The sequence below is a fragment of the Onychostruthus taczanowskii genome, unplaced genomic scaffold (genome assembly GCF_017590055.1).
Source record: "Onychostruthus taczanowskii isolate IOZ18803 unplaced genomic scaffold, ASM1759005v1 scaffold45, whole genome shotgun sequence".
Taxonomy (NCBI): domain Eukaryota; kingdom Metazoa; phylum Chordata; class Aves; order Passeriformes; family Passeridae; genus Onychostruthus; species Onychostruthus taczanowskii.
Genome location: NW_024502014.1, coordinates 4,834,713 through 4,962,636, shown reverse-complemented (window position 1 = coordinate 4,962,636; position 127,924 = coordinate 4,834,713). Strand labels below are relative to the sequence as shown.

The 127,924-nt window shown below is 41.7% G+C and overlaps 1 protein-coding gene across 1 annotated transcript; it reads right to left on the bottom strand.

The window, feature by feature from the left end:
- Nucleotides 1-11,615: 11,615 nt before the first annotated feature.
- Nucleotides 11,616-111,431, bottom strand: DOCK10 (dedicator of cytokinesis 10). Its single transcript, XM_041414449.1, has 56 exons — nt 111,330-111,431; nt 100,120-100,239; nt 92,659-92,748; nt 84,664-84,746; nt 81,721-81,793; nt 81,272-81,406; nt 80,856-80,990; nt 76,346-76,529; nt 74,652-74,737; nt 72,049-72,132; nt 71,010-71,165; nt 69,257-69,478; nt 68,416-68,538; nt 67,736-67,818; nt 62,243-62,365; nt 60,950-61,029; nt 59,659-59,846; nt 58,979-59,044; nt 58,004-58,096; nt 56,027-56,150; nt 55,762-55,883; nt 55,014-55,100; nt 54,376-54,468; nt 52,264-52,382; nt 49,500-49,569; nt 47,621-47,734; nt 46,464-46,535; nt 45,913-46,059; nt 44,769-44,852; nt 42,003-42,099; nt 41,361-41,405; nt 40,336-40,511; nt 40,093-40,209; nt 39,025-39,136; nt 38,186-38,307; nt 37,986-38,100; nt 37,752-37,818; nt 36,957-37,004; nt 36,199-36,300; nt 35,220-35,344; nt 34,718-34,830; nt 33,860-33,997; nt 32,196-32,378; nt 31,533-31,643; nt 29,940-30,155; nt 29,201-29,258; nt 28,775-28,873; nt 26,878-26,984; nt 26,294-26,416; nt 25,108-25,221; nt 20,034-20,180; nt 19,498-19,708; nt 16,533-16,723; nt 15,790-15,890; nt 15,315-15,453; nt 11,616-12,268 (listed from the first exon to the last, which is right to left on the bottom strand). Exons 1-56 carry the CDS (start codon nt 111,429-111,431, stop codon nt 12,149-12,151), a joined length of 6,555 nt encoding a protein of 2,184 aa, XP_041270383.1. The 3' UTR covers nt 11,616-12,148.
- Nucleotides 111,432-127,924: the final 16,493 nt, after the last annotated feature.

Below are 127,924 nucleotides of genomic sequence, written 5' to 3'. Positions count from 1 at the left end.
CTCAGGAAAATTAAATTTCTAAATGAAAGCTGATACAGTGCAAGAACCCTGCTATTAAAGCACACACCAGCAGCTGTGATGGACAAGCAGGTACACCAAAGCTCTCCTGGAAGGCTGCAGCAGAGCCTGGGCCCTCTCTGGACACCCAGGGGTGTAATGAGAGACAGACCAGGCATGATTCTTGCATTAGCAAGAGAAACACAATCCCCAGCATTTCTGTCATCACTTAGTCCCTAAAGCCACCTTTCTTCTGGCAGTAAGATGCAAAAACCTGTGGAGCAGTCTTCCCGCTCCCCAAATTTTGCTTCAAAATACAGAGCTGAGAATGTCAGAAAGTCAACAGGGAAATAACTTAGCACACCTTTTGCTTTGAGGTCCTTCACTTCCCTATAGCTCAACAGGGTCTCAGAAATAACTGAGAGAGGAAAAAAAAAAACATTTAATCTGTGTACATGTCCCCACTCTGCTGCTGGAGGCTGTGGGAAGAAAGGAAAACTGTTGTGAGATGCTTCAAACATGAGATGACTCAGTCTGTTTTTCCAGAGGTGTCAGAAGGGCTGTGTGTCTATGGGGAGTGTTGCTGGCCAGCATCAGCCCTGCTGTCACCTCCTGGGAACCCCTCCAGTGCTTCCTGCCTGGTTCAGGCTGCAGGCAGAGAGGTGAAACAAATGTGAGCTCTCAGATGAAGCCCACAGCACCCATTAATTTTTCTTGGGCTTGGAACCAGCCTGAAATAACAGTGTAGGTGCCCCTGTGCTGGGGATAACATGTGGGGAACATTATGGGTCTATTTCTCCAGCAAGCAGATCAGGCACTGGAGCAGTGACAGCACCCACAGTGTGTGACACTGTGTGTAATTATAATATTGCTGCTGACCCTGCAGCTGGCAGGTTTGGCTGGGCAGGGGACACTTACCAGCTCAGCAATTAGCTTACCCCAGCTGTAGCTGCAGACATCTGCTCCTCTCATCCCATGCCTGCTGCTCCTCTGGAAGCAGACTGGAGCAGGCACAGACCTTTTGATGCATCAGAAAGCTCTGAGGAAATAACTTTTGTCTTGTAACCCTGTACAGCTGGCTCTGCTGAAAGGGCCAGATGACTCGGGAGTTTTGGACAGTGAAAACCTGGCAAAGCTGCCTTTGCCACTGGGCTGACCAGTGTGTTCCCTGAATGGAGAAAGAGCTCCATGCACCCAACCTTGATTTTTGTAAATTCTGTGGGGTCCGAGACATGTGCTCACCATGCCAGCTCCTGGGTGCTGCAGGGAAACATGCTTGGTGCCTCTTGGCTATGGTACACTTGCAGGCTGCAGATTTTGGTGAGAGTATCTTCAGTGAATCTTCCTGAGCCTACTGCAGACACCTAGAACTGTGTGGGTTTTGATATGAAACACCTCAGCTTTAACAGAAGGGGAAATTTCTCACACCTGAGATGCTATGGCAAGTTGTCCCTGGTAGGATACGGACCCAGGTAAAGTAGTTTTCACCCCCAGTCATATCCAAAGCTCTCTGCTAGGAGGCCCATAGCAATATCTCTGTGCGGCTACTGGTGCATGTGCTCCACCTCAGTGGATTGCACAGTCTGCATACCAAATCACACTGCAGCAGAAAACCTGCAAACAGAACACAGAAACCTTGTGGAGCATCTTCATCCAAAGCAAGGGGAGCTCAGCTCTTTGTTCTGCCCCTGCACAGCAGGGTGACATGCAGCAGCTGTGTGTGCAGGGAGAAATGCAGCAGCTGTGTGTGCAGGGGGACATGCAGCAGCTGTGTGTGCATGGGGACATGCAGCAGCTGTGTGTGCAGGGGGACATGCAGCAGCTGTGTGTGCATGGGGACATGCAGCAGCTGTGTGTGCAGGGGGACATGCAGCAGCTGTGTGTGCAGGGAGAAATGCAGCAGCTGTGTGTGCATGGCTGCTCAGGGGCTCCCTGGGGAAGGGCTGCACTGAGAGCTGGGAAGGGACAGTGTGACAACTGCCTCCAGCAGGAAACAGCACCTGCACATCCAGCACCACTGCTGAACAGGTTTTGTAGCTGTCTCACTTGCCAAATCCCTCTTGTTCCCCTGAGGTTAGTGAGACAAAAAACCAAAAAGGACTCATTGCTACTCTAGTATGATGATTTTTTTTAGCATACCACAACATTTTGTCCTGGAAAATCCATCAGCAGCAGGCGTGTGGATGTTTTCTGTGACGTGCTGCAGCTGGAGGTGTGTCCTGCCTCCCAGTGGCACGGGAGTCCCGGTGCAAAAAGAGACAGCCTCCCTTTTCTGGGGCTAAACCCGACCAACAGAGCACAAGTGCTGGCATTGCACCTCCAGCCCCGCTGGAGAGGATGGGGGAGAAGCACAGCAGCCCACCTGCCCCAACAGGACATCTTGGGGAATAGAACAGCTCACAGGTCCATCATCCCAGCAGCAAACCTGAAGCCCACATCCCTGTCAGGGCTGGAGTCTCTGGGAAGGTTTGCTGCTAATGAGCCTTGAATGTCAGCAGCACTGGATAAAAAATTATCACAGTGTCCTATAAAACATTAGCAGGCAAAAGTGTAACAGCTCTGCTCGGGGTCAGTGCCAACCCTTCCAATTCTCAATGTGCAAGAACATCGCTGTGCCCTGAGTCCTTGCTTGTTTCTGACTTTGACATAATTTATGCTTCATTATGGTTCAAAAGAGCCTGATTCTCTTCTGAATCTGGCTGTACCACTTAAGAAGGTAAAAAAGAGTATGTCAGTAGTCAATAATAAAAAATTAACAAGAAGATTTTTTTGTGTGTGTGCTGATTCTGTTTTGCTGACACATAATTTTCCTTCCGTACATCCGAAAGGACTGAGTGGGTTTAATGCCCAAATTTGATCCCATATTGGCCTTCTCTCAGTGGCTTCTCCATTTCAATGGTAAAGTAAGAGGCAAACAGTAAATTTAAGAAGAAGACATATTTTTTTCCCAATTTTCATTCTTCCTCTTTCATTCTTCTTCTCAGAGTTGAGACATTTAGACCTTTATGCCTTTAAATTATCCCTATGCTTTACTTGGCCTAACCCATTGCCTGAGGCTCAGCAGTAGATTCAAGATTGATGCTCAACTTGAATGTATTTTCTTCTGAAAAAGAAGAAAATAGCTCAAATAGCAGCTTGAATGCAGTGGGACATGCAAGTCTGCAAGGCCCTTCCTCACCTGAGCCCAGCATGCTGGCAGCCACATCAGTGTCCCCACAGGTTCTGCTCTGCCGGGCCAGGTCACATTTTGCTTTGGATGTATTTCACCTCCAAATGCACATCCACGTATAGAAATGCATCCTTGTGAGAGAAGGATTTGATGAAGTAGATTTTACAGCAGAAATTAGAAGTGTTCTGATAACTGGACAAATGGCCCAGTCTCTCAGGTTTGCTGGTCATCTCTGTGTTCAATGCAGTTTCCTGGCCGTGCACTCCCTGGGGAGGGTGCTGCTCCCAGCCCAGCCTCCAGCCTGTGTTCATCCCCAAAAATCCATCCCTGCAGGGCCACTACTCCTGCCTCGGGCCATCCTGGGCTCCCTGCCAGAGCTGAGCTGCCACAGTGAAGGCAGGTACAGGAGCTTGTACCAATGTCTGCAGCAGTGCCTCAGGCAATCAGCTAATTATTCACTGACTAGATTAATTCCAGGGCTCTTTGGAGCACCCCCAGTTTTACCTATGGGGGTAAAATGCCCCTCCTCTGAGCTGGCATCACTCTGTAGCCAAACAGAGGAACCTGGATGCCCATTTTGGTACATTCCCACAGACACAAATGCCAAAAAATACCCATTCTTATTCCAAAAAGTGTGGCTTTTGGGTCTTACCTGTTGCATGGCTGAAACCTGCTATTCCTAAGTCCCTTCCGAATGACAAGGGGGAGAGCAAAAAAAAAATTCATTTGCTTACTTTTAACCAAAATTACAATATTTATATAATCTCTACCTTTTCAAGAGGCCCATAGAAAGTGGCTAGGAGATCTGCAGAACCTGTGTGACGCTGGAGTGTCAGCTGTCTCCCACTGTGTTTGGCTAAATAAAACATGTACTAGAATTGAAATGAAAACAATATACAGCTCACATTTTGTGTGCAGGTGTTGGGACCCCCGTGTGGGAGGGTGCCAGTGCTACCATGCCAGCAGGCAGGTGTCCCCCAGAAGAGCAGCCCGGCTAGGCTGGTTTATCAGGGTGTGCAGAAGGGGCCTGTGCAGGCAGAGATCAGAGCAGCACTGGCAGAGCTGCCCGAGGCAGGCACGGCGCTCCTGCCCCACAGCACATCCCAGCCCCACAGCTCATCCCAGCCCCATAGCCCATCCCTGCCCCACAGCACATCCCTACCCCACAGCACATCCCAGCCCCACAGCTCATCCCAGCCCCATAGCCCATCCCTGCCCCACAGCAGCTCATCCCTGCCCCACAGCAGCTCATCCCTGCCCCACAGCAGCCCATCCCTGCCCCACAGCCCATCCCTGCCCCACAGCAGCCCATCCCTGCCCCACAGCAGCCCATCCCTGCCCCATAGCCCATCCCTGCCCCACAGCAGCCCATCCCTGCCCGGGCCGAGCCAGCCCCGCACGGAGCCGCCGCCCGAGCGCCACCCGCGTGTCGCACACACCGTGAGCAGGTCCTGTGGATGCCGTGGGACACAGAGACAGAAATGGCAAGCGTTTCTCACAGCGGCTTGTGAGAACTTTTAGGGAGTTGTAAGGATGTGATGACTTAGTATAAACATTCTGCAGGTGGTGTTTTTCTACTTCGTCCTTCTGTTCTTCTCAAGGACGGTGTGTGAGGAAGGTGTTTTTGTTAACTAGCCAATCGAGTAGAATGGATCGTATCACTCTACGTAAACCGCGCGGTTCGTTCGAATAAAGCCTTTGCTCTTGAATAAAGCCTTTGCTCTTGAATAAAACCTTTGCTCTTTCTCCAGTACTGCCTCCCGCCCGTCCCGTGTCATTCTCGGTCAGAGCGATGCGGTCCGGCACAGGTCACCGCGCTCCGGGCGCTCCGGCAGTGACAGCGACCCAGTGGCTCGGCAGGGCCAGCCCCGGAGCCAGCTGCGACACTGCAGGGATGCTCTGACCTTGGCATGGAGCTGGGGAGGGGAAGCGCTCCAGCTGAGTGGGGTGGGGACACGGCACAGGGGACACGGCACAGGGGACAGGGGCTGCCTTCGGGCACGGACACCAGCAGCAGCACTGGCCGGGGAAGGAGCAGAGCCCGTGGAATCGCCCCCAGCCTCGCGTGTAGCCGGGCCAGGCAAACCTGGCCGCTCGCTCTGCTTGAACGAGACCTTGCCTTCCTCTCATGACTAATTAAACTAATTAAACGCTCCCTCTCAGCCACGGCTGAGCGGGGACTCGCTCGCAGCGGGGGCAGCGAGGCAGCTGCGGGGAGTGAGCTCCACAACCTCCTGGAAACAAGATGGCAAAAATCAATTATATGTGTAAAGCATTCTCAGGTTTCAACATCTCATCAGGTAATGATGGCACAAAGTTATCTGATTAGTCTGTTAAAAGGTAATTGTTTAACTTATTAATGTCTGTTAAGCATCCTTTTCCTTCCACAAGGACCATTTGCCCGACTGTGCCTTAACTCCCACATGTATGCAGAAAATCCCACATGACCCATATTAAAAGAAGCTTTGATTCTGAGCATTCAAGATTTCTGAAGGGGGTCTGAATTCCAGCAGGGGATGCTCAACACTTTCGAAAAACCAGGCTTAACCTGAAAATGCGAAACAGAAACACCAAGCTACAGGCACATCTGAAAACCTTGGCTCGTGGTTTTGGATTGGACTGGCATGAAGTTTGGCTACAGAAACATTTCAAACTTTTAAGAAGGCACTTCAGGTGCTGTGTTGAATTTCCAAGGCTCTGTCCCTTTAAATGGATCCTCAAGTTAGTGTGGAATAATCAGAATTAGTCTCTTTTATGCCAGCACCCTGCAAGGACAACATATGCTACAGAGTACAAACCTATGCATCATGCAAGAGAATCTTTATGCTCAGCTGGAGATTTTCATAATGAGGAACTCGCCCAAAGTTACATGCACAGAGCTTGCAATAGCTTTCAAATTGAAACAACTCCTCAATAATGGCAGAGAGCATCACAATTACAGAGCACAAAATATGCCCTAAAATTATTACGATTAATAATAATAATTTCTTACTCTGCTTTCTTTTCTCAAGCAAAACACCCCATATAAAATGTGAGCATATTTGAAACCCTGCAGCTATAAGGTATCTCACCACAGGCAATCTGTGCAATGACATCTAAATCAGAACTACAGGGAACACCACATGGCATTTGCAGGTCACAAAAACGTGTCACAGCGTAAGTAACACTCTCACAGCTGTCCCTAACAAAAAGTGAGTGATTACAGCTAACTGAAGCAGCACGTGGGGAGCACAGCTTAAAAAGCACACAAAAAATACAGTTTCTCTAAGATGAGGCATAGCTCATAGGAAAAAAGGAAGCTGCTGCTATTCAGATATATCAAGTGAGTTATGAAAAACCTCAGCCTGGACAGAGATGTCAGCAATTACGACTGCACTTTTGCATTATTGAGAATTTTCTAAAAATACCTGTACATTGTCAACTCAATGAAGCATTACAAACCATGCACATACCTCCTGTAGGCTGTGACTCCCAGCTTAAAGGGCACTCGTTGCGCTGACCCCACCTGACTGTGCCTCAGAGATGCTCTTGAAGGCACGGGACATGCCCAGGGCTGATCCCAAACCCCTGTTGGGTGCAGCTTCCCTGAGGGGCAGCAGCACCTCCTCCCACAGTGCCATCAGCCAGAACTGTTTGGTGCCAGTGTTTTTGCATCTTGAGGCTATGGTGTGAAATACACACACCACTTACTGACGAGGAGGCTCTCCCAGATGAGCTCTTTACCATCCTGCCCTAAAACCACTCAATATTCTGTGGCAGCTTTCCCCTAACACTGCTGGTTTCACTGTACTTTTACTTTTTCCCATCTCCAAGTGCTCCAACACATGCCTGGAAGGTAGGATAGTTACTTGATATTTTCCATAGCTAATATTTCACCAAGGAACTGTGCTGGATTTTTCTTGAAAAGAATAATAATGTTCTCATTTCCTTCCCCAGGTGCCCAGCGAGCTGATGGCTGCCCAGAGCTGCTCTCTGTGGACTGCAAACAAAAACAGGCTGGAAGGGCCCGTGCAGGGAGAGCTGTGGGCACCCAGGCTGGGTCTGCATGCTCTGCCACTGGCCATGAGCCCACCCTGGGCTCTCAGGGCTGGCTCAGCCCCAGCACAGCCAGAGGGACCAGCCTCGTTTGGAACAGACTCTGCACGTCCCTGATTTAAGTAATTTTGAAACAAAAGCATCACTTTGGCACATTTGGCCAAAAATTTCCCCTGCTTTTCCCAACTAAAATTGGTTATTCTCTTCAGTTTTAATTAGCAAATAATTTCAGTTGTGTTTCCCAGCAGGAAGGATTCAGTGTGTGAAGTACAGGAGAGGTCAGCCCAGAAGGAGGCAGTGGAGCAGAGCTGTGGGAATGGCCCCTGCACAGGGCTTGTAACAAGGCAGGGGATTAGTCCTGAGTCCCTGTGATCCAGTGTCCCAGCCTTGGCACCTTGGACTCTGCGCTGCTCCAGCACCTCTGAACCTGGAGAAGTCCCGACCCACTGTCCCCAGCTCTGTGCTCACACTTTGATCTTCCATGAGCCCTCTTCTGCTGTGGGGCAGAAGAGCTGTTCCCATCCCGGGCTCCCCTGAGCAGGCAGTGCCTGTTCCCATCCCAGGGATGGCTCCCCTGAGCAGGCAGTGCCTGTTCCCATCACGGGCTCACCTGGGAGCTGAAGCCAAGCAGGGGTTCTCCTTTGGGCAGCTGGCCCATGGCACCTTGGCAGCCCAAAAGACCCCCAGGAGGTTTTCTCTCCACTGTTCCAGCGTGTGCTCACCAGAATGGGAACCTGCCCTTCCTTGTTAGGATATGTGCACTTGGGACCACTGCAAAAGCAAAAGAACTTCAAACAAAATAACAAAAAACCCCTTCCCACTCCATGCTGTGGCTTGCAGACAGCAAAGTGAGGGCAGAAGGAGCAGGGACACAGTGTGGGGCTGGGTGCCCTGTGCCCAGTGGCTCCTGTCCAAACAGCTGGTGTGAAAGCAGAGGGGATGCAGTGATGGTGAAGCTGAAGGTCCTTCCTGGTCGTGGTCATAGCTCTACATGGATTCTACATTGGCTGTTCTTTGCCTTTCAGATTAGTTTTTATTTATCTCACAGCAATTCTCTTGTATGAGAATTGCATTCTACTTTGGTTGGTTTTTAAAACTTTCTTTCTTTTTTTACAGGTTTCCTCTAAATCAAACTTCTTTGTTCTCATTTGATATTTGATTTAAACATCCTTTGATTTTAACTGCCTAGGTTCAGAGCTCACTTCATGGTTTTAATATGTAGTGACTGTGAACACTGATTATTTTTGTGATAATCTAAATATTAAGAGAAAAATCTTTTGCATGCATACCAAACTTGTTAAAAATTGGTAAACACATTCAGGTCCATAGCAGATATCCTTGATAGACCATCTGTCGCAAAGGTTCATTGTCCCATGTTACTTACAGCTGAAATATTGAGTTGTCAGTTTAAAAAATGTTCAAACTGATGTAAAATGTACCTGCAGCCTGGAGCTTCTCAGCACATGTGGGACAGCAGTTTTCATGCTGAGATAAAAAAAAGCCACATTTAAATCTATGTATGGATGCAATTTCACTTCCCAGATCCAGGTCCATGGGTGGCCAGCACAGGGGCGGTGTGTCTGGAGTATGAATGGTATAGATCACCTCCTTCCACTTCTCAGTTGGATATTATCCAAAAATAAAATAAAAAAAAAAGAAAAGATTCCTCCTCAGATCAATATTAGGTTGCCAAGATAACATTCCTCCAGTGAATGTTAAGATATAATTACCCTGTAAGGAATGATTCCTATTAAACATTTAATACACCTCCCTCTAATTGAAATTTAAGCCTTTGGTTGTGGTTGGGTGTCACTAAAGATGTGATTAAACATAAAATATGTATAACACTTAACTCCTTTTGGGATGTTGAGATAGCTTCCACTAAGTAACAAACATGAATAATTTCTTTTGCACTCTGTAAAGTTTTTAAAGAAGCTCAGTTTGAGTCTGACTTGCACAGATCTCCTCCCTTGGATGAAAGGCAATCTGTCACCAGCTTCGCCTACAGCACCAGGGGGATGAGCCTCCTCCAGCTGGAGGAGAAGGTGTCAGAATAGATTGTGAAATAATTTACTGGAGGAACCCTCAGCTCAAAGAACAGCCAGTCATGATCTTATAGCTGCCCTAGACAAAAGGAGTCTCAAAGGGGAGCTTTTGGTAGGAAAAAAGAAATGCAAAGAACAGCCAGTCATGATCTTATAGCTGCCCTAGACAAAGGGGAGCTTTTGGTAGGAAAAAATAAATAGTGCAGACCTCATGTAATGCTATGAGTTTAAAAAGCAGCAATTGTGTGAAGGGCCTTTTCCTACAGCATCAAGGACAGGCTGGGTGTGGGATTCAGTGCTACACATCCCACTTCTGCAGTTTGGGATGCTGAATTTTAGCATGGAAAAGGGCCAAACCCCATCCTTGTAATCATCCTACAGCCTCAAACGCCTCCCGCCCTCCTGCGTTTCTTTCATTCTCTGCCCTCAAATAGTGGGACCATCCACGGTTTAATGCTTTGTTTTCTCTCCCTGCTGCAGCCTTGGTTCAAAGCTAATATTTGTGCTAATTGCTTTCACCCAACAACGTTTAAAGTGTGTGAACACAGCAGGAGGGGAAGAGCCATCTGGAGCAAGGACCCAGCTACACTCAAGCCTGAGCATCTCCAACACCAGCAACAAGGCAAGCCCAGAATATGGGCTGCTTCTCAAGTCCCAGAGGGGCTGCAGAGCTGGCTGCATGAAATAAACCAAATCCCACAGCCCTTGGACTTACTCATGAAACTCATTTCGTGTTCAAGCTATTGGGAAAACAATCCAGGGGTTTCCTTACCTCTGCTTTACAGACCTGAGCTTGGCTTCAGCCCAGCCTGCAATGCTCCCTCAGTGCAAACCATGCTTCTGCAACCCAGTTACTCCCAGAGATGGCCACCAACAGATGTAGTTGCTCATTTCTTGTGAACATTAACTAGAAACAGTCTGTCTCCAAATCACCTTGATGGCTTCTGGTGTACCAATCCACAAATCATCATAAACACAAAATGAGTCCAGCGAGACCAACAAACCAAGGGACGAGAGGACTCGGTGCTCACTCACCCCTCTGTACAGCACAGTCCTGCTGCCACCACTGATGGCACATATACATTATGTATGGGCTCCTCCCATAGATATATATATATAAACAGCAGGTTTATATATACATGCACAGCATAAAGCAAGTTAAAATTTGGGCCAGACATCATTCCTTTCAGCAGACCACTGTTTTTGCAGAGCGCAGTGTCCGAAGAGCAGAGCCAGGCCTGTCGGGGTGAGGATGAGGAGGGCTCAGCTCCTGCCCAGCTGTGTGCTTGATGCTGCTGTGCAGTGCCCTTGCCCTTTCCTTGGGCTCTTCCCAAGCCCCAGGTGAGGGTCACACTGTTGCTGCACTGATGCTGGAGGAGGGCCATCCCAAACCATGGTGTGCCCGTCCCAACCACTGCCCTCCTTCCCCCACCAGCCAAGGACACTGGGGGGGTTTCCAAACCTCAGCCAAGAATTCTGCAAAACTCCTGATCTGCTGAGTGAGACAGCAGGTGGAGGCTGGCTCATGGCAGCTCTGCCTTGCACACAGAGATGGGGTGAATTCTGAGCCCACCCTTGACTCTGGCCTGCAGGGCCAGGCACAGCTCCAGCTGAGATGCACCAGCTGTGAACTTGGGGTGTTATGAGAAGAGACAGGAGGGCAGAATGAGGCAAAATACTGGAAAATTCCTCTTGGTACCCCCAGGCAGAAACAGATAGCGCTGGCCTCTGCCCTGAACAAACCTGTGGAGGCCTCAGGGCAATCATCAGAGCTTCTCCAGGGAAAATCAACTAAACAGAAAAAAACCAGTTTAGCAGAATTGTGGTCACCTGTGTGCACAGGAAAGAAAAATTCTAACACACAGGTACTATGAACAGGGACTGCTGCAAGCAGGGATCTTCTGTGAAAGAACATGAACGAGTGTGGGAACTCCTAAGAACTGGCACAATCACTCCACCTTATCCCCACGTGATGCAGAAACTGAAACAAACATCTCACTGAAGGCACATCGCTTCTTAGTGTGCCCCAGGCAAATCCTGGGACTATGAACTTCAGAGGAAAAGCTGAGTTTTCTTGGCCTCAAGCAGGAGAACTACACCAAGCCTGCTTGTCAGGGTGACTTCAGTCTGGGGCCACAGAGAGAACCCAAAGCCATGTTCTGTAGATGTCCTAAGTGTCTATCAGCATCCACAACAGGACAGACAGCTGGGATAGTTGGGATGATCCTGATCTCCACCACTCCAGAGAGTGCTGTCATAGGAATGAACCAATGCACAGAGCTTCAAAGAGAAAACTTTATGGACGCTTTTATACACATACACAAATATTTTAATATAATGGTAACTGAAATGTTATCCATATTCTTAGTACTGTCATAATTAACTAAAAAGATATTTTTTAAAATTTTGTAAAAATGACATATTTTACACATCTTCTATTTACAATTGCAATATGCTTAAATGTTATAAAACATCCACTCTGACCTTTAAAATATATGTATACTAGGACTTAGTATTAGATATATTATAATTTATAGCAAACTTAGGGTTTGCCGTGTACCTATCTATTCAATGGGAATTTTGTAATCAGCCTGGCTTAATAAAGGCTGCTCAAAACCAAAAATTGACAACAAAAAAGAAAAAGAAAAAAGAGAGGGAATGTGCAAATATTGGGGCAGGCAAAAAAATAAAAAAATTCTCAAGCTTGCATTTTTTTAAAAATAACACCGTGAAGACTTCCAATAAATTAAAATCTTAATCCTCAAATCCCTTTCCTGGTATTGTCCATCAACTTACTTTTCAGTACTATTAATCTAAAAGGAAAAAACACCCTCAACAACAAAGGACAAACCCCACCCCAGACAGCAGATCTTCCTGAGGCCGTGTGGTGCCCACGCTGCAGTCAGGCATCAGGATTTGCTGGAGTGGCTGCTGCTGGCACAGAGGAGCTGGCTCTATGGATGACTCGGGAATACGTGCGCTCCATCCCGGGATGTTTTGCTGAGTCCTCCTTGTAGGCAATCTTTCCAGGAAAAAAAAAAAAAAGGCAACAGTGAGAGAGATCTGAATAATTTGGTGTCTGAAGTGTCTCTTGTCTAACCAAGGGTTTCCTGTTTTTTTAATTGTTACACAACGATGCTAAGGATCTGACAGAGGAAAAGGACCTTTCCCTGGTGAACAGAGGCTGCAGGGACAGGGATGACATCCTGAGCCAGGGCAAAATGGGGCTGGAGCTTCTGCCAAGCTCCATGGGGTTCCCTGAACTGCACTACTCCCACACAAGTCCCCTACACTTTGCAAATCCTGGACACCACACCAGCACCTGCTGACGGTGGCACAGACAGGCCCAGCTGTGCCCACGCTGTGCCCAGCCAACAGACAGGCCCAGCTGTGCCCACGCTGTCCTTTGGGGATGCTGCAGCCCCACGAGCTGCCCTGGCCGGGCAGCAGGGCTGGGACCAAGTGCCAGGCTGAGCCTGTGGGCAGAGCTGCAGTCCAGCAGCAGTGGCAAAAGCTCTGCCCTGTCCTTTGGGTAGGCTTTAGCAAGAAGGAAGATCTTTTTCCTGAAGAAACTCCTCTAGCCTTGGTGATAGCTCTTCTTTCCTGCTTCTGTAAAAGCAGATTGAAAACCTGTCTTTGCTGGAGCATCCAGAGCAGAGACAGGGCGATCCCCACTGAGCACACAACACCAGCACTGGGAGAGAAACCTTTCCCCCTGACAAAGCTCCAGGTGGAGCCCTACACCATCACCCCACTGTCCTTGGCCAGGGCTGCAGGTCAGCCACACCTCAGGTGTCACCCATGAGCAGGGACAGCTCCAGCAGCTCAGACAGCTCTGGGCAGGAGCTGCTCTCACATCCTGGGCTGCAGGAAGGGCACTGGGACTTGGGCACACCCTGGCAGCCACTTTTACTGCTATTGGCACTTGCTTTTGCATCAGGGAGCCTTGCTGAGCTGTCTCACTGGCCTCCCCAAGGTTCACAACTAGGATCCTAAAGAACAGGCCCCTCAAGACTGCTCATGGACAACACATCACACACACAGCTTAGATCTTTTTTTAAACTCCCTGAGAAGGGAGTCATTAGAGATGAAATGAAACAAACATACCCAGCAGAAAAACCAGCAAGTGAGGGAAGTATATGACATTAAAAGAAAAAAAAAATAGATGTAAGAAAAATGAACATACCACTTTTGGCTATAGTATTGAGGGAAATGTTAGACAGGGAAGAAGAGAAGCTGTATAAGCAAGGACCATGACAGAGCTGTCAGAAAAGAAAAACAAAAAAGAGAAAAACAAAAAAGAGAAAAACATGGTGATGAAAAAGTCACTGTCAGTAGGTGAGAAACAAAACCCTCTTGAATACAACAATGGGAAAGATGGCAAATCGTACTGGTGTAAAGCACACAGCACAGATGCAAGAGAGCCTCAAGCTTTCCAATGTGAGATAAGTATTTCAGCCACAGTTTATGGCATGTGATTTCTCTGAGGAAATACTCTGCTCAGAAGCAGGGAGTTCATGAGTTCACTGGAAGAGGAGTAGAGTTTTCTTAAAACCCCCCACTGCCCAGAAAATGGGGCTGTCACTTTTTAGGCTTCCCCAAAGCATTGCAAGTGGGAGACTGTTTTCAGGGTGGACTTTAAAATTCAGATGATTTTGGTAAAAGAGATAACAATTTTGACTTTTGTTGGATGAACTCGTTTACACATTAGCACTGGTTTGTACAAGTAATTTTGTATTATTTAGTATGAAGAAAACTCAGAGCTCACGGATAAAAATACAGGTATGAGCATGTAAGAGAACTCTCCAAATGTTTTCTGAATGCTGAAGCTCATGAGCTGCTCATGCCTCTTTTGAGCTGACCATCCATTTTCCATTCTTGTGGGAAGCAGTGGTTCACACAAGACATGGTGCTGCCTGTGCACACTGACTGATGGCCACAATAACTTCCATGTGAGATGCATGAATATTGATTAACAAATTAACACTTACATACTTAACAAAACAGTGATAATTAGGATAAAATCACTGGAAGGCTTGAGGTTCACAAATCTTTATACACCTGAAGAGGAGAGGAACACAACTCCCAGACCTGCAGCCACCCCTGAGCTCGACCCCATCCAGCAGGCACCAGGCCTCCAAGCAATTAGGAGCTTTCCACCCAAGGAAAAACTCACTCAATTCCACAGTAAGTACAACAATGGGCAAAAAATTCACGTCAATCCTTATTATCCTCATATGTGAAGATGAATAATACAGCACGGGGTAATGGGGAGCCATGTAGGCACTGCTGTGAGATGCCACCACTGATACCAGTGGTTAAACCAAGTTACTCTACACCAACAGTGCTTTTGGATGCTACAGGCACCTGGAAATGCAGCACAGCTGCTAGAGAGGAACTATTTATCAGATGCAATCTAAGGTAGCCTGCCCATAAACATGCAGAGATATAATTAAACATGGCTTAATTAGCACTTCAGTATGCAAATCGCTCAATATTTAATTGAAACTGAAAATATTAAAAAAAAAAATCTGCCTGGACACAGCAGTAGAATAGCTGCAAGTGTGCACTGGAAGCCAATTCAGAATTTTGGGACGCAGTTCATATTCTATGTTCATATTATACATATATCTCTGAAAGCTGAATATAAATAGATACAATAAAGATACCTCTTGTGGTTATAAGCTACATCTTAATAGCAATTTACTGTTTTAATTAAATACAACACAGCTATAGGACAAAGCAAGCAAAGCATAAGGCACTAGTTTAGACTATTTTTCTATGCCTCTAAACCTCAGTCAGCATTTAGCCTCACAAACATTCAGCTTTTCAATACGTAGCAAGGCAGGCAGAAAACAGACATTTGTTGATCAGATATTGAATATACTTCTATTAAAAAAAAAGAGGAAAGAAACAAAAGCCAAAACCACAAAAAACCCCTGTTTTCTGTCACTACTGCATTGCAAGGTTTTACTTGTAGTATTTTGCTCTACAGCTTCATTTGTCACTAGAAGACACAATTAGCCACCCTCATGGAGCCCAAGCAGCACCCAAATAGATGTTCTGACCTGTTCATTCATAACTACAGAGAGCTCGCTGAGCATGTCCTTGTAATGAGACTTCATCTCTCCCTGATACTCAAACTGGTCCTCCTTAATGAGGCGCTCGTTGACATCGAGGGCATGGCCACAGGCTTCAGCAAATTGCCTGCAAGCACCAAAACACAAAAACAATGACACAGCTTTTGTAGTAATGAAAAGACCTATCTATACACACACAACGCTGCAGCTCTTCTCCCCCTTGCAAACTGCACCTTGTTGGAAGTGAATTTCAGACCTCATTCTCAGATCAAAAGGAATGTGTTCTACTAGGGTAGCCCAGAACTCCAGTAAATGTTTCTCAGGAATGACTTGTCAGATAGGGTAAATGCAGATGGAAACTAGGCTGGTTCAAATCAGCCTGATTTTGTGTCTTGCCTGCCTGTGCCATGCAGAGTGTCCTATTTGCTATGTAGAGGGTGAAAAGCCTAAAATTAATGTTTACCTGAAGATTTCCTTCAGAAGGTTAACTTGATTATCAGGATATCTCTTAGCATTTGTCTCTTCAAGAAAAGCTCGAGCATAGGCCATTGGTCCAGCATTTACCTGGGTGAGAAATACACAGCTTAGGAACAGAGAACAAGCCATTCATCGTTGTTTCTCTTGGGCTTGGAGACTGGCCTCAGGCAAGCTAGGCTGTGAGAAGAACATCCCCTCACTCCTTTCGTCACCAGGATGGAAGCTGAGGAGTTTTATTGAGGAAACAGGAGCTGCTCAACCTGATACAAGCTGCAGATCTGTGCTGGCCTTCCCAAGTCCCCAGCCAGCCGAGCACCCAGACAGTTACATGTTTGTTTGTAGGTATTTCAATGAGAGCACCGGGAATGCACATGCCTGTCACAATCCAACTTTCCTAAACAGGGAATGGCAAAGCCAATCCTAGCAAATCTCCCCTTAAAGAATCCACCCGCTTGTGGTGGGCCATATTCTCAAATGATACTTGACAGTCTTGTTGGAAAGGCCTTATTTGTTATTTAGAGTAGAACTGAATTAAATAATTAGCATATAAAACCAGCTGTCATCAATGCCAGTGGAAAACTTTCCATTCCTTAGTGTGTTTAGAGTGGGATCTAACAGCTCTGTAATACAGGATATGCCAAAGACAAAAAGTGTCTGGAATGATGAAAATCAGAATAAAAATTTAGGTAGCACTGAAAAAAGAGAAAAAAGGCAGCAAATTGACATTACCTTGACACTGACACTTCCTTGGAGCTTGAGCTGCAGTCGGATCATGTCCACTTCTTCCATTGTGCAAAGCTGATTGAGCTCTGAGACCTTTTTGGACATCTCATCAATGGCCACTTCGATGGGGTTCAGCTCTGTGCTGGTTTGGCTTATGACCTGGATCCTCTTCTTCACATAGGGAAACAAGTGACTGGCTACTCAAGAGAGAGAAATGGGTCAGAGATCTCACCCAACAAGAGAGTTTTTAGGAAAGTAAAACAATTAAGCCAAAGTATTAACTTTTGACTTTGTCCATCTCTTTATTAATCCACAAAAATTAAGTTTTAATCACGGAATGAGTAGAAGTGACACAGCAGGTCCAAACTGAATTCTGCATTTCCTTTTGAACTCATCACTGTTTGGTACCAAGCTCTGCCCCATGCAGGGGGTAAAAAGCTCTCAAAGCTCAGATTTTAGAATTAACAAATTTCTTCTGTTAAGGCACCAAACTGTAAGTCCACACTGAACTTCAACAGCTCAAACCCTCAGACCAAACATATTTCACATATTTTAGAGCCAGGAGTCCCTAACTTAGCTGAATTGGGAATCATTCACTGTGCTGGTGTTGGCTGGGATAGAGTTAATTTTCCTCACAGTAGCTGGCACAGGGCTGTGCTCTGGATTTGTGCTGGAAACAGCACTGATAGCACAGGGATGTTCTGGTTATTGCTGGGCAGAATCAAGGCCTTTTCTGCTCCTCATGCCACGCAGCAGAGAGGAGGCTGGGGGTGCACAAGGATTTGGGAGGGGACACAGCCAGGACAGCTGACCCCAACTGACCCAAGGGATTTTCCACACCATATGGTGTCATGCTCAGCACATCCAGAGCTGGGGGAAGGAGGAGGAAAGGGGAGGGACATTGAGAGTGTGGTGTGTGTCTTCCCAAGACACTGATACATGTGCTGGAGCCCTGCTTTCTTGGAGTTACCTTTACCTGCCTTCCCAGGGAAGCAGTGACCCAACCCTTGCAATGAATCATCGCTTTGCTTGTTTGTGCAGCTTTTGCTTTACCTATTAAACTGTCTTTATCTCAGCCTGTAAGTTTTTTCACATTTACACGTCTGATTTTCCCTGTCCTACCAGAGGACACTCAGTGAGTGAGCTGCTGCACGGGGCTTAGCTGCCAGCTGAGGCTAAACCAGGACACTCACCTGCAGATGAACCTACTATTAAAGCATCATCCTTAAAGCAGTGAAGAGGTACTTTTAACATTCAGCCTAAATACTGCCATGGGAGCTGACAGAGAAATTATTCACCTTTAAAACTCTGCTTCCACTCAAGGCCTTTCATGGATCTCAGGGAGTTTGGCAAAGGTACTGTTAATGTGCATTAAGTCTGATCTGATCTAACATTTTTCTGATTGCCCTACATGCTTTGGAAGGTTTCCCAAACTCCATGCATGTCCTTCTCCACTAAGCATCTGCTTCCAGTCAGCTCAGACCTAAATAAACTCCAGTTTACAGCATGTCTGTCTCATAGGAGAGCAGGAAACCCAGGACTTGCAGAGCTGGAAGCAGGAGCCAGGCATGGCAGAGAGCCAGTGAGCCAAGGACTGCAGCCACACTGCATCGCCCTTGGCCCAGCAGGCTCTGGAGCAGGGATGCAGTGCAGGTGCCACTCCACCACCCAGGCACAATTGGCTTCAGCACTCTTCCAGCCATAGCAGAAGTTTTGCTTTCTTCTCAAATTGAAAGTGCTTAAGTTGACCCAGGAAACAAATGAAAACACACGACTTTATCAAACAGGAGTGGGGGAAAAAAAAAGAGAAAAAAAAAAGAGAAGAAAAGAATGTTTCCTTTAGTGAAAAGCACTGGGGTGAGGTAGGTGCCAAAGGGAAAATAGGGGAGAAGAGGAGAGCATCAAATTCCCACCTAATGCCAAAGATGGAGCAGGGCTGAGAGCAGTGGGAGCTGATGACAGCATGTAATAACCCAGGGGAAATATTCTGCCAGAAGAACAGCCCTCTCTGTTTTTGCCAGACAGACCATAACAGACTTGCACTTTCAAGTCAGTGAAACTATCGGCTTCAGTACAGATCTCACAACACCTACTGCTTCCCAAGCACTTAAAAACACCACACACAAGCTATTCCTCCTTTCTTCGTCTTACAAGCAAAGCTGTGTCATGTAACAAGACACCCCCAGACATCAGTGCCTCTTTCCTGGCTTGCCAGAACAAAACTTTTAGGTGACTATGCTTGCACTGTAAGAAGTTTTTTTCACTTCGTCCTTTGGGGGAAGCAGATGCACTGAAGTTGGTAAGGAACTGGATTTTCTGTCACTTGGGAGCCTTTGCTGTGAACATCAGCCTCGCTGCCCATGGCTGCCCATGAGAACAACGCTTCCATCCCAGACAGTTCCTCATACATCAAAGTTCAGACATGTCAAGTTTCAGCAGTAGTCTCACAAAGGAGGCTTTTTAAAAGAGAGATTTCAATCATGATAAGGAGCGAAAAATTTCAGTTTAATATGACTCATTAAGAGAAGATGTATCTAGTGCTCCTGACATTCCTACCTTAAAACACTGATTGAAATCTTATATCTAGCTTAAAAATAACCTCTAAAATGTATCTTACTCCCATTTTGAAGAAAAAATTTCTATCTGAAAGTTTTACTCTTAGCAGAATAGACATCCTACTTGGCTTTTTATTTGAATTGTTTATTATTAAAAGAAAATGGTTCTGAGTGCTAAGCTGCCTCCAGCAGAACCACTCCCAAGTTACATCACTGCAAGAACAGTTAAGATGTCAATTATAAGGAAAAACAAAGCAGCTGAATGAAAATAACTATCCCTAAGCTGGTCAGCAGGTCTGTAAGGAAGACACGGTGAAAAGATGAGTTATCATCCTGCACAACTGACTGCTGGACAGCTGGCACTTGCGCTGCCCTTCTGGGCTGGGAGGTGGGCTGGAGCAGCCGGGCAGACGTACTGGTGAGGATGGTGCGCCTCTTGCACTGCTCCTCCACGCCGCCGTGCTTCTTCCCCGAGAGCGTGAAGGGCGTCTCGAAGACGAAGCGGTTGATGTTGTGGTGCATCTCAAAGTCCGTCTTCCGCTCCTCGGCCTCCTTCTCCTCAAAGAAAGGGGTCACGTAGGTCACCTGGATGTAGGCGTACTTGGGATCCAGGTCTTTGGGGTTCACCTGCGGGACAGTGGCAATCAATAAAATTATGGTGTGATGAGCTCCCAAGGCATCCCTAACATTTCTGGTGTGTTTATTTATTTATAGCCATACCGATGAAACCTGAGACTTCCCAAAGTAATACTCAGATCATGGATGGATACAAGGGTATTTTACCAAGAGTTCCCTAAGAAGAGTGGGATCTTTCACTATAGCCATTGGCAAAAATGGATGAAAGCTAAATGAGACGGAAAACAACCTGCTTCTGCACTGCAGCAAACATCTGCCTGCTCATCTTGCACATGCACCCAGTTCTCTCCCTCGTGCAAAACCATGTTTTTCATACCTTGTTGGAATCCTGGATGATCTTCACATTATCTATTCCAAACTTGTCTGCATAAAGTTTCATCAGCCTTTGAGAGATCTCAGACAAGCCAGTTAATTTGGGCTCTTTATAGATATACTCTTTACCTTCCTCTTCTTCAAAAAAGCCCTGTTTGGAAAGAAACAGAAGGATACAGTGAACATAACAGCCATGGCAAAACCAAAACAAGGTTCTTACATCAGGAATCAAAGTTGCCTGTATACCTACCAGAGCATCCAGTAGGCCACTTGCAGCACCTAAGTGAAAAGCTTACCTCTGTCCACTCCTAGCAGACATGTGCCTAGAGGTCAGTGTTTATACTGGTCTGCAATCTCCAAAGTTACCCAGGAAAAGATCCCTACACATTTATTCACTCAAGACACCAAGCAGCTTAAAGAGTTAAAAGGGCTTTCTTGAAAATGATGATGTGTGTATGACGAAAAAACCCTCATGGATTAAAAACTAGAATTAAAAACTCTTTAAATCTTAACAATTTGGTTCAATTGACAGCTGGATAGTGTGCAGCATGTCACCTCCAGTGCATCCTCTGGGAGCCACGTGTGTAGGCACAGGCTGGGCACTGCTGCCCTTGGCCACGGTGCACCTGGGAACCAGTCTGCATCTCCTCAGGCCAGCTGAAGAGAAACTCTGGTGGGCACGTTGAAAGGCCATATAGAACTGCAGCACTTCCAGAGATAATTAGCAAATTATTCACAATTGAAAAGAAAAAGGAAAAAAAAAAAAGAGATAGACTGAGTTCCTTTGAATCAAAGGTACAGTCTTGTTAAGGTCATGATTTAATGCACTGGATGGACTTGGCAGAGCTTTAATAAAAGGGCCCACTGAAGAGCTGAACATGAATCTGTCAGGCTTCAGAAGAAATGCCAGCCTCTGAAAATTAACAGAGCATTGCATCACCTGCAGGTGAGACACTCAACTGCCACAAGATGAACATGTACCTCAATGCTCCAGGAGAAGCTCTCCCAGCTGGGCAGAGAGCAGCAGCTGCCCCATTAACAAGGACTGGATTTGTCCCAGTGCCATGAGCCCAGTGTCCCAATCCAGCCCCCTCCTAGGGTTTCATATGCAGCTTGGTGAGGGGCACCGCTGCAGCTACACTCACAGCCTCCTCCTTTCACCTTAATGCAAAGTGAGCCAGAGGGAAACACCTGAAGCTGCAGGGACAGGGGGAAAGACAGACAGCATTAATGATGTCAGACCCAGGGCCCTTTGAACTTCACAGGGTGTGGCTTGGATGGCTAATTCTACAATATGCCTAAGCAAACTGCCAGCTGTAGAAAAACAGAGAAGCAGAAATTAATGAAGGCAAGAGATATCTCCAAAATCTATTCAGAAGGTACTCATGCAAAATCCAGCTTTTTTTATCTGGAAGTATGTTTCAACTTTGCCCTCTAAAATTATTGATTAGGCAAATCTTCACAAAAAAACCCCAAACAGAATTAAAATAAAATCAGCTATGAATTTCATTCCTTCTTTAGGAACCCTCTTCCAAACTTTATTTCAATGGGGATTAACAAATATGTGCATCTCTGGCTTCTCCTTCAGTGAGGACAAGGGGCAATAAAATTGTCTTTTAATTTGGCAAGTGTCAGGAGTGCTGTGGGGCATTACTGGAAACCAGTAACTAACAGCTGCAGGAGCAGCTCATCTGACAGCATCTTCTTCAGTCTCACAGGGACCTTCAAACATTGCATGATTCTAAACATTATCAATTAAATTCCATAGGCATATGAAGACCTTCACAGGTGATTAGAGAAAAAATCTAGAGCTCCAAAGCTGACATCCTACAAACATCTGTTGAGCTGGGCAGGCAATTGACTTCCTATTGATTACACTGAGAAAATATCTACAGGATCATAATCTGTTTTTTGATCTTGTTTCCACTGCAGCAAAACTCCTTTATGTGGGAAAACCTCATTAGTTTGATGCAATCATACTTAAACATACTACTCTGGACTGTTTCTGTCAAAAGACATCTGCTTTCTGTTACTATTCAGTGTTTTCAACAAAACCCCTCATGTTTTCCAAAATGATCACATAGCAAGCTAGAATATAGTTTATGCTCTTAAACCCTGATTCTGTGTATGTTTGCATGCTGGAACACAGTGTTTATCTGTAAGTGCCAAATCTCTGCTGATGCTGCATGGCACACTGAGATGGTATCTCTGTTAATCGTTTTACTTAAAAAAAATACCTGAAAACAAAAAACTAACAGATTTAGTCTTATCTCTAATACAAGAGACATCATTCAAGTACATATTCCCTACAGTATTTCAGCTGACAAGTGACAAGCAGAAGTTAACTGTGAGCTATAAATAATCATGTCTGCCATATGCTATATGTCTGGCAAAGACTATTAAAAGTAAGATTAAATACTTTTCAGAAGCCAAATATCCTCCAATTCCAGGATTTTAAAATATTAAGCAGCCAAGGTTACATTATGAATGCATATCCCTGGATTATTTTCATCCTGGCTGGTTTGGTCCTGCACGGACAATGCAGCCTCACAGATAAAAATGATGACAGGGAGCAGCTGATGGTGATGGAAGGCAGATGACCTCCTGAACAGCAGGTTACTCGTTCCCACTGAGCTCTGATGCTCTGAGAGACAAGTGTTGACCCAGGCCTATCACTGGGAGTTCTGATAAGGCTGTTCCTCATCCTAACATCTCCAGACACAGCCTTGGAGCTCACAGTACATCAGACCCTTCTCTGCCCTTTGTGAAAGGTGCTGAGGTAAAGCCTTCTGCTTGACCTGCCAGGAACTGGCATCTAATGGTTCTTTCCCTGTCTCATCCCACAGTATGTGATTGTGATCACTGTGAAACTCTGTCTTCCAGCATCTCCAGCTTCTTGTACACACAGGAGAACAAACCCTCAGCTCTACCTTTGCCTGATACTGCTCTGAAAAACAGGTCTTGAATGTCTTTGCTTATCAGCACAATATGAGTTCTCAGCTATTCAGTATATTTAACAGGATGTTTTTTGGCTCTTAATTCAAGAAAGATACTGACTTCTCAAACACTCATCTGTGAGTAAACTCATATGCACTGGCTAGTGTGGTCACTTGGGGGTGCAATGAGATATTGTCACCAAAGGCCTTTAGCAGAATGTGCAGTCTAAACCAGCAGCTGCCATGCGATCCAGCTCCCTGGGCTGGCAAATAAATCTTGCTGGTGAAAACAAATGATTGTGTCCTCCCTGAGGATCACATTAATTCAAACCATCCTTGCACAGGGTCCCTGCAGCAATGAAGTAACCAAATTCTGCCTCTGCCTTTGCATGAAGAACAGTTTTCAGGTGCAGCAGCAGATCATCTTTCTCCACTAAGAACCCCCAAAATTCTCCCTCCCAGTATTAACATTATTTTTTTGTTCTTTAATCTGCTTTCCTTGGAGCTTTTGTTTCAGCTAAGGAGCAGCAGCCACACCACATCTCTCCTGCAAAGGCAAGGAGAAAGCAGTGCCTGTTGCCTTTAGAGCCCAGGGACTGGGGGGAACAGAGGAAGACACATCTGTGACAAAGTCATACCCTTTAGAGCACTAAAACTGTTTAAATGAAGTTGCCCTTGTGGCACTGGCACCTGGAAGGTCATTGCACTGTTCCAGAGAAGCTAACCCAGTTCAGCAGAAGTGCTGCAGCTAAATTACCCCGTGGGAGAGCCACTGGCCCCGGGAGAGTGCTGGCCAGAGGCTGCAAGCAGGAGAGCCCTGTTTCGTCCTCTGTTGCTCCCATTTTGAGGAAGGCCAGGCATAAGGAAAACTCTGCCCTTCCTCAGGTGCAGCTCACTTCCTCCTTGCATTTGACAAGTTCAGCTTTGCTAATCTGTCCAGAGAGCCAGGACCTGCCATCCCCCTCTGAATTCCCATTTCCTTGCTCTTACAAGGCACTGCCAGGACCTTGGCCATGGCCATGACCTGCCCAGAGTGCTCCAGTGGCCACTGCCATGGACCTCAGACTGACACAGCAGCCCTCCCCCAGGGAGCTGCTGTGCAGGCCAGGAAAGCAGGCTTGCATTCAAACAGCATTAATGCTACCCCAAGACTTGCAACAGAGGAAGAGGGACTCCAATCCCACTCCCAGTGAAGCTGGGAGGAACTTCCACTGAGATGAGATGAAGCAGCATTGGGCCCCACAGTGCACACACAACATGGTGACAGGTACAGCTTGGTATTCCAGGAACTGAACAAACAAAAGTTAGTTTGCAGGATGCAACAATGAATGCAGCAACGTTATTTTATCTGCCATGAACGAAATAATTGAGAGCACAGGAAAATTAATGTTAAGTAACAGTAGAGGGAAGGATGAAGGATGTGTGAGGAGAGTTAAACAAAACATGCAACAGAACTAGACTTACCACAGCCTTGAATAAGATCAAAAGGAGAAAAGAGCAAATTTCTGCATTAAAATCTAATTAGCAAACAGAATGATTCACATCAATCTGTTGTTTACACACTTTATATTTTAAAGCACAGGAAATTTTATGCTTGCCAAAACCAGGACTAAAAGGAACATGCTGGATTGCTACACTGGTTTGTGGTGGAAGAAAGCACAAAATAATGCTTCAAGGGTGCTGAAGCACAGCAGAGGGAATAATGCTATTCTACAGTACATTGCACAGAACCAGAGGTAGCCTGGAAGCAGAAGGCAGAGTCAGTGAAAAACACAACAAAGCATCTACTTCATACTGCTCTGCTTTGAGATCTATTGGAGGAGAGTGCCATATATCAAAGATGCCTTATCTAGTTCTATTTATGTTGTAGTTTGAAAAAACCTGCCTGGCCTCAGTCTCAGCTTTGCTTTATGAAGTCAAGAACTGAAGCTGACACAGAAGTCTGGTCTCTAATACACCACTAAATCCACAGCAGGATTTACACAGAGGCATCTGAGTGCTCCCTGCTGACTAAAACCCTGTGGGAGTCTGACCCACGAGGCAGCTTTTACCCTGTGATTCACTACCAAGTGCTTCCCTGAACTCTGTCAGGAACAGGTCTGAAATCTGACTGTGCAGACAAAAGGGCCCAAGCTCACTTACCTGCCCATAAAATGCCACCCTGTAATATCTCCCAAAGAGACGTTTCTCAGAGTTCACCACCTCTGCAACCTTCAGGTAGGAGCGGTGGATGTCGTAGTACAGGTCAGACAGTTTCTGCATGGACAGACAGACAGAGGAGGGCAGGTGAGGACATGCCAGCCCCTTGGAAATGCCACCACAGCTCTGCACAGCCATGGCTTGCCTTAACTGCCTTCCCAAACCCTTGCCAAGATGGCTGGACGTGCTGAGGGAACAGTTTAACCTCGTCAGCGGTCACTAAAGATTCACTGCAAGGTTTCTGTCATCTTCTGAGGGTTTTGTGGCAGTGGAGCTTTGTGTACAGGCTCACAGAGACTCATCCCACCCCCAGACAGTGCTGCTGGCCTACTAAGGGGTCAGAGAACCCAAGTGCTGTTTGTGCAGGTAGAACAAGGCACCAACACCCCCGAGCAGCTCCCAACCCCACAAAAAAATGTGCTTTCCACAGTCACCACTAAACAGCACTTTTTCAGGATGGTGAACCAAAATTTCAGCTAAGTTAAAATCTGAGGACCTGCTTCCTTAGCATACAGCTTATTGCTACCTACCACTTTGTGCCTCTTTCAATTTAAACCCAGAAAAATCAGTAAATGCAATCATCATCTGGCTATCCATTATGTACTGAAATTGCCAAGTAAATAAGAAACTAAGAAACTTGAAATTGTGAAGGAATCACACAATTTATCAGCATTTTCTGAACTTAAATACAATGCAAACATGCTCTTGGTTTAAAACCCATGTAAAAAAATCATATCCACTGGCTAAGACAAGAGGTTTATTAGAAATATTTGTACAGTTACTGTTGCACTGATGCTAAAAAGAGTCAGGAAAGACGCCAATGTTTTTTGTTTTCTCACAGTACAAAACATTAAAAGGAGAAATTACAGAAGGAAGAAAGAAAACATTCATTTTAAAGAAAGGACATTTTTTCCCTAAAAAATTTGATCTTTACTGTTGCCTTAGCATAATTTAGGAAAGACGCCAATGTTTTTTGTTTTCTCACAGTACAAAACATTAAAAGGAGAAATTACAGACAGGAAGAAAGAAAACATTCATTTTAAAGAAAGGACATTTTTTTCCCTAAAAATTTTGATCTTTACTGTTACCTTAGCATAATTTAAAAGACCCAAACCAAACACCCACTTACTTTAAAGTCCCTCTGCTTTTCAAAAACAGCAATGATAGGCTTGTTGACCTCAGCAATAAGCTCATATCTCTCAGACTTCCAGAGGTACTCAACACACAACTCCAGCTGTTCCACGAGAATATTCTGCAATTTCACAAATGCAAATAGTTCAGTGACTTGACAGCTGGTGGCATTTAATTAATAGCAATGCAGCAAAAGCACATACCCACTACTTCATTTTTATTCTGTAACTTCTATATTAGGGTTTATTGCAATTGCACAGTGTTTAATCAGGTATTGGTGAAATAGCTCTTGTTTAGGTAAAAAAACTTGAAATAATAGTAAAATAAAAATACTTGAATAGTTGACATCTCATGCAGAAGAATGGGTTTGCTTCATGGGCTTCTCCCTGCCCTGACTTTGAGCTCTGGTACTTTATGTTCTCCTTAGCTAAACACCACTGCAACAGCTGTGACATTTCACTCAAAAGCTGTGTGCCTTTTAACATTGCCTGGGTACACTCACTCTAATTTGCTGCAACATGCACAGGACTCCCCTGGAAATAACATTCTGTTAATCCAGAACAGGTATAGGACATTGCTGACCTCATTATAGGGAGTATCTTGCATCCCAGAGTCTTCCTTCATAGCACCTTCTTCTTTAATGTTGGGGGTAATGCTCAGAAAAGCAGGCCATCCCATGGAAAACAAGCCTTGAAGTGCAAGTCACAAGAAAGGCTGTTAATGACTGAGTGAACAGATACTTCAAGAAGTTACTAGGTGCCATTAAAACAGAGCTGATGAGTTCATTTTTTTTGCAGCCCAAGTAATGAGAAGCACAAATGGAGCTGATGGAATTTGCAAGACTATTCCCCATTTTCCTCAATGATATAAATTCACTTCTCCAGGCAAAGGGGAATGCTAGCATTCTCCTGATGCACTGTTATTCTCTCTTTGGCACTTTGGTTCCTGAGCTGTACGTGCTGGCAGCCCTTGCAAAGCTTCATCTGCAGCACTCCTTAGTGCGCAGGAATGACCCTGGCAGGCTGAGGTGACACAATCCACACTTGGGGGGGACACAGGTGTCAGATGTCCCGGGGGCACAGTCCCCAGGACTGCACAGCCCAGGGGAGGTGGCCCCAGGACACGCTGGGCTCGTGGCCGTGGTGGCAGTGGCTTTCCTGTCCTGCCCTGGCACAGCAGTGCTGCCAGGGCTCCAGCCAAGGGACTCCCCTGCAGAAACCTCTGGCTGGTGGCAGCAGCTGTGGATGGAAAGGCTCATAAGGAATAAACCCGAGCTTAAATCAAGTATTTGCTAAACTGAGGCCTTTAGTACCGTGGCTGCAGCGGAAACAACTTGCACAGGCACCACTCTTTACGGATCAGGATCGGTCTGCCCTACAAGGATTTTACTGCTGCTCTGGAGTGGAGAAGGTAGAGCTGCAAGGGGAGGTGACAAACTCCTGGCAAGGCCCATGTTTAATTTAACAGTAGGAAATGCTACTATGGTTCAATTAAAAAACCTAAGCCATAGACATGGAGATGGGAGCCTCCATTCTTTCTCTCAAGTCTTGAAAACTGTTTAGGTACAGGTTTAAAATCACCCAAGTTCTTCACTCCAGCTACTATAATCTTTATTCAGGCAAAGTCTTTTACCACCACTGAACTGTCTCACAACTATTGCTCTTCCTTCTAAAATAATGCATTTTTTCATCTTGTCTACAGACACAAATGTATTGAAGGACTACCAAAGTCTTTTACCACCACTGAACTGTCTCACAACTATTGCTCTTCACAGAAAGCTTCCTTCTAAAAGAATGCATTTTTTCATCTTGTCCACAGACACTTACAAATGTATTGAAGGACTATAGTCTTCCCAAAACCATTTTCTCTTTCCCAGATATTTGTCCTTGACCCTGGAAATTGCTCTTTGTGGAAATTGCTAACATATCAGTCTTCCCAAAACCATTTTCTCTTTCCCAGATATTTGTCCTTGACTCTGGAAATTGCTAACATATTTCATGCTGAGAATTACTGTGAAATACAGATTTCATAAACTAAATAACCATTGGCATAGAAGCATTAAAAAATATAAGCCTGCACTTTATTTTTAAATAAGTATCATAGATTAAAAAAAAACCCTTTATCTATACTAAGTTACATATGGATAACCAGATATTAATTCCATCCCCTTGCCCTCCCAGCTTTGGACAGCCAAGGAATTGGACATGGATTTGCATGCTAAACACCAATTGACCCAAGAGGGATTTTCCTGCTGCAAAAGCCCATAACCAGAGACATTCTGAGCAATCCATCAAACCAGCCAAAGAGCATCAGGAAAGGAACTAATGATGTTTCCAACATTGCTTTCTATAACAGGCTTCAACATGCACTAGAAACAGTTTTAATTTGGTTGATATTTTTCCAGATCAGTTGGAAAACAGCAGTTTGATCTCCTAATCATGTTATTTGACCCACAAACAGGCACGGTTAGAGCACTCACTTCCTCCATTGTGAGTTGTTAGTAACACATTACTATCAGAGACTTGAGCATCTTCCAGGAGCATACGTGAGGTACAAATCTTTTCCATTTTCCAGTAACCTATGATATTGTAAGATGGTATTAGTATACTGCTACTGGTATGTGTTAATACATGCATATTTAATAACAACAGACTGACAAGTGGAGCATTCTCTATTAGCACTAGCTTGCTAAACATTTAATTAAACCTCTTTACACAAAACATACTTTCACTGTTCCAGTCTAAGACTAGCATTTATGATACAGTTTAAAAATAAAACATTTGGGAAGAATTCAAGCTGCTTTAAAAATACTTCACATATAAGGAAGGAAAGCAGGATAGCCAAAAATATTTGTGAATACTAACATTTCTAGATATACAGTTGGTTTTGGATACGTTGATCTTACCTTTTCTCTTCAGGTACTCTGCAATGAGAGCAGCAATATGAATATAGCACATAGCAGCCTGAAACAAGAGACCAACATACATGGATATGTTAGAGTACCCTGAATTACAGCATACATGTGATAAAGAGCATGTACCTTCAGCACTGCTAAATCATGAGGCAGAAAAGGGAAGACAAAAGTAATCTAAGAAAATGAAGGATTAAATGATGAAATCCTCCTCAAGTATAAATTTCACAAGGTGTCTTATGTAAATGCATAGATTTTCTCAATAAAACCATTAAGATGACTTAGTAAATAAGGTATTCCTGGGTTATGCAGTGGAATTGCATCACCCATTTAGTCTTTGATAAACATGACAACACACTATAAGCAAAGCTCCTCTCCTAGGCTGTAGTAGGGGAGAAGAAAATCCTTTTTGTGAATTACTCACTGTTCATAGCCTCCTTTACACCACAGCTGCTGTGCCTGTTAGGGGTAGGCAGCAGAGGTGCCAAAGTGACACTGCCCTCAGCTTCCCTGTCAGACAGCTTCAAGTCTTGCTCCAGCATGTATCAGGCACTCAAGGTCAGTATATCACATCTCCAGGGGTTTGCAAACTTCTACTCCTCTGATTTCCAATATATTAGAGAGACTGTACGATTCTCTTAACTCACTACTGTTGTCAGTGTTCCAAAGCCCTTTTCATCAGAACAGCTCAGCCTGAAGACAGATGGATTTTGGGTTCATTTATTCACATTACCTCTGATAAATCTCCATTTCTTGCGTGAATCTTGGCCATGCTTTCGAGCCACGTCCTGCGTAGCTCAGGTGTGCTGGCATAGGAATTTGCCAGGCTGTACTGCAGGTCCACCAGCATCTCAGGGTCCTTCTCATGCTCCTTCATCTGAGCTGTGGCCATCAAAACCGTCCTGATGCGCTTGGTCAGATCCTTCACCTCTGCTGGGAAATTAACGTTCTTTGGGAAAGATAAGCAATGCATCACTGAAACCATCCAAAGAGCCCCATGCTGCATCCCCAAACAAGATAAAGTTCTGCTTACAGAGGGCCTCCATTCCCTTCCCTAGCTGGGTAGGCTTCGGAGCAGTCACAGCTCCAGAGCATGCACACATTGCACACAAACCCTGGGTTTTTTTTCCTGATGTGTCACAGCACTACAAGATGGCCCAAGTCAGTCACCTGCTACACTGCCATGTGCAACAGCTCTGCTGAAGTCCAGGAACAGGAGTTTCACAATTGCTTACTGGGTCCAGAACTGGACCCTTGCACACTTTCCTCTGAGCAACAGCACTGTGTGCTATAGATAGTCCTGCTTAACTACACTCCCAGCATGTTTCACCATGGGAATACAGCACAAGTCTGGCTCCTGACCTTCTCACAGTGCGCTAGATTAAAACAGAGTCCTTATATTACTCACACCAGCTGTTCCCAACATATTTAGCTCATCTCTTCAGTTTTTCTTTTTCAGATAAGCAGTGAAATGCATTTGTTTTCAGACTTATTTCTATCCTTTATTTGGTTTAAAAGCAAAATATTCAGAAAAAGTAAATGAAATTAAATACTCCCTCCTCTATGTCACACAGAGATAAGCAAGTCACAGAAGCAGTGTGACTGACTGCAGTGATGTGAAATCAAAGCTGGACTTCAAAATCAAGTAGAATTGTAATATCATCTTATTAGATAACACATCAAATTACTTCTGCTAAATATCTACCAATTTGCTTACGCTAACTTTGTTATTAATCTCAGTGGAGATAACCTAAAGTCACCTTCAGAGAAGAACAACACCTCCAAAGTATAAAACTGATAATGCACATTGACACGTGTTTGGACAAGAATTGTAAAAATTAAAAACCAGAATAGTTTTTCAACAATTTTTGTATAGATAGTAACTATAACAGAAGGGTAACTTGTCTAAGAGCCAAGTATACCTTCAGTGAGCTAGGAAGGTCTTACAAAACCCAACTGTTGTGCCTGTTTTTGCTACACATCTACTGAACAGAAGAAAGGGAGCAATTGTAGACTAAAAACTGTTTGCTAACTGCAATTGTGTTCCATTTGTCCCAATGCATGACCTCTGGCATGAGGCAAATGAACAAAATAAGCAAATAATAAAATTTTCAAATAAAAAGATTTTTGTTTAAATATTATTTTCACTTATTAAGCTTCTAAGTCACAAACACCTTCATGAACTTCAGACTGCCTGAGAAAGGCACACTATGAATGCATAAATCACTGGCTAATAGAGCCAACAGTTTTATTTAGTGAAACACTTGCTCCTATGGAATCGTTGACCTTTTGCAAGAGGTAGTGATTGACAAAAAATGTTTCTTACTTTCATCTGCTTGTCTCCATTAGCAAAATTATTTATAATTGCGAGCGAATGTTGAAATCGAGATCCGCCAATCCCCGCATCCGCTATCAGCTGGCTCACTGCCTTGATGAGCTACACAGGGAGCAAACACAGGATGCAATTAGCAAAGAAATCACAGTTTCAGAAGAGTTTTTAACCCCTCTTTTAGTATGACTTGATGTACTTGTAATTTCATACAGTGTAATTTCAAACCTGCCCTATAAAGGTAACATGTACAAAGACAAGGACTGTGAGTAATCTTTCAAAAGTTTGTAGCTGCTCACATTTTGCAGTGTAAATATGTTATTACTGGACTTTACATGTCTGTTGCTGTACTGTCAGATTCTGTTTAGTTCCTTCATCAGCTGTGCTCCAACTGCTGTAAGCAACACGTGAGTCAAGAATAGCCATGAATCTGGCAGTGCAGATTATATTCACAGCTGTTGTCTCTCCCTGGAACAGAGCTGAGCTGCCCAAGAACAGCAGAGAATCCAGTCCAACTTCAGACTTGGCAGGAAAATCAAGCTGCCACAGAGTACTGCCTGTCTGAGGACTGCAAAAGGATTGCCTTGTTTCAATGCATAAAAAAAATAATGATAAAAACTAACACACATCAGTTAAATACTGATCTCACATGTCACTTACCTGTAGATGGGATCTGACTATTGATTTCTGCTTGTTAAATTCAAAGTTCTTCCTCATGAAAAAATAAAGAAGAGCAGATGCTTCTGTCTGAGTTGAACGTGACCTATGGTTACAGCACTTGAGGATTTCATAGCAGAGGGAACCACAGAGATCTGCTTGTCCTTGGAAGAATGCTGATGGGAACTGTTGAAAAAAATGTGTGAACATGTTCAGGACTGCTCTCACAACTTGGTGCAGTTATTCTGAGTTAACTATCTTTTTTAACCTTTCAGTAACTCTTCAGTAGTTATTCATACCAGGGTTTAAACTAAACATAATCCCACACTCAAATTAAGATTAATTAAGAACTATACTCAGATTTTCCTACAAACACGGTATGCCATCAAACTGGCCTCTAGGAAGCCCAGACAGCAGCTGGCACACAGCAAGCCCAGCAAGCAGCAAGGAATCTGCCAGGAATGCACGACAGCTAACCAGGAAAAGCAGGGGGACTTCTGCATGGGTATAAAAGCTGTTCAGCAGAAGGAAAATACTTTGAGTAGGGAGGTCAGTGAACTTCCGGAGGTCAAGGGTTTGAAGAGCAGGAGACAACACAAGAGGGCTCTCCAAACCATACCCACTGTTACCAGCAGGGTGAATGTAACACAAGACTGAGGGAGGAGAGGTGGAAATGCACATACGGGCTATGGATCTTAATTACTGCCTGAGGGGTTCTGCTGCAGGAACCATAACAGATCCCTGCTCCCACAGAACCATGAAGGGAGAATTCAATCCCAAAAGCTACAGGATACATGAGAAAGGCAATTCTGGATACTTATTAATTTTCCCCACTGCATAGAGTTCTTCCATTCCCAGATGTCTGGGATGTCATTTAAAGCTGTGTGTGGATGGTTTACTTCATATTTCCCTCATGTCCTCCAGCTGCACTACTGGGAGAAGCATGATTTCCTCCTCCTTTTCCCTGAGACAACAACCAGAGGGAGGCCACATGTTGTAAGCTCACTTATTGTCACTTCCCCAGAGCAATTGTTATGTGAGTGCTACATTCTGGTTGTTTTTTAGAGGATCTCATCTAGCTCAGGGACTTGAAAATTGTGCAGCCTTTGCAGCTGGCATCAAGTGCCTAATTGACCATGACAATTTACACAAATGCAATGCCAGCAAAGAAATGGTTTGACGCATAACCACACTGTTTCCTGTGTTTAAAACCAGGTATTTGTAAAACTGTATTAGTGCATAAACTTTTGGTGAAGTGTCTGGAATACTCTCCTGCTGCTTCCTCTGGGGACAGCAGTAACCATTCACTGGTGGATCCTGCAAACCAGGTATCTGCCACAAAGACCATGGACCTCCAGGGTTTCAAGCTTTCTTCCATAGGTGGTAAAAGCAGGCAAGTCAATGGATACACCACAGAGCTGGACATTACTCATCTACTTACATTGAATCTTTCCCCTTCTTAGCAAATTTCTCAATTTCAGAACAGAACTGTTTTTTCAGACACTGTGACCTTCTTTATTTTAATCAGCAATAAATCAGACTGTCTGTGTCAGGAATAAGTATTAATAGAGTAAGTTCAGAACTCTTGCCAAGTGTCCAATTGCCTCCAAGCTGTACCTGCTGTACCATATTGCTGGGCATGACTAACAGAGTAAACCCAGGGTTACCTTGCCCACAAACAGCCGAAGAGCAGCAAAGACATGCTTGAGAGCTGCTGCTGACTGGTTGATTTGCAAAAAGAGCATGTGCGTGTCAAAGACCTTCTTCATCAACACATTCTGGCAATCAGATTGTTGGAGCTGCCTCTGAAAAGTTCACAGACAAGACAGAACATTGTGGTTACTGAAGTGAATAAACAGGAGAAGGATCTGCTGGACATTACCTCGGAGTGCTGCTAGAGAGATGCTTCTTTCAGTGTAAAATTTCTGCAGGTGATACACTCCCAGCCTGCTGCAGACTCTTGCAGTTTTTCAAGAAAAGCACTTTTCTATGCCTGTACTACTCATGGGTTGTATACACTGTATTTAAGGGTTAGGCTGACAGAGAGGGAGCACTAAAATGTGAAAGGAGCTGTTTGCTGTATTGTGGCTGTGAGACCTTCAGCAGGTCATCTGGGCTTGCTGAAGCAATCTGAGCAATTTTTCAGGAGGCAGAGGATTCACCTGCTGACTTGCAGAGATAGAGATAATAAGCAGGTTGTAAATCTGTTGTTGAAAATCACTGAAATCTAGTGGGATAAGCACGGTTGGGAAAAGGTGATGTAATACTAGATGCAAGACACTTCCAAGCAGAGCAGGCTTGTACATAGCCCTGGATATGCAGGATGTTCTTCTTCCCCCTCTTTCTATTCAGTTTGGGTACCATGAACCAATGCCCTTCTAAAAGACCTGAACTGAGGACTAGTATATCTTATTTCCCTATTCTGCTGTTGGACATTTCAGGTTTTTTGTGTGCCTGCTCCCCAGGCCTTCCTTTCACCCCATATCCCACCAGCTCAGGCAGAAAAGAAAACCAGCAAAACATACCTGATGATTCAGAGTGTAAAGACACAACAGGTCAAGGATTGTGAGGGAAACTTCTGTAGCAATGTTTGCCTCTGTGTCTACATACTGTACAATGTCTGTTTCATTGGAGGTGCCTGCAGCATAAAAAAAAGAAAGATTAAAAACAATCTTCTGAGTGTCGTTAAAGATGATTTAATTCTGAAATCTGGTCCTTAAGTCTTCTCACAGCAGAGATGGGGTCCTAGCTGCACTTTTAACCAAAGGGGTATTTTGAAGAAAACTGCTCATAGGAGACAAAAGGGGAGGAAATTTGAGTCAGTTCTCACCAACTGCACCAGTGATGTGAGTACATCCTCTCACTGTTTCTGCTCATCCTCAGAGAAGGGAAGAAACCTAATTGGGAAGTGGGATAGATGACTCCAATCTCATCATTTTAAGAGTCTCTGGTCAAGAAAAGGTCTGTATAGAGCCTGATCTAAGTCTGACAGAATTCCAGAGGGAAGTAAATAATTTCTGTACTTACTTGCAGTGCTACTGTCTATCATCTGCAAGAGTTTGGGGTTAGAAAGTGCATTTTTGCCCCGGATTATTGGTAACGTTTGAGATCTGTGGTGCTTGTGGCCATCGTGACTTGAAGTAGAATGCATCCTGCAAATGAAAGGTACCATTAAGAACAGAAAAACAGAATAAACTACTGTGCCTGTTCAGAATTTTCCATGTCAGTTCCATGCAGTGCTTCTCAATGGCTGAATCAAACAAAATGAAGCAAAATTCTTCAGAGAAACAAAAATGAAGGAAGTCAGTGAGGTGGACAAAACAAACACGTGCTGTGATTTCTTGAAATCACAGGGGACAAAACTTCCATTAAGCACTGAAAAAAGCATCAGCTTAAGTAACTCGCTGATGTTTAAAAAACTGTCTCTGAGTGAAGAAAAACTGAGGTAAGTTCTGTTAGCTCAGAATATAAGAAAAATATATCCTGATCAAGAAAGAAATAATACAGTTTCTATGAGGTGAAAGAAATTATGATAAACTGACAATGACAGTAAAAATACATGTATGCATATTCATGTGTTCTTTTAGTCCTCTTTGATGCTGACAAACACATCATTAATTTATAATGAGAAGCTTAGAAATAAAATACCAATGATTATTATAAGTTTTGAAAGGATTTCATATTTGTAACTAGTGTAGAATTCAGGAAGCTGTAACATCTCAAAATTCAGGTAACTTCTAAAAATACGCTTCCTGTTTGCTTCTTTTAAAAATATAATTTCATAAATTTACATGATTAAAATTATTCTAGGACAGAATTACTCCCTGAACATAACACTCTAACCAACAGCTTGTGACTCAAGCCAGAGAGACTCAACGTTTTTACAGTTTAAAGCTCTGGGGCCTCTGAAATTTGTTACATAGTTTGTCAACCTGTTTTCAGTCAGTGCTGTGACAGAGTACAAGGGCTGGGGGTTTGTGGAGTTAGAAATTCAATGCACCATTACCATTGTGAGAGCAGCCCTGATGTCTGACCAGAGGAGTTCGAACCTTTCAGAGTTCCATTATTCTGGGTTGCCTGGACAAACTTAAAAGCAGCTGCAATTTTCCTGTTAAGAGAAAGAGAAAATAAGTGTTGATCTGTTATGAAACGTGACATCGATTTTGTCGTATCTCTGAAGAGCAAATGCAGGCCTGACTAAACCTGGTGTGGAGCAAGAACTGGTTCATCTGGTGACCTTTAATTTTGACACTGCATGACAATACAGACAAGTTCACAGCAGTAATATAAAATTAAAAATGAAATATCAGCTGAGACAAAGAGTGCATTCCACATTTCACTGCTGAACATGATGTCACATTTTTTCAGGGAGGCAGGAGATTTTTTTTTTAATTGCATGAAACAGTTACCTATGCCCATTAAAACTAATTTTTCCATGACATGGAAGGAAATACAGTGTTCCAAATTCCCTTGTTTGGCATATGCACAGAAATGTGGTCAAGAATGGCCCCAGTATCTTGGGTTATAAATGAAATAATCATTATCATGTAATTCATTCTTTATAGCAGATATTTACTCAGATATGCAGAACATCACAATAAAATCATTTGCATAAAAGAAAAAAATGAAGCATATATTGGTTTCAGGTCCAAAAAGCGATTCATTCAAGAGAAAATTGATGGATACACTGTTAATCTCATTTAAGTCTAATAAATGCTGCAATATTTAAATACTGCAATACAGAGTCTGTAACTACAGAATTACCTGACAATATTGCGTTTTCCCAGGTATCTGAAGTTTTGCAGACAAACCCTGAAAGATAAAACAATATATTTTATGCCTATTAATGGTTTGGTACTTTTGAAAAAAATGCTGAATCTTACTGCCTCAGTGAGACCTATGGCATATGCACCTGCTAGTAAGCAAAAAGAACAGAATGCAGCAGCTCCCAGCCTAGGCACACATGAGGTGTGGCAGCACTTTGCACACCCACATTCCCTTTCCCTGCCGTTGAAGATTTCTGCCTGCTGAGAGGGCAAAGGCAAAAACCTGGCTGCAAAAGCATTGCTGCATCACCAGCTGAAGGCAAATAACTCACTTTTCAACCACAAGATGGTGAGGAAATTCCAAAACCAGCAACCTGCTGCATTCTGCAGTCATGCATAGATTGGATTGAGTAAACCACCCAGGGATGTGAAAAGCAGGCCATCCTACATTACACGTGACTTTTCTTATGGCTGGGAAGTTTTGAGGAGCTAAATACTTTTCTCAAGGGAAGAACAGAATCCCAACACCAAATGGGAAACTAATATGAAAATCTCTTTTAGGACAAAGACCCAAAGTATTGACTCTTGTTCATGGTAATTACAACGTATTGGAGGATATGTACCTTATTAATAATGTCTCATTATGACTTTGGAAGATTATAGCAAAATAATTTAAGATACAAGAGCTATCTCAGACTATTCCAATAGGTGGACAAACCCAAAGAGGAATTGTTTGCAGCCAGCACTTTAGAATATTCAACACAAAAATCAAACAACCACAAAGTAAACTTACTCTAAAATGCTGAAAAAGTCTGTTATTTCTGAGAAGGGTGCTCGCAGCCAGTAGGAAATCAGTGCATCTAAGGGGAGATATTAAAATACATGACATATCCACTACAGGGAACTAAACTTAGCCCAAAAGCCTGTAAAATATACTGATAATTATTCTAATTTAATGTTCACTTGGATTCAGTATTCACAGTATTTTACAGCAACATAAATTAAGTAGCGAGTGCACAGTTTTTACCTTCTGAAATGGTTTTCATAATGTGGAGGAAGCACATAAGAAGGCTTCTAGTTTCAGCTTGATCCAGCTTGTCAAAACGAAGAGTTGACCCAATCAAAGACAAAGGTCTCATGATCTGTTGAGGTGACAGCAAAGGGCCTCATTAAGCACAGTGATGGACTCCCAGCTCTAGCAAGCGTTTGCAACATTTGCACATGTACCTTTTCACACGTGTCAGTTCTCTCACTGTTTTTTTCATTGGTACTTGGGTTAGATTCAAGACTTGCTAAGGAAGCTCTGGAGTCAGCATGGTTTGCTGCAGAGATAGCTATTGATGAAAAGGCTGTAAATGAAAGTCACAGCAAACATGCTAAACCAAAACATTTATGGATACAAAAACCAACCAAAAAAAATGGAGAACTTAAAATGTGTCACATGCTGGATTGAGACAAGTGCTTTGAACTTCCAATAGCAAAGCTATTGATGGGTATGTTTAGTACTGAAAACATGCAACAAGTTGAAGTACAATGATTCAGTTTGCCATTTTTCATGGCATTAAAATGGCCTGTTGCATTCTGTAAGAACTGACCTAAGGGCACAAAAATCAGTGGAAAGATGCCTGAATTCATTTCCCTGAATTTTGAAATAGGGTTGGAGGTAGTGAATAAAATAAGTTGTATTTCTACTCTTTTGTTAAGCCTGGAAAAACTAGGAATATTTGCCTCCATGAAACATCAAAGATTTTTAGGAGAAACCCTGGAACTATTTTTAAGTCAGGCAGAGTCTACAAGAATTAACTCGGGCAAAGGGATTTCTTAGAGCCTGAATACTGGCATCATTCCAAAGCAGGAGAGTAAGTGAAGCAGTGGAAGTAGAACAGCTTCACAAGAGAAAGTCAATCCAAAGACACCCAAAGGGAAGAGAAACATTGCACACTATGTTTCCCTGGATATGGTATAACAGAAGTTAATAATATCCTCCATGAATTCTAAGCAGAAAGCACAATGGACTGAGATACACACAAATCTGCCTATGTGTCTGTTCCATCTGCCATTTGTACCTGCAATAGAGTTCAGAACATCTTTGGAAAAGGAGGTGTCCACAGAGTTTGCATGTTTCATTGCTGTCTGGCTCTGAAACCCGCCAGCCGTGCTCAGGTCATCCCTGGATCCCTGTATGTGAAAGAAACAGAACCAGCTCCAGTAGATGATATCACTCATGGCTTGGATAATGACAGCACATCCAGAAGGCTTTTTTAAGATTCCAAGTTTGAGAACCTACTTCCAGTTGTTTTGACATGACAGCCTTAAAGGATCAAGGCTTGCCAAAATGCGCTGAGAAGTTACCTGCAAGATGAGACTCTCTCACAGCGGAAGCTGTAAAGGACTGGTCAAGTCTAACTAGTGTTTGTTTCTGAAACATTAACACAGCACTGGGAAAGGAACATTAATTGTCATTAGCAATGCTCAAATGAAGTGGAATTTCATTTGCTGGAAGGATTGAAAGACACAACACCCCTGCAAAAATCTGCTTCTAGTTTTTGAAGCAGTATGGTTATAACATATCTTCTATGAAACAAACATGGACCTCCAGATGTGCAGTTTAAAGCTGTTTTACGATGTTTCTGTACCCCTTTGCTCCTTCAGTTATTTGTATGCATTCCCTCTGCCTCCTGATGTAGCTTATGGTCTCTCAGTTGTACCATCTTTGGGTACACAAAGCAATCCTGCAAAGACTCTGTGGGCAATGGGAGGTTTTCTTCACACCAGTGTGTCCCAGCCTCCTGCCTGAGGACACATCCTCAGAGCCCAGCCTGTGGCAGAGGTACTGGGCACATTGTCTGGGGCTCCAAATCTCTAACCCTGAATTTCCAGCCCTTGGACTGCAGTGTCCTGGGTCTGTTCCAGACCCCCATTCTGTTCCTTGGCAGTACAGACTCCCAAGGCTCTGCAAGTGCTCTGCAAATTGAGACCTTCCAAATTTAACTCTGCATATGCAAATATAACAGCAATTTCAGAACTGTATTCTGCTACCTAATTGGTGACCAGAATAAACTTGGACCTCTTCCCACTGGATCAAGCTGGCTCACTTTGATAATTTCAGTGCTCAAAAAACCCCCATGAATTACCTGATTGGAAGTATTGATATTGAAGAGGAACATATCTTTCATGTAAATCCTTGGCATATTGTCCAAAAGCATTCCATAGAGTGGCATATACAGGTTTGCTATTTGTGCTTGTTTTGCCTGAAAATAAAAGACTCAACATAATCCTCAAGAAACTAATAAATACATACCAGTGGCTAAGGAAGTTTCATGTATGTTTAGGTGCTGCATGAGCAAGCAATGACAGAGGACAGGGAGTTTCTTTACCGGCTCAGCGTATCGATCATCAAATGAGTGCTTGGCCATCAGGTTTTTAAGCACAGCCAGGGCCAAGTGCCTGATGTCCTGGTCCTCTTGCAAGGCAAAGCCAACCTCCCGCAGCAGGACTCCAATCAGGAAATGCTTACGGCAAAATTCATTGGTCAGTGTGTACTCTGGAATGTCTGGGGGTAGAATGGACAAGAAGGTTTAAATTAATATACAGGTTACATGCATCCTCCCTGCCCCCTTCATTTTCCAAATGTTCAATCCAGTGTTAAACCTTGATTTTCTGGTCTGACTGCCTCATTTTCCTCCTTCAATTCTCAGAATGGCTGAATCCAATATTATTATCTCTTGAAATCATGGAGTTTTTTACAATTTAATAATAAAAGATTGTGGCATTCACATTCTGTAAAAAAAAAAAATCCCTTTGCCCAGGGTTTTGCTCCTGAGAAGCTGAGAAGCCTTAGAGAAAAAGAAAACAATTCTTATCTCATTTGCTTCTCCTCTGTTTTGCTCATGTGGAATGTGTTTGGAGATTGGTTCATTGGATTCTGGTGTGAGTTATTTTGACTCATTGGCCAATCAGAGCCAAGCTGTGTCGAGATGCTGGAAAGAGTCACAAGTTTTCATAATTATTATCTTTTTAGTTTTCTGTATTCTTTAGTACAGTTTAGTAAAGTATTCTTTAATATAACATAGTATCACAATAAATTAGCCTTCTGAGAACATAGAGTCAGATTCATTATTCCTCCCTGCCAAGAGTCTCAGCAAATACAAGACAGGATGATTTATATACATGTTCCCACATGAGAATCTCAACTGTTTGCTCATTAGACTATTGACTTCTTGGGGGTACAAAGTCCAAACTGTTGTTCCCATATCCTAAGCTAGAAGAGCTCTAGAACACAGAGGTTGAGAGCAATTCCACTTCTGAAAATGATAAATAAGTTTTGCCTAAGATTTGCCACAATGCAGTGGCAGTGGTCAAACTAAAATTCTGCTCAATTATGCAGTCACATTGCTCATACCTGATGTTCGATACTCCTGTGCTGATTCTGAAGGTGTCACAGTGTCTTCATTTTTCATAAACATAAGAAAATGGGAAAAAAATGGCACTTTTTAATTATTTGTAAAAAAAGATTTGCTTGGTTTTCAAAAAAATTGACTACAATTTGAACTAAACAGCTTCTACTTAAAAAAAGCCCTGAGCATCAAAATTGAACTAATTTTTTGATGCTGAAAACTGAGGTAAAAAGGAGACAAGAGCCCATTTTCTGAGTTCTCCCTCTTCCTGCTGTACCTCTTGAAATCATTTCCTAGTTCACCACCTCCCAAGGCTATAGCAGTAGCCTTACTGATTTAGTAACTCAGTCATCACAAAAATTCCAGTTAAAACTTCCAGTGAGAAGCATCCACCTCCCACCCCCCAAGTGAGCTGCCAGAGGTTTATTTACAGGCATACTGAAATTTTATTTTTAACTGAAAATTTATTTTTATTTTTAACTGAAATGTTATTTTCATCACACTGCTTAAGTACCACACCTGAAAAGCTGTTGGGGGCTTCTGAGCTTGATGTAGAGACATGGCTCTGGAGAGAGTTATTTACTACCTACTCTTTGAACCTCCCAATAATTCACTGTTCACAGAAATCCTCCTAAGGGGGGTCTTACCAGGAATGTTTGAAGACCTTATGGGCAGGCACAGAGGGATGAAGTGCTCATGGTGACAGACTTCTTGGAGAAAGTCAAATTTGAACTGGTGTAAAGTCTGAAAATCACAACAGGAAATGGTTCAATTCACATTAAAACAGGGAAAATGGTGAGCCAGAGCTCTAGTACTTATCTCTACCTCAAACTTCACACTCACACCCAGCAACGAAACCTTAGAGCTTGTTATGCCAAGCTGCACCAACAATAAACATGTGGTTTTCATCTCTGTTATCAAAAGAATTTGTCTCAGACAAAGAAGATTTCTGGATTTTTAAACTATGACTTTTCATTGAAGAGGTAGTGATAAACACAAGCTTGATCCAAACAAATATTTAAGGTATCCTTAAAGTTACACTGGGTCTTTTGATGACATGTACCCTAGCATTGAATCATAGTGAAGTATCTTCTCCAGTCCACAGACATTTTGAACCATCATAGTCAGTATGACTTTTTTCTTTTTAAGTAAAGTTTCAGCCAGAAACTGGTCACACCCAGAGCTTACGGACAGCAGCAAAAACTTCCTCTGTTGATGCCAGTGAGTTCCACCTCCAAGGGATTTGGGTAATATATAGTTTTGGTATTATTTATTTAATATCTCCCTTCAAAGAAGCCATCCAGATAATTTTTGGAGCCTTGCACCTACCTCAAGAAGTTATCATTCCTTCTGCAATGATGTGACATGGAGCTATAATAACAGTGCACCAGTTCCAGCAACACATTTTTATTTCCATTGTCTCATCTCACTGTTCTCAGTAGCCAAGCAGTCATTCAGCAGCAGGGTTACTCTGAATGCCCTAACACTAGAAAGGACTGGTAAAAGTCTTTTAATTTGCACTGAACTGAATTGAAATAAAATTGAATTGTAGCATTTCTGCTGCCACCAACAGGCTGGGATGCCTAGGAAATGCACTCTTCTGAGTCTACCAAGTAGGGGATGGTAGGGAATTTTCCCCTAAAATATTTTATTGCACTGTAGCACTTCTTCAGGAAAACAAATTGTTAGCTGAACATGCTAATGGCAAATAAAGAAGTGAAGCATCTGAAATGTGTTCCCCAAGAGGAACTGTGACATTTTGAGGGAGCAGAGCAACGAACTGATTTCTAATGAGGTATTTCAACTTTTGAATACATGTTTCTCAAAACAATATTTAAATGTCAAAATATGGAATACCATAAGGGGTATTTCTGTGGAACAGAAATTATGTTGCCTCATCCAGAATTACAATATATTGAAACTGCACTGCTACAGACTGATATACACACAAAATATTCAGGCAACAATATACACTGTTAAATTTCCTGAAAAGGCAGGTCAGACTGCAGTATCTTTTTTTTTTTTTTAATACATAAATAATCAAGTTAAAGAGGCAAAAAAACACACAGAAAGAAATCTTTCAGCACATTTAGAAGGCTGACTCTGGCTTAGGCATTGGACTGAAAAGAAAATGATGCAAGGCCTCTCTCTCCTTGAGGTCAGAAATCTCTGATTTTATTTTGTGACTATTGTTTCCAAGTGCCACAAAGCCTCCTCCAGCTGCACATCTGTCACAGCTCCACAGTGACCCCACTCCCACAGGCTGGCAGATGGGTCTGGAGGGATGCTGGCAATGTTTACACACTTGCTGCCAAGCAGGTGCTAAGTACTGCTCTGCACACTGATTAATCTTAGGCTTTTCCACTGACCATTAATGGGCTTTTTAAATTTAACATCAGTTTCTGTGGTTGAATGTATTTAGGGAAGTTTGAAATGTGGAAACAGTTTGCAGATTGCATAATATTATTTACAGAATTACAGACTTCAGGCTATGACATTAATAACTGAGAGACTCCATTGTACAGCTGTGACAGAGATTAAGGGCAAGACCTGAGTTCAGAATGAAGCTGGTTTTGGTAAAAAGCAAAGCAGACATGGAATAATCTCATTCTTTAGCTACAACTGCACATATTACCAGTAAAGAATTACAAAAAGTTAATGGACAAAAGCTTTGTGAGTTTTCTGGGGAAAGATGAATCATTCAAGTGTATATCTTGACTACACTGTGTAACTAAATATATGCTCATAAACTCTGGCATGGAAGAGAAAAAGCCTGTGACTCATCCTGATGGATGAAGAGCAAAGGAGTCACGCTGAATAATTCGGGAACTCTTGCTGTTTGAAATTTATTGTTCAAACTAGATCAGTGACTAGTGCAGGTATTATAGAAGAAATTCAGGCTGCAGGGAATTTTCCTCATAGCCAGCACAAACTAATTTGGAGCAGTTTTACCTTCTTGCATCATCAATGAGGTAAGAGCATGGCACTCACACAAAGTAAAGATGCTACAGTCTCACTTGAGTTTACACAACGATAACTTTTTAATATGCGCTTACTTTATTCTCCCCAAAGATAATTACTGCCAATTGCTGATGATATCAATAGACGAGTGTACTTTCAAAAAATTAAAGCTTAAATTCAGTCTTTTGGATTCTTTGGTCTGAGCAGTCTGTGCAGAGTCTGCTCTTGCAGACTGAGCAGTTGTTTGAACATGGCTATTTACTCCCAGAGAAGGGGGCACCTGGATTATTAAACCCAGAAAGTTTTAATCCACATTTACTCTAAATGCTTTCACTGACTTGAGTTCTGAGCATGGTGAAGTCAGGGAATCATAAATAGTTTCAATATAAAAAATATTCTGCTAGTCAGTCACTTTAGAAAATCAAACATAAACAAATAAAGCAGAGCCATACCTTGCCATCTCCAGCTCCAAACATACTTATATAGTTGTTGACCATCCTGAACACAAATCCACGATCCATAAATGTAAAACAGCGCTAAGAAATGGGAAAAAAGAATTACTATTGTACAGAAAAAAACCCCAATACATGGCCTCAGTTACCTGGCTGACCACTGTGTCACCTGTACACTGGAATCCTGTGCACAGGTGAGGTAAGTATTAAGCAGGTCAAGATATATCAGGGACCTGGTGAATCTCCCTTGATTTTTTTATTTATTTTCACTAACAATGAATTAATCAAACTTTTCATTTTCACTGTGTCTGCAGCCTAAAGCAACCAGCACAGTGTACAGTGCACCCAAGAAGGCTTCTCTCGTGGCAGCCACTCCTGTATGGCAGCGCTGCACCCACCACTGCAGGAGGCAGCTGATGGGAGCTGAGCTGAGCTGAGCTGAGCATCCCCCAGTGACAGGGCAGGACTGCTGAGCACCCAGTCCAGCCCCAGTGCTCATTGTCTGAGCTGTGCTCTTTCTCTGGGACAGACTGTGACACTACATTGCTTTGTGGTGAGAACACAGCTCTTCCTGACTGGTGGGGCTAAATATTGACAGAAGGTGTAAAGGTTTTGAGCACCCTGGTTCTGTAGTTACTGACATGTTTTCCTTGCAGAGTCAGCCTACAGGTAGGGAATGCAATCTTGAATTCCCTCCTACTCTGCAAAACTAGCAAAGCCTCCTGCTACACACATTCAAACATGGTTCCTTGATTAGGAACAGTTAATCCACCCACAGTCATTCAGAATTTTAGCATTTTAAAAAAGAGTATCAGCTCAAGTCTAACTAAAGTCACATTCCTTACCAAATGTTTGACCCATTTGAATATAAGGTAAGAATCTGCAAGACCTGAAAATTTTGTCTCTTTAAGAGCAGAGAGAGAAATGAATTACAATTGCTTTAGAGCAGATTTTACATGAAACTTTTGCATCCTCAAAGACTAAAGGCCATACAAAACTGAACAATCAGTCACACTGGACTCGGAAATTGAGGCATCATCCACTCAGAATTGGTCTTACTCTCTTTGACTAGACTGGACTGGTCTGGAGTTTATATTAAATATGGGGAAATGAGTGCATGTGCTGTAATGACAGAACACCTCACCTTGAGAAATTTGGCAGTGCTGTAGTTTGCATTCCTGGTTTCCTCAAGAGCATCTTTGTACTTCCAAACAACATGGTCTGCTAAAACCATCACAAGTGTGTCCAGCTCAGTTTGAAATGACTCTGGAAACCTCCGAGTCCGAGAAACCTAAGCAGGGAATAGATCATCAGCTTAAGAGTGCGTGATGGTCCACATCAAACATTCAGGCCAAGAACAAAGACAGTAAACCACAGGCCATCCAACATAGAAGAAAAATATTCCTAGAGTTCCATGGATCTATTCCGAGCACAAACCCCAAACAGAAGAATCTGGTCCATAGGAAAGTGGGAAATATGTCCTCAACCTATCCTCAATCTATCTTTGTACTATCAATAACAGATTTGAGCCTAACAGGTAAGATAATGTTTTTGCAGGTCAACCAAATATTTTACCAAGTATCACAGGATTTATTTTATTGGCCAGTCAAGCAGTAAAATTCAAGTACATTCAAGTGTATTTGCCAGGATTCTGCATTTTATATTTTTCCTAAGGGATTTTGTATATAAACTTACCTTTATTTTGTTTGTATCAACCAAGTGCTGTGCCATTGATTTTAAGATGACTGCAAAGAAGAACCAGGAATGCTGTTCAAAAGAAGGAAAAGAGAGAATGAATAGATTACCTGATAAACACCTTATGATAAACACATTCCTTACAGATGGATTGCATGTCTTGGTAATGCACAGTGGTAAACACTATATGACAAATAAATTTAAAAATCTAAGTGCCATGTATTTGAGTAATACTGGCTCATGTCCTTAAGAGAGGTGAAGCCATCTGAGGCATTTTGTCACTGTGGCTTTTTGCAACAAGGAGCCTCCAAACACCACTCCTACAAACTTCCCACTCCTACTGAGCACTGTCTTCATGGTTTGCTTGCAGGGAGCTGGCAGAAAGGTGTGATGCAGAGAACCTCAGAGAATAACCTGCCTTGTGACTTCCACCAGATGGGTAATTTGGCACAGAATAAGATGGTACTTGAACAGAGTGGTTCTTCAAATACCATTTGAAATGGTGAATAAGTATGACACAGATTAATATCTCAGGATCTATATGAAACAAATACACTCCAAAAGTTTATACATTGAAAAAAACCCCAAACCTCCCCACAATAAACTCAACCACAGGCACTTTTTTGTGGCCCAGCATTTCTGCAGGTTTTCTGCCTTTTTCAGATTGTTTTTGTTAATGGCTCAATAAAGAAAATCAGAACTGGTTCATTTTAAACAGGTGAACACATTTTTGCCTCTGAGGAGTTCTGGGCTGGACTGGGTAGCTCTTGTACCATAACCCAGAGGCTCAGGGACAGACCTTACATACGTATGAATTTCATACAGATCAATGTTTTCCTTGCATTTTCCAAGTTAAAAATTACAACAGAGTATCCTAAAAGCAATTGCCCACATCATACTGTGTAAGAATTAGGTCTCAGGTTCTGACTGAGCTGTAATAGACAGGAAGATTTTTATTATGCAAACCACAGCATCTTGAGATACGTGTTATGCTGAGAACCTGCAGCAGCTCTGCTAAGTCTGACTGTTGAATCACTGCAGGACACGATTTGCACAAAGGTCATACAGGGAAAAGGAAGAGAAGAAAGAGATAAGTGAGTTTCAGGCAGAAAACAAGTAGTAGAACTACAAATGTGCTAATTCAAGCTATCATTCACCTTTAAAACCTGTTTCACAGTTACTTGTTCATTTGACTTCAGCAGACCAGTCACATTCTTGGATAGCTCCTCATGGACAGTTCTTTCATCAAATGATTTGGTCCTGAACACGTACTGAAGAAGAAAGAAAAAACAAAAATTGTCAAATGTGCATTAAAACAAATACAAAAAAGCCTCAGTAGGAGATGATAAATCTTTTGTGTACCACTAACAGCTGACAATCTTTGCTGCCAAAAGATCTTGACTGAACAATCCATTCACATAAAGTTTAATTTCCCTGGCAGTAGTGGCACAACGCTACTCCCCTACAAAAAACCCTCAGTTTTAAACACAGCTTCCTGTTGATTTCAGCTCAAAGTGAATCAAGAGGAAATTCTGCTTAAAATCAGTGCTATGATTTACTATTCAATAGATTATAGGATCCTGACACCTCTAAACTGCCTTTCAAGCCATTCCACCTGGGAAGAAAAGAAAAAGCAAGCAGAGGAAGCGCGGAGGGTTTTCCACCCACCCAGTCCAGGTCACCTTTCACCTGCTCCTTCCTTCCAGTGCCAACAGCTACTCACAGCTGCTAACAACTCCTCATCCTGAAGGGTGTAGAGCACCCACTGCAGCTGACTGAAGGGCAAAACTATACCCCTTGTAGAAACAGAGCCCCCAAGGGAGGAATTTACCTACCAAGCTTCTATGAACTCGTAAACCTACCATGACTACTCAACACTTTAAGCTAATAGCTTGGTACCACTGCACCTTCCCTAAAGCAGGAGCTCTGACAGGGAATCAGTTGGGATAAAAAATCTTTTCGCTACAACCAGGTTGGCAAAAGAAACAAATATCTTTTGAAAACACGTTATTAATATTCAGCTTTGTTTCCACAGCAGATGCCGTAAGCTTCTCCCTGTGCAGTTTGGCACTTCTGGGTCCAGTTATTTAAGTCAGTGTAATTTCACATTATTGCTGCATTGTGAGTCACAATTCTCGACTCACTTATTCCCAAAACAGCATTTGTAAAGTAGGTATTTGTTTCCTTCCAGATGGAAAACAAAGAGATTACCAGTTATTGGGCTTTGACTGCTGCTGGAAATGAGCAAACAGACCAAGTGGACTTATGGTGTAACTTAATGATCACCTGTAATTTCAAAGATTATTAGCTGGTCGTGTAGTAGGTATCTACTGCAATTTTGAAAAGGTATTGAGTAGAAGAGGTTTTAATACCCATTTAATTAACCACATTCACATATTATTTATTTATTTTGGAGCCTGAAGAGCTCTGTTGGACCTCAGCAGAATTCTTCTGTGCTTAAACTGGGGTACTTGAGACTAAAATTGAACTACTCAGAGGCTGAGGTGCATGACCTGTGAACACATACATTCATGCAGACTGCAAGCAGCATCAAATGCCTCTCACTGGTACCTGTATAGTTGAAGTTTCATGACCTTTCATCTTATCTCCCCCTTCCCTTCTCTCAAACCCTGCACAGTGGGAAATTCTTGCTTTAACATCATTTTAAAGACTGACACCCTATACTACTAAAAGCTCAGTGCTAATACATTTGCACCAGGTTTCAGTTCTAAAATATAAGTTCTGGTTGTCAGCTGAATGCACTGCAGCTTCTCCCTCCTGTGCTTGCTCAGCCTGGTGTTCTATGGGACAAAAAAGCTGCAGCAGCAGCAACAGAGACCTGAGCAGCTGCTTGTCCTCAACAGAAGAGTTTTAAAGTTTCTTAACCAGAGTCTCTCAGTGGCAGAAAGTTATGATGCAAATGCAGAAAAAGCTACAAACAAGTAGAAGTAAGAGTAAACAGGAAAAAAACCCACAAAACCACCAAATTCAACCCATCTCTCCACAAAAATATGAACATTTCAACACCAGCCATACCGTCACGTAAGAATTGATGCAGTTGTCCAGTTGTTCTTCATGGCACTTGGCAACAATGTTGGTAAGAACTCTGCAAGATAAAAGAAGAACAAAAATTGAACTGTTTTTTGTCATAAGGCAGAGAAAGTCTTCTTGATATTCACATTGTACTGTTCTTGTAAGCACATCTAAAACAGTGCATGAGGGATCTGATCCAAATGATGAATAACATGCAAAATCTGTCCATTGGGAAAAGCCAGTCATTTCTTGGGATTTCCAATGCTTGGATTGTGCTGTTATATATGCATTTGCTTAACACTGCACCCAGTGTTAAGGATAATAACTGTACTGTCACCACAAGAGAAAACATTAACTGAACTTTATGCAGGCCTTGGATACGTAGGGATAACAAAAATTAGAATAGTTTAATGAAACAGAGAGGCAAGAGCACCTTTCTCCAGGAATGCTGCTTGCTAAGTTCTCTGAGGTCTTTGTAATTGTGCACATCTCCTGATACTCAGCTTATGCTGGCACAGCTCCTCAAAGACAAGCCCAAGGCTGGGCTGCAGCTGCAGCAGGGCTCTCTGCAGCCCTGCCTGCTCCTGCCCTTGCACTGCACAGCAGGGAGAGGCTGGGCACTTGGAGACACCACACACAGCCCTGGGGATCAGCCATAGGGAAGAAAATTGCCTGGATCACATCATCACTCACTCTCAAAAACCTGGGCTCCTACAAACAGCAGGAAACTGAGAATTTAACTGTGTGAAAGCGAGAATGGCAGCAGTTTTCTCTTCAATTTGTACATTAACCATCTTTGTTTGAGATCATCCTGTTCCAGAAAACATAGAGCTAGGCAAGAAGTCTTCAACTTGACCATATCCTTTCCTTTTGATTATTGGGAGCTCATTTTTTAAGGATACTTAATATAGAAAAGACTCTGTAATTTTATAATCTTTTTTTATGTTAAAGAATTCAGGGACAGGCACAGTAACAGTATGACTAAAATGGATTAATAATATGCCTGATTGTGGCCCACATACAAGTACTCCTTTTGACTAGCTTGGTGATTTGAGTGACTTTTGGCAATTCTTATTATTGGATCCAAAAGCTTTCTAAGTCCCTTGAGTATTTTTAATTCATCTCATTTCTTGCTTTTAGTAGGAGAAGCAAAACTTGTAGCAAAACACAAAAGCTATGACAATTCGTTGTGGGCATTCTGATCTTTTGAACTTCATTGTGATTTGGAACTAAAATGAGTTCTGGCAAAATGTGACAGAGAAATGATGACACGACTGGGCCCCCAGACAAGTAAATAACCACGAGTATAAAAGGAATAATGTTTTCTCCACAACACATAAGCCAATCCATGCTCTCATTCTGTTGTTGTTGCTTTCAGTAAGTTCAACACAAGCTGCTTCAAGCTATTCAGAGCAAAACACAGTGTGCATATATAGGACATGTCAATGAATGACACACAGCAGACATGCACATTCCCACTGGCATCAGCTCTGCCAGCATAAAAGACAAGACACCACACATGCAAGAAAAACACTGGGAATGCTTCTTATTCTCTTTTCTTTTTTTTGGCCCAGGTGTGTGTATAAAAAATTTGAAGCATGGAAAAAAAAATAACATCCTTCTACTTTTCCATCTAATCATTAAAACTGCATTTTAAACAGCGGCTTCTTCTGCAGCATTTCCCCAGCCAGTTAACTGATGCTGAAATTCTACTCTGGGACACAATTCATAATTTTCTCTAGACTTAACATCAGTTGATTTGCTGACACAAAGGTGTCCCCAACAAAGGTCTGCTGGCTCTCCCCCTTGAAAAACAGTGTGCAGTGATGAAATCCCACACACTTATGAGGAAAGGATCTTTTAATCCCAGTACCTAGCTGTAGTAAGACTGACTTTGCCCTGAAAAATGATCCTTTGATAAAGCTTATTGAAAATCTAGCTTTCCAAGGCTAAGATGGGGAACTCTACCTCCCTGTTCCTTTACATTTCCCTAAATAATCATTCTTCAGGAACGAATCCTGAAGCACCATCTCTGGAAGGAAAGAAAGAATACTGACAGCAGATCAGTCTAACAGGACTGCAGAGGACTGTGGTAATTTTTTCCTACTAGGAGTATTGTAGTCCCCTGTTTAGCTGCTGGAGGAAGGACAACAAAAACATCACTATGGACACAAGTAAATGCAGCACAACTTTCTGCCCTCCTGCAGAGACCAATAATAATAATCTTGCCAGTATTTTTTTCCTGCTGCCCTGATTAACAGCATCAATAAAGACAATTTCATTATGTGAGGGGTGAGAGACTCAGCAAATCATTGCAGTTGTTTGCCTGCTCTCTGGAAAATGCTTCTATTGCTTTTCAGTTATTGCTGATATATTCTAATTTAAAAATGCCCCTGAACAGTGTGACCTGGTTGTTTGAGTCTGCACTGGATGCAGCAAGGTGCTGAGCCCTCCCTGTGCTGAACTCCACATCCTCAGAGCCAAAGAGACACCAAAGGTGAGACCCAGCTTTGCCAGGAAGCTCCAAGCTGCTCAGGAATGAGACCTTTCCCTAGGACTGCCTCAGGGCAATCAGACATGCCCACCGTGGTCAATAATTTCCAGCCACATGACACCAACACTTCCATGTGTGATTTGCAGAGCCCAGTGCCAGGGGAAAGCAGCATTCTCACCTGCTGAAGCCTAAATGAGCAGCTATAACTGCACTAACACCTGCATTTGTGCTCCTGAGGGACCTCTGTACATCCCACAGGAGTTACCCAGATACCTGGTCACAGCTGTTGCAACTTCATCATCACTGTTTTGCACCAAAACCCAGAAGAGTTGGTTCAGGACTACAGGAAGAAAATTCATAATCACATGGATCTTCTCAATCCTCAACAAATTCTGTAAGGGAGGTAAGAAGGAAAGTGAGAGATGCTCAGTGTGAGCAGTGAGAGCTGGCAGTGGCCAAGCAGCTCTGCTCCTTCAGCAGGTAAAAAGCAGAGCAGCACCGGTGTACCAGCAGCAGGAAAACAGGTCAACCAAGGAGAGAACTGGCTCCCCATGAAGCTTGTTTTAAATATGACCAGCAACACAACTGTAGGTGTTGTCCAGAATTCCAGTATTTTGTGCTATACTGACTTAAGGGCAAAAAAAAAAAAAAAAAAAACAAAAAAAGGAGAGAAAACCAAACCAATTTTTATATTTCACTAAAGATACTATCTGAGGGCAATAAAAGAAGTAAACTACTTTCAAAATATGCATTTTCTAATATTTTTAGGAAAATTCTTTCGTTTTTAATGTAGACATCTGATAAATTCAATGTGTTGTGGCTAAAATACTTTTGTTAAAGGTATAATAATAACAATGAATACTAACACACTAACCTGACATTTTATTATCTTCTCTAATCAAGGAAGGTATTGAGCTTTTAATAAAAAAAAAAACCAAACTACTTTGAATTTCTCCTAGGTTTTTACTTCAGGTATTTCCAAATAATTCCAGAACTTCTAAGAAAAGTACTAGCAATTTATAAATAAAAGCAAAATACCCTAGGGAAGATTATTTACTATGGTTATATTGCATAGTTAATTTCTTGCTGCATACAACGTTGTCTCGTTTTCTAATAAATTCACTGGAATATTTTTAGAAGGTAAACTACAAACAGCAGATAAAGAATGGTGCAATTCTGGTGGTTTAGACAACCAGCTTACTGACTAACAAGTTGTAAAGCTTTTCTGGATTCCTAAATTTTGCCCATTACGCTCAATGGCTTTCCAAAACATTAATTAAGGACTTCATTCTGTAGAGGCATAACCTCTAAATAATACTGATGCTTTGATTTGTGAACACACAACTTAATAATTTCTTTCAATCAAGACAGTATTTGAAAACACAGCCACTCTTTTCAGGTCTGCAGGTAGAGCTGCATTACAAACAAAAGTAGTGGCCATCCTTATGGATTTGTCCAGGGAACTACCATGATTTATTGGAACTATGCTTTGCTTATTAAAGAAAAAATCTTTTCCCAAGCAGCTTGTATCTGATGAAGGTACACTCCTACAGGAAGGAAGGAGGAAAGCACCTACATGGTGCAAACATCTAAACCCCAAACACCTGCTGGATTTTACAGAGTGCCAAAAGGAAATACAATAAATGTCATATGTATGATGTTCCACTCAGTTCAGAGATGGAACAGAGTCACACCTGCCTTCACTTTTCTTGTTTATCTGTCTTTAATGCTCCACAAGCACAGTGCACAGCAAGAACTCTGGATTTCAGCACTCATGAACAGATAAAGAATTAGCACCTTACATTTATCTGCAGCTCTTCTAATTTGCTTGTCACACTCCTCTCTTTTCACAGTTTTTGACCTCTTTTGAATACAGGCACATTTAATGCAGCTCTTGCTTCATCTTTGCAGATATTCTTTCTGGTTCCAGAACTTGAAAGGCAACAAGCACCCTTGATTTATACACAGCAAATACCCTGAGCAGCCCTTGGAGCAGCATCCAGGTTTTCAGAGGAGGTAAGGATAGAAGTTATTTAAGGCAAGAGAGGATTATCAGCAATACTGCAGCTCTACAGCTCCCTTCCCCAGACATTGCTGGAGCAACATTCCCTTATCCCCTGATGGGATCAGAGATTGGCACAGGCTGGATTAGCTGCTGCTGGGGCAGAGGGAGCCCTGCTCTGGATGAGAAGGGATGGGAGGCAGCTGGTGACCAGCAGAGCATCTGTCACATCACATCCATCTGACTGGAGCTGTCACAGACCCTCTGCCCCCTGGTAAACCTGTGCCATGGCTGCAACTCTGCAGTGGGGGATGAGTTCAGAGAGAGCCCTAAATACAGTTGTACAGTACAATTTCTAGGCTGTACTATACAGGTTACTTTACCTTACAAGAATTGATAAAGTTTGAGGTAGGAGGCTGAGACAGATCCTTTTCCCTTTCCTGGCACTGATGGAAAAAGTTATTCAGGTATGGATCCTAAAATAGGAAACATTCACATTAATGTATATTATAGATGATTAGAATTTAGTGCCAGAAATTGGTAACAGCAATCACCTGTGACACCCATGAACACTCTTGGTCCCCACCATCTTATACAGGAGTCACAGAAAGAAAATCAGTTTATTGAGTCCAACCAGCAAGCTGAGTCAGGACAGCTTGCTAAATTCCAGGTGCTGTCACAAATCCTTTTTCACTGTTGTGAGTGACTGATTTTTTCCTCACAACTTTTTTTTTTTTTTTTTTTTTTTTCTTCCTGGTGCTTATAATTTATTTCCTCGCTGTTTAAGCTGATATTCCACAATTTTTCTATTGGTATAATGTTAAAAAAATTTTATTTTTTCCTTGATCTGTGTAACCTTAAAGTACGTATTCCACCATATGGCATCTTTCCCTTCTGTACTGAAATAGTCTTTAAATGTTATAGAAACAAATTCATGCATGATTTAAAAACCCCGTTCAGACATCCCCTGACACTTTTTGTGTGTAACCAGGTCACAGAGCTAAGAGGAATGTTGGCTTACCTGAGTATTTACTGTTGATACAACAAAAGTAGAGACTTTGAAAAGTGGTTTTCCACTGTCTACCCATTTTATATCACTGCCAATCTGCTGTTAAAGCAAAAACAACACAAAACATTTTTTTTCCATCTGTTTCGACTTTTCAAGTTTGCATCAAATTTTCAGTGCACAGCTTTGCACATGAGAGTGCATGAACTGCTGCTGTGCTTCCACAAACACCATCACTGCAGTACAAACCCACTTTGCAGCACAAGACCAATGCTGCCATTCAAGGGACCAGATCCTGCCCCACCCTGTCCTCATGACAATGGCAAAACAAACACAAGGAGGCAGAAATAATCCAAGCTGGACTGGATCAGCAGGAAAATATGATATCACACCACAAAACTGGAGAATGAATCATGACTGTGGATCACATCAGCTGGAGAATGAATGTCATATGGCCTGAGTTTGTGAAAGAAGCTCTTTTTGACCACTCTGATTCACATTTTGAGGAGTTATAACACTGTAGAATACATAAAATACACTTTTCCATATACACCTGTGAATCAGCAACACAGGACACTCAGCTCAGTGCTGCATATATTGGTTCCTACAGTCAGTGATATGCAAATGAATATCCTCAACCAGAAACCCTATTTACCATTTATACTCCCCAGCAAATGCAAATGGCAATCTGATCTCATGAAAAACACCTGGAAATGACAGCTCTATGCTATGTGAGCAACAAGGAGGGGTGAGTGAATAATACCTTTGTGCTTGCAGGCTCCTGAAGGCTCAGGTAGTTGGGGGGCAGGCTGCTGGCCACTGGCACCTGATGCTCCTGGGAAGCCAGCTGGGCATCTTTCAACAGAGGGAGCCAGGCAAACCCCACTGTGCGCAAGAACAAATAAATGGGACTCTTGTGAAAAACAAAGTTTAAAGGAAGAAAATAACATCCAGCCAAAAACTTTGAAATCCTTATTTGAATGTACATCATGTATATTTAGAATTGAAAATAATTCTACTACAGGTACCTGGTGTTTCCAGAGCCTCTTTCTTTTTGGCATTAGCTTTTGCATTTATGTCACAGGTGACATGATAAAATGAAAACAGAATGTGGTGTTTCTTATGGAGTTGAGTGGGAAGTTCAATTTTCACCTGAAATGTAAAATGTTACACCTCACTTTAGTTTAAAAATCAATTAAACCAGGCATCAGAGATGGGCTAAACAAGTGACATCTCTCTACACAGAGGTCTAAGTACAGCCTGCCTTTACTGGGTAACGTTTGCCCCATGGTAAGGAAATTGTTTATGATGATATCTATCAATTTTACTTAAAACAGCTTTTTTTCAACTTTGTCTTGTGGAGGAATATTTTCATTAATGATGAAAGAGCATAAGATGAAAGAGGACAGAACTAAAGAGTGGTGGACTCAGCTTAGAAGTGATCACCTGCACTTTAACAGCCAGCCCCATGCTCATATTTTCAGGACAACCAAACTACAACTAAAATGACATCTCTGCTACTGCTTCAGCATCATTTCATGGCAAAGACCAAGAAACAAAGGCTGACATGAAAATAAACTTTAATGGATAATTTCTGCTCAGTCTTAAATCCCATATCATGCTATCCATGAAATCCTATGTACTGTTTTTCAGGTATTATTAACCTGTTGGAATAAAACAGAAACTAACCAGAACATGTTACCATAAGAACTAATAAAAATGACCCTTTGCTCTTGTGAGCTGTGATGGAATTTATCCAAGCTAATCCTGTGCTAAAGTAAGGGTTAGAAATAGTTGATAAATGCTTCCAGTGTTAAACCAGCTTATGGGTAAGAACCTAATACCATAAAGACAAATATAAAATGGGCACCCAGAGATAGAGATGAAGACAACTTTCTTATTAACATCCTACATTCTTTTAAATTCTGCACCTGCTTTACTAGGGACATTAGGACAGGTGCACAGCTCTTCCAGCTAAATTGGCTACTCACACCTGAATTCAGCTCCTCATTCAGGTTGGAAGTAATCTCCCCAAACCAAGTGGCTCACTATCATCACATGAAGGACATTTTCAGATGTGTTAAACCCCAAAACACATATTGTAAAGGATTAGCAAGGAGTTCAAAATCTCTGAAAATCTAATGCTTTAAGTTCCACCCCAGCTCCTAAACAGAAATCTTAAAATTGATACTTCCCATGCAGTTGTACATTATCTGCTGATCTTGCCTCAGCAATTTAATCAAAGTAAATCTTTACTGAAAAAGGAAATTTTACTGACTATGAGAACACTTTGGAAAATGCTGGCTATAAACTCTATGCTGTTTGCCAGTCTCATCACGACACATAAAGCAGTAGCGGAAAATCCAGAACAGACAGCTGACACTCACAATCCACCAAACACACCAGTCCCTGACAGGGTGAAATTAATTTCACCTACAGGAAGCCTGGGGAATCAACACTTGGTGTTGGTGAAACAGAAAGATGCATGTGTGAGTAACATCTGGCACAGGGCACCACAAGAACTACTCTGTAGCTGCACCCTCAGCAGCAGCAGCTGAAGGACTTGCTGCAGCCACCACACGTCCCTGTACATTCTGTTCAGACCACTGCATCAACAAAATGCCCCCATGCAGATCTTGTATGTCAGAGAGGGATTTGCTCTGACATTTGGCTCCACACTTCATCTGAATGTTTACTGTTTCCATTAAATTCAGAGATGCAGCTGGATCCTTAATGTAATCCAGACATGCATTTTACAGAGCTGGACTGTTCCTAATTAATTCTACAGCATCTTAACTGTACTCAGAACATCCTACAAAAGGAACAATCCACTGAGTTGATTTAAGAAGAGAAAACAAAATGTGAGACTGCGTGTCAATCTACACAGCACAGCCCTTCCAGACACACAAGCAATGGCAACAGAAGTATTCTGTACAGATATTCTTCTGTCTCATTAGCAAACATGTGGGATTGGCAGACATTTAATGAAAGAAAAACAGACTGACCTCATCATAGAAATCAGGATTCTGGGAATGATGTAGCACAGCAGTGTAGGCTGAGGTTGTAAATAAGGGTCCACCTGGCTTCCCATAAATGCACTGATAAAAGTAACAAGTTTTCATTACATTGGGAAATTTTGCTGAAGATACTAGTATTGCTATATCTAATATGTATGTACATTTAAAACAATAATCATGAAAGATTGATCATTACTTTATCAAATATTAAAAGAAATGTTTTAAGTGCTCAAACCTGGATTTTTAATACACACTTCCAGTAAAAGTCCATTGATTGTGTGAAAATTACCCTGTGCTTAATTAAGCAATGTAGACTCCTTAGACTTCTTCCTTGCTGTTATCAATTTCAGAGTTTTCTACAAAAAGCTTTACAAAATCTATTTCACTTTTATGCAGTTCAATACACAACACAGAGCTTTTACTGACTTTCAAAAGTTACAAAAGCTATCCCTGTTAAAAATCTCTTTTCTGGCAGGGTCCTGTCTGGGAGCTCTTGATTACTGAGTAAAGGCAGTTTTATTTATTGCTGGGAAAACAAGACTGCAACTGCACGATGCAACAGCCCTTGGGCAATACCAAAGTTCAGATTAATTCTTAACAAAGTTAAGGATAAAATCTCAGGTCCTTCTAATTTTGTACCTCACTCTTTTCAATCAGGTCTCCAGAGCTCAATGAGAAATGTAGGATAAGTGATAAATTCTAGAATAAGCAAGCTGCACTGTAAGAAATTGTTCCATTTTCTAATAATACCTCCTTTCCCCTCCAGCAGTCAGAACGCTGGCAATGCAAAATGGAATCACTGTGACCAGCTGGGATCTAAGAGAAGCACAGTGCAAAATTAGAGGGATGTACGACAACATCCACTCCTGAATTGTTCTGGTTCAGTATCACCCTTATTCCTGGATTTTATAAGTAATGTTCTCAGAAGCAGCACCCTCTGAACATAGTGCTCTCGCAGCTCACCTTGAGTGGCTTTGCTCCTTCTTCATCAGAGCCTTTGAACTCAATGCACACTGTTATATTCCGTGCCTGGAGAGACAGGAGCGTATCAAAGCTGAGATCAGAAACCAGGTAGCCAGAAAAACTCAGGTAAACTACAGAGCTGGAATAAGGCCTTTTCAGAATCCAAGAGAAACATGCAGATGGTGTATAAATATTTATAAATGCCTGTAAGTCTCAGTGATATCACTAGAAATAAGATTTCCAAGAAAAATGCAAAATGCAAGTCAGGCCTCAAAATGACTGTGTAGAAGCAGACTATTAAGTGACCAGGACTTGTATCTTAATTAGGTTTCAACCACCATGGAAACACAAGTGATACCAGGTTTCATTTAAGAACTACAAACATTATCAAGATTAATTTTATCTGCACACATTTTGTCATTAATGTAAAGCCCTTCTGAAAACTGTGAAGAAGCTATTATCACATTATCTCTCTTTGAATCATTGTTACAATGTAAAATTAATCCACAGATTCATTAAAATGGTACCAGTGTTTTATGATTGCAAAAGCTGAAAAAGATGAAGAGCCAACTCAGTGACATCACCATTTTCCTCTCTTTTATAAGTTCTCCTGGATTCCTAAAAGAGCTCATGCAGGCCACTGCTATCCCATGTTGGCCTGAATCAGTCACATTCTGTACCTTGTTGAAGTGTTTTTGGCTGTCATACTTAAGGTGTTTTGGATAGATGTATATTTGGTTCTTGTACACCCTGTAAGGTCGAGAATATTTTGTTGATTCCTGCACAAACTCCTCAACTTCCACTGTAGGTTGATGCTCCTTTACATTATGGAATGGCTTGAGTGGAATAAAGGATGAAGTTACACAGTCTTCAAAAGAAAAGAAAAGAGACCCATCACATATTTTGTTTGTTTGCACTGTCTTACTACTGAGAATAAGTAATATTGAGATGGAACATACAAAACCCAACCTTAACTTAGGAAAAATTACTAATGCTGAGATGCCTTAAATTTACACATGACCTCAGAACAGTGGCAATATATAATCCTTAAATGATTTCTCTCACTTGAATTAAACAGGACAGCACTGGTAACCTCTTCTGACACCCACAGTATTTGGTGACATTTGATGGTGTAACAGCCCCACTGGTATATGGACAACTTCTACAGAATGTAATGAGTGCTGCTGCTTCTCATAAATTTTACAGCTCAACAGCTCATTTAAGTTTTTCTATTATCTAATAACATACTAAATAAAATGAAGAAATGAGCAGTGCAGCACTAGATCAAATATATGATGCAATTGGGATAACTGAAATCAGATCAGGAAACAGAAGGCAAAAATAAGCCCTCTGTCACTGAGACTGAGAGAGATTAAAACTGGACAGAGAATACTTTCTCTTCCTATACCATTAAAGCAGTGAGGCATTTAACTTCATGGAGAATTCAAGCTGAGAGGGGCCACCTACTTAGAGATGTCCAGAGCAACCAGAACTATTTCTAGGAAAAGCCATTGGACAGACCCTGCCTAAAAATTCCTTCCTCAATTCATAGGATAATCCCCAGGAAAAGTCTACCAATATATTGTGAGGAAGCTGAAAGAAGCTTGTGACTCCTCACATATACCATGCCAAATTTTCCTTCCTTCTAAGCTGGTACAAGAGGAAATTGCCAGTTTCAGAGTAATGCAGGTGCTCTGCAGCTCAGGGAGAAGTGGCCCTGGGCCAGCTGCAGCAGTGGGGTTTCCTTCTTCTCTTTCACAGACACTGAAAACCGGGCTGGATCTGGCCAGGTACAGGATGGAACAAAGAGTGGTGTAATCAAATGACAGCAAATCAAAACCCCTCCCCTGCATACATTTTCCTACACAATGGACACTTCTGTCAGAACTGTATCAAGGTACAATTAGGGATGGAAAGCCTACAACAATGTCCTATTTAATTGGAATAATTAATTTTAAAGTGGAGTCATACTTGGATGTTCCAAAGGAACACAATCGACTGCAATGTCCAAACAGCCAGGTATAGTCTGTATTTTACTAATCTTCTCTGCTCTGCAATGAGATAAATGAAAACATTTTAGAAAATTAGAACAGAGATCATAACACGACAGGAATTAACTAAAAATGAAAACCAGACCCTTATTTAAGATATTTAAGTTACACTAAACATATTTAACATATACCTATTGGCTGTTAAACTCTAATCAAATGTAACAGCACAAATTAAATATTATTTGGTTTGTGGTTTCTTTTTTTTTCTTAGTCTCAGTCCTGCCTTCTCTTTGCAAGCAGCATTATTTTGTAGAAAAGGAAGGAAGAGATGAAGCAAAAGTTATGAGAATTAACTTATCTAATTTTACTTTCTAAAATCTGAATGAAATATTCCCTAAAATGAATTCAGCACTGGGATGAGAGGAGTTCACAGCACTGTGGCTTCTGCAAGTGCCATGCCAAAAAGGGACCAAGGCACATTCCTTGTGCCTGAGCAGTTTGAGCACAGTGCTGAATCTCTTTTGTCCAGGAGGTGCTTTAGGGACACAAACACAGCAGTGGTGACACTAATGAATAGTCAGTAGTGTCCTGACCAGTAACAGCAAGGTGGCACAAAAATTTTATGATCTCTTTTTATATAAATGGAACAGAAGTTATTTAGATTAATTCATTTTTAGGGCCATTTAGAGTAGAAGAGACAAGGAGAAATACATGGTTCATGGTTCAATTCTCATGTCACTTATCCAGTATAAACAGAGACCCTGCTCTAGGATTAACCTGATTTATACCTGTATGGAAACTACCCAGCTAAACCTCCTCAGAAATTTACAGGCTGTAAAACACTTGGAGAAGGTTTTTGTTTTCAATGTCCATTCTTGAGTTCACCACGGAGAATCAAACAAACAAAAGCAAGGAGTTGGGAATCCCACAAAAGAATGATTTTGTATCTCTGTCACTTTTTTCTTTTTTGCTTTTTTTTCCCCTGAGATAATGTTGGGTACTTCACCTGCATCTCCCCTGATAAAAGCTGATTTGAGCAATCACTATTTTATAATAACATTTATTTTCATGTGCCAAATGACGTCTCAATTTTCCTGGAAAGTCCAACTTCAAGCACTCTCTGGCAGGTAATAACCTAATGTGAAAAACACTAATGTAATATAATTTAACATGGCCACTTTGGCAAACTGTGTTAAATGAACTAAAAAACCCAGCTACAATTATTCTGCACAGCTTTATAAAGCTTCAAAGCAAACTAGAAACTTTTCCTTACCTTCTGTATTCTGCTATTAGTTTAATCAAATCTTCCATGGAAATCTTATTACTTTCTTGCCTGAATAAGGGTGAGAATCGGGAGTCTCTGTCAACATTTCCCTGATTATCTTTAAACACTGGCCTGTAAAGAAAGAAAAATGACATATTTATAAACACTCATCCATATGCATGTATGTATATATATATATTTGAGCATTTGAAATTGTCATGTGATCTTTTAACAAGGTTGTGATACGAATTCTTACACAAATTCATGGCCTCTCTGCAGATTTTCACCCAACAGAGCCCTGCCAAGCTTTATGCTTGCAGGACAAAGGCAATTTCAGTTTATTCCATGTGCATCCCAGACCTTCAGAAACCTCAGACATGGTTTGAGCAAGAGCCTCTCGCCCATCATGGACATGACTCCTCCCTTCAACAAAGAGACTGATTCCTTATTTCAAGGAATCAGTTTGAAGAATTCAATACATCAGTAGCTAGTTTCATCCATAGGAAATTTCATCCAAGAAGTTATTATCCAAGGAAAATCATTATAGTTTTAAAGAATGGAAATCACAGCTAGCTGTCAAACCTCAACCACCACCTCTTACCACAATGAAACACATGCTTTTACAGAACCAGGTTAGAGACCTCAATTAAATCTGCATTAAATCTGCCCTGTGCCCTCCAGGAGCACAACACCAACTCACTGTGGCTCAGCATTCCTTCACAAAACAACTTTGTGGAACACCAACTAAATTTTTGATGAACCAGCTATGAAGTGCCCAATGAACTGGAAAAGAAGGATATCCATCTATAACTGAGAACAATAAATATCAGCTGTTGTGTGCACAGGAAGACATTTCCAGACATTTCCCTTCCTGCTCATTGACACTTGCAGGATTTAATTAAGACATTGCAGTGCCCTTTGTATATCCTCAAGGGTCACAGACACTGGCTGGACCGGATAATGTAACAGCTATCCAAATTAATGAACCTTGGATTCAACTGCAGCATGAAAGAACATTGCTTAACAAAAGTAAAATGTTCTTGACACTAAGTGCTGTTCTGTGAATCATTTGGCCAATCTTGCTTCCTTCATCTACTTCTCTGTTCCACTGCCAGTGAGAAGAAGAATTGATGCCAGGACAAATTGTTGCCAGATGCAAAATAACGGAGCAAACCTTTGGAAGAGGAGCCCAAGAATAAGTATAAATGCACCATATCTTCACTTAATTGACTGAGAGAAGCATCCCTATCTCATATCTTTGCAACTGTCAAGAATGATCAACTCTCTTCTCAGATTTTTGCCTCCAGCTGTCGGGGGGAATAAGGTCCACACCAACACACCATGTCAAAAAGCTTACTAGGGAGAAACCAGACCTCATTTCTGGCAGCCACCACTTACTCTACAGATCCTATTAAACTGCTGTCAGAAAAAAAAGAAAAAGGAAAGAAAAAAAGATTTAATAATTATTACAGTATAGGTGACATTATGGTATTTATTGGACTCAGCACTCCTTCCTCCTCTAGACTAACAGAGAGGACCAAAACACTGGGTGAGTGATTTCCACTGTGCCACTGGGCTCTGCAGTGTGGTGCTGAGCAAACCCAGCCCTGCTGGAAACTATTAACTGCTTCCAGAGCAGGCTCTGACACTGAGCGCAGCACTGCTCAGCGCAGCAGGGTGCAGGGGCACTCACCAAGGAGGCCTGTGGATGCAAGTAGGAAAGGAAATGAAGCTGGAAGTAGCTCACTCTGGGTCAGTGGTATTGAGCACTGCCTTCCACGAGGCTCAGGGACACAGAATCATGATCTTCAAGGTATCTTCAAACCCATTGCACCACTGCCCACTCCTCCCCTCTGGTTTGGAGTCAGAAGGGCTTTACAAAGTCATCCTGCCTACAACCACTGCTCCAGAGCATCAGTGCTCCCTGGCTATCGCATGCTCTGCCTCTAGGACTGATTCAGCAGCATATCCCTGCCTAAATAATGCACCCAGGACAAAATTAAAGGCATGAAACCACTACAAAACAGGGAAGTATTTTTATCTCTCCAGTTTACACATAGTACTCCATTTATATGAACTTCTTACAAACACTTAAGTAGCTTAGATGTCCACTGAAAACAAGATAACCCTTCTTAAAAAGGTGTATTTTATGCACAGGTCAAATTGTACTGGTGTCTCCATTCCCCAGATTCATTAAAGCTGAAGAATTGCCAGAGCAGCAAGTATTGGGTGTGTTACAGCTGCAGTTAAGTAACTGCAATCCCATGTTTTGGCATATCTTTGCAGGTGGAACAAGAGTGCACCTTGTGACAGGGATCATACTGAAAGCACTTTAGAATGACAACTATCACACCAAAACAAGGAAATGCTTTAAAACTTCCACAGTCCAGGAGTCCAACATTTGCCTAACACATTAACAATGTACCTTAGTGCTGGCTACCTATTTACTGAGATATTTTAATAAGAAAAATTTAACTGAACTAAACTCATGAAGAGGTTGTAAAAGTGGTAATTTAGGGGAAAACAAGTTAATAGATTACACTAAAAAAAGTGAAACATCATATCAGTACTTAATTGTTTATATGATTCTGCTCTTCTAACATTGTTAGCTGTCCACAATCCTAAAAACTTGTGAAGCACAGAAAACCTGCACGTTGTTCATAATTTAATTTTGAAAAAGGCTACTTTTGAAGTAGTGGTTTATGATTTGAGGGAAAATTGCTCACCTCCAGGGTTAGGCATTCAGTGGAAGATCTGCAGCTACTGTAAATCAGGGCAGACTCACTGCCTTCAGCTACCTCAGCCTGTGGCAGCTGACCCGAATCAGCAGCAGCACAAGCTGCTGAAGGACTCCAATATTAGACTCTAAAACATGAAGTTTACGAGGGTGGAGAAGGTTTGAAGGAGTAAGAGTGTAAAAACTAATCTCTGTGAATGAAGTTTCCCCCTACATCTACAATATGTAGCTGAGGCAGATATTTGCAAACTTTGGCAGTTCTGGCAGGAAAATGAGACTCTGACACACTGTAATTCTAACACGTACTGTAATTATACCTGCAAGAGCATACAGACACCAGATTTCCCAGCAGGAACTCAGGGAAGAACCCTGAGTCATGCTTTTGAGCAATGCTAACAAACTGGTGCCACAGGAGCTAATTAAGAGTTTCAGTCACATGTGCAATACTCAGCTGTCAAGACTTTGGCTTGCTGAATGCATACGTAAAAATCGCACTGTGGCCATCTGTAACTGCTTTAAGGAGGGAAATTTCCACACAAAAACAGGAGTGTGGTTAATGCCAGAATGAACTAACTGGAAACCATCATTTCCAAACCCAGGGTTTTGTCCTTTATCATAGCCAAACCATTTCTTTCCCCCTGTAGTGCGATAGCCTCATGTGGAAACTTCTATTTTCAAGCTGTGAAAACAGAAATAGATTTTATACTTTGCTTTTACCAAAGTTGGACCTGAGCAATGTTAAAACACAAGCAGATGTAAATGAGTGTGGAATTTGAATTTTCCCAGCACACCCTAGCTTGGCAGGTATTTAGGGGGCTCTCTGCCCCACAGGGACAGCAGCAAAATTTCACTCGTGTCTAATGATATTTCCCTTAGGCAGAGCCAGCACAGAGCTGCAGCCACAGTTCTGGGCTGGGGCACACTGTGGGATGCACTTGGGCAGCACAGCTGTGGCACACACAGCCCAGCAGCTCAGCCAGAGGACAGGGGCACAGCCCAAACCCTGCTCCTGCCCACTCCTCATCATGAGGCAACAAGGGACTGAACTTGGAGAATCCTATGAACAGAAAATTGAAATTATTTCAAAATGAGAAGAAAACCTTTCTGTATTTTATTTCTGGCAGGATTTGCTGAACCTGTGGAAGAATGTTCTAAGCCTTCTTTATACCCATGAATGCCTGGCCAGACCCTGAACTAGTTAAAATCATCATTCCACCTAGAGACAGCTACTACAGCAAGGCTGAGCTGCAGAACAGATCCCTGATGGCATTGCCACAGAGCACGGGCAGGCAGAGTTAATAGGGAGCTTCAGGTCATTGTGGTGCCAAGACTGCACCTCCTGCCACTGCACAGTCTGTCACAAGTGTCTCTATCAACCCTTCAATATGATTTTGATGAATGGTCCTCTGGCTACACAGAAGTAGCAAATATTTATGAGCATCCTTGAACTTGCAATGACAGATCAAACCACATTATCTGTCCTCTTGAGCACTCACCTCTCCTGTTCTTACTGGATATTGACAAAAAAGTATGTAAACAAAATATAAATGAACCCTTCAAATAGCCATACCTCACTGCATGTTCTCTTCTTTGCCATCTAAGCACCATATTCTAAAATCAAAGATTTTCCCCTGCATGTGTGATGGGAACTGTGCCCTCCTGGTGCTCCATGCTCCACCCCAGAAGCACATGGAGCTCGCTCTCATAACCACAGGCAGTGCCACAACATAACTTTTCCACCCAGCACTTGCTCTTCCTTTCTCCCTACTGAGAGCTTCAGGCAGCTCTCCACCTGGCCTGCTACTGTGAGAACAGAAGCCACAGAGGAGGGGGAATGTTTTCACTTGGCAATTGACAGCTTTCCTTTTTATAGGGAATATGGAAATTTATATTCCCTGCTCCATGCATGGCAGAAAGAAGGGAGAGGTGTCACAGGAGGGTCTCTGTCAGAGAGTTCTCTCATCCCAGGGCAGCAGTAAGTAGGGGAAATCACACAAGACTGAGAAAGAAAAAAGGGAGAGGGCAGAAAAAGCAATTACATCAAAACTTGAAGGGAGAACAAATGGAGAAAAAAGCCAAATTTGGTAAAAGGGGATCAAAAGGCACAGGAGTGCCCCAGTCTTGAGGTGAGACCAGAAATTATACAGCAGAAGAGAAAGACTAAAAATCCATTACTACCACTCCACTGCACTGACTTGCAATAAAACCCAGCTGACCAAATGAGAAAACAGAAGTTCTCCATCACCTACTAACCATGAAAAATGCAGGAGTACCTGAACTGTAATCCCTTAATATAACCCCCAAAGCATTTCAAGTCCTTGGTCAGATTTTTCTTAAAGCTTGACAGGCATCAAAACAAGAACAGAGCCTCAAGAACCCGTGCACCTACTTTCTAGGTGGCCAAAGCAACTTTATTTCAGACCACAATTATCTTTACAGGAAATTCTTATGAGAGCTGTGACTTTGAAATCTCTTTGGATAAATTGATATTCTGTCAGCTACCTTTGCTGCTCCCTAGCAACTTCACTACATACCTGAAGAAAAGATTCCACCACAGAAACATTTAATGAGCAAGTAACTGACGTTTAGCTGTGAGAAAAATAGGGCAATGAAACAAAAAGCCTGCAGGATATTCTGGGGTCCTGGACCAGAGAGAAAGCTTTGCTTAGCTTCAGGCAGAAAAAGTGGAAAAGAATAAAAAGATAGAAGTCCAAGGGAATCAGCTATAAGATGCTTATAAAATCATGGAAAGAATGAATACATACCTCACTGACCAAGCAAATGGCATACGGTATTTCCCCAGCTTGCTGCAGAACTGTTTATTGGATTTTAACACTTTCTGTGCACACTGCAAAAAAGGAAATGTGAATTATTTCATCAGTATCATTCTAACATCTTAAAATGCTGCATAAAGTACATCCAAGCTAAAGAGGCTACAGTGTCCTACAATAATTTGGCGTGATACTGTTCATAACAAAAGGTTCTGGGGTGGACAGCAGAGGTATCACAAGATGAATTTGATGCTGCTGACAAATTAAACCCTGTCACCACTCCTTTATTGAGGACTGCAACAAAGTTGTTATTCCAGTTTTCTGTAACTACCCAGTGCAGGTGCAGGGCCTGCTCTCAGAGACAGAGAGGTGCCCACCCCACCTTTGCTCCTGTACATGGTTCCATAGCTCGTAATTTCTAAAACATTGCTGAAAGAGAACATCCCTGTACTAAGGCAGAACCAGCACAGCAATGCACCACGGATGGATTTGTAAACTGCAGACAAAATGGAGCTTCATTCATCCAGCCAGTGGAACTTGGACATTTGCTTTCTGAAGCATGGGGCTCTCAGGAGCCTGTCCTGTTCAGCAACCTGGCATTTGTCAGCATGATTTGCCATGCCTTCAGCAGGCTGAAGCTCACAGAGCAGGAAATGATGTTCCTGTTACATTACCTTAAAAGAATCAGGATTCTTAATGTAAGGTTCGGCACTGCTGGCAATGTTTCCTGTAAGCACCTTTTCTATTTTTGCCACCAGCACAATCTCAGAGTGAGGATTACTTATGGAGAAAAGAGCCTGTGGATAAAAGGGAAAACAGTTCAAAAGTATACAGTGATACTGGAGAAAGGAAATACTGCCAGTGCTCTCTGCTGATGGAAAGAGTAACAAACCAAATCCAGAAAAGATTATTAAGGATTATTATCTCTACTTATTCAAAACAGCCAGATGGAAAAGAAAATCTTTGTGTAAGTGCTGAAGTCAGCTTGTGCACATGCAGCACCTTGCAAACAGACTGACCCAAGTCAAAAAGCAGTGTGACCGTGTTAGTATGGCCTAAGCTAACTGTTCCTAAGGGCAGCACCTAAGAGCTGGCCTGAGTCAGTCATTCCCCAGGGCAATGGAAGGAGGAGAAAAGGTAACACATGCTGTTTCAGCCCACAGCTTACGGCAATAGCAAGAAGTGGAAGCACTTTGGGATTATTGTAGCATCTAGGTGTTGCTTTGAGGTGTGGTTTTGTTTGGCTGGTTGGGAGAGGTCAGCAAATGGACCCAAACAGCACAGGAAATATGGGTGCTTTATCTAAATAAGAGACACTAACTTTTATCAGTTCTGGTTGTAAATGGTCTGTACAGGACGCTCAGAATGCAAGTGGCTCCATACAACTGACACACAGAAGAGAATTTTGTTGAAAACAAGAACATAGCATGCAAAAGTTCTCCAGTGAAAAAGAATACTACCAAACTAAAAAAAGCCACACGAGTCACTAAGCCATGCAAGTCACATGTGGAATACCTGTTTGGGGTATTTCAGCCACTCCTCTGGGAACCCTTTGACCCGTGGTTCTTCCATTTCATTTGAGTCAATATTTTCAACTGCACCATTTTCCAATGGACTTGAGGAACGTGAAATCATCTGTCTAACCAGAGTGTGGTTCAAATCCACATGAAAATCAGCAGAGATCTTCCTGCCATCCCTGACATCATACAGTGCCACACTCACAAAGAAAGGCTCTACCTGCAGAAAATACCAGAAACACAGTAAGTGATAACTGAGAGGACGGGGGAAAAGGCTATCTTTTAATGGGTTTCTGCAACCAGAAAAAAAGAAAGTAAACAAATATTATTTACAAATTATGAGATACATTAAAAACACATGTTCACACACACCCCAGATTAGTTTCCAACCATGCAATTTTAGGGGCATTTAAAGAACGCTTGTTAACAGGGTGCCAGAAGAGGAACTGACAGCTTAGAAACTCACACAATCAAAACCAAATAGATAACTAATTATTAGAGTAAATGAATAGAGCCCCAGAAAACACCCTGCAGGATTTTTAAAATGTAGATTGAGAGTCATCATAAAAGAGGGAAGAGTGAGTGTAGGCTTTCCAGGGACTGTCAGAAATGCAACACAAAGATGACAAATGTAAGGGGATGGAAAATGTTTACTGGTACAAACACAAAAGCGTGGGTGCATTATTCTGTGGGAAACACATGTTCCATTTTGCTGGGAAACCAAGAGCATTCAAACCGCTCTGACAGTGCCCACTTATCCTATGGCAGAGTACCAGGGAATTCAGTCCTGTGACTGAAAATAACTTCCTGAGAGCATCCATAGTTCTGACAGAATAAACCAGCCTCAGGATAACAACACCTGAGCTGTCCAGAAACCAGAAGCTTAAAACTGTGGAGACAAAGAGCAGTGCATGGCAGGTACAATGTCCTTGGCTTTTCCAGCCTCTGCAGTGAATATTGCATGCCCTTGGTGCAGTTATCATGGCTTTATTTAAACAGTTATTCCAGTCTGCCAAAAAAATATATTGATTACATCATGCTGAATTTGCACTCACTGTAGAGGTCATCTTCAAATGAAAAACAAACAAATCAACAAACAAAATCAATGCCTCATATGTAATATATGAGAGTGGAGCTGCTGGGACACTGATGTCTCATAACTTTATTGCTTCAGAGGAGAACTAACTAAAAGCTACAGACTGACATCTACATCTCAATTTTTCCAGTTTTTTTTTCTTTTTTTTTTTTTTTTACAGTAAGAATAAGCAAAATTTTCTGTTTTGTTTTGGTTTTAGCTGGATTTTTCCACTAGATGAAACATCTTGTCCTTTCTGTTTTGCCTTCTCTCCTGTAACTTTATCTGCTTGGTTCCTTGTCTCTCCCTGAAAAACAATCAAAAATCCCCAGTTCACCACCGACTGATATTCCATTGCCTCCCTACATAGGTCTTGGCAGTTTAAACTTGCTCTTATATCAATTGTTAAGACTCCTCAAGAATCCTTGAAACATTTTTAATCCTTCTCTGAACTGTAGCTAAAAGTCTGTGATATAAATCAGCTTCAAAATATCTAGAGAAAAGTTAATCAGTTTTATTATTCAGTCCAAAGGGAGCACTATGCATGTGTGATACAGCTCCCCTTTCACTTCTCTCTTCAACTTAACACATGTATGAAAAGAAGAAAAACCCCAACCAACAAAAACCAACCAAAAAAAGAAAGAAAAAAAATCACAGAGAAATAAGAAAAGCTTACATTTGTTGAGGGATCATTTTCATTTTCAGTAACACAGGCCTGCAGATTCAAACTGAGGGATTTGCAGGTAACCAGGATCCTCTTTGCAGGCTTTTCTTCAAATGGCTTTATCACTGAGTTTATCCCTGGAAACTCCTTTTTCTGAGGATTCTGTGCCTGAAATAAGTAGGGAAATTTGTTATACACAGGAAAAAGCATCATATTCCAAATGGAAGTAAGCTTTTTAAAGGTCTTTGCAACCCCTGAAACACCTGAAAACCTCAGAAGTCACTGTCGGTCTCGTCAAATGAGTATTACTCTCGTAAATGAGTATTATTCCTAATTTATAGATTAGGAAGCAAACCAAAAAGATTGCCTGAGGACATACATAATGTCAGAGGCAAAATTAGGGATTCAAATTAGTTTCCTATAATATTAGAACACACTTTTTTCTTGTTTACTTACTGTTTCTAAAACTTTAACTTTTAATTTCCTCATATACATAAAACCCCTCACATTTTCAGATTATTAACAGATAATAATATCTGTTATTATTATCCTCCTTTCTCATTACTTATATACCACATCATAATTTCAATTTGCTCAATACTTTGAATAATGGTCTTATAGTTGATTGACATCAGGCTCAAGTTTAAATATACACTGATCTCAATGTTACTTAAGCCTTCTTTTTAACTAAAATAAAATTTCCATTTAAATCACATTCAGTGCAAGAAATAACTTTCTTTGAATCCTGACATTAAATGTTAAACTTTTTAATGCTTGTTTTAAACTAATTCAGAGCTTAGCTCAGCTGGACTGGATGACCTCCAGAGGTCACTGCCATCCTCAGCCATCCCGCAGTCCAAGTGCAGAGTCTGTACAGAAATCTCTGTGGACTGCAGACAATCCCCTCCCTCCTCACTGCTGAAGCCTTGGGTACACCCAGCTGCTTGCTGAAATGCAGCCCACTCTGCTGGCTGAGCTAACCCAGTTAGCTCATGTCACCTGGATTTGAAAACTTCTAAGAATTAAAAAAATATAATTAAATATCACTTACTGCTATATCAGGATCCAAAGAGAACAGGTTTAGTCGCTCTGTATTTCGAGAGGCTTTCACTGTTTCTTCTGTTTCTGTGATGTACTGTGGTGAGAGATAATAAATTAGTTTTCTGCACAAGAACAGAAATCCATAGAGCTGTTAGACTTCCAAATGAGTGACCAATGTTTCACTCGTAACATTTCCCACTTCTGCAGCAGTTATCCCCAAGCACCTCCAAGCACTCTTTGCTTGTGAAGCAGGGCTTTTCAGGCCACAACATGCTTCTAAGGAATCCCAAAATAGATCAATTAAGTAATTCAAGTTTTTGTGTGTTCACATATGTTATCCATTATTGTTGCTGGGGCATCCCCAATGTAGGGAATAGTGTGCTCTGACTCCATGAATCAGAAGGCTGAACAATTTCTTTATTAAGCTAAGATATATTACACTAATACTATACTAAATTACATACTAAAGAAATACTATACTACACTATACTAAAAGAATACTAAAGAAAAACCCATGACTGTCTGAGACAGTCAGGACACAGCTAATTGGCCAAGGAATTAAAACAACCTTCACCAGTGTCCAATTAACACATCATTTTGTGTAAACAATCTCCATAACACATTCCACATGTGCAAAACAACAAGAGCAGTGAATAGAGATAAGAATTGTTTTCTCTTCTTCTCTCTGTGCTTCTCACTGTCTCCCAGGAAAAATCCTGGGCCAGAGTTGTGTCTGCTGCTCTCTGCAAAGAGAGCTGCAGCCGCAATCCATTGAGGAAGATATCAGATCTCTGCACCAAAATCGGTTTAGAGATTCCCAAGCTGAGGGAAATAAACCCCCAACAAAGCAGCCCCACAGAAAAACACCTGTGGCAGGGGAGGGCAGAAAGGGGAGAAGCAAATGCCACCTAGCCTCACAGGCTGAGCAGGCACACAGAGTGCAGTGCCACCCAAAGAGAAGGCTGGCAGACACACCCATTTCCTTTCTGACACATGCTTAAGTTAATAGCAAGCTCTCTGACAAAACCAACTTCACCTTCTGAAGCCACCTGGTGCTTTCCTACCCTACCTTCTAAAAGTTTATCCTCATGTCTAACTGCAAAAACCTTTTTCCTCACTAGTTAAGCTCATTTATCCAATATGTAAAGTAAGCCCTATACATTTCTTTCCCCTTAAAGATCCCTTGGGATATTTCAATTACTCAATTCCTTCAGTCTTTGCACTTCAATTTTCTCTGCTTTTAAAAAAAATTGAATCTGTGAAATATTAAAGGAGTGTCCATCTTTTCTGGTTGCCTAGGACTGAGTACAGCCCTCAGCCGACATGGCACAGGATATTTTCTTGTTCAGGTCCCATTCAGTGTTTCATGTCTCCCACAACATCATGGTATTGCCAGTACACATGAAGTAACAAGCAGCAGCAGCCCAGCAGGACCACGAGCTCTGTGTTGCCTTCCTAACACGCACTGCCCATGGCCTGACCTGCAGAAGCAGCTCCAGATGTGGCCCTGGTAGCCTGGTTTAGACAGAGATGGGACCAGGATGATTATCTGCACGGACTGGGGAAAGGCCACAGAACAGTGCTGCAGCCAGGCCTCTAGAGCCAGGGTGGGGGAACAGGAATTCCCCATATAAAGGGCAAAAAGAGAATCAGAAAACAAGCTGACCATCGCCTACAGCCTTGCAGGCACCAGTGGTCTTTGAGATATCTGCAAGATACCTCTGAGATAGCTGCATCAACAAAACAATTAGAAAGAATCTACCCACAGACAAGATGATCAGACACTTCTGCTGGCCTTAATACATAAATATTTCATCAGATACATTTAATTTGGTTGGTTGTTTTGTTTTTATTTTGTTTGGTGATTTGATTTTTTTTTCTTTTTTGCATTCTAGGTGACCACTTCACATATATGAATATGACCCACAGTAAAATTCTGTCCTCAATTGCATAGACAGCTTTCAGTTCCAATCTGTGTAACATCCTCACACAGCATTTGGCTCTGTAGGCAGACAGCATCTACAGCAGCTCACTGGCAGAAGGCTACAAACAGATTGTACATTCCTTTAAGAGAAAGCAGTGAAGCATTTCCAATCTAGCTTTTCATTAAAAAGCTTCTTAGCACCATACACAATTATCTCATCCACATGAAGCAGTTTATGAGCTCCAGAGGACAAAATGCCTCCCCTGGTAGCACATGCATCTTTCAATGAAGTTACAAAAGGCAATGAGCAGTTCAGAGCTCGCTTCCCTTCCAGTCACTCAGGAAATCTTGGCTCTCCAAGGGCCAGATTCTACTGAAATGCAGCTCAGATGAGCAAATATTTCACACATAACTGAGGGGACCAGACCCTTACTGACTTCAGAGGTCTAAATCAAAACATACTGTGGAACACCTACTCTTTGTATCTAGTGGATATTTTCTCACTTAAACAAAAGGATGAGGTGCTTAGAAAGGACTATTCCTGACACTTGTTGTGTCTCTAACAATTGTAATAGACTGTGCTATATTTTTCCACCTTTCAGAATATTAATGATCACATATTGGTAGGCATTTTTCACCTAGGAAGTTCTTTCCACTAGAGTTGTAAAGAAAAGTGTAACATCCATTACTTTTGCGAAGTCTGGGTGCAAGGTGTTCTCTGAAGAATCTGCCTCATCTTGAGAGCAATCAAAATTCACTGGAACTTCTGCAGGGTCTTGAAGAGAAGGAAAAAATAATCACAAAATGGTTTTATTATGTATGCTATTACCATAGGGTTTACAAGATAAAAACACATATTTCCATGTAATTTCTTTTTACTCCCTTCAGACTCATCATCTCTCCAAATGGAAGTGATGCTCTGTAAACCTCTGTCCTCCTCAACCTCATCTCTCACTGCTGCTCACTGTATCCTAGTCTAAGCTTCCAAACAACAGCCCTGACTACTCAGTGAAACATCCCACACATTCACCCATGACAAATATTCACACCCATGACAAAGACACCTTTTCCTCTCAGTCCCTTCCAATGCAACACCAAGGGTTTATGTCAACCAAAAGATTTGGGATTCCCAGTAAAGGGAGCACTCAGCAAGGACCTCACCCTCTCTCTAGGAAAGGGAGGGATGCAGTCTGGACTCCACGAGCTGCAAACCCATGGATCCAGAGAACAGCACTGAATACAAGCCCTGGGCTTTACCCAGCTCACCAGGGAGTGCTCTGTTCTCACGTGGTAATTCAGCCCCACGTGAAAGAAGTCACTACAGTCACTTAAGGCTCTTCTTGCCAAGAAAGCTTCATGTCTTTTGACAAGTTAACTCTATAGCACATTCCTGTTGCTTGTTACCAGCTTTTTTATCAGTAGAGACTTCTGTTAGCCTGTGGTTTTGACCACTTATGCACATATTTCTTCCTGCTTTATTAATATTCCTTATGGGTCACATTTTCAAAAGTACCCCTCTGATTTTGAAGTACAAGTCTCTTGTTCCTCCAAGTTCTAAAAACATCTTTGTCTCTATGAGTATCCCGTCCTTCCAAAATTAGAACTTACTATAAACATCAGGCTAAAAAGTTCAATTAGCTCTGAACATCCCTAAGATTCAGATGCATATGGATGCAAAACTTTGAGTCAGCTCACAGCACACACATTTTACATCTGTATTAATGTTTCAAGTGTTTTCAGCCTTAGAATTTCAGCTGGAGTGCATCCAAACTGTATGTGGATTTATTATGTGGAGGAATGAGTTACTGCCACATGAAGACTGCAGTGTAACAGAGCATCCAATTCTTTCTTCCACAGTGAGAGCATAATATGCAAGCTCAAAAAAGCAAGAAGCAAAAGTCAATAAGCTTTCAGAGAAAGAGCCATATACCATAGCTGCTTTTTTTTTAATTTTAAATTATTAGCTCCAGATTTTTAAAGAAAGCATAATGTTGGAAAAAGAACTGATCAAGCCACTCTCCAGCACAAAACTTTTTTAAACCTTCAGAGTTCCAGGACAGTAAAACACAAAGTACCAGCAAGATCACTGACAGAGAGGACTAAATTTAAAAAAGAGCTGCATATGCAAAGTGGAGCCACGTTGCCCCTGCTGACTTTTTGGGAACAGCTTTATCTCCCCTCCAGCCGTTTGAAAATGATCTGAGGGGAGTTAGCTGAAATTGTTCAGGGGTTGCCAAGACTGGTGCTGCTTCGTCAGGAATCAATAGGTACAGAATCCATTACAGACTCAGGCAGTTAAAATTATTAAATACTCATAGGAAGGTTCCACTTTTTTCATTTGTTTAAAAAACCCCTGGCAATACAAGAGATTTTTCACTCTTACCAAGTCTCAGATCAGTGAGATCTGCACTCTTCCTCTCCTGAATGGTTCCCTCTGGATTTATTTGCAGGATTTTGTTGAGAGTAAAAATCCAGTCATCCATATCCTGCTCATTTTCAGCTGCCAGCACAAAGTATGTGAGGTCATTCATTTTCAGCTCAAAGGCATGTTTCCTAAGCCTGTTATTCTGTTGGAACAAAAGGAAAATAAAAATAAACACTAGAACTTATAAAAAAAAGGTACTGAAAAAGGCATCTATCTGATGGACTTGTATATGGCCACTCTTAAAAATTACATTTAAGCAAACTTCAGTGGCTTTAAAGAAAACTCAAACAGTGCAATATGAACACAAATTTCTGTCAATTTGTGCATTTAAGAGCTTCTGTGGCCAGGCATATGTGCTATATTTAGCCACAGAAATCTAAGACGGACAATAGTTCAGAAGGGAATACCTCCCATATGTAACAATAAAAAACCTCTGGTCAAAAACGCAGCACTGCTACACGAGTTGGAGTGGCTCTTACACTTGACCAGCACACCAGACACACAAAAAGATAAATCAAAGTATTGCTAACTCATAGAAATATTTGGGGGAGAGCAGGGACAGGACTTTCCAGAAGATTGCAACAGGACAAATTACTGCACAGTAACTATTACAGTAGGTACTTCCCACATCTACTTTTGTCTTAGACTGATTTTAAAAACAACTTAGGGGATTTCAACATTTTTTCACAAGAGGCAAAGGTGAGGTATAGTGCTGGTCAGTCATTGCAATGCTATCCTTTTCAAGCACAAAGTAAGAACAAATGCCCAGTATACTGGGAATAGATTGAGTCCTGAGAGCTGTTCTCTGTCACCAGATTTTACCAGCAGGAGACGATAAGTCTATCAATTTCTGTCATAAGAATTAACAGGTACTTAGCTACTGAAACAGCTCAATAAAATTAAATAAAGTGATGGGATCTAACATAATGTGCTTCATTTCTCAAATTCACCCAATTAGTGAGGCACATATCTCTTAGTCTTAAGGAAGCAGTTGCATCAATTTTGTCTCTTCCTTGCTTATATCTGAGAGAACAGTAATGCATTCCATCCCCTATTGTTTCACTGAACTTTTAAAGCTGACTGATGATGGACATCAGTGCCACCATTTTGATTTCAATATTCCAGAAGATTGCCATCACTTTGTGGACAGATTTAACCTTGGAGTGATGCTGATAAATGAAAAAACCAAAATCATCCACCCCATAACTGGTCATTTCACTCAATTTTTTCTTCCTTAACAGTCTTAAATAACATCACAGGGGTCTCCTGTAGTTCTGCATACTGGAAGTATTTTTCTGCACAGTTCTATATGAACAAGCTATTAAGAGGTTTCTAAGCCAGATGGTGAGATGATAGTGATACTTTGATTTGAGAGGAACAGAGGTAAAATCTGATACTGATTAGCAGAGGAGGATGAGAACCCAGGACACTGAGAAACAAGTTCCATGAACATTTTTTTCCAGCAGCAGAGATGATTTAGAAGATTCCTACCCAATCTGTTGCTAATCACTTGCTCCAGTTCTTATATTACATGTCATGACCCAGATCAGGAATCACTTAAGCCTGAACTACTTCTTCTGGAGCTGCTTGGGTCAATGGGGTCAGACAAATCTTGGCTTTTCAAACTGACTTGGGATTGTCTGTGTGCATATGTGTGCACGTGTGCTGTTTTTCAGTTCTGCTACTGGAAATTCTCTTGATAGGAAATAATTTTCCTCTCAAGTACTTTATAGAGGTTTATTCTTTCAGGGTTATAAATTTTAGTTCATCAAACGCAGAGTGAGAACAGGCTTGGGTTTTGTAGCAATTGGTTTTTGGGTGTTCAGTATTTATCCTGATCCTGAAATTACTCCTCTACTCCAATCATGCATTCAAGATAATGTAAAACAAGGACTAAAACTTCAATAAATCCTATTACATATATATAAAATTACATAAGGGCTTGACCAAGAGCTAGAAGTTAAACAAAACTATGCCAAGGATCTTAGCTAATGGCCACTTAAAACTTGCCAGATTACTTGTGAAGTAAATTATGTACACCAGTTTATGCACAATCTATAAAGAAGAATACTCTGTTTCAATTTTACTTCAGATAAAACAAAGGCATTTAAAATTAATGGGTTTATTTTCTATTTTATATATTTCCCTTTATGACATGGCCAAGGTCTTTAAATCAGGTACTTAAAGACTATCAGACATTATCTAATATAGCAAGACATTTTGCATGCTGAACCTTAAAAACATCAGGCAGAGCAGGAAAACTTCAATATCCACTTTTCCATCTGCAGTTCAGACTTCTGGCAAGCAGATGAGATCTACAGCAAAGTCTTTGTTTTAAATCTAAGGTCAACTATTTTACCTTCCTGATCAGTTAAAAAAAAAAACAAAACAACAAAAAACAACAATGTACCATTTCTCAGTTTGCTCTTCTATAAAACTCCTTCCATATAGACCTTGACTTCTAATCTTCAACAATTAATTTCAAGTTCAAAAAATTTCTTCCAGAAAGAAGTAATACAAGATTCAAAAATGAGACTATGAATGAGCTATAAATGAAACATCAGGCTAAGTCTAATGCCTGCAGGGTCATTCTTCCAAACTAACGGATTCTTTTGGAAGCATTTTGTATTTTATCTGGAGATGATTTCTCTGGGATATTTACTACAATTCTGATACTCTATCTCAATCAAACAGGAGTTGTAAGTCATAGAGACTTTAATAATTTATAGTGGTATTAAAACTCATGAAATCACAATGTACATATCACACTTTTTCACTAAAAATTCAGTTTTACCCAACTCTTTCTCCACATTCTCTGGTCTCCCTGTTTATGGCAATTCTAAGCTAGGTTTTGTTTTTCAGCCCCTATGATTCCAAGTCCATCACAGACTTGGACAGCTGATGGTATTCACCCTTGGCTAAGACTCTTAACTTCTTACTAGTGAAGCTAGCTCAAATTTGTGAGTCCCATACTAAATGTCAATCAAAACCTATCACAGAAACTTGTATCTGGGGGCAGGCAGGAGGAGAACCCACGTTAACCAGTGTGGGACAATCTGAAGGAACACTGTAGATTTAGAAAGCAGCTGTCAAAGGTTCAGGGGAAGGAAGATTTCAAAGGTTTCTTAAGGCTTTTTTTGTTGTCAGAAGTTAGTCAAAAAGGGCTGAAATCTTGCAGCCAACACATTTTCCTGGAGTGTCATGAGAAACAGCACAGCAGAAAGGGCACCCTCAGGAGTAGCATTAAATGTGTGCATAACAAGACCCTACAGGGCTGGACTGGAGCTCTGGCTGAGACCCAGCTTACAAGAAAGCCCCTGCTGCAGGCAGGAGCAAGCAGCAGTTTCTAATCAGGATTTCTCTGTAAGAATCTCCTCCATGGCTTCTGCTACATTTCCAAGCTACCTGTGAGGGTCTTTCAAGCCAATGGACTGACACTGGCAAACATCACTGTCCTACATGCTTATCTCCAGCCTCTCCCACCCCTGTTTGGAAAAGCAAACACCCTTCTGAACAGCACTGGGACAATGGCCATTGCCCACAGAGCTGGGGACTGTCAGCAAACACTTGTTCCCAGGTGAATCACTGGGAACTGATCACTTTTCTTGCTCCAAGGGGTTTAGAGGTAAAGGAGGGACATCACAACCAAGAAAACGTCTTGTTTATCAGGGCTCTTCCCCGGCGTCACCTGAAAGGTTTCTTTCAAAGCAATCCTTAAATCAGCCAGCCTAGCATTGTTACCAATCTGTACTGGTTAAGTTGTAAAGTATGGATTAAATGAAAGGTATTTCCTTATTCACTGACACATTGGGCTAGATCACTCAACAGTCACATACCATTCAAGGTAACACCTTGCTTAGTATGAAACAAAAGAAAAAGAGAAATATATTATTAGAATTAGAGAAAAGGAAGAACAAGATGGGAGAAAAAAGAACACAGTTTAAGGGTAACAACAGGGAAAAAAAGATTGATTTAGACATTACTGGATAACAAACAATAAGGTTCTCTCCTACCTGATGCCATTAAGATGCTCTATCATCTCCAAAAGTGATGACCTTCAAGAAGGCTCAGGATACAAGATTAATTTCACACTTGCCCAACAGGCAGTGCTTTGCAACCTGAGTCTTTAACCCACAACAAGCAAGCATGCTCTTAGTAAGCATGAGTAAAATCTGACATCTCAGAAATAATTTCAGTGAAACCTCTCTCAAACATTTCACAATATTTTTTTCTCATGTTCACCATAGACAAAGAGTGTGTGCATGGTCTGCTACCATAATTCAGCTGTGCTTTTTTGTAACTTGTCAATCTGAGCATCTGCACCAAATTAAAGAGCAAAACCATTGGTGCTTTCATTTCCTGAAACTTCTAATGCGACCATTATTCTGCTAATGAATGTGTTCTTCCACTTGCCTTTTTAAACACATCTTACACCCAAAACACTACAATGAAATAAACTGGAACTTACCTGTACAACTCCTGTACAAGAATCCAAAAAAATACATCCCTTTGGCTCCTTTGATATTTTTTCATCTTTATAAAAATTCATAATATACGAGTTATCCGACAGCTGCGTCAGCTGGAAGTAGCGCTTTTTGAATGACTGCAGTGGTGGGAAAGAAGCAGCATGAAAATTGTTGTACTGCAAATTATTTTTGCTGATACTTCATTCACAGGGTTTAAATAACAGGTAACTCCTGACTGTACTTCAATCTCTATTTTGCAGACAAATTAAATACTACTTTATTATCATTTAAAGCAATGTAATCAACCCTGAGATATAAACCCAAAATATAAACAGCTAAGAGATAATGGCAAAAAGTGTGCCTCTATGGGGACAAGAAATCCAAAGGGAGTAAAGAAAGAATAATATTGTTTTCTTACCCGAACAGTAATGCTGTTGTTGACAGTGCTGTTGAAATTCCCTTTATAAAGCCATCCAGACTTGTAAACTCCTGCTGCTAATCCTCCTCCTCCTCCACCACCACCACCTTTAGAAGATGAGTGGGATGTTGTGTCCTATATGAAAGACAAGGGTAAAATTGCACAGACTTGTTTTCTGAATTCCAAGACAAAAACTGCAATGTGTGAATATCTGCTTGATAACAAATAATCACCCTTTCATTCCTTTTGAAATAAGACATTATTAATAGCCCTCCCATACATAGGATGACATGAGACAAAGTTGTTCCACTAATTTCAGAGCTATTTAAAGTATGAAATATTTTATAGGAGATAATGACAGTACATTATCATTCTTTATTTGATATTAAAGCAATAAATAACTTCCCCAGTAGAAAAAAACCAACCCATGCCAAAACCAGAATACATACTTCATCCTTATCCACATCTTCATGATCAATTTCAAAGGAATGTGATGGCAGTTTCTCTGGTCTACATTCATTTCTGGAGGGGGAAAAATGTATTTATTTATTAAAAAGAAATAATGTACCTGATATTTTCAGGGAGGTAACCATACTGAGCCCAATGGCAATTTTGCTGTGATCCTATTGTCTCCTTTAAAACCACAACACTTTTAAAATACATTTTTCCTAACCCACATGTATATTTTTTCCCCAAGACTCTGAAGCTGTAACAGTTCTATACAAATGATAAAATACCAATTCTTGGTCTCTTTGCTGCACTTGCACCACAACAGGGAACAAACCCAAAACAATTTCCAAAGAGGGATACCATTCAAGGATGGCAACAAAAGGAGACTGAGCTCTTCAATAGATTTCTTAACCAAGACCATTAGAACTTTCATCTTAAAGCTTCTACACCACTTTATGATTTAAAGACTTTTTTTTTCTATTTGATATGATGAGCACAGCCTTCAAGCACAGCCTTTAAAATACAGAGATGTCTTTTTGATGTGATGCCATTTAAATTCTTTATACTGTATACTCAAACCCACTGAATATGAAAAAGGAAAGCACTTAAATACTTACTTAATTTTAAGCACATAAATAACTGTACTTAGGCCCAGAGTACTTCTCATGCTGCAGAATTAAACAGTAAGTAACAGCCAAACACACACAATAAAAATTCAAGGGTATTTTTAAAAGGAAAAAAATAGACTTTTCAGTGTCCTGAAGAATTCCAGTACTGTCTTCAAATTCCTGAAGTCATCTTGAAAACCTTCAGTTATGATAAGAAAACCGAAAAAAGTTTTCATGCTGAAATCTATTATTTTTTAGGAAGACTAGCTTTTCCAGAGTAAAAAAATTAAAAAAAAAAATGTGCACTTGTGGTGGTATGGGCACTTCATGGGAACACTGGTTTTGAAATGGGGAAAATGAAGAAGAGATAGATTACAGATAAGGAAGATCAGAGTAATGAGCAATACCTATCTCTTCTTCATTTTCCCCATTTCAAAACCAGTGTTCCCATGAAGTGCCCATACCACCACAAGTGCACAGAGAACACAAGAGTGTTTCATTCCCTCTTTGATTTGTTCCAGTTTTGCAGTTTATTTACTGCAAAAAATTGATCAATGTTTTGAATAAAACAACATTTACAATCTACTGATATTTTTGACACCAGTAAAGCTTTAAAAGTCGGAATATTTGTGAGGGAAAACCATTGCAGGTTTTCCAATGCAACCAAGGGCAGCTGTTAAAATTCTTAAAAAAAAAAGTGGTAAGAAGATCCAGAACTATTAATAGTGAGATACAGTATAATGACCAGGACATATAATGTCACTATTTTTCTTGAAAAGGTTTAGTCTAAAACACCAAAGTTTGTTACATGCACATGAAAATCAAGGTAGAAGAGGCTGGAAACAATATGAAATGAGGTGGATCTCAAACCAGATCTGTTAAAGAGATCTTAAGCTCAAAACTCATGGCAGTTTCCAGCAAATGACACGCAGACAACCCCTGCTATAACTTTGCACCTGAAATATCAAGTGTGGCACCCCAACCTTTCCTAAGAGATACACAGCACAAGATCTCATGTCAGTGTAATCCTCAGTACAATGTATGTGCTAGCAGGGGGGGAAAAGCAAGATGTAAGACACCCTGGTACCCCTGGAGCATGAACCCATGAAAGCAAATCGCATTAAGCACCACACTAAAATATCCTTTGCAAAAGGGGATGCATGTAATCAGCTAAAACGTACTTTTGTGCATAGTAATTCACCCACATCTGCCCCATGCATATTTCATAAGAGTGAAGACATTTAAGGTTAAATGGAAAACTGCTGTGCTACAACCATTTTTCTTGAGCACTAAATGCATTAATTTTCTAAACCAATCAGCAGGCAGGGTACTTAAGAAAGGGTGTTTTATAATCTCTGATTAGCAAAACTGCTCTTAATGGCTTTTTGTACTACCGTGTACGCTGTTCATAAAAATACCAACCTACAGGAGCAAATGCAGGAAGGTTTGCAGTGCAAAACCCTCGGAACACAGCATCTAACTGGACCATAAGACTCAATTTTATGAGTTTTTTCACTTCTTGCAGCAATTAAGTTAGTACTAGTTTCCATCCAACCCAAGCTTGGAGCACTCATGTGTTCCTGTCTTATGAGCAGGTAAAAACCCTTTTCATCCAGTTAATTTTAATGACTTAAACTCCAGGAAAGGAGGCAGTAAAACCGCTCATTCTGGCACTTGGTGATTTTGGTAACTATTCTCTAAAACCTTCCTCAGGGGCAGGACACAAACCTTCCAGAAACAAGAGCATGGGTAGAAACTCATGCATGTAGGAATGAGCACCAGATTCTTCATTTCTTTCCACTCAAGTCAAGGAACTTGTTCCTGCTCCTCCCAGCACTTTTCCAGTGATTTTCATGTTCGTGTGCCTCCAAGCACAGGAGAAATGCCCCTTGCCCTGGCACACCTCCACAGCCTTGTACCATCAGTGCACCCAGCTCTCCTGTAAATGTAGCCATAAAGCACTGAAATCCTGCTCTCTGTTCCACAGAGTAACTAAAAGGAGAATAAACCCCAGTGAAAGGTGAGTGACATTTATGCATTATTAAGGAAAATGAAAAGCCACCTCTCCTGTATCAACTGTACTCTGAAAACACAAATACACTTCTAAGGATTTGAATCAGCACTAATGGAGTTTGTTGATACCAGCGAATTCTGCAGAGTCTTGAACTTTTCTGAAGGACCTTTGCTTCCCCTTTTTAAAAATGCAAGGCACTAAAAATACGGTAAAACAAGCTTAGAAGACAAAGGAAAGTGCAAATATGGACAAAGCTTAGCAAATAACACAAGCTTAATGGGGAAAAAAAATAAAAAAAGGGAAGTTATGTGAGCTCTTACTGTGGTAAGTGTCGAAAATCTTCTGAATAGGATTCGTATTTGTAGTTCACAACATGCCAGTGAGAACTGTAGTATTTACAAGCCTAAACAGAAGAAACACAAATAACAATAGAATTACTACAAGGGTTTTGACTCAAGAAAGCTAGACAACCAATAAAGTTCTGGGCAGCTCACATGGTAGAGAACATATTCTTCTCTTTCAGAACTGGGTGCTCAGTTCTTAAAGGAAAGCCAGAGTCATATGTTTCCATATTTTGAAGCACAATTTCCCTTTAAAATCAAATGCACTGAATCATACAAGATGGAGGAGGGAGCTGATGGCAATTAAACATGCTTTACTGATTCTCATCTGCTTTCTAGGAAGCATCATTAAATTATATAGTTACTGCCTCAAAAGACATGATCTAGTTTAGGCCTGACTTCCTCCATGGACATTGATTACACATTTTTTGTTTGCATCCTGTTTCATTACCTAAACCTTCCACTGTAAATACATTTGTCTTACTCTTTTTATTCTCCCTTGTTGCAGCACAAGTGCTCTACTTCTTATTCTGCCCTTCAGGATTGATCTTTAACCTCTTAATAACATTCAGGAATATATTAATAGGACTATAATTTTTCACCAGTCTCATTTTCCCTTCCACACTGAATTTGCTCAGTCATGTCATCATGTAGTTTTTGCTGTCTAAAAATTTTCTTGCTGGTTTTCATTCACCTTTGAAAATTTTTCTTAGTACATCAATCTCCCTTAAATAAGGAAGCCAAACCTGAACTATACAGAAGGGCTTGGCTGTGCTGTCAAATAGACCAGAATATCTGTGCAATTTATTTGATGCAGAACTTTTATCAATGCTTGTTAAACATAACATGACATTTTGAAAGGCAACAAGATGCATGAAATACGTACAGTTATTGCTAAGGTGCACATCTACATGAAAAATGACTCTATGTCAGAATTTCCAGCTATTCTTCATACAGACTGTAAATTGCAAACTAATATTTGTACAGTATGCTGAAGATTTCACCACAGTATTGTATTATTTTCTCCAGATGCATGAAATATGTACAGTTATTGCTAAGGTGCACATCTACATGAAAAATTACTCTATGTCAGAATTTCCAGCTATTCTTCATACAGAGTGTAAATTGCAAACTACACTCCACACTCCACCTGAAAATTTGCACCAGCCCACCTGAGATGGAGAGGAAGAAAGAGAGGGAACAAGCCTGGAATCCAACAGCAGAAGTTGCTGCCCAAGACCATAGGGAAAAGGAGGCACATCAGGAAGGAAAATGGTGGGAATCTACAGTTGAGAAAGAAGCAGCAGGACTGAAAGGAATGAGGTGGGAACAGTAAAGACAGTCTCACAGAAAGGCATGAGACTCCAGAGTCAAACAGAATGGAATAACAGATGGATCAAAGGTTTCTAAATACCAGGAGCTGTGCAGGGAAAGTAGAAGGAAAGAGAATAAAAGGACAATTATAAATTAGTATAAAAAGGTTGACTGCTTCAACTGGTAATATCCCCTCTCTTCATTCCCAGCTTCTTCTGAAGTGCCCATGGGAGTCATTGCTTGCACAGGGCTCTCTGCCTCAGAGGGAAAGAGAGGGGATATCAGGCTGCTGGAGCAAACCTGAGATGGGCAGTCTAAATTACTCAGCACTGGCTTGACAGATCTCTTTTTCTAAATCTTGTGAAAAACAGGCAGAGTGTGTAGCCATAAATTATTTTAGGAATAATCTTCTTTGTATTCAGAGTCTTCTGTGACAGCTTTATTTGGTTTAGAGTGTGGAAAAGGTGGCAAGGAAGTGGGTACACACTTGTAGGCACTTTCCTCCCTGGCAGTTCAGCACAACCAAAGGCAGTAAACACATTCCATGTGGATTCAGTACCTACCTTCTCATCTGACCTAAGACCTCATTATTTCCCAGGATGCAGAATCAAGAGTGACCATTAGACAATATAATCCCATATTCTCCAAGAATGAAGATAATATTACAGCATTACAACTGACTCTCTCTGTGCTTGCCAGGGTCAGGTTCAAAGCTACCCCTGAAAACCATTCCAGCATTGATTGCACTTGGCCTCTGAATGTAGAGATAATAAAAAAACCCACTTCACACCTAACTTTCCACCTTATGATTCTTCATAAAACAACTTGTCACTCTTGTATTTGTGTTAAATGTGTGTGACAGTCACCTAGGCTATAAAAATACTCTTATAAGATAAACATATACTCTATTCTACATAAGCCAAGGAGAAGCTCACAGAGCATTGTGAGGGTGAGCCCAGAACCTCCAATTCACACATCACTCCCCTTCTCCTTGGCAAATGTAAACCAAGTGAGCCTTCTACAGAAAGGTCTACTTTTCCCCTGAGGTACTTTCATTATTAAGTATTTTATTTAACAGATGCAATTAATGCCCACAGAGAACTCTCAGTGTCGGCTTTTATTGCAAAAAATTATAGGCTGATGTGTTCAAAAAAGCAGTTGTGAATAACATATAAATCAGGCCACAGTATTTTAGCTTGTAACTATAAAGGTTTATTGTGCTCCTCCAAGAAAAAGCTAATCAAAATAAAAATCAAAGGGGACAAAGCAGCACATTCAAGTATCACTCAATAAATTCACAAAAGACAAGCCAACCCAGTGCAACAGCTACCACTGTTCTTGAACTAGCTTCTGTGGGGAAATTAGAGCTAACTTAAATAGTAACACCAAAAAAAAGATTCTTCTCTTCAGAATATCCCAACTGAAAATTAAATACTTCTGCTAACCGTACTGACTTAGAATGATTTTTTAAAATGGGAAATTATTACCGGAAATTAAGTTTTAGCAAAGAGGAACAATACCTGCAAACCTGATTTGAGGAGCAAGTAAAACCTTTCTAGAGGCAGAGATTTCATAACAAGGCTAGAGCTGGATACTTCCTGGCAAAGAACAGAGGCACCAATGCAGGGGCTGTTGAGCTCAAGTGAACTGTGGGGGAGGAAAAATATAGACGGAGAAATGGAAGTTTTGGGATGTGGGAGGCTTGGCACATGTTTGCATGAACTTTCTACTGCTCTGTTAACCAGGCAGGCAGCACGGCCCATTCCCAGGGGCCCTATCAAACTAAGGTCTTTCCTTTTTTTTTTTTTTTTTTTTCAATTTTTCTTTTTTTTAGGTTGTTTTGTTTTTTTTTCTTTTGTCCTGATGTCCTAATTTTTCCTTGCAGGGACAGACAATCCTGCAGACTTTTTCCATGTGTAACTTCTTATCTCTGGTTCTGGTGATGACAGCATGATGGCTACCATTGTGAAAAAGACATTTAAGAAAGATTTACCCAGCAATGGATAGGAACCTTTTGGAGGGGAAAAAAACCCAAAACAACCAATCAACCCACAAAAAAACCCAAACAAACAAAAAGGAAAAAAACCACAAAAAAACAAAAAAGGGAGAAGTGAAGGAAACAAAAAGGAAAGAACTTCCATGCTTATATCCTCTCTAAGACAGACTAGTATGTGGTCTTCAGAAATAGAGATGCACGGACAATAAAAGTCATTGGTGGAACAAGTAACAAGCTAAAACATTGAAACACACTATTGTTTTAAAGTATCAAACATTTTAACAAGTATTTATCTATTGTGCTATAGAAAGACTCACTATCCTTTAATAATCTATGTCTAGCCCTGACACTACAGCTCTCTCATGCTCTGAAAAAACTTAAATTTTGAAGATGGGGAAAATTACACTGTAATGAACGACAACAAAACTTTCTGGGTGTCATTGTCAACAGGAGTTCCCATTTTAGTCTGATTTAGAAGGAGGTCAGAAAAACGCAGATTGGCCTGCAAATCAAAAAGCCTCCAAAATCAGCACTATGGGCACACCACCATTTTCAGAAGTTATACAGGAGGCTGTGGCTTTTTTACATTCTGATTAATAAAACCCATGTTACGTAATTACTTACAGATCCTGTAAACCCAACCTTCAACACCTTAAATAAAAACTCCCTCAGATGAGTAGCAAGGGTTTTGTAAGCTTACTACAAGTGATAACTCCCTCTTGTATATCTAGAAAACCTCAACAGGAAAGTTCAGAGACACCCACATGAACACTGTATTATCACAGACAAAATTAACTACGTCATTCGCTGAATGAAATTGCAACATTCCTACACTGATATTTCATTTTGATTTCTTTTTCACCCAGGAAGATCACTCCTTCTGCCCCTGCATGGCTCCTACACCTCCTCATTCATTGGGACAGCCCCTCTGCAAACATGTTTCCCAAAAACTTACCCACATAGCACCTTTTTTTTTGGAAGGATCACCTGGCTTAAACTAATTTCTTAAAGGAGAGTTGACAATTAATATTTATTTACCTTCTGCATTTTTTTTTACGTATACCTAGAATTTTATTCCTATAGATACACTCACACAAACAGCACGTATTTGCATGCCCATGCTTGCATTCTTCCTGAAAATACTGACTTGCTGCAAACCAATATGGGATAAAATACCTTACAATTAGGTAGTTTAAGTTCCTCAAATTAAATGTAACTTTGAATAGCTAAGTGCAGTATCCCCTTATATTTCCAAATGAAATGTGGGGAAAATCCCAAGAATTCCCATTGGTCTGCATATTCAGGATACAGACTTAGGAAAGGTGATATTAGGAATGTTTTTATTGCCCGTAAGGAAGAATTTTATTTTGTTTCTAGTAAAGTGAATGTTTCCTTTTGCCAAAATTATGAACCATAAGGACAATGCTGACTGGCATTAATGCAGCAGACGTGCAGCAGACTCTGTGAGGAATGAGAAAATTCAGAATTTGGAAGGAAGCAGCATGATAAAGGAAGTCAGGAATACTTAAAACAACAAACCACTAAAGACAATTTTATTCTGGCTTTAAAAGTTTCTGGAAACTTCTCCTTTCTTGGAACCATATTTAGTTCCTCAGGCTGGTCCTGCCTAAGAAAAGCTAAAATGGAAAAAATCCACAAGGAAGAGATCTTTATACAACTACAGGTATAGGAATAATCAATTCACAAGGTAAAAACTTTAAAATAAAGCTAATACTTAGGAGGTATAAATTAATAAAGGGACTCAGATATTAATCATAAAATGCGAAATATTTATGCTCTTTGCAGGCATAAAATATTTATTAAGGGAATATTTATCACCTTGGCTTTATTTGTTTTATATTTTCATTTTGCAGTTTCAGCAAAACACAGGTGGTCAGACATCTTATTTAAAGTCAATTCTTCTGCCTCACCCATTGCAATAACATTGAGTTCCTGAGGAATGCAAAAGCAGTATTAAGAGAACACAACAGACAACCAGAGACAGAAACCCTCTACTGTAGGTGGACAGCATCGAATGCCATCAATACTGAAAGCTTTCCTCAGCAACATCAGCCTGATCTGTCTCCACCTGTCTTGTCAGCTCTTGTGGATCCATACACTGATACTGCCCGGGCAATTGAGTCCTCCTGGTGTGCCTCTGAGTACTGTTTATGGTTGCTTGAGGAAGGGAAATCTGATCAAATCCCCAAGCTGTCTTCGTATGGATTTTGGTAAGGGTTGGGGGAAAAAAACCCTCATCCTTGAAGGGCTATAGCAATGAAAGGGCTAGAGGTGGAGGAAAAGCTTTCCTACTATCCCCAGTGGGAAACACACAGCCAGGAAGAGACAGACAGGATGTTAAGGCATTGTCACAGACTTCTAACAACCCTGTACAAATGACCTCGTCTTGTAGACAAGACCATCTGACCACCACCAGAAGCCCAGAAGAATGAGGCAAGAGATTATGGATCTGAAGTCTTCAACAGTTTCAGTGGCATGTCCTCACACTGCACCATACGGAGGAAATTGGTTTCCCCTCCAAGAGCAGACCCTTCTTTTAGAGCTCACCAACTTGTTCCATGTCTTTCTCTCAACTTGCTGAAGTACTGAGGCAGTGAGCAGGCAGAAATAGCTGATACCAAAATGGCTTCAGCATGTGGAGCTGGACATTCCCCAAAGTCTCATCAGGAATTAGATGCTTGATCCTGGGTTGCCACAAGTCCAGGTGACCAACAGTCAGTCAAGTGTGCACAAGGTGGGCACCTTCACTGCTCATATTGTGCTATATTTGAAGAAAGACTCCTTCAGTGAGTGAAGAGTTGGCTTTTCCACAGTTCCAAGACATAAGTGAAGGCCACCAACTGCACTCCTGTACAACTATCCCAAAGTGCTGAACACCTGTCGTGAACACAACAGGCTGCAGCTAGGGCAGTAACAGCTCTGCAATTGCTGCAGAGGACAACCATCACAGATCTTCACAGAACCCTGTGCTCTGTTTTGCCTAATTTTGGGCTGGAAACCATCCTCTTCATAGAGTTTAATTTGTTGTGTATATGTGCATATTTTTTGGCTTTGTTGCAAATTGGAACATACACATTACTATTTTAAACAGGGTCTTTACCCTGCTACTCTCCCATGCACAGCCTTAGTCCTGTAGTACTGTTTTTTTCCACTGCTTTGCTCCCTTCTCCCCCTCCCCTTGGCTCCCTGGTACTGCAGAGAAAGCTAATAGATGCACTCAATATGTGTTTTACCAGGTTGCCATTAGCATCCCCTTGGCGTACTCCGCTGTAACGATTCCCAGGCACTGTGCACCGTGTTCCATTTTTAGACCCATCACTTTCTCTGTAAAGCCATGAGCACAGTGCTGGCCATGCAACTTGTGGAACCCTAAAATAAAAAGCAGACCCCGAAGTGCTGAAAGGGCAGTGAGGCTTCTGGGAAGGCAGATAACTCCACAAGCTATGTTATCTTTTAACACTGCTGCCAGATTAACAAAGATGGCAAGGTTCAGGCAATCTGAGCCAGCAGTAAATTACTACTGCTCCTTTTAGACCTGCTGAAAAGAAATAGAACCAGTCTGTAAAATGTCACATTGCATACAATTCAACAGCTACATTTCTGCCTAATTTTGGACTTAAGGATCTCTAATCCCTGTTCTTGTCTGCGACTGACTTTTCCTCCACAATTTCCTCTTGCAATTATAGCAAATATGAAATACTTTTTCAGACCAGAAGCGAGGTGTGAAAAATCCCAATCTGTGAAAAAAAGGCTGAGAACCATCATATTATGGACTAATTATAAGTGCTTTGAATTTAACTACTCAAAGCTGGCTGAAAATTTGGTTTCATAAATCTGTTTTGTTAATGCAAACAGTGAGCTACATTGCACACCTATAGTGAAAGATGGGAATGTTTAGGGGTTCATCTAAAGTAAACTCCTTTGAACAGTGCAACCGGCTTCTCTGAAGTCCTTCAAAATGATAAAACCATTGACAACACGAAATATTCCTGAGGCAGCAGGATGAGAAATCATCTCCTACAATCTGAGATCAAGTATGGAAACAATACAACCATAGGTATTTTTTAAAGATAGAGCAATTTTTCACTCCTGGTGGACCTCTAACTGTCAAGGAAGAACTTGCTGAACTTTCTGTAATGGTAAGGTGAAACAGACTCTAAATACTGACAATAAATATATATACCCTCAAACACCCTTTACAGTGCACCTAATCCTGATATGTACACCTCCAAATGAGATACATGCCTTGTAATAACACCTAGGAGTCTAAACCAGTCCCAACTGGTTATCTATTTTTGGAAAGGTGTCAATATTTTCAAAGCACAAAGCACATGCAGATCACCGATCATTAGCAGTGATGTAAAAATACCAACATCAATATCAGTGGACTAGTGGTGACAGGGAGTACAGCTGGAAAACAGTACAATGGCAGGCTAATTCAGTGCATTTACATTTTTTTCTAGATACAAACATCTCACAATAGGCAACTGCAGACATGCTGTTAACCCTCCCCCCTCCTACTGGCCTTCAAAATTCAAACCTGATTCAAATCACCTAAAGCATATTAAAAGAAAAAAGATGTTAATTATGAACATAGCAAACCTCCCCCAAACTCTTGGTTGCATTTAAAATTAGATACTCACCTCTCTAACAAATAAATTTTCTGCTTTTTGTTCTGCATCTTCAGGTACAGAAGGATAGAGTGTCCTGATTTCCAGTGAAATTGTGTCTATCTGACAATAAACAAAAAAATATGCAATTTAGTCAAAGCCAAACAGAAGAGCAGTTGTGTCTCAGGAAGAGGTTAAGAACCTTGTTATCATGGCTTGCATTTTTCAGTTTGTTGTACAGCCAACACACATGCATACCAACAACTGCAACCCAGCTCCTGCCCACACACACTATTCAATATTATCAGCTAAGGCATTAATTATGAGCAAGAACAGTGTTCAAGTCGATTTCTGGGAATAGAACTGTTCCAAGCAAAGTTCCTTCAGTCTGAGGTTTCTGATAAAAAAAGCCAAGTTTTCCCTACATCCTCTCCCAGACATACATGCCAAATCCAACAGTGATACTTGCTTCCTCCACTTCCCTTCTCCACCTCATGCCTTTTTGGCGAGGAGTGCGGAGACAGAACTACAAGCTTTGACTCAAGAGGAGCAGAGTCACCCCAGGAAGCTGCAAAAGAAGTGCCACAGGACAGCTCAATGGCTGGAAAGCAAGGAGAACCAGGCAGCAGCAGCTTCTTGGAGGGACATTCCCACCTGTGGGCACAGGCGGCAGGACACTGGCACTGCCTGCAGCCTCTTCCAGCCTCAAAATCAAGCCCTATTTCTGAAAGCAGCTGCTGGCTGAGCTGTCTTGTCAGGCTCCAGAGCAGGAAACCACAGAGAGAAGTGGGTCTCCTGAAGTTCTCCACAAGAGCCAAGCCTCTCTTGGCTCCAGCAGGCCAGCAAGAGGCCGGGCCTCCGGCAGTGCCTGCGTGACCCCGGGCCGGGGCTGGCCAAGGCAGCCGTCGCGCACAAGGCTCACAAGAGGAAGCCTTGGCGTATTTCCAATTAACCTACAGAACTGCCCCTCTCATTTTCCTTGCCAAAAGAGGAGAAAACATCCAAAATCAATGCCCAGCAGCCCAGATTATGCTCTCAGTTACAATGGAGTAACTCTGTCATTCAAGATAGCGAAGGACTGAAACTCAGACAAATCTGGCCACCCAAACACATTTTCTCTTCCATTACAGAAAGACCCAAGATTTCCAGAGGAAGGCCTGTGGCATGCAACCAATCTAGTATGAAGAATTACCACATACTAATTCCATGAAGCAGCTTGAAGTACCTACTGCATCCCTGGAGGCTCACCTCCATATCCTCACCCTCAGATTAAAAGGTGGTGTTTTCTTTCCATAATCTGAAGCACCCAAACTCTACACAACAAATGCCTGGATATTATTGACTGCATTTTTCCTTAATGTGAACCGCTCTGATTTCCTCCCATCACTTTCCACATGAGTAGTTATGAAAAAAAAAGGCATGTATCACTCAGGCAGAAACAGCATGGGATTCCCCAAACTTCTGCTTCATCTGGAGAGCTCAGGATACAATATGATTAAACCATGGCTCCCACAAAACATCATGGGGGCCTCATAGACACCAGAAAGAGAAAAAAAATCCCACTGTTCCGAAAAACTGAGCAGAGTTTTCTAAAATGTGGGTTCCTGGGCTCTCCCCATCTGTGTTACCAATGCCTGCATGAAGTGATTTACACAATCATTGAGTCTATGAGTAAAAGAGACAGAAGACAGAGAAGTATGAATTTTCTGGCCATGCTTATTAATAGATGTCTGAATTCTTGGTTGCTTAGGGACTTCCCAGCAGCACCCACAGTCTCTGAAATGCACCTTATTCCTTTTACTTCATACATATGTCACATTTTAAGCAGTCACAAGACACAATCCCTGAGCACAGCTGGAAAGCCTGGGGTGCCCCTGTGGCCCATGATATGGAGCTTGTAATGCAGATGTAATGCACCCTGTAATGCACACTGACCCTGTCATGATGGTGAATTAGCTTCAGAGAGAGCTGCTCTGCTTGCCCACAGCGAAACTTGCCTGCTCCACGTATTGCACAGAAAGTAGTTTCAAGTTTCTTTTTTTATAGGTAAGACACAGAACAAGTCAATTTTTTTACCTAATACAACACTTCTTGTCAACTGATATGAACACACTGACTGAGAGAGCTAATATTTGCCTCAGTGGGGCCATTCACCTCCCTGTCCTTACACAGCCTCTTAAAAACACTGTAGCTGAGCAAGACAGGTAACCCAAGCCCACTGGTCTGCCTGTGGTATGTTCCCCCACTGTCCTTCCCAACAAGACTGCACTTGAAAGAAAGAACCACAGCCCTACAAACCTAAGAAATCAGGTAACACTGGGCTTGTTGCCTTTGTAGACTTTGACAAAGAATATCACAGGTTTTTTAACAAAGAATTGGGACATGGAAAATGTTATTTATTGTTATATTTAAACTTGTGTTAAAAACTACAAAGCACTTCCCTTCTGAGAACTGGTTATGTTTAACCACTTAGCTGCAAAAGCTTGGCCACAAAGGCTCTTCCTGTTCATAGTTGATTACTTTCAAAGTTAAATGCTCTTAAAGGCTGATCAGGAATGGCATTATTCACCAAAACTGCTTTATTCAGAAAAGAACTAAATTTCAACAACAGAATATGTGCCTCTGAAACAGACATCCAAAAAATCAGAGATTTTATTTAGAGAATTCAGTATTTATAAATATGCTGTGAATTCAGCCTAATTTTCTAATGTTTAGGCAATCATGGCAATTGTTTGTTCAACCCTCTCATTTGTGCATGCAAATTGTGGTAATCAAATAATGCAGGTATCAGCCTAAAGCATTCAAGTTGATAATTCTTCTGAATTATTTTTAATTTATTTTATATAAATATCCTATATCTAACCATGATTTCTGGCACTGCCAGGCTGTCTCATTTGCATAAGCTGTTGGCCTCAGGTGTTGGAGGAGCTATAAGGTGCAATTTCACTAAGCACCTTCTCTTGCCACATTCACCTTCTACAGTGAAGCACAGAACTTAATACTGCTCCTTCTCAAGCACTGATTAGGAATAATGTTTTCAGGCAGTGACTGCTTCCCAGTGAAATGGTGAATTTAGCATTTGAAAATGGAGTTCAAACTCCATTAGCCATTTCAAACACTTTCAGTCTCAATCTATTCCGAACAGCTTTTATTCTGAAAGCACGTTAGCAGTGGTTAAACCTTCAGAGGGACGCAGCAACAACAATATTTACTTCCTGCAAAGGCTGCCCTTCAGAGAGACCTAACCACACACAGGGTGACATGTTCCTCCCTGGTAATGCTGAAGTTCAGGCTCTCTAAAGACAAGCTGCTCAGCCCCACTTTCATCCAAGATTTACTAAATATTACTAAACTTGCAATGACATAGTCCATCAAAATAAAAAAGAAGGCTGAGATGCAGCCATGCTGTACAAAAACAGTGCTGAGGCTGCTGTGGCACAGGGCTCCCTGACAGGCTGCAGCCCCTGCACTGAGCCCACCACCTGCGTGGAGAAAGGAAAGCAGGAACAGAGCACATTTAAAGGACAGATTTTGCCCCAACACTTCCTAAATCACATTCAGGGTGAGCAGCTATGCTTTGCTGACTTTATTAGCCCTCTCTGTTTACAGCTGGAGTCCTCCCTAGGAGTCCAGACACCTCTCACTGTCCTGCTCTGCCGGCCCATGCAAACTTGCACGTCAAGGGTACCCACAACCCCATTAATCATGACAACAATGGACTCCATTTCTGCTCCTCTAAGAATGAGCAGATACTCACATGGAAAGTGGGAGCTGAATCATCTGCTATTTGAAATAACTCATGATTTCACCACTGTAACTCTTCTGATCTTAGAAATAAGAGTCAGGTTTCCAGGGGATTTTCCAAGGAGTCTCCAAGCATTCCAGCTGCCCCTATGGCCCACACATTTCATGTTAAGAGGCAGTGTCCTTGTCTTGCTCCCTCCCTTACAGATGCATCTGGTTCTGCTATGAAATTCTGTATCCAAATGAACAACTTTTGTCCCTGCACAGCATCTCAAAAGCAGAGGTTTCACAACCTGAATACCAGGGAGATTTTGGCTTTTGTTCAGAGCTAAAAAAAAAGAAGCCTGGAAAAAATCATGCCTGCAGTGATGGAAAGTACAGCAATTTCACAACTCAGTCCCTCTTCTTCTAAGGCCTCTGTGATGCTTAGAGGGAACAGGGCTCCCAGGTGGGCTTTCAGAAGCCCAAAGAGTCAGGAGCACATCAGACTGAACTTCCACAGGTTTTGCATTATGCAGGCAAGGTTTGCCATCTTATACCTGTCCTAAATTTAGGCAATGAATTATTGTTTCTATTGCAGGGTGAAAACCAGGCATTCAGCCATATTTATGCAAACAGTTTAAAAAAAAGTCTGAGTTCTGCTTTTCAAACAGATTTAGGAAAGTCATCTGTGAGAAAGAAGAACAAATTTTCATGACCCAAAGAGTTTAACATACTTTTATACCATACAAATTTAAGTGACTATTAAATACTTTAATATACCTTTTTAATACAATTAAATTATATTTATCAACATAGTATTAACATATTTAGTTACTAAATCTCCACATAAGAAAAGCTATTAGCAAAGGAATGCTGATCCTTCCAGCACTCCTTGTCACTAAGGAAAGTCAGCAGTGATTTTAAGCAAGTCTTCAGATCCTGGAGATTTGAAAAGAGACTGCTGGGTGTTTGGTAAATTTCCAAAGGATGGAAGAAAAGATTAAAAAATACCTATGAAAGGATACAACAAGTATTTTGTTTATATATATGAGAGTGCTTATGAGCAGAAGTACAGATGTATGACAAGTCCAGGTAACACTAAGATGTCAAAAGTTAAAGGTGAGAGTGAGACCAGCATGAAGGAAGGTGTAACACTGCCTTCATGGTTTCCTTTCTGGCAAACACACTGCAGAGAAGTGAGAAATAGGAATCCCAGACAGCAGCAGCTCCAGTTGTCAAGGGGAGTGTGGCCAGGTTTGGGGAACAGAAGGTGAAGGAAGCACAGCAACCCAATGGTGAGGATGCAAAACTACCAGGATCATCACCAAGCTTTTTATAGGTACAACAGGAAGCACATCAACTCCCTCCCACTATCACCAAGAAGTACAGTGTAAGCTCTCTACTGATGTACTGCTGCAGAAATTTCCACTGGCCATTATGTCACAGCACCACAACAGAAGGGAAATTTGTTCATGGGATCCAGGACAGGTGAAAAATGAAGCTCAGCTGACATGCTTTTTCTGAATTGGAAAATGGACTTTTGGCAGGCAAACAAGTTATAAGGAAGGAATTGCTAGGAAAACAAGAAGTAGAATTGGTGTCAATCAATTTTTTTGGAAGGAATTATTAAGCATGGTTACAAATAAGTGAAATATCTTTTCCCCAAGTGGAATAAAACCAGAGAAGGCATCTGTAATGCACACTTCTGTGGAGATGCTGGGATTGAGGAATACAATCTATCAGGCTCAGACTGATATAAAGAATTCTCTGCTGTTCTACAGACTTCACATAAGATGCTGGAAATGACCAACAAAAGTCTTGTGAGAATAACAGAATTCTCTTTGAATGCAAGTCAAAAAAGAGAAACAAATCTGAGTTGAAACAACAGCTACAATAATTCACCCATAAGTGACACATGTGGTGAACATGATGGATCCAAAAATAGGAAATCATTATTAAAAGCAGAATTTTCTCCTATGTTCACTACTTGAACCAACTCTCTTGGTTGGGGTTTTACTGTGAAGAGACTTTTGCACATAGGACTTTTGCCCACAGGCCCAAACTGGGGCTGTATCAACACTGAGACACGAAGTCTGCAGCCAGTGTAATCATTAGGAGTTAAAGAGAGCTGGCCACCATTTCCTCGGGCATTATCACATTAAATCCCACTCAGAGCCAGCCTGGGCACCTCCTAATTCAGTCAGACATGGATCTCTTTCCACCCAAATGGCTGACCCAGACTTTTGTGCTCAGGTAGTATTTCAGCAGGAGGGATCAGGACTGTAAACAGATACTTTGCAACTGGAAAACCTGCCTGGGACAAAAGCCGTGCAGTCCTGTCTGGTGACATAGGCTCTTGCCACTGACACTGACTTCAACAGGAGATAACAAACATGAGAGAGGTTCATGGCAAGGATATGGACCCCACCTACCACAGCCTTTGCTCTTCTGTGAGTACAGACCACCTCTACCATGCAACTACCTCTGTCATCTGTCTTAATCTACTTTTTATTATTATTTTTTGAATTCAAATAGATTATGCCAAAAAGTTGCAAAAGTATAATACAGAGGAAACAAAATAGAACTAGCTTCTAAAAATCCAGACTGCTGAAAATAAAAAGAAAATAAGGATATGAAAATATGCTTGACAGACAGAGGTCTTCAGCAGTAGGAAAAGATTCTTCTCTCACTGAGAAGATTTGCTCCATGGGCTGGAGCTCAGTTACTCTAAATCAAAGGGCTCAAGGTCCTTGTGACAGCACACAGTATGTCTAAGTCAGCTTTGTAAGGCTAAGTTTCAATTTCATAAATTGACAAATGTGTAAAATGGATAAAGGAATTAACAATAATGAGGAAATCTATTCTGTTTAGATTCTCTCAATCCCATGAGCACATTAACTCAGCTAATGCCACCAAAGAAATAAAGCCATTTAGTAAAACAAAGCAGTAGATTAGATTAAGCTGCCCTCCTAGGACAGTAGCAGTGCCACGAGCTGATGGGAAGGGCCCTCACAGACCAGTTACAATTGGTCATAAATTGAAATGTCTTTCCATTAGAGAATGCCTATTCATCAAAACCTAAATGTTGTACAAAGAGCAGGTGATTTTGCAGAAGTTGCTGCTCAATGCAGTCAATGTGCCCATGCCCTTGCCTGGTAACACAGCTCCCCAGGCACCCTTCTGAGCACCCAGCACTGCCTCTGGAGAGCTGCCCTGGCCCTCCAGGCTCTCAGTGTCTGCAGTTTGCCAGGACAAGCAATAGGGAACCCAGGATGAGGTCAGGCAGCTCCATGGCTGCAGGGTCAGGGATCCTCAGTGATCCACCATGAGAGCTTTCCTCAGCACCAGAGACTATCTAGTGGCCAAATACATCAAACAATACAGGATCAGGAGATTAAATTAGACTAAATTGAACTATAATAGTATGGAGAGATTCTAGGACTGGCCAAACTAATATTGTGCTGAGCAAACAGACCAGTACACATTATAGAACATGTTTAGTGGGTTCCTGAACGTCTGTATCTGGGAACAACCAGGGCTTCCAACTTTATCTAATCCTGAGCAGTAAAGTCATGCACATATAAATGTCAGAGAAAAAAACCCCAAAAGCCAAGTGAATTTGGTGGGAGGGAAGTATGGCATTATGCATGAGTTAAAATCTTAGAGAGCCCTTGGACAATTTCTGGCTCTCCCTCTAGCAGTGAAGATTAAATCAATGAACAGAACAAAACTAAGCAAAGGAACAACACATATTTGCCTTGTACTTACTGAAAAGTCATCATCAGGGAATAATATCAGATCCTTAAACTGGCTGTCCCCAATATTTTTTTCGATCTCTGTGATAACAGCTTCATAATCCAAAGGCTCCAAGAGTTTGGGTTTTTCCTGCTGTGGAAAAAAGAACAGATCAGGTGATCTCTCTACATACAATTTTGCTTTCATCCCCCTTAGTAAACTGAGATCTGCAGCATTTTTGCTTTTGTACACCAAAGCATGCATAAGTCCTCCTTTCAGTTCATTCTGTTCAGCTTGTTGCATCTGAGCTCATGCATGAGAGTGAAGTGAGAAAGTTGGGCCACTTCTAAGAGCCACCCTCCATCTCAAAACTCCAGAGCAATCTGTCAGCTCATTACAGAGACTGAAACCACCACATCAATTTACCTGGAAGTCTCAGGAATTCTCTCTCTCTTTCTGCATAAATACATCAAGAAAAATGATGGACACAGTTTGAACTGAACATAGCTAGGACGTCGAACTAATGTGTTTCAGAATAAGAAACCTACTTATTTCTTCACTGTCTTACACAATTCACCTTTTGAACTGCTGGCAGCTTGTGGAAGCCACCATATTGTTTTATTTGGTAATAATCCAAGGTTATTCTCCTGGGATAAACTATCTGGCATCCACCCCCACAGCTTCTCTTGTCAGAAAGCAGGACTAATATCATCATAGCTGAACTACCATTGCCTGAAACAGCAGTAAAGTAAGAAATCACCACAGGAAAAAGTAAATTCACAGTGTCTTGAAACACAGCCCAAAAATAGAAAAAGAGAAGCCTGCCTGACATGCTAGAATACATTAAACAAATGAAGAGTCATGTACTAGAGTGAGAACATTTGCTCAATTCAAAGATGTAAGCATCAGGAAGAGTGAATGAGAAAGGGCAAGAGAACTGCCAGAAGGGATGGAAATAAAATAATAAAAGTGATGAGAGAGAAGAAAGACACTAGTGGAAAGCAAATGCAGAAACATTTACTCTTAGTCTGATTCAAAAGAGCATATTGGATAAGTAGTATTGTATCAACTGTTCTTTCATTGGGCTATTCAAAATTATATAAAATTTTCCTCTGTCTTCCCTACATCAAAACCAAGGTGTATTGAAAAAGAAAGCTTTGACATCTCCATAAAACAAATTTCTCCAATGAGATTTTCCATCTTATATGATTTTTCCTATCTCATTCATGTATGGTCCATTATAAATATAATGATTCAAATGCAATAGCCCCTCTCTTTTGACTTTGTCCTAGAAAGTTCTTGTTTATTCTGTAACCACAGTAATCTCAAGATCTTTTATGAACATTATTTCCCTTCTATACCGAGTCCAAGACTCCTCTTGGCATCAAATGCATCTATGAATAGATTAAGTATCAGCAACACAGCCACACAAATTAGACTGAAACACAGGAATACACAAGCTCTAGGAAAATTATTCAATTGCTGAACAGCTGCTGCAAGAATCACAAAACAACTCAGGACCTCTGCAGGTCATCTACTCCAACTCCTTGCTTGAAGCATCAAAGCTCCACCAAAGTCTGGCAAGGCAATAAAAAAAATTAGAACTGCTCCTTCAGCAGTTCAATCTATTACCTCTCTTCTTGATCTATTAACTCTCACACTTCCATTTGCACACTTAAGAGTAACAAACCTCTAAAAATCATTAATATTTAGAATTCACAGGCCAAAAGCACTATCTACTGATGCTGAGACATTAAACAATTATAAAAGACAGGCAAGATAAAAACGTAACAGTAACCAATTGAAGAAAACCACTTTAATGTTTGATTTAGATTCTGTGACAGGGCTGGATTCTGGTTTTGTAATGTCCAGTTAAGACAAGGAGCCCTACCAGGACATAAGACTTCATAATAACCCAGCCACATCACCTTAAGCTGTCCCAAGCAGTACTTAGCCCTGGCCTGCCCCAGCTGACACACAAATATCCAGTCCTGCTCAAGGAGCTCTTGGGCTCAGTATCAGCCATTTCCCTAAGGGAGGTCTCTCTGTCTTCTGCTGACAGTGGCTCTCCACAGGAACTTAATGGGGTCACTTGGCCACGTCACCATACTCAGCTTGCTCTCATTCCCTTCCAAACTCTTTAAGTCACTGCAGTATCTTTTTCTGTCATTGAATCTGTCATTGCATCTATTTATTAAATATTACTTTATAAACATAGATTTCAAGGAGTTGGAACCATGAAGAGAAGACACCAGTGCACACTGAGTGTACCATCTATGCTGTACCACTGATTTTGGTAATGATCAGGCCTGAACAAAGTTCACTCAGTTCGAGTTCAGCAGAAAGCAAACTGTTACCTTCAGCAGGAAACCTTATAGCAACCATTTACCAGAAAACTCAAAGTAAAAGAAATATCTGCACTGACATTTATGGGGCACCAGTGCTTCACACAGGCATTTTTCCTATGTAGTGGTTTCACTAAAACATGAGCATTTTCTACAGAAACATTGACTATACCGATAGCCTTCCCTTCCCAGAGCTGATACTGTCAGGCTAATGCTTCTGCAACAATCTCAACTCTTAGTAAGACAGATATGCCACTGAAATCATAAAATGTCTGCTCTCCAAAAAAAGACGCGTCAACACAATCTTAATCTTGGTCAGATGCTCCTTGGAAACACCATGAATGTCAGTTTTCAGAATCTCCTAAAAAAACCTTTAAGCAAACAAATGACTTCCTATTGAAGTTGTACACTAGGGAAGAGCCGGGAAACCCCACAAATCTTGGGACTTCTCCTCAAATATGGGGAAATCCCATAAAAATATGTCGCATTTGCAGGTTTTCTACGCCTCTGGAAACCACCCTTTTTTGCTGGGGCTGGCAGAAGGAAGAGATATTCCTTCTTCCCCCTGGAAATCCCGGTAAGGTTGGGGTGAACACAGCTACATCCCCTTCAAAGTTAATATTCTGCAGATGTTGGGGTGCAAGTGGAGGCAGGGTAAGCTGTGACACACTGCCCTCTCTTTGCTCTTCAGAAATCAGCAGTGCTCACAAAGCCATTGCTGAAAGCTGCTCTAACACTCCAGGGGAAAAGGGAAAACTTCTCCTTGGCAGCTGCAAGGTCATTTACATGAGACAAAAATACAGCTCAAGAAAACCCCGGAGCAGAGGAACACAGCAAGCACATGAACATCACTGTTCCCACAGCACTAATTCTCCTGCTCTCAGTGCTGCAAAGGGCATGATCTGATGGAAGCATTTTAACAGATGTTAACAGAGAAGTCTTTGGAGAAACATTACACAGAAGTAGATATGACATTATCAAACCTACAGCAAAACTTTTCACTGAAGCACTTCAATATTTATGCTGATGTTTTCCTACTGATGCAATAAAATTACATTCTTCCTTCCATGTCAGTACTGCAAAATCCTGTGTAAAATCCAATACTGTATTATGCCAGCTCCCATAAATCATAGATGCAAGTAATAGCCCATGCTTGTCAATACACTGGCTGCAGAGATAATTTAGTCCATTCCCTGCCAGCATCAAGCATGATAGTATAACAAACGTGATGCCTCTCCTCATCAATTCTGCATGTTCTTACAGACCATAAGACTCTACTCTGTGGACACTGACTCCATCCTTTGCAGAGCCAATGTTTTAGACTTGGCAAGGCTCAGCAGTGCAATGCTCATGTTGCAGCTGTGATGGGAAGTGGCAGCTGGTTAGTTAGCAGCTTATCTCTGCGGGTGTGTGGGATGGCTGCTTGGCTTTTTCCTCCCAAGCAGACAGAAGCAGTGATGTTGGGATTAGCAAATTCCTCCCTGCAAGCACTAGCAGATATCTGTAAATGAGTGGGGCTGATTTAAAGCTAATTTAATAACCACAGTACTGCCTCTTCTCAATTTAACTTGTCTGTTCTTTTTGGAAACCAGCCAACCTGGCAATCTGTGCCAAAATCGAATTATGCTGGCTTGGATTTCTGTAATGCTTTTTATATTCTCCATCTCAAGTGAGTAATGAATTTAGTTGTGCTGAAATGGTTGTGAATACATCTAGTAAAAAGGCACTCTCTGACTCCTCACCTGCTACAACATCTCAGCAGTACCATTTACTTCACACCCTGACAGTGTAGTGCAGCTTTGTATGCTGTTGAGCCAGCTTTTCCACACTCTTTTGGAACACTGGAGAGATGTTAAATCTCAGCCAACATCATAAGAGGACAATACAGTTTGATGGGGTGCCACCAGCCAGATTCCACCAGTGATATATGGCTTCATTGCCATCATCTTCTGGTCTAGGTAAGAAAGGATTATATTTCCCAGTAGTAATTACCCAAAATATCCACATAAATGATATTACAGAATCAAATATGGTACTTGACTTGCATCCAGATGCACAGACATTGTGCACTGGTGCGCACCCGTCTTTTCTTCATAATTATATCTCATCCTCCTAAAGCTGTGTTTCTGTGAACACTCTCTGAAGGAGGAAACGATGTAACAGAGACCAATAGTCTCTGAACAGTCATCCCAAGAACTTCCCCATTCTAAAAATAAGCTAGACTAACTGCTATGATTTCTATGCTTTAATGTCCTATTATTCTGACACCAAATCATGAATATTTATTGAATTTAATAGAGATGTTGAAATCAATTCCTTCTCTTCCATGCACCAGGAAGAAAAAAAAAACAAAGAAAACAACAACAAGGAAACAGATAAACAGAAAGAAGTTGATGAAATTCAGTTACCTGGACTTCAGTTACCCCAACCCTACCTCTGTGACAGGAGGATCCATGTTCATAAAGAGAATCAAAACTATTGTGATGGCCAGATTGGTAAAGATCAAGCATGACTCAGATTTTATATTTGATCTATGCCATGGCTTGTCAAAAATGACAATTCATTCTAATATACATTTGAAATACTGAAACGGGCACTTAAAAGAGAAAAGGCCACTCACTAAAACAACAGCATCACCCTCCTTCATTTTTTTAGACTTCTTAATGATATTATGAACCAAACCAAATCCCACCAAAATCCAGAAGAGCAAATTAAACTGCTTTCTAGGATGACACCAACATGAAATGCTTCTCACACTGCTTTGCTCTTCTTTTCCTTTCCCCAGTTAAACACTGTGTCTCTGATATAACACATCTTTCTATGTTTTCATATGGTCAATATATGTAGCTAATTATATTCCACCAGGGCAGGCCAACTTCAATTGAATATTTCTCTGCCAAGTCTGTCCAAACAGAAGCTAAAGAACAGCCAAAACTGCATGACTTTTGGAGAAAATGTGGAATAAAGGCTAAATTTAACCCTGTCTCAGATATGCCAGAGATCCAGCATGCCCAGCAGTTCTGAGACGTGCTACCTGAACACTCAAAGAGCTGAGGCTGAGGCCATGAAACAATTTGGGTTTCACAGAGTCGCCAAAATTTTCGCATTTCTGTAGGACCAATGTATGTCCCTATTCACAGGGCAGCAGAGCAGTCTGGTGCCTGGGGTGAATTCCATGGGAAGGATATCCCTACTGGGTGCACCTTTTCCCCCACCAGATCACAGGTGAGCAGCCAAGAGCCCGTGCACTCCTGGCAGGGAGTCCCCTGGCAGCACTTGCATCCAGGGGCACAGACAGCACAGCCACTCTGGGATTAAGGGGTCCCCAACAGCCTCCAGCAGCTGAGCTGGGAGCGACAGGAATCACCCACTCAAAATACTTCACCCCCCAGGCCTGCCCTCCCGCCGCTCACAACACACTCTGCATCAGGTAGGAGATTTCCTTTAAGGAAAATAAGTTTTGCATTTCAAGAACAGGACAGGTCTCAAAAGGTATCTGGGGTATGGATGGGGAGGCACAGCCAGAACCAGCAGGCAGACGGTCTCTCCTTTTGATTCAGATCTCCTCTTCTTTATGACTGCTTGGCCTGTTCTGCATCTATTTACAGTCAACAAACTCTCTGGCCACGTTACAAAGGCTTCCTTTGGCTCAGTATGTGATCCACAGTCAACAAATTTATTAAAATTAGTGGTACAAAGAAAATTTTCTTTGACACATCCCCTCCCACCTTAAAATACATTCACTTGTCAGGTCCAAAATGTTTAATTTGTCATGACTTTCAGTAAACCTTGGAGAATTGCACTTGGAAAGAATCCAGTCAGGACTGCACAGCACAACTAATATACTCTTCAGTGTCAGCACTGAAGCCAACGTGCCAATAAATTTCATTAAGGGGATTTCCAGTTCCCACACGATTCTGCTACAGAGAAAATCACAAAGAATTATGAAGAATCCAACCCCCAGTTCGTAGTGCTTCAGAAATTACTTGCCAAAATGCAATAGTACCCATCAGCTCAAGCAGAGCAAAAGAAAGGAAACCTGTTGAAGACCCATCTGGGAATAACAAGAGTGAAAAGTAATTTTCAATCTTTAAAGCCTCTTTATTCAAAGAAAATTTTGATTGATACCAGTAAGTGACCTGCTTCACTAAATGAGACTTACTTTGTACAAATACAGCTGGGATAGGATGAATCCTAATTACTTATACTGCCATTGTTTTATGGATCACAATCTCTGTAAGTAAGTCTACTTTGTATATGTTCCAGCTTTAAAAATTACTGTAAGAGAATTCAGCATGTCTTGAAAAATAGAAACACCTCTCATGTGGATGAGCTAACTCAAAACTTTCATGTCAACTGATGGTCCAGCTGGAGCCCTGGAGCCTTCAGTGGCACACGGAGCTGCTCCAGCACGGCGAGCGACGAGCGGCCAGGGCTCAGGCTGCTCAACCCACAGAGAGCTGCTCGCAGGCAACTGGGTGTGACCCACTCCTCCTAGCACCTCTTGTTTCTCAAGACAGAACTTATCCTTCCTTTCATTATGAATTTTGAAAGCTCCCTCATGGTTAAGCTGTTGAAGCCACACAGGACTGTTGGTTCAGCAAAGCATCCAGATGTGGGGTGAGAGGAGATGCTCTGTGCTATGTTTGACTTAGGCATACGCATTTCCTGAATTCTGCTTCCCAACCATGACTGTGCACCTGGCATTGCAGCCTTGTCCCTCTGGAATGCCCATCTTTATGGACTAGCACTTGTCCTTTTAGAGAGTTGATAAAATTATCAGTACAATCTGTGAAAAACCATTCAGGATAACATGGCAACAACTTAATCATTCTCTCTGCCTATGCAGCATCTTGGAACTCTCCTTAGGAAGGAGATTAAAAATTTTCATTTAATCATAAAACTACTAAAATCAGCCACTGACTAGAAGGTACTAAGTTTTAAATTTGGATTTAACTGGTTGCCTTCTCAAAATGTCAAGAATTACAGCTTCTAAATAGTGAAGACTTCTAAAGCCTAGACTAAATATTTGCCCATAGGTCACCTCAGGGGAAAAACAAGAAAGTTTTGTAAAGCATCATAAGGTTTTTTTTAAAATAATTTACATAGACCTCTAACCTAGCAACACTCAGCCACTTTGTCTCCCCTTACCTGACCTAAACCTGGGGGAAAAAAGTGCAGTTTTAGCAACAAAAGGCTTTCTTTGAATCTACCACACAGAATCTATTCATGAAGAAAGCAAGCAAAAGCCAAAGACGCAATTCACTGCTCTTCATGCAGGCATCTGAAGAGACAGGTAGGATGTGGTGGATTCTTCCCCTGGGCAGAAGGGATGGGAACTGTGGGGAGCAGAATGGAGCTGCCAACAAAGCTGGAGTGTTCTGCTCAGGCACTTCCTCGTTAGTGATTACTTCAGCTCAGGGAAGGAAAAGGGCATTGTCCTGCCCTGTGCACCACAAAGGGGATGCTGAAGTGAGTCTAGTTCAGCTCTTCTGGGGATATGCTCTGCTTCATGTCTGCTTCCTCCAGCACACTCTCAGGCAGGCGGAGCCATGGCCTCAAGCAGAAACACTAACAAAACCAGCCTACAAGCTGCACACAGTGGATTTGACCAAAACTTGTCAGCTTCCAGAATAAAGTTTATGTAAACAGCACTTCTGAGTCTGTTGGAGCATGTGTGCACACACACACACATATGTGTGTATAACTTCACACAGACAGTCTTTGTAGGCTCAGGAAAACCTACTTTTAAAGAAAAGCTACTCCCAATTTTTGCCCTTAAGCAGCACTCCTAGCAGAGGCAGAAGCCCAGCTCTGACACCTATAGCATCTACACAGCAGTCATAGAAGTGGACAGAGCAACAGGCAAACTGGTCCCCTCTGTTTGTGGAAACTGGATGAATTAGTGAGACAGAGATCTACCCATGGTTACCTGTGTACAGGTTCAGGGGAAGTACAAAAAGAAGCATGTGCCAGGCATTCATACCTCACCCACCCCTCCACCAGGTTCATCCAGCACAAACCTGCTGCTAAAATGGGTAGATTTTACATAACACCATGCACAGCACGAGATTGTCTTCAAAACAGTTTTATTTACTTTGAAACGTAAGATTTCTTTTTAGCAGACTTTGGTTTTAGAATACATAGAAGAGTTTGTTTTTCAAGGACTGAAGGGAAAGCTCTAATGTCTGTTCATTAAATCACACTCTGATGCTAAAGACTTTGATCACTGTTGCATGCCTGATGAAGTTGCAACGCAGTGCAAAGGCAAACATCCATTGTTCATTTTCCATTGAAACCTAAAATTTAGATGTATGAAAACTAGACATGTCAACTAAGCAAACAACTCTTTTGAAAACGGCTCAAGCACTTCAGAAGCTCCTAAAGCAAAAACAGCTAACAAAAATGTTTGCACTACCTCTAAATAAACTTTTCAAAGATATCATTTAACTTCAAGAGTACTTAGTAATAAGTCACTGTCCCATAGGGCAAATCTCCTGCATGGTGTTCTGCTTCATTTTACTCAATGAATATACCTCTTTCTCTACTTGCACTATTGTTACTCATTTCTTCACAAGTGATCGGTATTTCTCATGCTACATATCTGAGTAAATGATTTTAAGCATTTCCACAGAGGCTTTTTCTGTAAAATTAACATCATGTGTACATGACCACTACAAACAGCTCTCACAATGACGTTAGACTTGTAACTATTTCCTTGACATCAACTCCCCTCCCAGTCAATTATCTGGCTATCAATGCATTTACACACACAGGATGTAAATGAGAGGAAATCTGGTCAACCACACTGAACTCAATCATCAACCTACTAACTATTAAAGCCAGTCAGGTAATAATTAGTCTTACAAAAAAAGGAGCTTCCAGCAAATAATGCGAGTCCATCTACAGAAAACACCGGTCTAAGAATAGTATCTGAAGAAATGCACTCTTTGAGTAAGATCCCCATATACAAAATCCTTTACAGCTGCAGTGGGAGCTGGCATCACTTTGAAATCTGTGTGGAGGTGCAGAGGGCTGATGCATGAAGGAGAGACTGGCTGCTGGTTGATAGCAAAAAGTGCCTGTAGGCCAAAGATTTAACATGCTCCAATTATGAAATATTGGGCAGAAAGACACAGATTGCAAGGCACAAACCAAGTGTGCCTGCATTTCCTAAGGGCTAAACAAACTACTGAGAAATACATCTACAGAATAATATGACACAGTGACCCATCTTAGTCTATCTAATGTTTAAAAGAACAGAAATCAGCACAGATTCCCCTGCAAAGCTGAGCTGTGTAGGTGACATAAAGGAGCCACCCACGTCAGGGGAAGTGCAGCATGACACACAAGCCACTGATGAAACAGGCTTGTTTCCTATTTTCAATTACAGGCAACAGGGCCAGGGTTACAAGTGCTCTATGTTTTAGGTCAAACTATAATTCACTGTTGATATCTCTATTTAGCACCACTAAATTGAACACTCAGTTTCTGTTATCTGAGGATACACGCAAAAGGGAACAAATATATTCCTCTTTATCTGCAGGCAGGCTGCTGGCTTATTGTTACCATTTGGACTTTATTTCCAGCCATCCTTTCCTGTAGGGCTGTAACCACTTCTGGTGAGCCCTACTAAAGAACAGTCAGGATTTGTGCAATAATGACAAAAATGCCTCCTCACCAGGATTTAAGAGGATAAGTCAAGTAAGCAGTGCCTACCTTCTACCAAAGCCCTGTGAACTGCCAGGGTAAGATGCTTTCAGCAGCACCAGCAGCTGATTCCTGGGACCCTTGACCATGAAGCTCAAACATGTCATCTTTGACTGCATGCCAATAGCTCAGGGCAGCAGAAACCATATCATAAAGTAGCCTTGTCAAAAAGAGCCACTTCCATGTAAAGCACCTATCCAAAAAGGCAGCTAGTCACCACTAGATGAACCACAAACTATCTTAACTGGTGACCAAGTGTTACAACTGAAAAGTTGTTTGCCTTCCTATTTAAAAAAAATGAGAATACTCTTCTTGGTTGTATTATCACTGATTCTGTTACACTGAACATGCTGAAAAACCTCAAAAGAGCCCTCTGCACACACATGCAAACAGAGTAACTGGATGAACAAAACTATGGAAGAAAACCAAACACCTCTTGCCTTGAGGAAAAGGATTCATTGTCTCTTCTTGGGGAAGCCATTAAATGTTTTATCAGCTAAACCAGACTTTAAAGTGAAGAGAATACACTTAAAACCAGTACTTGCCTAACACTCTTCAACAGCAGCCTCTAAGCATTCTACCTCTTGCTGTTTGCATTTTCAACTAGGCACAGTGCAGTTAATCTGAGCCTCCCAGAGCCCCACCGTGCAGTTTCAGGAGGGTCAGTCCTGTCCCAAAGCCATCAGTGGCAAAGGTGCTGTGCAGCTCATGGGGAAGAACCTCACCCCACCTTTCCACCAAAGGTTTTGGAGCAGTCTCCAGTGGCTCCCTGCACTGTCATCCTCCTCTTCCTGGCCTTCAGAGGTGCCCATCACAGATCATGAACTCTGAAATGGCACAGAGGAACTTTCCACTCCAGAGGCAGCACTATGAATTTTCATGGAAATTCCAGGCACTTGCTATAGGTGCCAGAGAGACAGTCAAACACTGCTGCTCTCAGAATGTTTCTGATCAGCAATGTGAGGCTACAAAAGTCTCCCTAATGCGCCTGAGTTCTCTAAACTCCTGAACTCCCTGTGCTTCAGTCTCATTCTCCAGTGCTCAGTCCGTAATTGCAGACTGAATAAGGCTTGGTGACTCCTACGTAAACAAGCAATAAATCCTACTCTTTCCAAAGTGTAGTCGTAAGAGTGACCTGCAATTTCTTAGCCATTTCCCAGAAGAGGTGGAAGAAGGGTGCATACTCACACAGCTTAATCTTTGAATTTCTCCTTGATTCACTCTCCTAGTGGTCCTTCTCTTCCTCCGCAGTTCACTGGCCTCCCTTCTGAATCTCCCACGGAAGCTCATTGTGTCCGGAGGAATTAAGCAGCCAACAAATATCTGTTTAAAAATTGTGCTCCTATAACCTCCTTCCTCCAGCAGCTTCAGCACAACAACTGGAAGCTGCATATGTTGTTCAAGGGAGAAGTAAGTCTAAAAGTTACATGCTGTATCCACAGTAACTGAACAGAAAGAAGAAGAAAACCAGCAATAACTCATTTCTTCCTGTGAACAACATTCTGCTATTAAGGCAAGAGCGTCTCATTAAACCATAAATACACCCAGTCCCCACCTCCAATGCAAATCGAAATAGGAAGTTGTAGAAAAAAACCTGCAAGTGAACATCTATGTTTGTCTCAAACACCATTACATCCTTTCTCCTCACCACCCTCCCCGATTCGAAAGCCAAAACAGCTGCACTTTTACTTCATGTGTGTGTGTCTGCAAGATAAAATAGTCATTCACAGCACAGCCATCTCCTACAGAGCCCCTCGGCAGCCGACCTGGACCACAGAGCAGGCAGTGACAGATTTGTGCTGCCAGGGCCATTGCTGCTTTTGGACCAAGGTAGCAGTTCCCCTTTCAAAGGGGCATGAAACACCAATAAGAGGAAGAGCCCTGCAAATTCCTAAATTTGCAGACAGTTAAAAAAAGGGAAAAACAGAGAAATTAATATGCTGACGTCCAAAATACATTTTTGGCTTGTAAAAAGCAGGTTTTAGAAGTGCTTGTAACCTGCCAGCTAAGAACTTTCTCGCTTCACACCCTGCTCCCACCCCAGGACAAGTAAAGCTGCCAGACTGAGCCTGCTCCCCAAATGCCCCACACATGGGAAATGCCAGCAGCTCCCCTTGCCCACTACCCCACACAGGGGCACTCCTAGCAGCACCTTGGCAACGTAGAAGCCCTCACTCAGTGCCTCAGAACTGCAGTGGCAACAGGAGCAGCGACACAGCCAGTGAAATTATTCTTAATTAAGGTAGGAGACTCACCCAGTGCTCAGCTGTCTGAAGGCTGGCAGGGCACAAAGGTCTTTTAAAACTGAACAAACTCCCTCAGTGCCCACACATGTGCAGGCACACACACAGACCCTTTTCTTCTTTGTTCCAGCTGAGGATTCATCCTGCTGCAGCAGCAATGCTGCACTCCCCTGTGCACACAGCCCTTATGAGGCATGCATTAGGTTTTTATTTTTATTATCTGTGTGCACAGCTAGGACAAAGGGATAGTTTTTCTGCTTTCTCATTCTGTATTTTTTGCCAACTGGACAATAAGCATCATTCTCACAACTTAAATTAATTAGTTACTCTGTTTGAGATCTGCAACTTTATACTGAGCACCATTTTTTTTTTCCTTTCCAACAAATAATTCTGAGTTTGCCAAAATCTAGGAACTCTTTTACACATTTCTCAAGATTAGTAACATTTGATTCAAAGTAACAAACCTCTGCAGGAGTTCCAAGGACTGTTCCATATGCTAGGTTTCCATTCTGGGAGAGCAGAGACACTGAGCCCAGCATGTCTGACCTGAACACTACAAAACCACATCCGTCTGATCAGTTGCTTTCCTCTTCCAAACTTAAAACAGGGTGCTACTCTTGAATTAACCCCCCACCTCAGCATTACCTTTGTCATTCAGCTTTGCCTTTGAGAAGATCACCTCCTTTAAACTCAGTGCTACCAGCCTGCTGTGTGACGCCCTAAAACAGATTTCACTGCACTCCTACTTAGTGCTGAAAGGCATCTGTCTGGCCCTAGGAAATAAAAAAGACAACAGAAACCCTTTGCCAAGGTATGCAGACATTTCAAGTAGCTACCAATATAGAAGCACAGCATTAACCAAGCTGGAATCACCCTTGTTTTCTCTCAAACCACCACGCTATCTCTGCTGGAGTCCCTGGTGCCTCTCGTGTAACACAGGGAATGCGGCAGCCGAGACAGAGCTCCTTGCCAGAAGTTAAATTTAATGCTGGAATCATCAGCTCTGCTGGCTTAACTTTGGGGCAGGTATAAGTTCCTCTGAGGCTCCTTTGCTTATCCACTCCTTAGCTCAGCTGTCACACAGAAGAAGCAGAGTTCATCCTTCCTTCCCTGGCAAGGCTCCCTCAGCTTCCTGCCTCCCACAGCACAGAGGAGCCTGTCCAGGGTGCCCTTTCCACTGAGATAAGGGTCACTAGCACTTCCTGAAACTTTAATGAACTTGAATTACTCCAAAATAATACAAAAGATGAACTTAGGTTCAAGCTTCCAGCTGGTCCTCATCCAGTTTACTCCACTGAGTCTTTTGTCCAAAAGATTTTCATTCCTAATATTATTATTAATCCTCATTTATTGCCATATCTCTGGCAGATAGGTTTTCAGGAACAACACTAAAATCACTGTATTTTCTCAACACCAGGGCATTAAAAAGTTGAAGCACTAAAATAACAAATAAGCCACAGCATTCACACAGAGATACGAACCAAAATAATAGTAAACAACTGCAAATAAAGACTCCAGTTTCTTAGATCTGTTTTGGATGCAAATCCCTCTTGTAATGGGGAATAACAAAACCATTCAAATGTCTAATAGTGCTTTGCCCTGTAGCAAAGTACAAAACAAACTTCATTAGCATCAGTGCGACTGTAAAAGATTTCCTAACTTTTCCTCAAGACTTCTCTATCTCTTCAGTTAAAGATGCCAGATAATTTGATTACAAAATTGGTTTTGTTATGTTAATATGAAAAAAGCTCCTGTGCTGCTTTTAAATTCAGAACTATAATGTATAAGGTGAGAAGTATTATCCATAGCTCAAAGGTATTCCAAGATGAGAGGTATTTGGCCTCAGGAAAACCACAAGCCTTGGTTTACATTCGTGAACTGCTGTACCCAAGTCATGGAGTCAAAATAAGGACGCTGAAGCCCTTCAAAAAACAATTCATTACGTAAAGTAGTCTATTAAGTGTTTAATTGCCTTCTGCTCTGCTTTGTGGGACATGTTCATCTGCTCCCAGCAGTTTTCAGAAATGTATAAATATCCAGATGGGAAGAATAATGATATTTGATATCTCTGCTCTAGTTAAGGAAAAAAAACTATGCATTCCTTTTGTTGCAAAACCAGTAGCATTTTATTTTCCAATGGGGGTCACAAGTTCTTTAGTAACTTTAATTCCCTTTTCCTCCATTTCTTCTAGAGTTTCTGATTTCCCTTTTAGATCTGTTAACTGTCATGCTTCATTTACTTCAGTTTGAGTTGTGATATACAGCAATATGTAAAAAATACCATTGAACAAAACAAATTTACTGCTACAGTACATCATGCGATCATTGGAAAATACATTTCAATGGTGCTTTGCTAGGAGCCATAGAAAGATAAAAAAATTCAGTTCCTAAAGTGTGTACCTTCAACCAACATAAAAGACACCCCAAAACAGGCTGAACACTTGCTGTGTAGCAAATAATCAATTCATCATGCTGTCTTTCTAAAATAATACAATCTACCAGCTCCAACCAAGAAGGATCAAGGACTGCTACTTTTCTTTGTCACACTGGTATTTTTTCCACTCAGATTTAGAGAAGAAATAAAAAACCTCATGCAAACATCAAATTCATAGCAAATTTCAGGGAATGAATGCTTCCGTTCAGCTCAGGACTTCTGTCTGGGAGCAATGCTGACCTGAACAGAGTGCAAGTCAAAAACACAATCTTGACTTATGCCAGTGTATAGAAGAATAATTGTATAATCCTCACTCAGGCCTTTTGTTTCACAGATTTGAGGAAAAGTTTAATTAACATGTAAGAAAGCTCCTTTTTGATAGAACAAGCTGCATCAACTGCATATTATGCCTAAGCTAAGGTTAAATTCTGAAATGAAACACAAGCTTTTAATAAAAAAACTTGTTTCATTTATAAACTAAGGCCCCTGTGATGACAGTGACGCTGCCATTCAGAACTGTGCAGCCCAGACCAGGACTGAGAGATCTTCTGACACACCTAACGCTTCACAGCTTGGCAGAGTGCAGGTAAGAACCTCCCTACCTCCCTTGAATGGCTTGTGGCACGTCTAGCACTTCAGAGTTCCTGGAAGAACCACTACAACAAAGTCACAGAAGAAAAACCAGAGGATGCCAGTCCTGCCCAACACCCAGCTCCTGGGGTAGAAGCAGACACAATCCTGCACTCTATGACCACGGTGAACAGTTGGCACCTGGGGAACAGGCAGCTAATTAGCTCAGGTACTGGGGAGAAGAAGAAAAACCATGGTTCCTGGAGAGGGTCACAAAGAGCGCTTTTTATTTTTCTTTTTACATTTTAGTATTTTCACATAGTTTTCTCCAAAACTTGGAGGTCTAGCTGGTGTACTCATCTTCTGAGGCCAATAATGAGGAGATTTACACAGTTAATATCCAACAGCACCCAGGCAGTGCAGGTATACAGGCTGATGCTGCTTTTCATGTCTTCAGTGTTAATCCCCAGCAAGTGCCCCACCCTGCTCTGTGACACCCTGAACAGGGCAATGCTGCCAGAAGCCAGTTTTGTGTTTGGACAAAGCCAGCAGGATCAGATGTTACACACTGTCCTTTCTGTGGTCAGAATGCTCTCTAAGACATTGATGGCACTGAGTGGCCACACACTGGATGTGTTTTTTTCAGATATGACTCTCAAAAACCTCCTAAAGGGACAGTGAGACTAAAGCTGAGGTGACAGGGACTGCACACCATGCTCACCTTACCTGCATCGCCCGGGCTTCGGGCAGAGCGCGCGCTCTGGGGTGGTGTGAGACTGCCCCCAAACACTGCACTGCAAAAAGCTTCATGCTGGACAGGTAAAGCATATCACTATACAGATTGCTGCCTTTTACTAGCACCTAACAAAGACCACAGAAAGCACTAGTGACCTCCATCCCAATCCCTCTGTCAAAGACTGAACATTCTCTCCTCTCCTCCTCCCCCCATCAAAAATCTCTCAAATCAACCAAGAGGTTGTATTTTGGAATTAAATGCTCACTATTGATCCATACACACATAAACATGACCTTTCAAAAAAAAAAAAAAATGAAAAATATGAAACCAAAACAATGTAAACAGAAAGGTAAAACAACTTAGTTAGAAAAACTACACCTACAGCAACCTTTTGCAAAGCCATTCTGGTATTGAATCAACTGAAATTGAATGGCTTCTTTTAAAAAGAAATATGACTCCACCTATGGTTTAACAGCTTAATCTGATACATCAAGCCTTGCATACAAACACTCCACAAAGCCTTTAGAGTAGCTGGTGCTTGCATTTTGGCCATACATCCATACAGCTCACTCTGACCAGGCAAAGGGCTGGGAATCCATCACAGTTAAAACGACATCAGCACACAAGGTGAGCTCTCCAAGGCAGGGGAACGGTGCCCCTGCATAAATATCCATGAAAAGCAACCCTTCTGTCTGTCAGAGCTCTGCTAACAGATCTTTCCAGAGAGCACCCCGTGATATCAGAGACTCTGCCGGTGTCAATCCATCTCTGTTCTTCCCAGGCAGATCAGCGTGCTGATCTCAGCAATTCCTCCCTCTGTGCCTTCACCTTCTCTTTGTGCCCCAGTTATGTGCACTCACACAGAACACATTCGGGAGAGGCTGCTGTGTCTCTGTGCCCTGAGTGCAAGGCTGAAACAGCCCCTCCAGCTCAACTGGTGGTGACAGGAGCCATGCACAGGTTCTCCCTGCCAGTCTGTGCCTTGCCAGAGAATTCACCCGAGGGCCAAAGGGGTCCCTGAAGGGGTGAGGAGAAGGCCTTGGGAGAGCAATTTGGCAGCTCCCAGCCTGATCACCCACACATCACCAGACAGCCATTTCACCACCTCAACGTGCCCATGTAAACACAAGGGCTGGCTGCTAACATCCACACCCCAAAAGCCACTTCCTAGCCCTCTCTGCTGAATTTACAGCTCCTAAAGAACACCTGATGCCCTCTGTTAGGGAAGCAGGCTTGGCTGAGTCAGAGGCAGTCCCTCCCTGTCCCACAGCCTGAGAATGCTGCTCCCCTGCACACACCATCCTGCTCCCAACCTGACACCACAACGTTTCCGTCAGCTCACCCCACAAGAACACTGGTGGAACAGCAGCATCATTTCAGCAGCTTCCCAAGCTGGAAACCCACCTGTGCCCGGCACCAATATAATACATTCCTCTGCCACAAGGCTGAATGAAAACGAAAAGGGCCTTGGAGAACCTAATGATGGTCTCATTTACAGAAACCATCACCTCAGCCCTCGTGTTTGCTGCTGTTTCTCTCCCACCCCATCACCCCTCTGGGCGCAGGGCCCCGGGGCAGCACAGGGAGCAGGGCACTGGGTCTGTGCCATGGGGCTGCCAGCTGGTGCCCTGTGCCAGTGCCAGGCTCCCCAGGGCACTGCAGCCCCACAGGGCACAGCTGAGCACAGCCACCACAGGCTGGGCACAAACTGGGCTGCACCTACTCTCTTTAGGCAAATAAAACCCTGCTTCTTACATCAGCAATCAGGCTGGAAGAATAAACTTCCCATTAGAAATGCTGTCCTGCTGAGGTGTATAAAAGCAAAATATGCAATTACTTTAATTTCTGCTTTAGCTTTATCCATTGGGAAATTTCAAATAAACATTACCCCTTTTATTTTCATCTACTTGGACTGGAATCAGCCCTTGATAGCAACACACATAGTGATGAAGGGACATGAAAGGTGATTCAATAACTTAATAATCTGACTCTACACTATCTCCAGACATGAAAATGCAGCTGTGACTTTGGCTCCTGTTGCTTGTTTTTCTGAATGTAATTTTAATCCTTTTTATTCAGGTCTATGCTATGCTGCAAAAATGTTTTTTTCTTTTTCCTTACCAAGAGAAACCTCAGATCAGACATCTGGTTTATAAAGAGAATCCATATTTTCACCCAATTTTCCAGCTGGAATAACTGAAGCAAAAGGAGGCTGGGCAACTCATTTACTCAAGGTCACAATCAACATCTACAATGCTATAATATTGACATAAAAGATGCTAGAATACTTTCCTTTTTTTAAACATTAAAACATTCCTCCATACATGTGCAAACTGACTCTACAATCATTATTGTGTTTAATATAATATATTTGTAACTTACATTCAATGTCACAAATGCCTGTATACCCTTTTCTAGTGCCTGTGGGTATCTTAAGCAATTGAGAAAACAGCTGCATGTAATAATTCATCATCTGGATCCTATAATTGAAAGTTAATAATGGCATTTTGGAAGAGACAAAAAGCACACAAATTTCAAAAGCAATTAAGCAAGATTATTTTCTCATCTTAGGAAAAAAAAAAAGGTGTGAAGTATAGAACTCCACAAGTCAGATTTACATTCATTAAATTTGGTGTGTGGAAAAGAGAGAAAGACAATTTGTGTCCTTTTGACATTGCCCTTCTCTTTTTGTTCTCCTGGAACACAGAAACTCAAACATGATCAAATTGTGCCAACATCTGATATGGTACTTCTCACTCTGACACAACTTTCTGTAAACCCAGAGAATTGTTTCAGCTTTCCAGGCTGTTGTCATTAATTTCTTAATTAAAAACTGCTTATCCAAACTGAGACATAAAACAACATGCAATCTTCAGTATTACCAACACAAGAAGGCCAAAACCCTTTCTGTAAGGAAAATACCCAAGTGGCAGTGCTTAGGGTCCCTGAGTGAACCCATGTGAAGTCATTAAAACTACATGTAACCCAGCCTTGACCAAAAAGAGATATAATGTCATCCATCAAATTCTGCTCCTTCAGTTATTCCACTCCAAATGTCAGTTTTTGTAAGCATGGTCATAACAAGTAGGATTTAAACCACATTTCTGCACCTGTGCCTGCAGGGGCTTAGGTAGAAATACAGAACATGGTCACTGGAACAGAATTGCTCCTGAATACCCTTTCCATCTGCACTCATGCAGGCTCCCAGCCTGAGACAGCACCAGCATATTTACTAGCTCTCAAAGACTTTGCTATCACAAATTTTTGCAGTTATTCTTCAAACCTACATGTTTTGTGGCAAGGACATTCAGTTTTAATTCTGTACTTTTTTTCCCCCAAAACACATCCCTGACAAGTTTAGTTTGATGATTCTCAGTCCATCTTCTCTCACTTTTCTGAGAAAAAACTCCAAGCAAAGTCTACATGCATCTGACTGTTCTTGATTTGCATGACTTTTATCATACCTGCCAGTTATTTCTCAGGCCAGTCCAAGTCCGCTCTTTATATACAAATGTAGTCATGGACTAATTTTGCTGATTCTCCTCGCCCTTCCCTGTAATTTTCCAATTCCAGTAAGTCTGTCTGAATTCTGTGAGGTATTAAAGGCCTTCCAAGAAGCTGCTATAGAACTCTTCTGTCCAAGGATAGACAAAAAAGAAAAATGTATTTACGATTTCTCAGTGAACTGGAAAACAGCTCCAAAATGATGTCGTTTTTAACACAGTAAAGCTGCTCTAAGCTTCCAGGTCCCAGCCCCTGCAAGGCAGAGAGCTGAATCATAGTGATTCCTCTTCCTTCACCCTTTCTGGATGATTGTCTCCAATGGGATATGCTAGTATTCCTCCCCTTGTGTTTCTCTCCCCTCCCATACCCTGCTCTTTGTATCCAACACACAAACCCAGTTGTCTGCACCTTCACTCTGGCCTGATATCAACCCTGAATGGGTCACTGACAACTGACTCTGTACCAAGAAGTCTTTTTTAATTTGGAAGTTCTGGGGGGTTTTTAATATGGAAATTCTGGAAAGTCCAAAAAATTCCCTTTCATCGGGAAATTGCTTGAACATCATGATTCTTGTTTCTATTAAGTGCCACTTGAGCTGGAAACAAAAGAATTGGTGAGAAAATCAGAAACTAAAAGGTTAACTTCTGATTTCCTACAAATACACACTACAGCCAGGCATAAACAAGTGCCAGAAAAGGATGTGGATGGGAAATAAAGCAGAGTTTGCTGCAGTTCCTCCTCACTCAGCTCCTTGTTCTGCCTGAAACACTGCAGACACGTCCTGACTGTAGGAACAAAACCTTTTTTGAAAATATTTCCAAGAAATACAGTTGTCTTTTGAATGCATTTTACAAAATACAATGTTTAGCCACCAATTCAGATTTTTTTCTGCAGGCTCATGTAACTTAAAATTGCTTTTGAGTTCTTTTAAAAAAGAAAAATTGGCAAGCACTTAGCACGTACAAAAGCTTTTGGCAGCTTAAAAATACTGTGTAAAGAAACTTCTCAGTGGGAGCTGGTACAAACTTTTGTGTCAGCTCATCTCAAACATTTCATCTGGGCAGGTCTGCTTTGGTGCATTCTTCAAGAATTGGCTTTTTTTAACACAGTAAAGTGTTTCAGAATTACATTTTATTAACTGATACTTACAATTTCATTTAGATTCAGAGATGACAGGTTAAAACATATTTGTATAATTCCAGGCTTGGATTCACTTTAATATTTTATATAAAAAGCAGAATTAAGCACATGTTAGTAACAATTCTATTATGTCCAAATAGTTCTTCAGTTCAAACTGTGCTTATGAGTATTTTGCATACTTCCATACATTCTGCTAAAATATTTTGCATTTGCAGAGGAGTTTGAGGCATGAGCATGCTGTCTGTCAGAGCTGCTTGGTCAGACGGTTTCTGAACAAAAGCAGGTGACAGATGCACAAACACTCCAGTCACGAGTCCCTCCCCAAGTGACGCCTTTGCTGCACTGTCACCACAAATAAAATCAGCTGCTACAAGGGGCAAATGGTCATCATGAAGAATCAGACACATCACGAACAACAAAATATATTGTGTATCTGAAATACTGGAAAGTGCAAAGCAACAGTGGGTGTTTCCTGCTGGATGCACCAGATTCAAGGTTAGGATTGCTCTCCCTTTGCCTTTGGCACATGTGATGCTCACATTCATCTGGAGGATGCCTAGGGAGCACATGTCCAACACCTGGGAGCAGACAGCAAACAAGGGATTTGGTTTCTTTCCTAACACACCAGTTGAAAGATAAAAGGAGAGCCAACTGCAAGGTTGAAAGGCCAAAGGAACTGGACATTCTTGGCAACAAACAAAATATTAGGTAACTGCTTAGATCCCTCCTTAGGGGCTGTGCCCTTGCTTAAAACCAAAGAGCTGACAGTGGACAATAGCTGGAGGAACTCAAGCACTGCAAAAGCCAACCAGAGTCACAGCTGGAATGAACAAATCAGGCTCAAGCACCACCTGGCAGCTGGAGAGACCAAACAGGCAGCTGGATGCATTTTCTGGGGAGCTCTAGGGAGGTGAGAAAAGTCTCCTCAAGCTCATGGGAGAATAAAGACAGGGAAAGGGCTAAGGCACTGAAAATGAAAAGAAAGATCAGCTGTGTGAGCACTTTTTATTAACTTCAAGCCATAAAAGAGAAGGATCCAAAAATGAGAAAGAATAGGCCCAGTTCCAAGAGCAGTTTCTCTCAAGAACTTCCCTGTAATCTCATTAAGATCAGATCTCCTATAGTGATGGCTGCAATGAATGTTTGCACATAATTTACTAATGGCAGAAACATCTCAGACGATGGGGGAGCATCTGGTTCCAGGAATCTACATTTCAGTAATTAATCTCTTTACTGCTGAGGCTCATACTCTGCACAAGCTAATTTTAGCACATAAGTCACAACCTGTGGAAAGCATCAAGGTAATAACACCAAACCCTTACTTGAAATGCCAAAGAAAGCCATGAGTGATTGGTGGCATGATGTTCAACTCCCAGCATCCCCATTTCAGAGCCAACCACTGACTGATCCAGCCAGGCCACACACATTTTCCACTCTAACTTCACAATTTCTTTTTTTGGAGAGAGAAACATGCAAGCAGCACAGAATTAAACTTCTGATCTGGTTTACTGCTTTAAGTCAAAACCTTATTCTGCTGGATTTGCACACATTTAGCTGAGAACCAAATCTGGCTGACTCATCTTCATGCAAGTATCAATACTAATGAAAAGAAAATGAGCACAGCAGTTGACAGATGAGAAGCAAGGAAAAACAAACACCAAAGACACGAAGAATTCAATTCAACTGGCTCCATACACTGTACTCAGAGTGATCCCTGAGGCAGAAAGTCCAACAAACATCACAATGGCTATTTTTCATCGAAAACCACACACAGAGAATCTATTATTTTTTAAGCTAACCACAAATTGGCAATAATTATTAACAGGCAGCAATTGTAAAGTAAGATATTGCACATAGTTTCTTTCTGTTTGGACAGAAAATAACATTTTGTTCTGAAGAGGCATAACATTAACAGGATAATGAAAGTACATTTTTATAGAATATATTTACTTACAGAGCTTAAAATAAGAGAAATCATTCAGCCCCAGAACAATGAAGTAATTTGTTTCTGTCTGACTGTAAATGTGTGCAGACATGTACAGCTACCACACCTTGGCACAGGAGATTGTGGCCCATGGTCTGGGCCAGCTTCAGCTGGACTGGACTGGGAATAGTGCCTTGAGATGATGTCAAACCCTTGCCACCCAAAACATCCTGAAGTATTCATGTGACTTGGTTTTTAGATGCTGAATCCTAATCCTTTCACTATTGTGGTATTCCTCACTCCAATCATTAATTCAAACTGGAAGCCTTGATTATTCAAGGAAGTGATTTAAAGCTGAAAGACCAGGAATGGTTCCCATATTTCCTCGACAGTCCATTTTCCTTCATCTTAGCTCCAAACTGAAGATAACAAACCTGCTCCTATATTCCTGAACAACATTACTGCAGGGAGTAAGAGTTCAGTTGAGTACTTCAGAATGCAACTTAATTTTTGTTTTACTCATAAAAGTAGAGTTGCCAGTACTAGCTGCCATCCTCAAATAGGCTGAAATGCTGCACAGACCTAGAAATTAAATCCTGAGTTTTGCCTTTATAAACCTCTCTTTGGTCAAGGGAACAACAAAACCATTGCCTGTGTTTGTCCAGTTCCCCTTCCACTACAGGAGATGTTGCAGGCTGGAGCTGGTCAGTATTCAGCCCCACAATGACAGCAGGGAGCTGACAGCCATGAAGCACTGCTGCCTTTCACCAAAACACTGTATGGCTCAGGAAATGTAATCTAGAAGTCACAATCTCTTGAGAGGTTTTTTGAAATCAGGTGGAAATCCCCCTGAGATGCACAGAAAAAACCAAGAACAAAGCTACCCACACCAGGTTTTGCAGCACACAGTTGACCACACTTAATTTTACGCTGCAGGTGCATTCACAGAATCTACTCCTCCATTCAGCTTTCTGCACAGCTGATGATGGAATGGTTGAGCAGCTGCCATGAAGAGAAGTGACTCCTGTGACCACATAAACTTGCTTTGCTGCCCAGAGGTTACAGAGCAACAGAGACCCTCCACATCCACCAAAACCAAATAGTTCTGATGGATGGAAGAGTACGAAGCATGAAGATAAAGGTTCAGAGATATATCTCTGTCTCTCAAGAGCAGTGAAACTTTTCATAATGCTTTTGCCTGAAATTTGCTAAGGTGGCATTTTGGTTTATTCGAACTAGGTTAAAAACAAGTGTATTAAGATTGGTGCTGTAAAGAAGAAATTTCATGGAAGTGAGAAATATCAGGAACAGTTCTGTTGCACTCCATTCAGATTTCCCATCCAGCAGGGGAGGGGAATGGGGCATATTTATGGTGAAGTCAAAGCATAAGATGATTTTACACTTTGGGAAGAGGGAGAAGTAAGAAAGGCAAGGGAGGAAAATTTAATATCAGCGAGGAAGAGGCATACTCACTCTGAAGTAAAACCAAGGCTTTAAAAAAACAACAAGGTGGGAGGCAAAAAGCAGCATAAGAATGAGATATCTCAACAGAGCAATGGTGGGTAGCCCGCTAAAATCAAGGATCTGACCAAAGTTTAACAGCAGTGTGCCTATTTAAACTTCAGATGAGAAGAAACTTTCCTCTTGGCTTCTCTCTCATCACTTAACTCTTCCTCTCTTGCACGCTGTCTTTGCCTCGATAGCCCTCCCTCTCAGCAGCTTTTACTTTGGCAGTCCTTTTGGCTGGCCAGAGCTCTCTGAGGGCCCTGCTGTCTTTATGGCTCCCTTCTGCACTCAGCACACCTCTTACAGGGCAGAACTGTTTCCATGCTAAATCAATACCCCATATTTGTGGCCAAAGGCCTGAAATGGACTCTGGACTCAGCCATATGCATTTAAATCCAGTTCAGTGCTACTCTGAGGATTCTGTATTGACAGCAGGAAAAAGAGAGGCCAGACCTGCTCTAAGGGCTACAGCCAGCAGTGCGTTAAGGCCAGTGAGAGGCAAGGGCTGAAGGCTGGCACTAATATTGCTTTCTGAAAGCATGAGCTTAATATACTGTTCCTTTGTGCTCCTCTGGAACCAGCTGCAGCTTCCCCTAATCCAGCCAGAGACCCAGTCTGCCAGAGCCTGGGCCAGGGACAGCGAGCGCACGTTCAGATGTGAGTGCTGCTGTCGCTGTCCCTGCTGCCACCACGCTGCCACTGTCCCTGCCAGCCAGAGGCTGTCCAGCTGCCCTGCCCACGGCAGGTTGGTGCTCCAGCAGCGGATCCCTACAGGAATGCTCTCACTGGTAATGCAGTGCAAACGCCTGTGTTATGCTGGGAGTGGGAATGGAGCATCACAGGGGGATTCTGCACTCCTCTGGCACGACAGACTGCCTGTGCTGCCCCAGCCTGCCTCCTGTGAGCCATGGGCAGTGACAGTGCTGCTAAACTCAGAGTGTGCTGTGATTCTGTGAATCCTGCCTAATGGACACGGGCTCCTCGTAAGGGAGCAGGGAACTCCCTGCTTCTCAGCCAAGACGCTGCGGCAGGTTATGCTGTTACCACTTAATTTCTGTAGATATGAACTATCAACCTAGAGCCACTCCACAGCCTGGTCAGTACAGTGCCAGCAGCAGCCACACATCCCAGTACCAAAACCTCACTGAGGGAAGCAAAAGACCAAATTATTTGAACAAAATCATAAGTCTGGAACTCCTTGTGCAGCTCAAGACATGCATAAAAAAACGCAGAGATACTCTGAAGTTATACCTAAAGGCTGCTGGTTCCAAGTACACACATACATGTTTTATATTTCTATCCAACACTACACTGTCTACCGTAAAAAATGAAAGAAAATACCTCTACTAAATTCTGTGTGAAATGCATTTCAAATCAAGTCTCCAGAATTTCAAAGATGTTACTGTGATTACTTTAGGTGGCTCATCCTGTGTCTAGCACTTGCCATTTAAATCTATGTTAGTATCTTAATTATTATTCAGTTTATATTTTTGTTAATTAATTATTTTATATTGTGATAAACACAGGAGAGACACAAACAAATGCAACATCTGTGCTCATGGCTGACTTGATGTATGACTGCATCACACCACTTTCAGAGCTTCAGGTTACTGGAACCACTGCTCACACTGTTCCAAAATCCCAGACTACACAGATCACTGGGATCTTCTTCTTAACTCTCCTACCTTCCTCTATGTGACGATCCAAAGAGCAAAATTATGAAGGGAAATATGGAAATATTGCATTTGCTAAAGCCCAGGAGAGCTGGAGCCAAACCGAACTGCAGAGCATCATTGACACACCTGTGACAAACCAAGCATGTGTGTGCACAGCCCTGTCTGTACATGTGCCTGTGCCACAGCACTGTGCCTGCAGATGGCCAAAGCCTGAAAAACATGACTTGTCTTTTTCCTGCTTTTCTTGTGCAGGTTTGTTTTTCTCTTTGTATTCTTGGCTTTAATCAAGTTCCTCTGCCTTTCTATAGGTCAATTTTCTTCTCTCTCAAGTAGTATTTTGAACACACATCCTAAATTGAGATTTTTGTGAAATGCATAAATCACCTTCCCAAAGCACTCCCAAGGACTGAGACTTACAGACTTTCTGTGCCTCTTTAATTTATATCCTCTTCTTTCAGGTAGGCATTGCTTAAAAATAAATAGCTTACTTCTCTCTTTTTTCCCTAGAAAAAGGAGAATAAATTCCCCATATATAGGAGAACGTTTTCACCACTTTATTGCTTTGAGCCCACACTCTTCATAAGCTGTCATAAAAAATTTGGTTAACACATTCATAATAATTACATTTCACAAACTGTCATACTATACACATTGCTGCAACACTAATAAGAAGTGAAAGCAATATAAAACATTGCTCAGAGTACCAAAGTCAGATGGAGAAGATTTGCTCATGGTAAAAGGCCGCTTTTAACACCAGCTTTTCTTGAACCATATGCATACACTACATGGTACTGCATATCTTCATACTGAAGAATGAAAACTGACCCACATTTCTTCCTCTCTGTATATAAGAAACTCTGCCCAGAGCCACAGCTGCTGTCTGAACAGGTAAACACCAAAACAAACCCAACATCCTGCTGAGGAGCAGCAGCCCTGGTGCCCAGGGGAAGGGCCGGCATTCACTGCAGTCACTCACAGGTCTGAGGGGCACTGGCACAACACACAGAGAAGCTGCAATTGTAACAAGAACAGTGGCCAAAATGACTCTGAAGCAGAAATGCATTTTGTGCATCACTTACTACTTCTCCTCTTTACACTTTAATGTTATTCATTTATTCAAACATGGGCCTGTTTCTGTTCCTGCTGAGGTCAAGTGCTGAAGTGGAAGTTAAGGTCAAATAAAGCTCCATATGCTTATTGTTGCTTCAAAATGTATTACACATTGAAGCTTCTGACTTGAGCTAAGAAGTCATGAAAATTTTGAGGTTTTCTTTTTTTTTTCCATTTTGCAGCTCTGGGTAATCTTGCTTTGCAAAGACAATCCCTCCTCCAAGACACTGCAAGAAGGGAACACCATTCTGTTCCCAGGGCCTCCAAAAGGCACTGCAATTCCCCACCATTTGAGTATACTCAGACACATTCCCACATTCAAAACCAGTAAGTTACAAGTCAGAGATCCTGCAATTCCTAGAGTTGCCACCCATTGATAGCACTTCTGCTGTACAGGCCTTCAGGAGAGAAATGCATACAAATGAGATGAGTGCACAAAATTATTTCAACTAAAAATAGAAAATTAACACAGACCGTACAACAAAATTTAAGGAACACCATTCTGGAGGTAAACTTCAACACTAGATAATGGAAAATTCTCAAAGCCATGCTTCTGTTCTCTCTACTGCTTTTAGAAGAGTAAAAATTGATTTACAAACTAAGTGACCTGAGAAGCAGCTTGGGCAGCATTAATCAAGTGAATATTATTGTGTTCAAACTAATAAGTCAGCTCAAGTTACACTATTTTATTCAAAATGCAAATTAAGTTTTACATTTTTATGTAGTGTATTACCAAGGGCAGGAGAGCTGGGAGTGAGGGAAAGCAGGATCATAGCCTCAAATACACTTTGCTCTTATCACACAAACCTCAGCTGGCACAGTTTGTAACAAATTGCATGAATAAATCCAAGGAATGACCTACTAGATAAAGCTCAACTCTAAGTCACAAGTTCCAAATGCAAACGATCATCTTGAATGTTAGTGCCCCCCTTAAAACACC

Coding starts and splice junctions, on each gene's coding strand:
- DOCK10 (XM_041414449.1), bottom strand. CDS start 111,431: ATGAGCTTCCGTGGGAGATTCAGAAGGGAGGCCAGTGAACTGCGGAGG. Junction 81,407..81,720: donor AAGATGTGGATAAGGATGAA/GTATGTATTCTG, acceptor TCTTTCATATAG/GACACAACATCCCACTCATC. Junction 40,210..40,335: donor ATGATCGATACGCTGAGCCG/GTAAAGAAACTC, acceptor TTTTATTTTCAG/GCAAAACAAGCACAAATAGC.